The following is a 121,896-nucleotide window of genomic DNA, read 5'->3' on the forward strand; positions in this document are numbered from 1 at the left end:
GCACGATATTTTTGGCAGATAAATCAGCAGTAAAGCAAATTCATTCTTTTCTTTTTTTCTCTCCTAACTAGTTTTTTTCTTGTACAATAAAAGAAACAGACTTTTTCTTTTCTAATTGGGCTGCCCAATTTCAGGAATCAGACTCTTTAAGATTTAGTTTCCTTCTATCAGTCAGCTGTGTCAATCCGCCTGCCATGTGGCACCAGCAGAAACGCTCTCTGCTGGGTAGGGATCTTTTTTTTTTCTTTTTTTTTTACTAACCTCTCACACACACACACACACACAGCTCCAGCCTGGTGCCGAACAAGAACACAGATTAAATCCTTTGTTGCTATGCCTCGCCATAAGGGAGGTGTTGATGTCGGGTCCAGCCACATTTTTATACCCAGCAAAAGACAAACATAATTCAAATGCATTGCCTGGCTTATCTTATCTTTTAAGATGGAAAACAAAACCGCGGAAGTAAATCTCATTCATATATTTGTCTGAAACCAGATCTGCTGTTGCTACTTAACGCTAGTCCATTGGTTTTGTCTGAGTGATTCACCTATCGGAGGAAAGTTAGATGTATTCCACTGATTGTCTGGCTGCAAGGAAAAATCCATCTCGCAGCATCCTGCGGCTGCTGGGCCTTTATTGACATATCAGATGGGACATTGGAGGAGAAATTGGCCTCATTTGTTTCTCATGTCACCTTAATGGCAGATCTCTTTCAAGGGGCAAAGAATTGACAGGCCTCCGGTCTCAGTGAGCAAACAGCCAAACCTAGTTTATTAGTTTCCTCTCGCAAACAGTCTGCTTAATGTGGCCGGCCAGATCAGCCACGAAAGTCGAAAAGATCCCCCAGAAAATATTAATCAAGTCCTCTTGACTGATTGTCTCTGCATGATAAATTATCTGGAAAGGGACAGTGTTGCTATAGCCCAGGGACATTTATCACACACATAGGCTGAGCAGGGATTCCAGGAGAGGAATGACTGTGCTAACAGAGTGGAAGGGTCAGTCAGGTATCTTCAGTTGGGACGCACCGTGTGTGTAGCATCTCAGAAACACTGATATGACAGACTACACTTTGTTTGAGCTGCCATTGAATGACGTGACGGTTTTTACACCAGGGGTTTTATACGTCGCCCAGCTGTCTGACAGTTGCTTATCCAATACCCACCGTCGCTGTCAATACTTCTACCAATCACTTCCCTCCTCAGCAGTGTTAGCATCTTGTTTCCCGGCTTGATTGAAGTTTCTGCGCGTCACTTAGAAATGAACAGGTGTCAACCTAGCACAGGCACCTCGCAGATGGCAGCATAATTAGCATTGATTCTGGCAGGCATCACAGGCCAGGGTCTAGATGGCCGTGACGACCAACTAACCTCCCCACCTCTTGATGGGCTACCTCTGGGAGAGATCGAAGCTCATTTTACTCGGGGAGTGGTGCACACTAAAGGACTCCTTAGTAACACACACCATCTGAGGCTCACAAATCCTGCTGTAGAGAAACAACTGACAGTGTAAACATGCTCTTTAGCCGGGTAAAAGAAACCACAATTAGGGGTTTAGCTTATTTAGGATGATAATGACTTCAATTAGGACCACGGCAAATGATTGTTTTCATCGTTGAATAATATCCTGACTTTCGGTTAATTATATAGTCTGTGAAATATCAGCAGGTGGTGGGGAACACATGACCTATCGAAAAACAAGCGAATGTTCTCATTTGAGAAGCTGAAATTATTGCTTGTTGATTTTATCTGTCAATGGACTAAATCGATTCATCATCTAATCATTTAAGATCTATTGTTTGTCTTAGTCTAGATCAATTTATTGATTCCGGAATATAGATTCATCGTAATCTAGATCTATGTATCCATCCATCCTCTTTTTAGATTAATATTTCATCAATAATTGGTTTTATTATTATTTTGCTTCAGGTTCAGTGTGTAAGATTTAGGTGAAAGGGATCTATCGGTGGAAATTTAATAAAATGATCTTATTGATGTTTTCACTAATGTGTTTCCTCTAAATTGTACAAATTGTTGTACAATTACAGGGTAAATTGTTCTTTACCCTACAATGGGTTCTTTATATGTAAATGCTATATTTCCTCTCTGCGGAGGCCGCCATGTTTTTTACAGTAGCCCAAACTGGACAAACTAAACATCTTTTGAGTTTCTATGACAACGGAAGGCTACCACAGGCTTTCCTTTATGTTTGGAAGGGGAGAGTGAGGTGAGTGGTATTCAGCTGCAACATGCAACTCCACCACTAGATGTCACTAAATTCTACACACTGAACCTTTAAGGATCTCAGAGTGAGAATAAATAGAAGAATACATTTAAGAAATGCTCTAAACAGGAGAACATGTATAAACTAATTATACTAATGTTGTTTTATCCTTTTAAAAACAGAAGGCGGGATCATTCTTACATGTACCCAGTGTTCCCCATGGAATGTGCAAAGAGAAAATGGAAACTGTTGTCACGCTAACATCTGCATACCCACTGAGGACGGTTAAAAAGTTTAAACTGTACTATTTTTACAGGTTTATTTTGTGTGTGTGGAAAAACAAACTTAAAAAAGACAATTGATCCCTTTCAGACAAGTTGTCCTTTATGTTTGGACCTAGAGTGAGCTGCTAGCTGCTGTGACTTACTGCTGAAACGGATCGATTGCATATAATCCGCTCGTTCATGCTCCGGTCAGTGACTGAGTCTCTGTGGTAATGGTAATTGGTTATAAATGTGTATCTTAAAACGTATTTTGGGGCCGCACTCGTTCTCGTGACCCTGATTATCATTAGCATAGCTGTGCCGTGTTGTGAGTAGCCGATTGACTTTATAACAGTAAGGACCAGCAGCAGTTTGTGGTTTAACGGCTCCGAGCCTGGCAGGTGACAGGCGTGTTTACAGTACCTGTGAGCTCTGAAAGACGTAACAGTGCGGAAAAGAGGTGAAAATTTGCAAATCGACCTGGGTGACATGTTTCCATCACTGCAAATCAATGAACGCCGATTGTACCGTTTTTCACACTGATGACAAAAGCCAGATGTTGGTGGGCGTACGTTTTTTTTTTTTTTTTTGTCCAGTGTGAAAGGAGCTTAAATGTGTCACTCTTCATGCCTCAGTACGCCTCCTCTTGCTCGGTATTTGTATATTACAGATTGTATGCTGGAACAGGCCAGCCACTGCTCCTCCTGCACTTTGAATTGGATCTCATCTAATCTTATTTCACCGTGTCAAATGGCAGCGTGACATGCTGTTTTACTCCGTAACATTCGGTTGTAGTGAACAGCTGACTGCATCCGATGCGAGGAGTCCTCTTGTTATTATGAGCCACTTGTAACGGTGTGTCTGTGGGGTTGTTGTCAGAGTCGGCGGGTCATGCAGACATGTTGGTCACTAATACAATACGCAGAAAATTGCTTCTGCGGCTGACATTTGTCATTTGTTTCCCTTCTCGTGTTTCAGCGTGTTCAATCCATTACAGAAACATTTTCTGAATCGCTAGACAGATTTACACAAAGGCCTTTTAATAACATCCAGTGTAGCTTGAATATGGAACGGCACGCCTCTAAATGTCTTTATTATAGCAACAAAATGCAGAATACAAAACAGAAACACACATCGGTGACTCATTATGCTTAGTATCACGAATATAATTGATGATCTCCAGTGCATTTTTCCCCTTTAACCTCTGTCTTTTTCACCAAACGCTGTCAGCCCTCCGTCCCTAACAATGAGAACCACCCATGCTGTATACTGCACTGGTCAGGTGTCAGAAGTCATTATATTTGGATGCGATTTGCATAATGCAAGAGTCATCAAATTAAATTTGCATAATTTCTTTGATTACACTTGTTATTAAATGTGAGTGACATTGATGTACAAAATGGCCCGATATAAGGTTAATGGCCGGTGTCACCTTCTTGCGCCTCTGTCTCTTCCTCAATTATTGCAAAGCTTTGTTAAGTGTGTCATTTATGGTTCTATATCCTTAAGTAACTTAAACTCTACGCATCTCTGCCCTCAGCCCTGCCTCTGCTTTCTGTAATTGTGTAAGAAAGTAATTTAAACAGGATGAACGGCCATAACATTGGTGTGCCCTGGCCCATTTGAGCACATTTACGCGAGCCAATTATTGACAGATGGCTAAGTGTCATTTGTCAAGAAAGTACGAATTGACAGGGCTAAGAAACAGAGGGAAATAGCGGTCAATCAGAACTGCTTTACAGGCACAAGGGGGGGAAAGAGGGGACATCTCTGGTGTTTCATTTTCTCCCGGGAGAAAGTGTAAGATCATAATGCCTATTTTCATAATAACACAAACAGCCTGTAGGCTACAGAATAAGAAGCGGGCCATACTTTGTGTATCTGTGCATTGTGTGTCAGAGACAGAAGGCTTTCAATCTCTTTTTCATTTCATCCTGATAGCTCTGCCTTTTATTACCGAGGGACAGGAACGTTTCCTGAGGTAAAAAGGAGAGCACATTCCCAAGATAAAGTTGGAGGTTTACAGCTATTTCCAGCCGTAATGTATTATTCCGTTAAAGCAATGATCAGGTAGTGTTGGATGAATGGGAGATGTTCAGCACCATTACTGCCTGGCACATCAGTGAGGCATTATTACATTATCGCTGCTCTTTAGTAGGAGATTGGGTGTGTGACCGGGTTCTGAATACACTCATCCCACTCTCCACGGCGTAAATTGCAGATTGGCTCATTGACTTCAATGATAAAATGTAAAAATTGCCAGTAAAGAGAACATAGACTCAGGTTACTCCTTAGCTGTTTGTCAACGGCAGATGTGACTCAGTTGGTGCAGAGCATGTTAAAGAGTTCCATCTCCCAGAAGTCAATGTCATTTATGCCTGAAACTGCTAAAGCAATAGCTCATCTTGTCTCTGGTGTGTCATACTACACTGCCTTTGTCTGAGATTAAAATCTGCTGTGGCGGTGGGCTAAAATCCTAAAATGTCACTTATAGCGTGGAGCGATGATGATTTACAAACAGATGTAACCAGGATATGCCGAAATAAAAAAAGAAATGCCCTATTATTTAAAATGGGAAAAAAGAAAGAGCTGTTAATTCTAACGAGATGTGCAATCCCTACAAATAATTAACATTTGCAATACACGTCACTCGCATCTTTAGGATAATTTGCGTTTTGATAATTGACAGCTAGTTAATTAAATAATGCATCAAGCATCCATCCCACCGACCATGTGTTCAATGTGTGCTTTAGTGCCACATCAAGGGAAAAAAACTGAAGGTATTATTATTCTGCTTATTAGGCCTGGGCAGGTGATTCTGGAAATGGATACCGCTAATGTTATTTCGCACGACACTCCAGAAGAGCATTAATCCATGATAATTACCTCGGAAGGAAGCAAATAAAGACAAACTAATGGCGGGGTTGATCATCAATTTCAAACATTCGACTCAAATGCCCTACATTTTTATGCAGGAAACGTCCAGTTGCTGTGCTTCTGCTTGGAATGCCTTTTTAAGTGTATATTATCCCGTCCTTGACGGGGGAAGTGCGAGGAGAAATCATTAAAGCAAATTAGACTATTAACATCCTAAAGAGCATTTATCTTGTGGATCAATAGGCTCTCATCTTCTTTAGAGGACCCTTTGGTGTCCTAAAGCCATTATGAGCCAGATTATGAGGATAGTCAATTCATTACATGCAGGTAGGCCCATAATTATTGACACCACAGGTACCAATAATAATTTCAAGTGCATATCTTGTGCAACTTTTAAATTATTTTTAAAAAATTAAAACACAAGCACACGCGTTCTTTTGAATAAATGTGTTCCGCTGAATTCATTAAAGTTTGTCGCACACTCTCAGGAGAATCCAGCCGTTCAGTCAGGAGGATATTTAAAGCATCCTCTCAGAAAAAAACAACGAGTCTCTTGGCATTGATAGACTTGTCGTAGATCAAGCAACACCTCACCATATGATTTTTGCTGCTTTGCTGACTGTGTGTGAAGACGCCATACACCTAGAATGGATTGGATCTGCAGTCTACCATCACAAGATCTGTGATGCTCCAATCAACACACAAGATGTTCAGACATTTATAATTGCATCATTCCGCAGCGCCCTGCATGTGACGTCACGGCCGCCTCGTTTGTTTGCACACGCTCACATTTGTGTCTCTCGGATTTGTCAACAAGATAAATCGACGTATATAAGTGTGTGTGTGTTTTGTTTTTTTTTAACTTGGGAAATTCTTTCAGGTTTCTATTGTGTGTCAGATGTGCTTTTAAAGAAGCGCGGACAGAGGAATAATCAGACATCATGTGGCCCTGGAGTCAACACTCACAAATCAACGGAGCAGCCGCCTTTGACATGATGTTGATTTGATGTGGTACCATTATCTCTCCCCCAGCCTTCGTCAGTGTGTTGTCCAAGAAAGGTATTGTCCAAAACCCATAAATCTCCCACCCTTACGTCGTGCTTATAATAGCCCTAAATGGGAATAAAATTACTTTCCCCTTTTTATCAGTTGTTATGCTAAAAACTGTAACCTCAAAGTGACCGCTGCCACGCATAATATGCTGCGCCGTTTGTTGTGCGCTGAAAAGGCCGAGCGGGAGATCCTTCTGTTCCCCATATGGCCCCATTGTCTTGGTAATGCCGTACAATGCGCCCCCCTCCAGAGCATGCTCCCGGCCCTGCTGGTGGAGAATAAACTGTTGGTTTCGCCGAGGCGAGCAGGAGGCCTGTGGACACAGAAGTGTGTAAGATGTGGGGCTCCCATGCGCGTGGCGGGTCGATCCCCACGGCCAGGGACAAGCCAGCTGAAGAAATGGAAAACGTTCCCATAGCAGTGGAGGAGGAATGCTGCACCACAGCGGGATGTTTTTAGAAAAGTTTGTTTGAGGTATTTTCTAGGGCTTGTAGTTGAAAACGGGGGGGGGGGTGTGCACAGTCAACAGCGTAATGCTTCTGCTTCAGATGGATTTATAATCTTCACCCCTTCACTTTGTTTTGAAGCATCGTGTGATGACTCACTTCCTGTCGCGCGAATTTGAGCTCCGAGGTTGAAATTCAATATGTCAGTCAATTAAGGCCGTCATGAATTTCACATTGATATATATGTAAAAATAAAAAACGGAGCAACGTGTCAACTCCTCATCTATTCCGATTAATTTAAAACATCATTTTTGATTTGTGTGCTTAGACACACTCCATCAACAAATAATTACAGCAACTCCCATCTACAAATAATTGTAAATATTTTAATTTATTGATTCATTAGCTATTGGCACAGCAACAGAGCATTACTGGAGCTGCGTCCTTTGTGTGGGCTGTGTGAATATTTCCTCCTTAGCTTCCATTGTTTGGCCCCTGGCAGCACTGAAGCTAATCTAATCAGCGAAAGGAGTTGCTGAGTAGATAACAACTGCACTAACACAAGCTAAAGACAAAATCACACCATTAAAGCACTAACTGGGCCTCACCAGACAACTGTTGTATTTCGGCTGCTTTTTCAGCATATACACTGTGTGACTAATGATTATTATTTATCACCAATTCATTCATCTGACTATTTTTTCTCTTAATTAGTCATTCGGTTGAAGAAAATGTAAGAAAACAGTTTTTCATTGCTCAGAATTACATCTTCAAAATGTATTTCACTCTGAGATGTTCAGTTTGTTATTGTTGTTAGACTAAGAGCACATTTACAATTAGCGACAAACAAGAAGCTAGTGAAGCTGTTAAATGTTAAGTTTTATTTTGATAATTAATTAGTTAAAATATCAGAGCAGTTGCTGATTATTTTTTTCTGTCAATAAACTAATTAATTGTCTATTACTAAGCAATTCATTGATGTAATAATGCACCATACAATACATGCCATACAAAAACATGTGTATTCAAGCGTGTTATATGTGTTTTTCTTTAACCACAAACCTACTCTTCTGTTTGGCTGTTTGTGTTTCTTTTTCCTCTTTTTCCAATTCTTCCTCCTTCGTCTCTCAAACAGTCGGACAGGACATTAATCGGAGCACAGTGGAGACATGTGTGGATGGAGCTGGAGGCACTGGGAATTTAAGGGTCACCTGGTCAATGAATATGAAGGCCCCTCTTATTATAACTTTGTCAATGACAAATAACAAACTGTTGGTATATGAAATGCTCCGTTGTATCATTTTGTGGAAGACAAGGGACATTTTCAGCTTGGCTGCCTGTACACTAGCCTTTGAGCTGGCCCTGGAAAAGCTGTTTGTTTGACCCTAAGGAGTGAGAATTGACAAAGCAAGCCGGGAGCATTTGTTTCATCTGCTAAGCCATAGATTGAAAATGATTTCCCAGTGCCCCGTTTGAGATCCCTGTGAAGGGGGTCATCAATTATTTCCAGATACGTGACACAATATTGTACCTATTTTACTGACCACTGCTTTCTGGTTGGTCAGATAGCATCTCTTTTATCAGGCCATTATTGATGGTGAATGGAAGCAGAGTAAACAGACCTGTGGGTTTATTTCTACTTTCTCACTGCCAGGATGCTGCACTCACACAGAGGAGTGTGGTCACTAACACAGAGGATGAGCATGATACCAAAAACCATAATAACAATGTACAAACCATGAATGTAAATTTAATTTAATTCGATTTGTCCTGTCATAAGATGAATTGAATTTTGCAAGAAAAAGCTTCCAAGTGCAGTAATAATGCAATAATATCTGTTTATTCAACTCATTTACACACACATACATCATGTAAAAAAAACAATACAACTAGAACAATTGCAAGACATTCATACACAATAAAACTCTTTTAGACAATGCTGTTTAATCTTCATTTTGCAGGGAGAAGTGTGAGTCTGCTGAAAGCAGACTGTTTTTTGAGCAAATGGAGTTCTAAATTGCTTTTTTTAAGTACCATGCGCCAGGGTAATGTCTAGAGGTACCGACACAGCATTCCCGTGGCAATGATTTATGGTGTGGGGCAGCCACAAATTGACTTGTATGCAAGAAATGTAAATGGAAGTGGGACATTTGATGGAGAAGCTCATTTCCAGCCTTAAATGTTTTAAATTAACCACACAAACTCACAAGGCAAAATGTTAATGGGCATTTTTCTTCCACTTTTTTCCCCCCCCTTCATTCTTTCTCCCCCTTAACTTAATCTACATTACAGGTCAATTTATTATACAAACAATGATATTGCTCTAGATTTGCAAGGATCAATGGACTTGACAAAGGGGATTCATTTCAGGAAATAAACCTTTGAAATTAGCCAGGGAATGAGGTAAATCTGTGAGATGATGTACAGTATGTTTAGCACAGTACAGTGTCAATTACATACAAATATGACAAAAACAAAGGATGCCAGAAACAGACCAACATAGAAGGCAGTACAAATATACTCTCATTCCTCAACCATGCTGTTTAATTCACATTAGACTTCAACCCTCTAGTGCTACATAATCTTATGGAGTCACAATTTAGCTCATGTTTACACACATCTTTGCGAATCCTGATCTATTGATTATTACTTATAGCTCTGATCTGGGGAAAAATATAAAAAAATCGTCTTTTATTTTCCCATTAGAGCTGAGAATCACTTTTTTATCACTCAACTTTTTAACTTCAAGCATCATTTATTCATGGTATGTGAGACTGTGGTGGGATAACAGGGCGGAGGAGTGAAACGTGGAACCAGTGTGCCCTCAGGCTGAAGAAGAGGTGGCCTAGAGGGAGAAATTGTTTTCTAATAACAAGAGCTTCTGGTCCCCTGAGGGACAATTACAACGTTAGCTCCCTTGTCAGAGTAAAAGCCGCTTTCAAGCTGCTCCTTTCATAATGCTATCATGTTTGCCCCTGAGATATGCCCATGGTCTTCACGTCTCTCTCTCTTTATTTCTCTCTATCACTATTGATTGAGGGGCCATTTATATTCACAGTCGGGGGTCTTAATTATGAGTGTGAGTGAGGCCAGCCAAATAGGGCTAAGTGGTAACAGGGGGCCAATGCCTCTGCCACGGGGCTCTTTACCTATTTAACATTCAGTGCCTCACACCATAATCATTGGCAGTGCACTTATAAAATCGACGTCGCTCTGTGGAATAATAACAGTTTTTGAAGAGGCGTCAGTTCGGCTTGTGAGAACGACAAAAATTGGGTTTTTGTGTAGTAGTACTTGAAAACGATATATGTGTCACAATATGACACCGTTTATGAGCAAGTATTGCTTCTTGTAATTAACACTCGTATTTCCTCTGGTTGTCAGTTGTCAAAACTTCCTGGATGGAATTTTCGGTGTAAAAATCTCGATTTTTGACTCTTGAGCTTTGTTTAAAACAAAAGAGGAAATAAAAATAGCTTCAAGCTTTCAATGTCCTTTTTAAGTGTGGTGTTTACAATGCGCCTGCGCTGGATTATCTACTGCTAAGTGAAAAATATTACGGAATTCACATCCATTTGCTCTTTTCCAACATGGCTTTCCTCGTGAGAATAGCAGTGTTTGAGACTCTGCCTCCTCTTTAATTTAAAATCCCCCTTATGCAGTTTGGCAAACTGAGACCATCCAGCCAGTAAATGTTCTGGCTGAGTGTTAAGTCTCTACATTGCAGTCAGTCGTGGAAATGAGCTTAAGCGCGGCTCCTAGTGTTCTGGTGCCGATCACACATACAAAATAAGCCCTTCATTTTACCTTTGCAGGCTTCTCGCAGTACAAATTCTTCCCTAAATGACAACTGGCAGGCAGGACGGCTGAATGCCTCTCACCACTCAGTGTGTCCATGACATTTACTTGCTCAGTTCATTCACTAGACTTTTAAATATGTGGTAATAACTTTGATTAAGAAACATCTGAAACTCGCAGCTCCAGTTTGAAATAACTAGACCCTTGTCTTCTTGACATATGACCCCGGAGAAAAGCAGGGAGCGTTTAGGTTCAAGGCCCCTCTCTGTGTGGCGGTGCTCTGTGGTGCGGCCCACCATGGTCGAGGTCGGTGGTCGAAGGGTCACATGGTGCCTGGCTCATAGGCCTCTGTATCTGCAGTCGCTGACAGGAGGACATTGTGTTCCTCTTTTTTTTTCTTTTTTTTTTGCTTTAACCAGTCAGCCATGGCTTATATGGTTTGTTGTGGCCCCAAGATCAGAGGGAGGAAGCTGAATAATGTCTTCCTATTCTTTAAGGGGAGGGCCACGGTTGGTTGATTATAGAATAGCTTTGACAGACCAGAGGGAACTATGGCTTTTGTCCAATTCCCCACACAAAGAAAGGTAAGTTCAGAAAGAGCTTGGGTTGGCTTTTTTTAAGCAGATGCTGGCTGGCCCTACCCCTCATCATGCCTTCATAAACTTATAATACCTTCAGGGACTCCCACCTATGCAGGCTGTCAAAGGACAAGCAGAACTACTCACACTGTTAAAATAAGGCATGAGTAATTTTAATCCAAGGCCAGCGTGGAACGAATGAATGAGTTCAGACAAAGAAATCTTAATTATTTATTGCTTTAAATGTTCCTACAAAGGCCGAAATCGTCACAATACCAAATTAAATAAATCTTGAATTGTAACTGATCTTTTCTACTTCTTTAATTTGTGGTGGATTGTGATTTCTTTTTTTTGTCACTGAGCAAATTCTGTGAATTCTTCCCTTCCTTATGCACATGTGCAACGTGTGTGACCACATGCACACATGAGCGTGCACACACAAAGACCCGCGATCTAGACAGTCTGTGAGAATTAGCATTTCATTCAATGTAACAAGACCAATATGTTTCCAGAAGTGCTGCCATACTGAAACAAGTCCTTTACAAAACAGAGCCCGAGGGCTCGGGGCTGACTCCTGGGACCCCGGCAGCCTCCACGGCCTATTTGTTCGGCAGAATCTGTTATTCTGTCACAGCAGGCCTGTCACAAGTGAAATCATTTAAATGTCCAATCCTGTATTTAAGCAGACTGTCTCACCACGAACAGATGAGCAGCGCTCAGAATTTACAGCCAGACGTATCAAAGGGTAAGCGGAGCCGCGTGCGACCTGGTGAAGCAGTCGTCCTGTGGGAGCTGATTTAGTGGCTCGCTCCCTTATGCAACAATAACAAACAGTCTCTCATAATGAATGTCATGGGTATTCCTCATTGTAAATTCAAATTCAGCACTTAAACAGTATGTGCAACCAAGTGTTTTTAATACCACTCATTATTACATCCTGAATAAATAATTTAAAAAAAAGTTGCTCCTACTTTTAATCCATTGTAGCTATTACCTCGGGCCAAGGAGGTTGTGTTTTCCTCAGCGTTTGTTAGTTAGTTGGCAGGATGACACAAAAGCTACACAACCGATGTCCATGAAACTGGATCACAGAAGAACATGTTAAATTTTGGTTCAAGTGGTGAATCCCATATTTATAATTGTGCATTTCTCTTTATTTCTCATAGAGTAATTCATGAATTGATAAAAAAAATCTGCATGTTTAGGGAACTGATATTTATGAGTGTGTGCAAATTGGTGCAAATCCAAATAAAGATCTCGATCTAGTGAATTTAGACCTGGTTGGTCATTGGCGGTGGTCTCCTGTGTTGCATCCTGGGTATTATTTTTACATTACATTACATTACATTTCATTTAGCTGACGCTTTTATCCAAAGCGACTTACAATAAGTGCATTCAACCATGAGGGTACAAACCCAGAACAACAAGAATCGGAGTATTTGGAGTTGGCCCAATAACAAACAGAATTGGGATCAGAAATTAAAACTTCTGTGCTCGCTCTGTAATATTTCAAGTTGCTTGTAATACCTCAAGTGGTACATAGTGGACAAAAGGGTTCAGGCCACTAAGAGCAGTTTGATGTTGGGGTGTAATGGACCTGTCAACTCTGATGGATTTTCAGCTCTGCCGTATTGTTTGTCCCACTTCAGACGATAGAGAAGGCTGAGGAGATGGCCACGCAGGTCTGTCTCTGTGTGTGCAGGCACACCTTGATCAATAATACATTTTTATCTGCAATTGGAGCAAAATGTATAATTGCATGAAGCATATATGGGGGTGAGGGAGGGGGGGGGGGGGGGGGGGGGGGTACGATGCAGACTGCTCTTAGGGTGATTTCTCATAAACATAAAAGCTGTTAGGAGGATTATAATCAATGGTGCAACACGACCCACCACGTTGATGATAGACTATCATTACAGATTGTTCTGTGTGAGTAATGGGAGCCGAGCAAAAACAGATAATGTGGTTCAATAGTATATTTACTTAATTTGCGAAGAGAATAAGAAATGGAGAAAATCTTGGAAGTATCCCAAAGGTCTAAGGCCTCAATTAGAGTTCGCCAGAATAGTGAGGAGGTACATCAAGAGGCGGTCACTGTCTATCTCCTGCATGCACACATAGTTGTGTCAGATTCAAGACAACAGTAGCTCTCAGCCCCCCTGATGTTCAGTGTATGATCGATGATTTGTTTATTCGCTGACTTCCACACAGAATATAATGGTCTCGAAGCATTAGCCTCCCCCCCCCCCGCCAGATTCTTCTGATTTCTTTGCTCTTCCTCTGAGTGTCAACAGACCAGAAAGAAAATTAAAACGGTCTGTGCCACTGTGCGCCGTGCCACTGTGCAATTCCCGAGAGATAAACATTAAGCAAAACGCAGAATGCCTGTGTTTTTGTGTCCTCTTACAGTCATCATAGGCCCCCACCCTCTGAGATTGTTATTAGCCAGGATCACGGGGAATGTCATATTAACAATGAATGTCTGGTAGCGAAGGAGATTGTCCTAAGTATGAGCTCGGCAGGGAGCTCTCTTTAACTCTAATTCACGCTGGAATCAGATCGCCCTGCTAAGATCTCATCAGCGTTATTACTCCTGTGCCCAGCCGCCGCCTTCTCCACTGTCCATGTGTGTCCCACTGAGCAAGACAGGCCTGCGCCATCTCATCCTGCCATTACCACTCCCCTTTCCATGTCATAGGGCCTAAACTAATGTGGATCAGTATGAGGGAGGTGGGGGGGGGGGGATAACATAACACAATTCTACTCAGTTTTTCTTGGACATTTTTTTGCCCCAGTGTTTCCAGTTTTTGTCATCCTGAATTCAGATTTTACACAATTTCTTTATTTTCACAATTATTATTAACAACAGCTTGTGTGCAGGTCTCACTTGACGTAATGCATTTCATGATTCCAGTAGTTAGTTTTGGATGAATACCCACTGTGGCAGGTTAATAAAATTAGCCAAATAAAATAACGAACAGCAGAACACATCACAGTATTGGACTGCAGTGTCTTCTTTGCATTACAATCGACATTTGTTTGAAATGTATGATGTAAACCTGCACTAAATGCTCGTATAGTGATAGAAAATCATGCTGAAAGACTAATTGTGCCCATGATATTAAAAAATGAATATCTAAATCCTGTCCGGGAGTATCGGGGCTTTGTACAAGAAAAGATAGTAAAATCTCATGAGAGTCATGTTTCTGCAGCGCCACCTGTAGGCACAATGCCATCAAGTTTGACTGGATGATTTAGAGGTGGATTTAATTCGACCTGTGACAACAAGTCAAATATTTGAGTAGAGTTAATTGTTTGTTTTTTTAAAGCAAAGAAGCCAAACACTTAGTGGACCCAGGTCCTCAAATGTGGAGGATCTGCTGCTGTTCTTCTTTTTATATTATAGCAAACTGAAAATCTTTGAAATCTAAACTATTGATGTCACCTTTGAGTCTGGGTCTATAGAGTATATTTGTACATTTTATACCCAGAATGGTTAATCCATTAATTGAAAAAATAATCAACTGAATAATCATTGCAGCCCTAGAGCTACTAAAATATGAGAAAAAAAGGAATAAAACACTTAAATACTACATGAGTCTGTGAGGTTGCAGCTAATTCAATATAGTAAAACTAGATGTACAGTTGAGGTATTTTTTACATTTCACTTATTTTGTGTTCATACATAGAAAGGCAGTACTCACCTACATCCTGGAACATGACACTAACATGAATAGGTCATGCACATCGGAAATGTTGCTAAAAAAAAAAGGAAAATCTGACTCAAACCCACATCTTAAATCCAATTAATTGTTTTCTGCACCTTCATGCAAAGCTGCTGCATTGTGCACTGGAGAGTATTCACTGTAGAAACCAGCAGGACTCAGGTTGAGTGTAATGTGCTGGCTGAGATACTGGGGGGGGGTTGAGGACTTCACTTGTTTTACTCAGATGAATTGGACAGGCTACTGGAGGCACCGAGGCTTCAGCATCTTGATAGCAAACTTGATAGAGCAATGGGCCGTGGTGGCACTGAACATAGGCTTACATCGATAAAATGCAGCGTACTGTGTATACAGTATATTTCCAACGAGATGTGTATTCAGTTGAAACCATTAAAATGCTAAGAGAACCCTATAGCATAAATGAAATTGTTGTACATACTCACTGGGCCCTGACCGACAAAATGGAGTGCAAATGTTAAGTACTGCGAGATGTAAAGTACAAACACATTATGGGCAGGTATTAGCTTATAAAACACTGCAAAGCAGAGAAGAACGTGAGCAATCCCGGCACCGCTGTAGCTTAGGACACCACATTTCTTTAAAGATGGCAATGTTTGTTATTGTTTTTGAAAAAAAGTAGAAAAATTGTATATCCTATCATGACATTTAAGTGTTAGCAGACAATTGAGCCTCATGGATCGTAAAGCATTCTTTTTCAGTTGTTTTTATTTGTTTCACTTTTAATTTACTGCATAATACAACAGTTTAAGACTATTTAAAAAATCAGCTTTCAGGAATATGTGGCAACATTTGGATTTTACAGTCGGATGCAGCCATGCTCTGCACAGACCTTTCAAGGAAAAGCTGTCAATTATTATGTGAGCAGTGCCAGAGACATTTTTTTGTGCTTCACACTATGAAATTCAGACATTATTGTAAATATTTAAGAATGTATTGTTTTTTGCTTTAACATGTGGACTTATGGTCCCGGTCAAAGACCTGGGTTGAACTAAAGCTGCACCACGTGAGGCCATTTGAAAATACACCCCAAACTCCGCCACACTTTTCCCTCTTGAGTCTTGAAGGGGAGATGCTCACTGATTTGTTACCACTCAGCAGTACTTTTTGTCTTAATGAATTTTTAATATCCTTAATGACAGCAGAAGAATGATGTCATTAGGAGTGGATGTTTGGAAAATGCTGACTTGAACTCTTTTGGACTACCATTTTTATAATGATTTAATATAGATTAACGCCCCGTAGTAATGAGCAGTTTGGCTTTGAGGGGGGGGGGGGGGGGGGGGGGGGGCAGGGGGGACAACCATTTAAAGTAAGACCCCACCATTCATTTAGCCGCTCGCTTTGGAAACTTTGGAGTTTGTTTATGACCGATCAACTTGTTCCCTGAAGTTCTTTGTTGAGTGGCAGTGAAATGTCACGGATGAGACATCATTCTCCTCGAAGAGACTAAATGTGTTGTAATGGTGAAACACGTGTTCAGTTTCGCCTCTCACAGGTTCAATTTCTCTGTATCCCAGAGAAGTATCTTGAGTCTACATCCACTAATGCTGTGATCATCTCTGGACAGAGCTGTAATGCCACAGAGGCAGAGAATTAAGATTGTGTCCTCCTGGTAATTTACTTACTGGACCTTGTGCGCTGGTGAAGTGTGAATCAATTTGTAAAGGATAGTTAAATTTCTATAACAACCTCCCCCTTCTTCACACTTGACTATCCCACATCAGCTATTAAAAATGAAAAGAAAAAAAAAAAAAAAAAAAAAAATCACATGGCGTCTTATGAAGATGATCAAGGGGAAGGCCACTCGCTGGGAATGATAAAACGACTGGCTGCACTTTCACCCCCTTTTTCCCCCCCTTTCTTTTTTATTTTTTTTGCTGAATGGCCCGACCTCTCCCTCTGTGTACTGTAGGTGCGTATATGACAAGCACATGCATTAGGCAGAGAGATAAATAAACAAGCCCAGAATATAAAAATGAATAAAACAAGAAGGAGGATGCCGGCTGGCTAGGACACTGATATCCCTTGGCAAAATGTTTTATCATATTCAGCTAAGGAAGAGCCTTTATTTTATTGATTTGAAAAAAAAAAAAATTCCCAGAGGCACTAAAAGGAACAGGCAATGATTAATGTCCCTCTCAGAAAAAGAAATTATATGGAATAAATTAAACTACTGCGGCAGCAAATTGAAAAATAAGGATGTAAATGAGGTTTGAATACTTAATATCTTATAAAGAAAAATAGTCAATGAGGCCCAAAAATGATGAGGGATTGCCAAAGAAACATAATATTAACTCTAATGACCGAGGCTAGATTTTCTGTACTGTCAGAATTCACCTGTCACAACTGATTTTCTGGCACAGACATGAAAAACGAGGGACAGGGTTTGAGGCAAGCGAACCTGCTCTCGGTGTGCAGGAGAAATAAGACCAGAAACAGAGTAAAACGTCTTCAGCTGCAGCTCAATACTCGCTTGTATTACACAATATATCCGTGTACGAGCTGAAAATACTTCAAACAAATCCCGACTGCTGTGATGCCGGCGTAGGCTTCATTGTAATCACACATCAGCCCATTATGTTTGCATGCAGGTTTATATGTGCATCATTGGAGTGCATTATGTTCATATAAGGAGCTCGTGTTTATCACAGACTTCATCCGCAGGCTCCATCAAACCTAAGAGCACATCTTTATGTTAATGCAAATGCTCCGCGCTTGATTTATCCGGCATTATGACGTTTATTTTTCTCCCGCTATCATTGGAAAAGGTCAAACTGCTCAAACGCGCCTCCTGCGATATTTGTCATTTGGACTCTTGAAGATCGTCCTCATCACGTTTACGCGTTCTCTCAATTAAGGCACGGTCCAATCTGGAATCAGTCACCGCTCCAGCTATCATTCACGTTACAGCAAGCGCCGCACAATAGCCGGCTAAATGAGAAGAAAGCCAAAAGCGAGAGGGAGAGAGATCTATCAGTCCAAGTCGTTGTGGAGTTGGCCCCGGGTCCTCCCTATCCATCAGAGGTGGGGTAAAGATGAGAGAGTGAGACGGGGCCTGGGGAGTGGCAGTCGGGTGCTTGTATTGCACCCCATTACTTCAGATGGATAGCAGAGGGGTGCTCCACATTAAACACTGTTCCCTCAGTCGGAACCTTTAATTATAACTCCTCAGTATCACTTACAGCAGCCCAGCGCAGATGTTAAAAACCTTTTGCGGCTTGGTTACCCCACCTTACTTAATCTCAAGGAGGGGTGAGGATACAGATGGCATATCAAGAGTCTGAGGATATGCTTGATCTCTGACAACAGAGGTGCTTTTTCCTGGTCGGGGAGGGGGGGTCGACGCAAAAGGCATCTTTTTTGCAGCTAAACCGTACGCAGTCAGAAGTTGAGAAGTTGCCATAAAAACTGGTGAGGGGTAAAATTCATCAGAGCTTGTACTGTCACTAAAGCAGCGCCGCCAATTCAGCGGGGAGCAAGACTTGTGCTCTTAGGTCGGGAGGGGGGGGGGGGGGGGTGCACTGTAAATCAGCTTTGTTTACATATTACACTCTTTACTCTAGTCTGAAGGGTTCAGCAGCCCTTATATCACCTTGCATTTGTGTACGGCTCATAAAACTAAAGAAGGACTATAATGCCGCTTCAACAGTGTGTTGTGGCATCGCAATCGGAGTAATGCACGTGGGGACGTCAGAGAATATGTTGAATTTATCACGTTTTGGGGGATTTGTGTTGTGGCTCTTGCGTCCTTGTTTTCCATTAATGTGCTTGTCCGTAAAAATGACCACCTCTGTTATCGTATTCCTTCGTGAAATTTCGTCCTCTCCACCTTGACTCCCTCTAGACTCAAGTTACCAGCAGCTCAGGCAAAGTTTGATGTACTTTTTCTGCGTATGTGCAACGCTCAGAAAAAATCTCTGCAGCATATGATTCTGATGTTTCGCACAATGTGTAACTGCTTCTCGATTCCCGTCCTTTGCCGCAAACAGACCTAAAAGTGGTCTGTAGTGTTCAGCACAAAAGATTTTTACCCTTAGCGACCTGAGAAAAGAACCAACTCCACCACCTCAGATTTTATTTCGAGAGGTTAATTCACAGGAATCCGTTTTTCGTATCGAACTCTGGTGTGTAGCTATTGTCCCCCAACACAGTCATTAAAAAGATTCTGCGCGAATTACTTTTCACGGTCACCTGTATTAAACCGAGCAGGTAAACCCGTGGGGGAGAGAGTCGCGAGTACATCCTCCCGTTTGCACTCAGATCACTGTGTTCGAATTACATTACAGCGCAGAGCAGCACTGTATCTCGATGTGTGAGCTCTTAAACGCCGGTACTGAGGTGCAATTTAAAGTCGTGCCTCTGCAAATTACTGCGAGGGGACGCCCCGGAATAATAGAAATCAGGCTTTTGTCTGCTGCTGTCGCCCGCTCCATCCGCTCATCAGGAGGTCACTCCGCACTCGCCCTCTTGCGTTTACGATAGCTCGCTCGTTCCAAAGCGCGATAAATCACATCTGTGTAATCTTGTAAAACGTTAATTATCGCTGTCACCTTCAGGTTTGACATCACGGAAACTTGGTACACAGCAGTATATCCCCGGTCATTTCGCAACAGGCGAATCACAACACTTTTAAAGGTTTTACTTAATTGCACATCTACACTTAATTGTATTTACACTGCCAATGTGGAGTTATATTGGATCAGTATCGAGGCCGTAAAACCTGGTTGTTAAACTCGGACTTGCAGACATGTTGCACACGGCTCCCTCATCCAGCTGATTTTTATTACGCAGGATCTAATTAATTGACCTCTGCTATACTCTTTTGCCGTCACGGGTCATGGGTAAAACACTGTCTGTCGAGGTTATTTCACATGGGCCACGGCGTATTTGTGTCAACGTGAAGTCAGGCCTGATTCCAAGGTGCCACCCTCTAAAGGTTCGGTAAGTGTGATATCCTGACATGGAATCCATTTCCCTGAATCTATAAGCCTTGCCTGAGTGAGTATGTATTGTGTGAACAGATAACTCCCTCGCCCTCTCTCTCCCTCACCCTCTCTCTCTCTCTCTTCTATACAAACATTCATTGCTGATGGTGCATGCATGGTACCTGAGCAAACACACCAACAATGTGTTACAACAACTGCGTTTCAGTTTTGCCGTGTTGCGGCTGTGATGCAGATGAACTGTCAGAGATGTTTCCGCAATTTGTTCGCTGTACATTAAAAGCGTCGCGTTATCGCTCATGTAAACCCGCGCGGCACCGTCTCCGCGTTAAACTGCCAGTTCAGCTCTGACGTTTTGCTTCGACGTACAGAAATGCAACATGGTGATAAAGCCGTGTAATTATCACAGTTATCAGAGGCAGGTCAGAATATTGGGATGCCTCACACTATCGCGAAAGACCAATGCAGTAAAAACAAGAAACTCTTTACAGCCTTTTTGGATTAGTCTGCCTGACGCTATAAACTCAAGAGTCCAGTAAAAAGTGTTTGAAAAAGGACCTAAAAAGGTTATTCTTGAAAATGAGCCTGTAAAATAAATAAGAAAGATAATCGTTATTTAACTGGACAGTCACATCATTTTGTGTATCATATATTTCGGTTTAGTTTTATGGTTTTGGTATTATTTTATAATGTTGGGTGGTATTAGTTACTCACATCAGTGATAAGAGTATTGCGTATAAATAACAAGTAAGAAGATACAAATTATGCCAAGAGAGAATCCTCCGTTCACAGTATTACTGAAGTAAAAGTAGTTTTATGAGCTTAGGAATAAAATTAAATAAATATGAATTGTATAAAAAGACACACAGAGGGTCATATATGTTGTTGAAAGTATGTGTGTAAACTGCATTTTCATTTTTTAAGGTAAAATGACATAGTGTTGGGTAGTTAGCCTATAGTAATACATCATATTTTATGATGTATTAGTGAAGTTTACATACAATACATGCAAGTGAAGTTTACATACAATACATGCAATCTGAAATGTAATGGTAAAGAAGTAGTTTAAAATTGAAATACTTCAGTAAAAGTAGTTCAGAATCTTTAACTATAGTAAATGGATAATCCAGTTACTTTCCACCACTGCATGTGTTAACATTTGTTTGGTAAATAATGTTTTGTTTCTGTTCCCAATAAGGACCCCAGGAAGAATAATTGTTTCCAAGGTAACACTCAGTGGGAATCCAATAAAAAAAAAAGTTATCAAGAAGTTGCAACTAATAATCATCTTTATAATCTATTAACTTTCCAGATACTTCATTAATTAATGGATGAATCAAACAGTGTATAAAATAAGGGAAAGTGCCTCTGACAAGTTCCCAGAGCTGAAGGTGGCATCTTCAGATTGCTTTCTTTGTCTGGTCCAAAACCCAAAGATGTTTAGTTTACAATGATCTGCAACTAAAATCCAGGAAATATTCATATATGAGGCTTGAAACAGCAAATTGTTGACATTGTACTGTGGAAAATTACAATCCTGCAGCTCTAGTATAGTCAAAATTGTAGATTTACATCTAGGCCGTAACTTAAAAGTGTTGGGCATCTTTGAAATATGATATTTATTCTCTTGAATTATGGTGGACAACATGCATTTTTTACATAGATAACTTGAGAAGTAAAATAAAATCCTCTTTGAATGATCACGAAACAGCTACATCATAATTATCCCCACAGCTCGTGTGTACAGTTTATCTTGCGAATCCTCCATCAGCTCGGTAATCTGTCATTTGGCGTATACATACAAATACATAATCTACAAGATGAAAACACCCATGCAGATATTGACTGGTGTGTTCTTGTTGTGTGGCTGGTAACGTCGCACACTACAGAGGTGACTGCTGCACAGCATTGGAATAGAAAACTTAACTTAACAGACCTATGCATTAAACATATTGTAGAATACAGTGTAACATTCATCACTGTCAAGGAAAGAGTTTGTATAAATTTAAATGCACTGAAGCGTTCAGAGGATTTTTTTCCCCCCCTCTTCCTTTGTCTGTGGGTGGGACTCTATGTGTGTCATTATCAAACTGCCCCATTTTTCGTAACAGCACAGGATTAAATATGAAGACTTAAACAACATAATACTCGTGTTGTATGTAGCGCAGGTCATATTCGAGTTATTCAAAATAAGCCCCACTATTAGGGCTCTGAAGTACTTTGTCTCAGTGTGACGTGAAGTCAGCTCAATAAAAAAAAAAAAAAAAAAAAACAGGCCAAAGAATTGCATTGAGATTTGTGGGAATAGCTTGTTCAGAGATGTAGCCTAGTTTAAAACCAATCATGGCCCCAAGTGCAGAATGTACTGGGAACCAAGACATGGCTGTGTAAGTGCTTGACAGTTTTAACATTAAAATAAATTGCCTAACCTTTTCAACATCCAGTGACAAAAAACAGGAAAAATGAAAGATAATGGGTTATTATTCACTGAGAGATCCCATACATAATAATGACATCATCAATAACGGTACTCTGGGGCTCATACACAGGGGCTCCTGTGGTTAAATTTTTTTTTTTTTTTAATGGAATTACTTATTTTGAATCATTAGACCTCGATCAGTATTTAGCTGTTCGGATGACAAGGGGGAGAAAGTGGTGTGTAAGAGGAGGGGGGATATTTGCTGAGATGAAAGAAAGAAAGAAAGAAAGAAAGAAAGAAAGAAAGATCGGAGTGAAACAGAGACAGAGAGGGACAAAGAGCGGGAGAATGTAACTGGTTTCAACCTTCAGCCATGAGTCAATTTGCCAAATAACACAAGCAGAACCACACAAAAGAGGCACATCAGTACCAGCTTAAAGTACATGGCAGTAAGTGGGCAATAGACTTACAAAGTATTGCAGTGCTCGCCTGACAAATGCAATAAACAGCATTATCCTTCAGAGGCGATGCCGGTAGTGACGGCGGTGGCTCTGCTCCACGGCCCTGTGCCCACCTCCTCCTCATTGCGGAGGCCGAGGGGACAACGCACGGCACTCGGGAGAGTTGGGGGGGGGGGGGGAGCAGTGGGGGTAGCGGTGCGTGGGGCGGGGGGTGGGTATAGGAGTCGCAGGTAGACCGAGACTGGCACCGACATGCGGGGAGGTGTGTGTGAGGCAATCTACAGAACAAATGAGGGCACTATCGCCTGTCATATTTCACATTTTCGCCGTCCTAAATAAGACAAAGACCATGTGAGCCGGGCGAGCAGAAAGCTCTTAGGAGGCATAAACAGCTGGAGAACGCTGCACCTCCACCGCACTGTGACCCACGCCGCAATAAATCTGCGTGAAAGTGATTATGATGAGGCAAAGTGATCAAGCAAATGAAATATCTCGGCTTTAGCATATAACTCGCCGAGGTGAGCTTTATAGCCCTCGCTCCCGCAGAGCCATACCTCGCATTGTCCTGGGCAATTTGCTCCTCTCATTGCGTGTTCTGTCTTTATCCTGAGAGGGTTCGGTCGACGTGTGCGTTACATGTTAGAGAGCTCGCTAATGTTGCTGTTCGGGAACTTGAATAAAAGATAAAAATGGAAACGGTTGGTTTTAAAGGTGCTGGAGCCAGACGCACCTCCGAGTATAAAGTAGCTTCAATGTTCTAAAACGTATTTTTTTTCACCTGAGTGGGAAGTTAGTCGACGAGACAACAGCACTTTTATTTTATTGCGTCTAAGCTGCTGCTTCTGTGACCCCTCAGTCGCCAACGAAGAAGAACTGGAACTCTCACTGGGTGTATTTTCTTTTTTAGTGATTCATAACCACCTGACTGATTTTGAACATTGATTTGGAATTAAATCTGTAGAAATGTCTCAAATCTGAAGAAACACAAAACGTTTTGGGGTTCAGAAATTTAGGAGATGGTATTTAAAATTTGGGGGATGCCAGAATATATGTTATAACCCAAATTAATGAATGCCAAAATAAAGGTTAACTTCTGGGTGTTAAAAACAAATTAGTGGGTATAGCAAAAATAGATTTTGGAGCTTCTTTGGGTACCCCACATAATCATGTTTGATAATAACAAACACATTCCGGGTTTTATAATCTCACAGCTTTTGGAGATGGTCTAAAATTGATATTCCGCTTAGGGCCCCTAAAATCTCAGGTGCGGCCCTGGCTGGGATGCTGCTGGTATTTGTCCAGACCACGGTGCGAACAACCTAGATTTTCTCTGCGGGCAGTCACTCAGTGGACGAGCTCAACCATCAGCTCAGTCAGTGTCCCAGCTCTCTGTGCCGCTGAGTCTATATAGTGATGATCTAGCAATGATAACTGGATCAATACCTCCAGCCATGTGGACAGCCGGCTGGGAGCTGCATCACTAGTCTCACAGGCGGCCGAGTTGCAAACACTTCACCCCCCCACCCCCCCCGCACCACCACCACCACCAACCCCTCCCGCAGAGACCGTAAGCTTCACAACTCCTCCGGTACACTTTATCTTATAATTTGATCAAGAAAAGTGTCACATTAAGCAGATCTCACGGTCATAAATGAGAAATATGTGGATTTTATGAAGTGTAAATGAGTGCCCCTTCATGGATGGTTATTTTAGTGTCAAAATATATTAAATACATAGGAAGGAAAAGGCTGCACCCAATCACTGATTCCATACAGCCGGCACTGCTCTGTAGTTGGTTGTTTACCTTGTCACACATTTGCTTTTAAGGATATTTAAATATAAAAAAAGAAAACATCCGAGAGTCATTTCTTCACAATATTCATAAAAACACAATCCTCTACATGTGAGCTGGGAATAAATGTGAGCGAGCAGCATGGGTAAAACCAATGAGATGTTACTTGTAGAGGAATGAAATTGGTTAATACAAAGGCATGTCGGTAATAACAATGTCCTTTCTCCCGGTGACAAAGACAAAGTGCCTGCGTGTGGAGCGTACAAGCGCGAGAGACAAGTGATGGCTGAAGGTAGACTTTGGGAGAGCATTTGAATTTCATGTCCAAGAAGGAGGCAGCCCATCATTAAAAAACCCTAATTTCTGTGTCAGGTAGAGTTACAGGTAATCGATCATCTTGTCACACCGATTTATTTTTTTCTGCCCGTTCAAAGTGAATTCTAGTTCTTTCCAATTAAACTTGTTGAAGAAAAAGAAAACGTCTCTGGCTATTAAAGGCACATTTTGCCACGTTAGGTCTTTTTCCCACCAAAGGTAATTTCTGACCATTTGGAAGAAAAGGAGCCCGAGGGAGGCTGTGGCTCCCAGGCACGTTCTTCATGTAGAGCTGATCTGAACAAATCACATCTTTTGGAGGTTGGCACTAGTCGTCTACTAATGCGTGTGCATAGTCGGAAATCATTTGTTTAGCTGGCAGCTGAACAACATGTGAACGTTACAATTGGTTTATCACTTTATCTGCTATCACGTAACTTAAATTTCAGCATAATAATTGTTGAAAAATTCTTCGAAAACAATGAACAAGTGCAGCATTTTATCATAAAACAGGTAACAAAGGGAACTTCCCCCTCTACTGAAGTGTAAACCTGCTGCAAATCTATTTATTAATCAAATGTTTAAATAAATCTAATATGATGATCCTACTTTATGTGTTTCTACGACTTTATGAGGTTTTACTGATGAACTGACAGACGCTTGAGGTCTTGAGAGGGGCTTTCTTTTGGGAGGGTTTCCCATGACTGTGACAGCTTCACTCAGCCCGACGCCCCTAAACAGCGGCTCTGGCCCTGATGGTGTGTGCCACCGACGCGTTGGGACATGTCTGCATAAAAGCCATTTATTGGTACATTTCTAAACGTTAGCGCTTGTCAGCTTCAATTTCTTAAAAGACCCTCGGCTCACCTGGGAGATAAAACGCCTGTGCGGTTGTGAGAGGAAACGCCTCCGTCCCTGACAGACAATGACAAAAAAAAACGCCACCGCGGTTTCTCATGGGAGCGAGTGCTCCTTTGTCCCCGGGTCTAATTTATTTATGTGGCTAATCTTCAGGGGGTGGAGCGGCCATGCTCAGAGGTGTGTCATTTTACAGGGTGGGGGGGGGGGGGGACCCACCGGAAGGATCAGTGACTTTGTAGAGACATTGCCATAAACACCTGATTCTTTTCAATTAGCACACACGATCTGTCCTTTAGCTCCCGGTTACATAAACAAGGATGTTCAATGGACACTACCAGTCCTGAAGAATGTTCTTAAAAGTTCACTGCTGTACAAAACCCATCTGACAATTCCTCTTTCATTCATCATTTGTAGTCATTCTCTGGGGATTCTCCACAACGAAGTTCATCAAATGACTTGAAACTTGAGTTGTCACTAAAGACACTGATATCAGACTCTTTTTTTCCCCCTTTGGAAATTGTAGTCCGGATTAACAAGGCATGGGAGCTGCATCACAGAGCTCCTGTAGGATTCAGTGTCAGAGCCGAGACTCCATTCATCCTTACCCAACAGCATTTATTTGGACAGAGGTGCAATGGCAGCAAAAAAAAGAGTGGAGGAGATGGAGCTTTGATTAGCAGCACCCTTCCCAGCATGCTCTACTATGACAAATGACTGACTTCGAACAATATCTAAGGCGATCAGGATAAAGTACCAGCCATTTCAAGGCTCAGCAGAATTCTAATTCTAATTAGACTTTGCACCACACACCAAATAAAAATTGTTCCCATGGCATTTTGGCCTATCAACTGTTTCTCCGATCGCTGAAAAGAAACGAATAAAGAAAATGATTAAAGTGATAACAAAGGCATAAAATTCAAATTATTGAGGCATCACATCTGGGATCTGTATGTCACCGCGCTGCCATTCCTCTCTTCTCACTCAGCACTCCATTCTCTCTGCATGAGGGAAACCGCAAAACAGAGGGAGTGGAGGAGAAGGAGAGGAAGAGCAAGGAAGAAAATGTAACATTAAAAGGTAGAAAGCGAGAACGCAAATAGGCCTTCAGCTTTAGCGTTATTAATGACTCTTCAAAAATCTCCGACTTTTCCAATCTCTCAGAGAAGCGCATGAAGGAGTCTGCAGATGAAGCTGACCTTCAAAATGTTCTTTGGTCTTTAGTTAAGAAATTCACTTGCCATTATGGCATCATTAAGGAAACAAGGATAAAATTACTCCATGGTTAATGGCCTATAGGATCCCCCACCAAAATTTGTTTCAGATCTAATAAAACTGTGCTTAACACACTCGAATGAATTATGAGGACTGTTATGCTGGGTATTAAAATGTGGAAAATAGATTTTCGAGAGCTTGGAGGACTGGACTTTTCGAATCAGATAGTAGAATCGGATTTTCTGGGCAATAAATTCCACCATGTCTCAATTTAATTTCTTTCAGCTCTTTACCCTGAAGGGGTGATTTATTGTGTGGTGTTGTTCTTGTCTTAAAAATACACTGACTGTGGTCAACTTTGTTGCCTCACGAAGAACAAACAAACACACACGTGTGCGTTCACTCTGCAGATGTGAACACACATATTTCCAAGCACAGATTTGTTGACAGAACTGCATCAAGAAAACATCTTATTTCAGATAATAATCACTTTGTTTGTATTTACATTTTGAGGCTGAAAGGGGATTTTTCGAGTCGGTCATTAGCGTTTTACATCCGAGGGTAGAGAAAGCAGGCTGGAAACTGTTATGGGAGAAAAATGAAGCTGCAGGCTTCGTCGTCTCTTCCCCAACCGCGTCACAAACCTGCAGAACTCTCTCATTTCCACCACTTATTACCTGCTATTGTAATCCAGACCCCGATGCCATCATGAAATACAGACTTATTATAAAGAGGGGGAAAAGTTAGCCCACGATGGTGCCACAGAGAGGTGGTTTGTGCGGTAATGGCATTTGCTCTCTTTAAACTTTAATCTTTCCTATTAATTCCCTGCAACTGGAGAATGTACGAGAGTTAATGTTCCATGAACGTGTTTCTCACTCCGCAATCTCTTCAAGCTAATTACCTTCAGGTGCTAAATGGTGGGAAATTGCCATCCATTTGGATGAGAAAAATTTCACCTCCTGCTCCCTAGTGAAACATTTTTTTGCCGGGCACATTAAGGGGAGAAAAAAGAAAGAGGGGAAAAGAGGCAGGCCTCCACCAAGGTAAACAGTGGTCATAAAACTACCTCTTCCCAGTCTTTTCCGTCCTCCTGCCTGAAACAGGAAACCACAGTCCCTCTCTCCCACCACGCTGCTTACCGGCAGAGGTCAGGCAGAGGTCAACAGGTGCTCCTCTTGACAAGGGGAATGCAGAACAGATGTTTGATTGGCATGAATCATCTAAACTGCCCATTAGAAACTTATGATGTGAAAGGATAGGACTCCTGACGCGAGGACACTTTTTAATCTGTCATCCAAACAGAAAGGAAATCTTGAAGACGTTGCATTTTTGATTGGACTGGTCGGATGTCCACAGTCACTGCAGCAGGGAAGAATATGACAGATTTGTCATTAGCTTCTGTTTGAATTTAACTCTATAAATTTCCAATTCCATCTGCTATAATAATAATCTACATGCATTCAGTTGCTAAGTTATTGAGATGTACTGTGTGTTTCCAGAAAATGGACAAACAAAAATGTTAATTAATGCGCATTTTGAACTTTTCTATGCACAAACTCATAGACTTAGAAAAAACTCCAGCCTATTTTAAACACTTCAATGTTTGATAGAGGTTTAGAGCAAAACATTAATATACTTAAGATGTTATGCTGTGATTGTCCACTATATTTAAAACACCTTTTCTCAAAGTTGAACATGGAAGTAGGTCAACTGTTCATCTGAAAACAGGCCATCAGTCAAAGATTTGTACTTTTACCCTATGAAACTTTGAAATGAGTTGTTTTGACAATATAACTTAATTAGGGACTTTTTCTGGATTGTGTTGTTTCATAAAATAATGAGTAAAATAATATTATTGAACATAAATAGACTGTGTTACAAAAGCCACATGATTTTGTGATAGATATTTAAGTTGTGTTTATACAAGCTGTTTCTGTGCTGCTATAGTGGAGAGTCCACTTTGGGAGCCTTTAAACACTGAGTCCATCCAACTGTATTCAGCCCCCTGTGAACTCCATAGGAAATCCTCATGCTGCAGTTCAGCGGGTTCTCAGAAAGAGTCAGGAAGATGCATCATATGAGGGGAGTAAAAAGGCCAGCTGGGATGGGTGGGCCACATTGTGATCACTCACCTTCATCCCTGATTTGTAGTCATTATCCCTACCAGCGTTTGAAGATCAAAAACAAGGACAGGGAGAGTGATGGGGGACAGAGAGAGGCAGCCAGAGAAAGAGAATGGGGGAAATGAGTGAAGGAGAGAGGGACAAAGAGACGGCTGGATGTGTGTGCGCGCGTCCTTCCCAGTCACTCCCATTCGCCTCTGTTTGGTGGATGTAGGAGTGTAGATGGCAGCGATGTTGGGGAGTGGGTGGGGTTGGGAGGAGGGTGGATAAGGGTGATAGCACCTTAAAACCAACCAAGCTGCAAAAGCAATGAATATTAAATTCACGCCTAAATAGCTGGGTCTATGTGAAGCATTACTGTATTATAATTTTAGATTTGTCACTGATGGGATGCAGGTTTGAGTTGGAACAACGAGGCACGTCAGAGAAATCTTTACCCCTGTGATAACAGCAGAGCCGCAAATTGACAATCTTATCATAAGTTATTATGAATCGGGCTTTTTGGTGGTCTTGCAATCGGACAAATGCAAATAAAGTTTGTTTTATTTGTGCTGGCGGGTGTGATAAGGTAAAACTGTAAAAAATAGGAAGATCTAACAACTAGAGGGGGGTGGCATTTCTCTTTACCCATCCATGTCCCAGGCAGAGTGTAAATGTTGAAGGACTCCCATCAGGCCTTTGTATAAATTAGCCAAACCCTTACTGTGCTGAAATCTATCCCCAACTGTTTGAGTGAGAAAGCAGAGATTTTTCCCTCCTTTTTTAGATTTAATTATCTTTTGTTGTTCTTTTTATCTACCTTCAAGGATTGTCCTCAGCGGGGGGTTAAAAGAATGGGAAGTGGAAAAAGACGAGGGGGGCGTCTGATAGCGAGCGCCGGGTATGTAGGGCTAGTTTGTCCTCTGTTTGATCTGATTCCTTACAATGACACAGCGGGAAATTAAATATGAAACCGAATTTAAGCCTCTGCCTAATGAACAACAGGGAAACAAAGTTGGCCCGGCTCCAAATTAAGTGATAGTCTTTAACTTCTCCTGAAAGCATTATCTCTTTAGTTCAGCTTAGTCTGAGGTAATTTTTGCTTCATTTAGACACGACATTTAGGGAAGTGTTTGATGATTTGTAATAAAATCCGTATTTAAAACCGTTTAACTCGCGAAACGCCTCCCGGAGTAGAAACCCGCGCCGATCTTTTGACAACTTGTGGTGTAAAAATCCCGCAGGTTAATTGCTCGCCTCAGTTTTTCCGTGTGATGTATTGTCGGTGAGTTATCCACTGTGGCAAGCCTCCCCACATATTGATCGAGCAGACCTCCTGAAAGAGCTTAGCTTTTCTCCTCTGAGAGAAACAACACATGTAGAACATTGGCCGAATGGGTGTTGTTAAATAATTTAGAATCAACCTATACAGTATGTGCAGTCACTCAAGTGAAGGCTGAGCTACAGTACAGAAATAAAACTATTGGCTTTTCTCCGGTTCGTCGTTCTGCACGTCTTTAATTACACTTTCTAAACTGTGCGAGAGCGACAGGAGTACAGGAGTTGGGCGATAAATGAAATAAAGGAAGAAAAAAGACAGATCGTGACAAAATTGATCGTGTAAACATAACTTTTCCTTTTCTATCGCTGCATCACTCTACCTGTGAACAAATCAGCACATTTGTTTTAAAGTGACAGGAGAAAATAAGGGAGGGCGGGGGTTTCGAACTGAAAGAACACCGAAGGTAACAAAACACTGTCGAATGATGCCTTTGGCAGGAACTGCTCCCCTGCCAAACTGTCACCATTTAGGCCCCGATAACGCAGGTAATTGCATTTCCAGAAGAGCGGGAGCAGATGAAACATGCTGTGGACAGATACCGCTGCCACACTGGCCCCTTCTGTTGGAAAATTTCATTTTTCCACAAGGAAGCCACGAATGCGAAGGCTGAATCCAAATCCGTTTTTCCGCACTTTATCAGTGTGTGGCCCACCAAGTGGGGAGATGGAGGTAATTCATTCAGCTGAGACTCACCACCCTAATCCAATTTCCAGCCTCCCCCAGCAAGAGATAATTACAAGTATTAAAGCTGTTAGGACAGGGGGGAAAGGGCCCTCTCTCTGAAACTCTGCTGCAGGCCCTGGAAATATCGACTGAGCGGGGGGATTTCTGCTGGGAGAACTCAAGCTAAGGCATTGTTCAAAACTAAGAAAGTGTGTTAACTAATGAGGCAAAGGGAATCTCAAGGTATAAAAGGACACCCATAGCCACATGTCATAACAGACCCCAGGACTTTTTCTCTTCCCTTTTTTCCCTGTGCATCACTTAAGCCGGCGCGAACAATTGGTCACTTCATGTGTAAAGACAAGCAGGGATTCCTGCACTGTCAGTATGCATATAATAGTCCTTGAAATGTCCCTTCCTTTTTTTTTTAAGTCTACATGAACTTCATGATCAGAGGTAAGTTTCTACACTTAACTATCCTTGCAGCTATTAGGAAGTACTGTACAAACTGAAGATGTGACACCCAGTGAGTTTTTAAATGATATAATATCCTCTTCTGTTAGGTGGAAAATCTCACTTTTCACTATTTGTCTTTGCCTCTTCTACTCCAGCCCAATACACCCCAGTTGACGGTCAACCAGATCTTTTAATGTCTTACAAGCCAAATTGGAGAAGTGAGGTTGGGGCAGCACAGAGGGGTTGCTTTTTTTTTTCTACTGCTTAAACTTTGACTCCTTGAAGAGCAGAAGCTGCAAAAAGCTCTAATTAACGGAAGCTGCGTTCTCCCATTCAGCGCTGCACAATGGACAAACCCGTGGAGCAGAACCGGGAATAGAATATTGAAGGAATGAATGGAAACGCACCCAAATAAGAGACCCAGCATCACCGTGTCCACTCTGGGTCTCTGCTCTTCATTGTGTATCTTTGTTGACGAGGGGTCCCTTTCTCTATCAATTACTGAAGATCAAACGGACAGAGAGAAGAGGCATGCTGATGTGAGATCAGAACTACTCCTATGTATGGCATTATTTCAAAGGTTATAGCTGTGAAACAGGTCAAAAGTGTCAAAGAAAATCAAATCTCTAACCACCAAAGCCGCCCAATCCTCGATTTGTGATATTTTAATACAAGAAATGTTTTGACATATGTTCTGCATCTTGATCCACATCTGCATAAAAAACACGGACTAGTTGAACAGGATCCACATTAGGGTTAAAAAAAAGATCTGTGTTAACTAAATTGGCTACAGTGCACTGAGCGCCCTCTACGTGGTCTTGTTCATCTAAATAAATCATAAATCAACATAAAAAGATGGTATTTGCAGCCTATTAAATCATTTGAACCTAATTGTTAGACCATACATAGAATATAATAGTCCAAATCTGCCTTTTTCACTCTTAAAAGTCAATGGAAGACCCTAAAGGAGAAAACTGTGCACAGTTTATAGATGATATATCATGTTTCCATGTTGGCTACTTGCTTGTTTGACTTCTTTGAAATGGTGTTAGTTACTTTGGAGCTGACTCCAGGTGATAATTCAGAAAAGAACTAGCTGCATCCGTGTGAAGATGGTTGTAGCAGCTACTCTGCCCCCACAGAAAATAATGGATTAATCCAAGAAGCCTGTTAATGTGGTGTCTTGTTCCTCATGAAGGTGACACCCATGTTCGTCCAGATCACATATTCACATGTTTTCATTCAATCAGGTGCAGTTGCACATGACAAAAAAAAATGTAATTTTCAAAATTCCGTAACCACTGGACCTGTGCACTACAAACAAATGACTTGTTCTTTTGCCCAGTGCTTAACTTCACAGTGTTGTAATCTCAGAATGGTTTTCAGATTCACAAAAACACAAAGAGAGAGGGCGAAACATCATCTCTGTGGTGAAACTTTAAAGTTGTACTTCTTTATGAGCCACACAACTCACCTGTTTGTGTCATTTAAGACCCACAATTCAATATAGACACAAGACGCACTACTTTTAATGTGCAACTCTGTTTTATATTTAGGTGAAATCAGCATTGTTTTCCGTAACTCACATTTAAGAGACTTCCCACAGCGCCATGCATATTCATACCAGCCATTTTAGAGAAGTGCTAATCCAATTAATGAGCCTCAAACTGGTCTTTTCCCATTACTACTTAGGTGTGTTCTGGCTCCAGGAGGAGTCGGTTATCCCGGTTTGAATGTTGTGGTGATAAAAGGGAAAAGCATGAAATGTTTCTGCAACAGGCTCCATCAAAACAGAGGAGAATAGAAATGCAATGTTTTCCCCCATAAAATGGTCTAATTCTGCTCTGATGGGGTTTTAATGGGAGAAATCACCTTCCTCTGAGTTTTAGGACATTTATCCCCAAAGTGTGAACAATAAATACCTGTCTTTGACAAAAGTGCCTTAAGAAGAGCTTAAGGACATTAAGTGATAAAGAAACATGGGGCAATATAGAAAGACACAGAACTAGGATTTAAGATAGAGTCAAATAAAATAGAATACAATTACCAGCACAGCTTCCATAAGTAGTACTTAATTTAATTTAATAAAAAGAGTCAGAAAAGGAGACATCTTAAACCTTAACCCAAGTCAAGGAGATCAAGGACACAGTATTTGAGATAAATGTTTGCATAATACATTCATGAGTGATTGTATTGTATGAATTGCTTTCAATTTAAACAAATAGGGTATTAATTGTCCCTCTAAACATGTGTAAGGTCTGAAAGTGGCACATACTGTTGCTAAAGGGGCAGAAACAGCCTGGATGCTCAGGCTATTTGAAATACTGACATTCCCATTCGTAACCGAGAATGTTTACCATTGTTTTCCAGCTTTGTTTCCTTGAAATATTACATATCCCCGGTGCAGGGGGTGGAGGGGGGGGGACTGCAGAGTCCTGTGTGAAGTTTTTAATATGTCACCGGCATAGTGCTGTTTGGAAATGCAGTGTATTTTACTCAGCCCCCAATAATCTATTCTGTTCAGCCAGGCGCATACATTGACAAATGTTTCCAGCATTAGGTATTTACCTAGTGGAATGTAATGGATGTAAAGAGTTTGAAAACGCCTGCCGCACTAACAGCATGGGCAGTGGCAAGACTATCTAGACTGAGGAGAAAATACACTATTCAAAACAGAATCAATGAGTTTGAAGGATGGTGTGTACGCGTGTGTACGTGCACGGTCATGCACTTGCCTTTAGCTCTCTGCGTATATGTTTGTGTGTATATATCTGTTTGTGCTCTACAGCGCTGACTGTAAACTCACCATAAGTCACTGCAGACACAGTAATAGTTCCACCACAGTCCATGCAGCGGAAATGTAAATATTTTTCCTCATGCAAAAGGCAACTTAGAGGCGTCAGTGTTGCCGCTCCTGAAAGAGCAAACGTGTTCCGCAGCAACGAGAAGTTAGAGAAAGTAGTGCAGACTGCAGGGTTTTGGGGAAATGGTGAGATTGTCCACTGCAACAGAGTCAGGACATTTTGAGCAGGTACCAAAAATCTGCACGTTAATTTGTATTTTTAATCACATTTAATTATTATATAAATGCCCTATCTGTATATTCTGCTAATTCTTTGCTAAAAGGGTGGAGTGATGGTCTTATATGCTGCCTCATCTCAACTATGGGATTCTAATGTTGTACATTCTTGTGATTTAAATGATTTTCTTTGGCCAGAAAATGGTCAAACAAACAATAATAATGTGACATCTCCATTTGTAGAATATAAACTGCACCTCTGATCACTAACTATACCAAGAAATACCAAGGACATAACTTCAGTTAAAGCTATTTGAAAAACGTAATTAGTACTCACGAATATAACACCTTCGTTTCTGTTGCAAATATCAACACATTTTGTTTTTAAACGTAACAATTTCTCCAAAATCCGAAGTCAGGAAATATCTGATCAAAATATGCAAAACTAAGAATTTGTCAATTTTTCGGATCAGATTTTTCTTCCGTTTTTCGACGCCGGTTGCAACATATGGATTTGGTCCATTCTCTCCGTCCCTGGCGGGCTGAGAGCTGAGAGTTTCTGTTGGGACGACGGTCTTCTTTCGGGACAGTTAAAAGAGGCTGATCGGCTTGGATTCTCTTCGCCTCATCTGTTCTCTGATCTTTTTCTTTCTCTCTCTGTCTCTCTCTCTGTCTCTCTCTCTCTCTCTCTCTCTCTCTGCTTAAAACTTCTTTTCAGATCTACAGAGGCCTACAGCAGCCGGCTCATTCATTACATGCACCATGCGTCCTGCCAGACGTAGAGGACACTTTCACACAAAAGGGGGTAAGAAAATTTAATGTACAAACTCTACTAGAAGTATTACACGGTATAACCATTGTACTTGTCCAAATAGTAGCAAGTTTATTGGCTTTGTACAGAAAAACAGGATCAAATGTTTAATTAATATACATGTAAAGTTTTTTTGGTGACTTTGAAACAGTTCTGTGAATAATTGGAAATTTTGAAAAGACTAATATCAAACATGTGTTTGAGGCAGATCTGCCACATCAAATGTCCCATATATCTTTTAGAAATGGGATTTATAATCCAGCCTACAGCATGAGGGCTGCTATGATGTGCAGTCAATATATGGGTGGCTCTCCCCATAAAGGCTTTGGCCTTCTTTCTGTCCTTGATTTATTGTCACAGCAGCTCAGCTCAGATGGCCTGGTGAAACCTTTGTCAGTCCACTAATGACACTGTTTTTGTTATTTGAATCATCATTTCAGTGCTTTTCTTTTTTTGTTCCCTATTAACTGTCCTTTCACTGCTTTGCTCTATATTCCTCTCCCAAATAAGTAATTTGCTTAACCAATATTATATGTTTTCAAATGGCGGCTGATTAATACAGATGCATAGCTATGTATTCAAGAAAATGCACAATTTTAAATTGACTAATTTGGCGGCGGTTTTATCTGAAGCGACAACACAAAATCTGCAACCTTGAAGTTCGGACGAAATCTGTTCAATAAGACAACGCGTAGGCGATCAGGTAAAGAATTGCACAGTCACAGCGAGTGTTAGCGTCTACGTGTAAATGCTTTTTTGCTTTAAATCCGTATTATGGAACTATTGAAATCACAGAAAATGGCGAATCGTTTGTTGAATCTTTTACAAGACTAGACTAGAGAATAATTCATTACTGGCTGTTGATGCCAATGAGCAAAGGTTTCTTTAGAACTGTTGGATGATGGCACACAATGAAACAGTTAAATATAGTTCAGTCCATATTCTGAAAGATGGAGAAAATAATGTTTTATTTAAAAAATTATATATTTATCGTATATGACTCAAGTTTAAGGGTGCGATCTGCTTAACTTATGATCTACAACAAGCATTCTACACGTCCTACATTTAGTGTTTCATATCTATACTTTGCACTTTTTTAATGATAAAGTTTCATTACAGTTAAATAAGCATGTTTGTCCAGTCAACATAACAAGTGGAGGTTCACGCTCCACTTGGCAAAATCATCAGTAAATTCAAGGTTAGCATGTTGGATTCTTATTGAAAATTTCACATCAATAGATTTATTTGTGAAATTACATTTTCTTTTCTATTTATGTTCAGTGTTTAGCTGCTGACATTTGACTATTTTTGTATTCTCAATTTATTTTTAGCCACTGAAATGGTCGCTGCATGACACCGACCTTTGCCAAAAAACCTCCCATGTAATTTGAGCACAATGTTGCTCCAGGAGAATTAAGTGCAAGTTAATAATTAAGCTATGAATCTATCAGACACTCGGTATGGGAAAGTTTTAGGGAGGGAACAGCTTGGCCCGGCTCAACAGTCATTAAAACGTGCTGACAGCGATGGGAGAACAAGTTCCCACTTTGATCCGATGACAGACCTGAGCTCAGCCTATAACGTCATCCTCCGTCTCTGACTCCGCTCTCTGCTATTACCTCTCAGCTTCAGACAACAACGCCTACCACTCAAAATCTGGCAAATACTCCCTTGTAATACTCATGTGAACGGTATCGTATCATATAAGGAGCGTAATCCATGAAGAGAGCACTTCAGAGATGTGTTGCTTTTTAGTCACAAGTAAAAACCATAGATATTGACATTATATAGATATTTTACACCATGGGTCTTTATATGTATTCCGCATGACATCTAACAATGTATTTCTATGCAGTGACTAATATTATTGGCAATTTCACAATAATCTCTTATTATGTTCTTATGATTATTTATATCAGGTCTTACAATTAAAACTTAAAAATCCAAATTCCTTTTGATTCATTAATGCTATTGTGAGTCTAAACAGACAGCTCTGATTATCTAGAGCTACATCTGTGGATAATAGATAATGTTCTGTTTTCTGATAAGACAGAAAGACAGACAGAGAAAAGGCAGCAGAAGTTCCTGTGACATCTTTACTCGTTTGTTTGCAGAGGCAAACTTTTCTCTCTGCAGGATTTATCAGCAGCCTGAATCATGTCCTGACTGGAGCCTCGGCAATAGGTGACAGTGGTGTAAGTCAGCTGTAAGCAGCCGTGCTGGTGCAAAAATGAAGGTCGTCTGCTGCCCCCCAGGGGTTTGTAGAGGAGATCGCACCGGCAACTCAGCCTCATGCAGTCTGACACAACTCTAATATGTGTGTACGGTCATGCTGAGGGAACAGATCTCAGGTCAGCAGGGTGGCCATTGTGTGTTTTTTTTGTTTTTTTTACGAATGTCGTGTAAAACATGTGTAAAACTAATTCCCTCTTAACTGTCACAGTTTTTTATTTGTTTCAACATCTGTAATTTATTTAACTGTTGTTGGCAGGGCTTCACAGTTAGTATGCAGATTTTCTATTTACATTTTTATATATTTTCATTTAATCTTTTCAGGAAAGGAAAATTATTCAAATTGGTGTTTAAATGATAATTAGAACATAAGCGCTACTCCATTAAAACAGTCATGGCGTATATTTCTGAGTATATATTTACTCCAGCAGCAGAAATCGAGGCCTGAAAGACAAACGTGTTATTGTTGTATCGCAGTGTGGAGCTTCAATTCCCTGAAAAAAAAAAGATGAAACGCTGAAGTGCATTAGGACACAAATGCTCCTAACATCTGTTTCCTTTGTGTTACAGAGGAGATCGCTTTGTAGCAAGCAATACGTGCCATCAGTGACTGCTGGATTAATATTTGTGTTCCCCCCCCTCAAACAGACACACTGTCAAAGAAGCACTTGTCTACATTTTGTAGTTGCTGGAGGAAAAATAATTGCCTTATCTGCAACTGTCAAAATGATGAATGCCCCGGAGAGCACCGAGAATTGACTGATGGAATTGGGGGGAAATCTAATCCCTGATCTGAACACTTTGTATAATACATTAACCCCTCTGGTACAATAGGCTGCACAGAAACAGATTTGTATAGACTTGTAGAAATAAATTCAACCGAGGCTGAAGGATCGATAAACATCAGAGTTATGGCCTCGTCTGTGCGGAGTCAAACAGAGCGTCGTTGGAAACATGAAGTGAGCTGAAATGCATGTGGGAGGTGAAGTCAAAGAACAGATGTGAAAAAATGGGTTGTAAAGCAAAACGTTATCTGCATTATCTTCCATATTTAAAACTGTAGTGGGATCTGTGAGGGAGATATATTCATGAATTGTGGGTTTACAGCACTCAGATCACATTACAAAAACAAATGAGATATGAAAGAGCCTAAATATAATGAAAAAACTAGGATTAATGAAAGTCTGATAGTATCAATTAAGAATAGGGCTTAATTTATTGTCTACTCTTTCAGGTTCAGGTTTATTTTACCATTTCGTTTTAGTTCAATATTTTTTGGCCACATGTGACTGAGACATAAATATGTGGAAAACATAATCCCTTGTCAGGTATTGATGTGTTTAATGTAGATTTAAAAAAGCAAAATCTATCAAATCTGGTGATAAATGACAGAACTCCCCTAAAAAGCAAGTAAATACTTATTTGCTCACAGAATAGATATGCACACATCAGTAATACATGTGGTGCTGCCCAATATAGTCAAATTAATATCTGAATATATATGTATTTTTCTCATGTCCTTATGAAAATCAACATAATCAAACTGTAGTTTAATGCATTGAACTCCTCCATAACACATTACATTGGAAAACCGCTCTTAATACACTGTGTTGTACAAAAGGTAAACTTAAAGTTTTGTCGCAATTTGCCTTGAATGGTTAATAATAGTAATATCTAGAAGTCTAGAAAAGAATCTACATTATGTGTTACAAAGCTGCTTGAATGCATTCTTATCATTAGATGAATATTTATGTGACAATTGCCAAGGAATAATGGTTATGTTAAAGAATTCAGTGCAATATGTGGACGGTGGGAAATTATCCTGCACTCTTCCTCCATCAGTCCACGAGCAGCAGAGTGGAAATCTCGCCCAGGATATGAAGGGATATCTCTTCCAATTAAAATCGACATCAACTTTTTATAACCTAATGTTCTAAAATGAAGTTTTAAAACGAATAGTAGCTGAGAGCGAGTTCTCCCTCCTCTTGGTCTCACTTGGGTGGAACACATTATCCCCAATATTAGGAGAGAACATACCTGTAACAGGTTAATGACCTCGCACTTTCCACACCATTTCACTTAGCGGGCCATAGCCAGGAAAAGCTAAACGCCTCACTCCCACTTCACTAAATTATGAATTAACCAAAAGGTGAGGCGATTAAAGATTCAAGGTTTTGCAGTTCGACCAATGGACGGCCTCCTCGCTGAGCTCGGGTGGCACATCTTCAACCATTAGCTGAAAACTGTCTTGATACCCATTTCAGAAGGCATCAATATTAAAGGAGGAGAACAAATAATCCAGAAAGTACCAATCAAAGTGTTTGCAACCGTACGAGGGAAATTACCATCGAAAATCAACAGCACCATCTTCATCCGTATACATTAATAAATAAGATGTTTGTCATGAAATGGTGGAAATACTTCAACAAATGAAATAATTGATATGTTGCCCAAGACTGATTTTGCTCAAAATTTAGTTTCAAACCACAATTATCAAACTCAACAAGCCCTTTTCCTCACATATTACCCCGGCATTTTCAAACCAAACCATCCGAACGTGTGCGGTGGCCTCGACGTGTCGGATCTCCTCAGGCTTATCCGTTCCGTAACAAGCGTTGACAGGTCACATGGCGCAAACTGTGATGTCTGAATAATTTGAACAAATGCTAAATCATTGCAAAGCAGCCAGCGAGATCAGCGACGTGAAAGTGAAGTGTTTGCGCTTCCCCAAGGCTCGGTGGCATCTGTTCTACATGTGTGCAGCAACAACATCCACGCTTCACTATATTAATCCCAATTAATTGTGCTTGTATTAGTGTAAATATTTGACTTTGAAGCGTTAAAGCGTTAATTGGGGGGGGGTTCCCTTTTCTGTAAAGACATCTATGCATCAGTATTACACAGGGTTATTTAATAGGAAATGTTGGAAGAGGTAGATTTCCAACTTGTGGTAGTAGCCCTACATTTCAGAACTTCACTTTTTCCCTTTTGTCAACCTCAGCCTTGCAGGGGTTTTTTTTCTCCGGTGAAACGTGTTTGTGTCTGGAGCACAAATCAGCAGAATAAGACAGGATGATGTCTCCTTAATTCTGTAAATTGGTGGGTTGTGAGTCCAATTACGGTCTGTTGGTTCAGCCCCGGGCCACCAGGGAGAGCTGTGCCTGTTTCTCACAGTCGCTGGAACAAACCCCCCCTCCAACAGCCTCAGACCTGTGAAGGAGAAGTTGTCACTAATCATTACTACACCAGCAGGCACAGTGAGGTGCGAAGAGGTGTTTCTGAAACAATCACACTGCCTGAGTTTGAAAACAAATTTCCAGACACAGCTTTTTGTTCCAAATAAGGTTCTGACTTTACATTTGACCCTGAACTATACAGAGTGTTTAAACAAGGACAGGATATTTATCACCTCCGCCACCGAGGTGATGTTCTCATCTTTGTTTGTTTGCTTGTTAGCGGGATTAAGCAAAAAACTACTCAACTGACTCCTATGAAATTTTGTGGAGGGGTGGGGCAACCGCTTAAATCTTGGTGCGGATCCGGATCAGGGGGCAGATCCAGGATATTCTTTCTTTTTTTTTTCACTTTCTTTAACAATGCAAGTGTTTTGCAACCTTTTTTTTCGTTGATTTCTCAGAAAATAGATCTTATTTAGGGGAGTGATATTCATGAGTGGGTGCAGTTTGATGCAGATCCAAATACAAATCAGGATGGAGTGAGTTTAAATGTGGTTTCATAAGGGGACTGCTGGGCCCTGGTGGAGGTATATTCACTCTACTGAGCACAATTCTGCTTTTTCTCTCTCCAATCACAATTACAGCTAAAACAAGCTTTGCTGACACTGATTTTTGTTCTTTCACAAATTGGTCTTCTTTTTTTTTTTTTTGGAACCTGGCAAAGGAATTATGTACATGTAACTTGTGCAGGATGTGAGGTTGCTGGGGTCTGTTGCTTCTACTGGCCATTAACTGGGGATTAGTGCTGGTGGGGCACACATGCCTTTGAAGAGGTAATTCCTCACACTTCCTCGCTATAGAAAATCAGGAAGCAATCATTTTAGACACCATGCAGATAGCCCAGACGGAAAAGCCCATGACTACTTCTCCCCAGTCAAAATTAAGACTTGGAAGTCGCTGCTGCCATTGTGCAAACCTAGCAAATCAGATAATTCAAGGGGACAGGAAAAATCTGAAAAAATGCTCCTGATTCCATCACTCAATCGTGCCTTTAGCTGAAGGGAGGACCTTTGTTTACAGGCTCGTGGACTCAATGCAACTCAGCACATCCAATTCACAGTTTCCCATTAATCTGTCAAAACTATATATCCAAGCATGTGCAAGGCTGTAAATTAGACTATAAATGTTGTTGGAGGGCAGAGCATTGTGATGTCTGACGGAGACGCTCGCAGAAGTTAAAGGGACGTTAGTGAGAGTGATGATTGGGTATGAATCATCCTGCCACTGGGGGAAAAACGACAAAGTTTCAGCTGGTGTATGTTGCAGCACACTGACCTCTACAGGGACTTCAGGTTAATAGACACAGTTTTCTACAGTCTCACATCAGATGTTTCAAACTGAGGAAAAATCATCAACGTGAATTACTTTACTGACGTGATTGAAAATGAAAGTCAAAACAAACTTTAACGCGTCTCGTGTGAACTGTGCAGCAGCAGGTTTCACATGTTTCTCTCTGGTTTCCTCTGGTGGTCTCTGGTAAATTGTTAGCATGTCGCCCAAGCCAAACCTCGTGTTGTATATGGCACTTAGGGTTTGTGCACTCCTTCAGAGCCGTGCCTGTATTTGTGCCTGAAAATCGCAGACTCTGTAAAAACCAGGGGCCATTCGGTTTCACTCGCAAAGGCTAAATTGAAGGTTGGAGTTTGCGCTTGTATTTAAAGTTTGCACGTAAACTGAGAGTTTGGTGGCAGTTGTGCCGTGCGGCTCGTGGTCGGTGTTTACTCGTTTCAGTTTGACGTGCAAGTCAAAACACAAACATATAAATTATCTCTTTTATGAGGTGCAGTTCTGTCTTTACAGAGTTCACTTTGGTTTCCCCAGAGAGGAGTCTAGCAAGACAGTCACTTAGTCCTTATTAAAAAATGATACACTCGATTTAGCAATTTTAAACAGTTGTAGATTATTTCAGATCAATCGTAAAGCAGTGTTCAAGCAGAAGAGCATATTCAGAATGATAAGCTGTTTATTTGAGAACTAGCTTGTCTAGATAAGCCCATATGTATTATATTTTTTTTATATTGTGAAAACATTCAGTATAAACTCTACATTTTAAATATATATTCTAATTTGTGTAATATCTAAGTCCTGTCAATATGTTTATATAAGACGTAGTACTCTCATTAAATAGTATATGTACTCTACTTTCCACACAATATTTTAATTGACAGTGAAATTAAACTAAAGATTACATTTTAAAGGTATAAAATGCTTAAGTAGCAAAATAATACTGAGCACAGCTAATTATTTTATCACAAACATTAAACCCACATTAAAAGGTGTGTTCAGTAAGATATGATTTGTGATGAAGAGTTTCACCCAAACAAAATGTGTCTATGGAACGCCCATCTGTAATGAAGGAACTCATCTGTTTTTGTTACTTTCTTGAAGACAATTCATTAGATAATGAAACTGAAAATATTGTTTTATGTGTAAAAAGGTTGTTTTAGTTTACAAACACAGTTTTCAATATAAATATGAAGTCATCTTGTGAAAAATTGTATTTAAGAACAGTTTTACAACATTACTATATAACATCATAGTAAAGTATCCATGTTTAATCACTCCATTGATTAGAGCACATACACCATTTTTGAAATGTTTAAAATCAAAACAGGAGCAAAGAGTTGAGGTCAGTAAATAATTGACTTGCCTGTTTACTTGTAAATCAATGCTTCAGTCACTACGATCACATGTTTCTTTTTTTTTAATCTCTCCTTTAGCCCAACACCAGCTGGAGGGGCCCCGCAGCCACAGTCACAGCCCCCTCCGTTTCAAGCTGCTGCCGTCAGATTATCAGCCGCTGGGTTACATGTCAGTCTGCCAGAGATTTGATTAGCAGCATCTGTGAAACAGAAAAGTCAAGGGCGAGCATGGGAACCGACTTATCTGCCTCTGAGCAACTGGTCATTTGCGAGCCATGTGATCGACGCGCGTGGCTTGAGGGTACTTTTTTTGGAATAATGTTTTAATGTGATTTAACCATAAGTCTCCTAATTTGTTGAATGGATTAAATTTATTAATTTCCCTGCAAATTAAATTACAATTCTAAAGGATTAGAAAAGAGAATTGTGATATGTGACCCCCTGCAGGGCACGTGAAACTCATCTCGATTACGTAACACCTGAATAAAAGGCGCCATTGAATCACTTCTGTTTTTAGCTCCTCAGATCGACTAAATTCCCAAATGTTAGATACAAAAGGCGTGGTGTTCCATCTTCTTCAAAGTTCTGCTCCTGCCCTGGAAAAGTAAAGAGAGGTGTGTGTGTCTCCCCTTTAGAGGGGCCTCCAACTCACAAAGTGCCAGCGTGGTTGTGAGAGGGTAAATAGGAGTAGGGGGAAGGGGCACTTAAAACTGAGGGACATAAGATAAGAGCGACGGGGGCAGCTGTAGTTGCCCTTATTCTGGGGGGTCGCAGTTCCATACGTGTCCGTAAGCATGAAACTTTCCCCAGATGTGTGCATATGAAAAAAACTCTTAATTTGAAATGTACAGAACTGTGGTGAAACAGTGCTGAAATGGATTAGGTGCACCAAGCTAACATGAATGCAGTGGAATTATGAACCCTGCCTCTGTGAAGGTTATACTGTTCAGGTTTAACTGTCTTAGAGAGATGTTGATTAATGCTTGATATGGGACTTTATCAGATAATACAGAAATGTGTTTAATGTCATTGATATCAAATGGGGTTGACAAAATAAAAGAAACATTATACATTTCAACAGCACCACAGACTACATCCTAAATGACCATATAGTTGAGTCAACACTTCTCTAAAGCACAAACTGAACATTATAATCTTAATGAAGGAAGGATTAATTACAGAACTGCTGTATTAGACTGCATTGGATTAGGTGAGGTGTACCTAATAAACTGGCAGCTGAGTGTATACATCCACAAACAGGGAGATGTAACAGAACGAGCACATAGTCCGTCAGAAGAAGAGTTCAATCAGCTGGTGCTCATCTGTCGTCAGGCATTAATGAAGGGTCCGGGCTTCACCACCTGTTCTGCACATTCTAGTGCCAGGCGGATGTTTGTGTAGCTGCAGGGGACGTCACTCTGCAGCCCTGCCGTGGTTTTCCTGTGTGGTTTGTGCAACACACATCCACTTTACCCTTTGTAATAATCATGTTAATAACATGTTTTTTTTTTGTACTTTGGTTAAATGCATGCACACCTGAATCTGTCCTTACAGGGATGTGCAGGTGCACGGCAACATAAAAACACATGTCCTACAAAGGGAGAGAGCACAGAGGCTCTCAATTGGAAAGAAAGGTGTCTGGCAAAAGTTTTTTGGTGCCTTTATTGTTGTACCTTTTTAGGTTTTTAGGTGAACTCAAGCATAATTGAAAAACGATTGAGTTTCTGCACTGTGCCTTTTGACTCCCCTAACCCTGAAACCCTGATTTCTTTATCCATCTAGTTGGCTTTTTGTCTCTGGTGCAGTGCAGTACACGTAATGACAAGTTTCAAAGATCCTGAGATTATCAAATTCAGGTTGTTCTTGTTTAGCTGTTCAATACACAAACAAACAAATGGGTCTTACAACAACTTCATTGTGAAATGACTTTGCTGAATCATTTATGCGGTGTAAGCTGAGGTGACTGAGGGTGTTGTCAGCTCACATGATGCTTCTTCCTCATTCCTCTTATTAAACTTATTAAAGGAGCACAACAACTACAGAAACTGTCGTAATAAAGCTGCTCTGCTGTTCGTGCTTGTTTTGTACTGAACTGAATGTGACAGCGCATAGTTTTGTATAGTGTTTCAGAGAAGAGCCTTTGTATGGACATGCAAAAAAAGATAAAACCAACACGAGCTATATAATTGAATGAAATGAACGGAATCGGTAAAGTTAGGTGCAATTTACATCTGCAGAGTGTAGTTATTGGAGCCTGGGCAGCAATATAGAGCTAGAACGCACAAACTACACTGCACAATACAAAGTCTATGAATTCAGCTATTTCCTGGGATGTTGGTAGCTACACTTTTGAGAGTGGATGTCATTTTTTGATAAAAATCTTGCAATAACAGAAGGTAAACGTTGGCCTGTTAGATGCATTGGCCTCTTTATGTAACGTTTTTTTTCTCCAAAGGGGAATTCTACCCATACTTCATCTGCACCCACCAACCGTAGAAGACCACAGACCATAGAGCAGCTTTGTGTCCGAGAAATGGCCGAGGCAAAGGTATGAAAATGTTCCCTTCCTGTTGCTCAGATCGGAGGGAGCGAGCGGCCGCGCTGCAAAGGGCTGACTTGTTTCCTGTGGTGTTGACATATGTGTAGATTCAGAGGCGAAGGAAAACCATGAAGGATTTCATTGTCTGTCTTTTAAATGTCTATATTTACAGATTCATTGATAGGTTGCATGGGATGGATTTCCCAGGAAATACCTGCCCATCCCACACTGTCGGTGGTTTATTTATTTTCATCATCAAAAAGTGGATGTAACAATAAAGATGACTGTATGATCCCCATTTCCTCAGATGCCAGCTGTATGTGGTGCGTCACACGGGACGGGGGTGCGTTCGGTTATTTCAGCACAGTGGTCTGTGGCCAGATGCGGCCAGAGGCATATCATTAATGCAGCTCACGGCTCTATTCTTGTCCCTGACCCATATTAAAGTCATCACACTATAATATAATAAATATTTCTAAAATTAAAATCTATTTCATGTTTGCTATGACGACTCCGACAACACAGCGGCGCAGTATGTAATTACTGTTCAACTCCAACCCAAAATAGACTGTCTCCATTCCTCGGTCAGTGGTGTGTGTTACATTATGAGGAACACAAATGATTCTTTGTTTCTGCGGCTTTCAGGAGAAAACACGGACGTCTAAGTGAGCAGAAAGGTGGGAATGAAAGACCTCAATTTGGATTCTATGAATGGTCGCAGTTCAGTTCCAAAAATGGATACTCGCCGTCTGCTTCCGCTGGTCACGCTAGTCTGCTGTACAAACATCTCTCCGGGTTTTTACTGGAACCTGTTTTATCTGTGGCAGTCGCGCAACTGCGTCACATGGCATCTGTTATGTCAAAAAGGAAAGGAAAAAAAAAAAAGGTCTGTCATTACAGTAGTTGCTGGAGATTAATCTATAATTGGTAAATGCATCAGTGCCACATCTCATGGGAAATGAGGAGTTTCTCTATTGATGCTTGATGTTCCTCATTAGCTGCCTCGTGCTCCTTCTGCTCCTTTTAGCCCCAAACTGTACTCTCTGTTTTAGTGGCAGCAGAAAGGCACTTACTAAGAATTTGGAGCGAAGCCATCGGAGTGGGACAAATGGAGCGACCCATTCAGTATGGCTCTAAATTTTTTTTAAAGACCTCCTTCACTCCGGCTTGGTGCTGACACAAAAGGATGTATTGATGTAAGGAAAGACTGAAGCTTTGTGTTAGCGTGCCCACCAGATCTGGCTTTGGAAACTGCTCCCTCACAAACCTTGATTCAAAATGCAAATGTGGCACATTTTACACTGGAGAAGCCTCCAGTGGGTCTGTTTTATTTGTGCCATGTCGTACTTTGGTAACACACAACACAGAAACCTAAGAAATCATAGTTTGAATTATGAAAAAACTTATTTTCTTTGTCCCAGTTTATTTTGTATTGGTTTCTGCCGTTCTGCATGTTTTGCACATATGCTTTAAAGCTGCAGGTTGGATCACTGAGCAAATGTGGATTGTTGAGTCTCATCCCCCGGACGTTCAATACCAACGCCTCAGGAGGGAGGCTCACTCTCCTGATCCCCTCCCACCAGATGAGCACAGGCATGGGAATCCCACGTGCAGGTGACAGATGACCCGTCCACATTCGATTGTGTTTAATGTCCGACTTTCTTCTAGACTCTCCTTTTGTCCAACAGGCGTTCAACGTTCAGCAGCCAGGTTATAAAAAGGCCTGAAGCAACAAATAAAAAACTAAAAAAATCTCAAAAATTTAGAAAATCCTACGTGCGTCTGGGTTTTTCCGGGATTGGCTGAGACACATTTTGTGGTTTTAAAATTCCCTCAGGAAGGAATCTGTGTCTGGGTTTAAAATACACGCATTGGTGAGTGTGTTTCCACAAACAAGAAGAAAGGAAAGAGACGGTAAGTAAACATATGAATGACACCTATTCAGTGAGAATCAGAGCAGCACTTTGTCATCTTGCTTTCTTTGCACCACCTGCTGACCTAACCCCCCCGCCCGTATTTACTCAAACCCTCCCTGCACCCACAGAGCCATTGTTGGTGTTGCAGGGAGGTTGAATGCTAGTTCACTAAAACCGAGAAGCCTTTGAGTTATTTCGATCTAGACATGATTTGTACATTTAGGGTGGGAGACGTGCTTTATTTTCCCTTGTGGGACTGGGTAGAGGGGTTGGCAGCTCCGTGCACAAACACTGAGGTCATAATCAAAATGATAAAGTGTCCCAGTGAAAACAGGAGCAAACCGAAGAGATGACTGTATTTGGGCAGGGAATGTCCCTCGTGTTCATTGCGTCTCAAGTTTTTTTAAAGATACCACACTCATCACAAAAAAATTACTTTGTTTCTTTATACATTTGGTGGCTGTAATGGTCAGACAACTTAAGCCTCATGCCCACATCTCATTTAGGCGCTTTTCACATAATGCACTGAAGCTAAATCCAGAGAAAATGTCCATCCGTTTCCGCTCTGGCTTTCTTTTACGGGGTGGTCAACCACAGTGGAGTACGCAACAAAAAAGAGAAAGTTTAATGTGTCACGAGACAAAGGAAACACAAAATTTGACGAATGTTTTAATTTCTTCAGCACAAAAATTGCCCAACTATGACTTGGAGAGTCGTCTGTGACACATACTTCCTGCTGACATGAGTGCACACATAGATAAGAATAAGAGGATGTGACGGGACGTACGTAGATAAGTACACTATGTGCTGCTGCGGTTCTTTGTGTTTGAAAACATTCGAGTTACTGAAACTGCTGGAACTGTGCAGCCGCGGCAGTGAAACGAAACCGCATCAGATCTTTGATGTCTCCGTGTATATGGTCTGAAAAGAAAACAAATAAAAGCACCCAGGTTACAGTTTCCTGTTAAAGCCCAAAATGAGAAAAATGGGTGGCTTTAATGACAGCGAGACACTTGCCACTTGATCTTGTGTCAATGAATGGCAACAAAAAACTTGTTTCACTGCCTAATTTTGTTTGATATTCCCCAACAAGTGCTTCCTTTATGTAAAGTTTGCCACAGAGCAGCTTCGGCCAATATGCTTGGAAATTAGCACATATGGATTTTATTTATAGTTGGAAAGAACACGTCTCCAGTACATCAACAGATTGAAAAAAACACTGCTTAATGTGCGTCCTCATCACTCATCAGGTGTTTGCAGTTAGGTTAGAGCGATGAAATTCTGCTCCCACTCGTTATCACATGCAACAACCTGACTTTTATGAATTGCATTCCTCAGCGCGAGATCATTTACTGTGAATTTAGATTTATGTCTCTTCCTGAACCGTCATTATCGTCCCACAAACGCCACACGTTTTTTTAAACGCGTACCCCTGGAGACGTGTCTGAATCACCTCAATTTTCTCTGTCTGTTTATCTGATCTCACAGCGTGGCATCATTCGGGTCCTCTGCTCAGGCTGTTTTGGCAAATTTCAAAACCCTGCACGGTTGATGTGGCAGGGTACCATATAACTGAGCAGGAGGGTGGGGCTACCTAAATGCCCTCATTTCACCGCTGGGTGGGGGGGGGAGGTTGGGATTGTGGGGGGGGGGGGGGGGGGGGGGGGGGGGGGGGGGGGATGAGAAGGCTTTAATTCAGTGGAAAGTGGTTATTCTATATTTTACCCAACCATACAGTGACTCCACCCGCCACACGTCCCACATAAAGTCACTCCAATATAAGAGTTTATGAATGCTGAAGCTCTCCTCATTAGGTTTACGCCGTGACGCTGCAGACCTGGCAGCACTTCTTTTTAAAATCGAAAATAGAACAACCAGCCCAAACTAACCACATAATGATCTGTTGATATGAGTGAATGTACTTCAAGAGCCCTGAGGTGGCTTGGTTTAGCGACGTGTGAGAGCACGAATGAGAGAGTGGATAAAATAAAAAGTAACTCGTTAACAATTCAAGAAGAATCGTGTGAGAGAGAGAGAGAGAGAGAGAGAGAGAGAGAGAGAGAGAGAGAGAGAGAGAGAGAGAGAGACGGTATAAACGACAGGCTGTCTGCATTTCTGCTAGTGGGTGGGGTCAGGTGGACGAAAGCGATTTGGACCACATTATATGTAAAGCTCGGGGTAATTACTAGGTTTAGAGACTTAAATAGCCAGGCCCTCGGTGGTAAACACACTGGAAGTCGAGGCAGCTGCCTCCACAGTATCCTGCCCTCTTGCCACCTCAGACACAAACCAGTCAGTGTGCAGAAGAACCTCAGCATTTGGTTCAGATAGGGCTCAACTGAAAAAAGGCAAGAGTCACTTCAATTAACCAGTCAAACAAACAGTAAAGGAGGCTTGGAAATCAGTGCAGGGGTTTCACAGCTCAAAGCTATGAAATGAAATGTTTCTTTTATAGATTTCCTTCTTTTTCTGCAGAAAGCACAAAATACGTCAACAAACACTTACATGCATACAAAATAAATGCGAACCAGCCGTGAGCAGTAATGTACCAAATAAGAGGAACACTTCAAAGCACCATTATACAATTGCTAGTCTGATGCTCACACAGCTTTTTAAGGTTATTTTATTTTTCTAACAAAGCCCAGCCCTTAGTCTCCAATGAGTAGCAGTACAAGACAACAACAGTACAAGGGCATGTCATTCCTTTGGTCCACCAGACTGAAATATCTCAACAACTATTGGAATTATCATGAAATGCTTTGCAGACATTATTTCATGCAGCCCCACCGCGAGGTAGACCTTTTTGTTTTTTAGTGAAACGTCTCGACTGTTTTAAGGATCGCTATGAATTGTGGTCCAGATATCCACAGTGTCCAAAGGATAAATCTTGCTAGCTTTGGTGTTCCCCTGGTATTTCCACCACAACAGGGATTGAAGTGCACAGGTTGTTCTATTAGGAGCTTTGCAAACGTAATATTTATTGCCTGGGAACTGTTTACTCAGCGTCTGTGTTCCTTTTATTTTACGCCCAAACTGGGTATGTTTGATATTGATCTGCCACATTTGCTTCCTGTTGTTCTGTCATTGCTTATCCTCTGTGGTCGTTGCATCTGTCAGCCGGGTGCAAAACTCTGTTTCACAACTTCACAAACTCAAGAGCTGTATACAGTTACAGATGCAATACTTCCACATTTTCAATAATAAAAATGAGTTAGTAAAAGATGGTTTATTGTAACAAACAAATTGAAAAAAAGAACAGACTAGAACATTGTCATCAAACAGTCTGGCAGGCCTGAGTATCGGGGGGCCCCTTTTTTTTTTTATCACCAGCCAAGAGACTTGAGTCAACAGACAGGGACCTGCTGACAAACCTCGCACAATCCTGCAAACCAGCTGCAGTTGGAATGTTTGAATACAGTAGCAGTGTAAACATCTGTTCGACAGAAAGGGTCCTTTACACTCCAAAGGATAACTTAAAACGATTTTTGGCCAATTACATACATGCAAACTACTACATACGTGTGCAAGAGAAACCATGAAATTTTCGCACAGATTCTAAATAAATAAATTGAGCCCGGTGCGTTACTTCATTATATCTCATGCATAGAATTGGTATTTCCTCTCTCTGTCATTACATCTCATTTCAAGTTTCTTTGGTGTAAAAGCAGCTTGTGGAACTAACTCAGGAGTTGCTGCACAAAAACTAATAACCTGGAAGTCTTTGAAACAGCTCATATATTGCTCACATGCCCACAGCTATCTACCTTAGGATTCAGATCCTGATTGCATAAGCCAATGACACAGCTTTGCGTCAGATGGAGTGCAAAAACCTAAAATAATCGTGCTTCCTGTTTTACCCATGTATACAATTTCAACTTCCTTGCTTTAAAAGTTGAATTTATATTTCTGCTCAACAATACATTGTCTTCATCAAACTATTTTAAATAGTAAAAATCTTTAAATAGCACACTATCAGAAAAAATATAGCTCTCTGCACCAGCATGAAAGACCCTAATAAATATCAGTCATTCCAGAAACTGTTGGTTTTCCTGCATCAGGATTCAGAGCTCGTGTCCGTTAGTCTATAAAACATTAAAAACTTTATCCTCGATCAAACTCACAGACTTATCTGTTAACATTTCTTCACTACTTACAAATTTGTACCCAAAAAGTTTCAGTGTTGGCCCACACACTTTCTGTACAACCTGGGCTATTTTGAAGGGTATGCTAAACCTCCATTTCTCTACTTGTTCTGAGGAGTTTTTCTGTGTAGAGTAAACACCGCTGGTATCCTTGGAGGCCTGTGTGTTCTTCAGGATCCAGGATTTCACTTGTGGAGTGAACGGGATTCCAGCAAATCTGTACATCTCAGATGCCTTTCTCATAGGAAACCGGGCAATGTCCTCGTAACGCACGAGCATGTAGCGTCCACGCAGCCACTGTGGCCGCCTGAGGCCGATCTCTGCAGACATCTTGATGTTGTCGCAGTTCCCTTTCAACTTCCTCACCTCGTCATCATCGATGGGTATGTCCCCACCTGCGGCCCACTCCTTCCAGTTCTTGTATTTGGCTGCAAAGGCCACCATGCGTGAGGCCAGAACAGCCCGAGGATCCCGAACCAGCTGAATGAACTTCACGTCAAGACGTGGGTCCTCAGCCAGAGGACGGAGGGTCTCCAGCTGGCGTACCCTCACTGACTTGATGGCCTTGTGCTCCTTCTGGAGGCAGGATTGAGACGCCATGGTCAGGTTCAAGGGCCCACAGCGCCTGGTCCTGCAGTGATATCGCTCAAAGACCCCTTTGACGAAGGGGCTGCAGACTGACTCCTCGCACAAAGAGCTGCTGGACTCCCTGCGGAAAAGAGCGGTGGTGATATGGTCCACAGGGAGGGGGTCGATAAAGCTCTCCAGCAGGGAGAAGTCACACAGGAGGAGCTGCTGGAGCACATCGCGGTACGCCTTGGCTGACGCTGTGGCGTTGGTGCCTCCAGTGTCCAGTGTCAGCATCTTCTCCACGTGCCACAGCGGCTCAAACAGGTAGAACATGTTGTCGCCCTGCTGGTTGAAAAACTCGCCCACAAATGAGGAACCGGTCCTGGTGGTGGCCAGCAGGAGGATGTGTTTCCTTCCCCTTGTCATCACCTCCTGGTGCTCGCTGTAGTTCTCCAGGCGCCGCTTCATCAGCGTGAAGGCAGAGTCCTTCTTGAGTGAGGCAAAGGAAGGATTGTGCTTCAGCAGTATGTGGGAGAAGCTACTTGGCTGTAGAGGGGTCTGGGGGGTCTGCTTTAACGCAAGCTTATCCGACACCCTGTGAGTGCGAGAGGAACCACAGTGTCATATAAGCTTTCTACGTCAACACAAAGAATTCATAGCTTTGTTATTCATTTTTTACTTGAGGCAATTTTATGCTGCTAAAGGAGTATTTATGAAATATCTGCTCAGAAAAAAACAGACACACACACACTTGCAGAAAATAACAAGCACGCGCCATTGATCACTTAAATGGACTTACCTTGAGATAATGTTGTTTTCCTTCTCAATGATAACAAGTGCCACAAAAAAGACAATGGATATTGTGTATTTGATCCTCATTCTTGGATGTAGCTGTGTCTGGATATGCTTTTACAGACTGCTTCTTAATAGGTTCTGCCAATCTCCCAAGTCTCCAGTCGCCTTCTTAAAGAGCCTTCCAGTTATTTGTATTCCTCGCTGTAGGCAATGTTTCACCCTGTAAATGAAATGCACATCAACCTGTCAGTTACACATTTTGCACACATGAGCACGGCTGCGAGCACCTACTTGGTCTCAATTCTCTCCGTCTGCACTCGTCTATCTAGATAGTTGTTTGACCTATTTGTTGAAATTGGGAAGTTGAAAGTTCCGTATGTGAAACTGCACCGTGATGCTGTGTCAGAGTTGTGGTGGCACAGAGGCTATTGTCATTCCTACATGACTCTTTTCTTCCTCTCTTAAGTGAGCACAGCGTCAGGCCAAAGATTCACTTGGGCGACAAATACATCATATCTTTGGAAGGTAAGAATAGACAATGGCTGGAATCTGAGACAGTCCTTCCCACGAGGAAGTCCTTGTTATCTTTAAGTGCACCGGTGCATTTCAGGAACATGCCCACCCACCATGCTAGACTGGGAGCTGCTGCACTGTATTTACTGTATGAGTCAGTCTAATGAACAGTGAGGGCACAAATGGGTTGAAGTAAACTGGGTTGACTGGGATGCTCATGTAATACTTGGTCTCATATATATTCAATAAAGTACATTAGCAATAGTTAGATCATGGTACGTTGGAAGAGAACATCCTGATCTGCAGATTCTTAAAAGGCCAGAGGAAACACATTGTCTTTCAAGGTTAACTGAGGAGAGTATAGATTGTACCAGAGTAGGAACTTTCCTGATGAAGATGAGCAGTTTGGATAATTGGGTGTTTTCTTAGCAAGCTAGACTTGGACCAATCAGGCAACCCAGTGTGTAACTGCAATCAGTAATATTGCATCCCTCTTAGAGGAGCGTGGAGTGATGGCTCACTTATGCTGCCTCTACATGCGAAGAATACTGCGTCCATTTCAAACAATGCAACAGTCGCTGCCAGCATACTTCACTGCGTCTTTTACGTTGGCATGGATACATCCACTAGAGCAGCATACAAACATGTTGACGGAGGAGGAGGTAATTCTGTACCTCTCAACAAAGTCCGAGCAAAGTAGCATCATCCTATATTTGCTCGCCAACTCGCAAACTCTCTCAAATTTCTTCCTCGTGTCCAATGCCCTCGTCACTTGAGCTGTTGGCTACACTGACCCCTATGATTCCTGATAGACATTCACGGGACGATGGGAACGCAGAGTACAGACAGAACGTTCTGTCCATTCTCGCGTGCGCATCTCAACTGTAAGAAGGTTTAAAAGAATGTGTCGGAAAAAAGGTTCTTCATTCTGCAGCCCCTTTGTACTCTCTGTTATTCAAAGAAGGAAAACTGTGTGATTCAGTGTTAAATTTCCTGTCCTCCTTTGAATTGAACTTGATTCCTTCAAACCCCCAAAGTTAATGTACTGTACTCTAATTCCACAAAAGAGTAGCTGCTTGCTTGAAGTCAGAGTTGTCTGGGTTACAGTGATAATGTTACCTCCCACTGCAGGTATAGCAGGGTAGCCTGTGGTCCAAACTACCAGCTGCTCCTTCATGTCAACACTGGGAGGAGATCTTTTCAGCAGAGGCCCTCCGAGACAAGAGTTACTGGTACAGTAGACCATCTGGTGATGGGCTAATGACTTGTTGCTTCCCCATAATGTGCCTTTGTGCTGCTAAAATACTGACTGAGACTGGGGGGGGGGGGGGGGGGGGGGGATACATAAGTACATGCAGAGGTAAAAGCACAGTGTTGAAACTGAAGGGGAGAGGTTAGAGCTGTGAGCCTGGAGGCCATTCGATTTGTTTATAAGTCTGTAAAGAGCAGACACTGGGTAGTGAAATGAAGATAAGGGAAGCATTAATAACGCCTTTTAGGGAATATCTTGCACATTCCTGTGGGATTAATATTCCTTCAGTTTTTAAGATAACTTGTCTCGGGTCCCTGACTAATCTTTGGATTTTAACCTAATCCTGCCCACCTCCTCTGCCAGTGAAGGGGTCAGCAAGCAAGAGTAAACAAGACTGGCTCCTCTCTGAGAAGTGTAATTTTGATGTGTGCCCACATAAAATACCCCAGTTAGAAATGATTGCAGTAATCTGGCACACAGAAGATCTACAGTACTTTTATTTGAACCTGAATCAGACATCTGAGTTTGTGAGGACATTTGTTCATTGGATCTGTCAGGTGGCACAAACAGATCCCTGAGTGTGTCTCTGACCCCTCAGTGTTTGACGATCGCAGGTCCGGCCCTCGGGCCCGACACATTAGTGAAACTGCTGCTGTTAATCAGCCAAGCCACGAGCAACAAACCAGCCTTTTCACACAGCACAGCAAGGTACTTGAGTTCGACACGAAACAAGCAGCACCGTGCAAAGAATCATCCTGAATTCTGACAAGCCTGAACGTCCTTTGAGTTTCTTTGTAACACATCTGGAGGCTCAGTTCTCACATCCTGTCCAAGAGACTACAGTCTAAACACAGGGAATGGTTGGACGCTGCCTGTGAAATTCTCTGGGAGGGGATGGCGAGTTCTGTTGACGTGGAACGGCGCGTAATGAAAAGGTGAACGGCCTGTGTGCCGAGACACGTTTTTGCCGGGAGGAAAAAAATCAGCTCCATCTTGCACCACCCTGCCGCATGCCACAACCACAAAGGTCCCTTTACACAGGAATGACTCTGAACCCCCTGTGGGCTGAGATCGGAGAACATAAACTCCCAGGTCATTCACACCTCACTCGGGTCAGTGACTAAGCCCCTGGATGTTACAAGTCATGTAGAACTGGTCAGACAGTCGGCTGCATCGGAGGAAATCACTAAGTCCTTAAGCGCTCAGTTGTCATTTCACATTGTGCGAGTACAGTCTGCAGCAGATGTGAGTGGAAGTTACAGTTCAGCCAATTTATCCTGCAGTTTATTTCCTACTGTACCTGAACAAATTAAGACAAACACTAAAAATGATTTGGCTTAATGAGTAAGACGCGAGGGGACGATTGCTGACAGAAATGTGTAGTATTTCATATTTAAGCAGCTAAAGTTTTCTCCAGATATGATTTGAAATAAACAAAAAAACACGCTACAACAATTCATCAAGAAAATAAGTGGTCTGAGGTTTATCATTTGTATGGTAAATTAGATGTAAACCAATTATCTCGGCTTATTGCATCTGCTGTGCAAAGTCAAAAAAAAAAGAAAAGAAAAAAGAACACATGAGCTGACATTCTTGAATATTCACAAACCACTGAGGCATATGACACGTTTGATCATCTGCTCATAACAAAACCGCCACTGCACTATTTATCATCTTGTTACAAAGGCTTTTAATAGCTGCCTTTTATTTAATGTACATCTCATGTGAAGACAAATTAAATACCAGCCAGCCGAGCCCAGTTTTGCTTGAGATTGTGTTGTGTGCTGGATGTACACAGTATCCCATTACAACACCATGAAGGGGGTTTATCTTTCCACTACATTATCTCACACACACAGTATTTATTTATGTGTGATAAATATAGGGGGGATGTGTCCTTATGTAGAGAAATAACAGGGTTAGGGTTAAAAAATACAGATTTTTTTAAATATAGAGGCGGAGCAGGGCTTGGTGATTATACAATAATCTGTGAAACCTTTACCTTATATCTATCTTTGTAATATTTATGGTTGTATTAAGTCATGTTATGAATCCGTGAAGGAAACATAAACTACTTTGTTTTTGATACCTGTCGCTACAGTGGCTATTAACTTACAACACTAACATAGGATTCCCATCACTTAAACAATGTACAACAGTTAAAATTAGCCTCTAAAAACACTCTGTCATTTCCATCTGGTTACTTTATCTTTGATGTGTCTGAATTTAGCTTGTAGAAAAATCTCCAATCGTGATATACAGCGGACTCATATGTCAACATTGCTCTATAATTACGCACGCTGTGATAAGAGAGTATTATTGTCTATATAAGGAGATCTGAGAGTGTGTTGTTGTCACGTGTATACTTTGGCAATGTAGCAAAGGAAAACATGCAAGGGTCTATATTTCAGTGATTCAGTGATTTGTCTGTTATCTGGTATCATGAAACAGTGGTGCCGTTGCTATGGTTACCAGCTGTTTGACAAGTGCAGGGTCATCAGTATGATTAATGAATTATCTTGTTAGAAATTCTGTGAATTAGTTTGGCGAGAAAAGTTGGATAATACATAGTCGTCTAATATGTTTATATGAAGTCATTTAAAGAAATACAGCTGCTGAACTTCAGTCCTACATATTTGTCTGTGAGATAAATATGTTTGGGACAATGTGATGATTTTTGTATATCAATATATATGCATGCATGGTACACATCTACCCCAGTGAATTTGCTGTTAGTTTATACATTGATTTGTTTAGAAACTTCAATGGGGAGAATGAGTCAGCCTATATAGATTTTAGCAGTCGCCATGGTCTCTGCAAATAAAAGTATGCACTCATGGGTCAAAAGGACAAATAGTCCAATGAAGTCCTAATTTCATAATAAAACTGAACCTTAATGAAAACCACTTCCCACAACTATAAACTGACTTTATTGTACTTTGGAGTACTTCTTATTCATATCTCAGTCCTACCATGAGATATTATAGGTTTTAGTAATTAATGAAGTAAATCTGGGGTAAATCAGTGTGTCCATATACAGTATACCCACCATCATGATGACCTGCGGTGTCTGAACCCGTCCTGCCTCGTCTCATCCGTGAAGCTGATCACCGTTTCCTCCAGGAGCGAGTCCGCACAGAAAAATAATCCCATTACTCCCCGAGGCTTCACTTCCCCACATGTGCCAAAGAGTGATCCGACCCAAGAGAAGAGGAAGAAGGAGCCGAGCTGGTGGAAGTGAGTGAAACCAGTGGATCAGATGGGAGCATGTTGGATGGAGGCTGCAGGTCAGGCGCCGAACTGGTGAAGTGAAGAAGTCCATCCAAAAAGTTGCGACTTCGGGGAGTCACATGAGAAAGTTTGGTCCAGAGGAGTGGAGCTGCAGGCAGGGGGCGCGCCTGAGTGACCCCCCCACACACCCCACATACACACACACACACACCCTCAATCTGTTCTCTGTAATTACAAATAATAAACATTCAAACCGTGTGATTTAAAAAACTTCAAGATAAACAACCGGATTCACACTGAAACTTCAGATATTTCTGAAAAATACATGTTTTTATTATTATTGATGTGACAACAAAAGGTGGCAACACGCCACCTAGTGGACAGAAACACATGGTGCGTCACAACATTCATATAGATAGAAAAGAGTAATTACAGATGCTGACATTATTATATTACATTATATTGTATAATATTAGGAAACTTTTCACAGCCTATATTTCAAAGGGAAATATTGTTAAGTTATGGCCACAACATATATGTGAAAAGTAAAGTAATGTAAGCATATGACTGGGGAGGAAGTAAGATAAGGAATACTTATTTTTACCTCTTTTAATAGTTTTGGTCTTTTGTTTGTTTGTCTTTAAATTATTTGTTTCCTGTTTATTGTATTATTATCATTATTATGACTATCATGATGTATTTGTTTGTCTCTTGAAGCTCCGTTCATACATTTAATGAAAATATTTTTGAGTCTTTCATTTATTTTTTGTTTAATTCTAGTTCATTAAAATTAATTAGTAGGTAATCAATAAATTCCTCCACAAAAAAGTAACAACTTTTACACTTTACTCGTTTCTGCAACAGTAATAATGATATAATGTGTAATGATGTTTCACGTACATTTAACTGATCAAATATTTATATACTCGACTTTGTTGAAAATGTAAATAAAGCCTCTAAATATTTATTCTCACGGTGTCACGTGTGCAGGAAGTGCCGCCGGGCGTAAAAACTACAACTCCCGTCGGTCCCGTCGCTTAGTGATGACGCACGAACGGAGAATTGTCAAGAAGGTTGCAGAACAGTTGCGTCAGTGAGTTGCGCACTTGTATCTCGGAAGGTGAACGAAGAGCTTTGAGTTTCAGGTTCGTAGCTTCACGTCACAGCTGCTAAACTAAAGTACATCAGTCACGTTCGTAGTAAGTTCATGTGTTAAACCAGAACTGTGTTAGGTTCAGTGTCTGAATGACGCTGTAGCTGTAAACGCGTGTTGACGTAGATGTATCATGCTAGCTAGCTAACGTTGGCTAGCTTACTTAACTGTGGCGAAGCGTCACATCCCACTTTGACGTCGCCTTTAATGTAACTGTGTTTATCCCGTTTGACTTCAAGCAGAACAGGCTTCGTGACTTTCACATAAACAGACGGTCAGAAAACTCAGTTCCTGTGTTTGTCTCTCAGGTTGATCCAGGATCATACACAGTCAACATGCTGCTGGCGAGGCTGACGTGCCTGAGGAGCCTGCCCGCGGCCGGGCTCCGTTCCGGGCTGATGCAGGGCTCCCCGGCCCTGAGAGCACCGACCCTGAAGACCTGTCCCCCGCTGCTCAGGCCCCAGCAGGTACCGTCAACACACGGCTTCATAGCAGGGATCTCCAATGTGTCTCAGGATGTCTGATCACTGCTACACACACACACAACACTACTACTGCTACAGTAGCAACTTACTTATCTTTTTACTGGATATATGAAATAACCCCCTTAAAGCATTGTCTGTAGGGTCAATATATCAAGCATAAAGTCCCTATTGTTTTTAATACATTTAAATCAGTGTTTCCTTGATGTGACATGTCTGTTTATCATTTAATCTCTTGTGAGACTATGTTTATGTTGTTTATAGACATTAAGATTGTAAATAAACTCTAATTGGCATCTTAATTAGTGCGGTGGACCTTCAAATATACAATATCATTCTAAAATGATTGACTAGAAACAGATTAAATGTCAGAATATGTCTTTAAATCCCACTTCGTGTTGTAAACAGGATATGTCTGAACCAATTTTGGTGCCACTGATTGTGCCATATGCTCAGTCGGGGTCCTGGGCAGGAGCGAAGTCACTAGCAGAATAAGATTTGTTGGCAGCTATTAAAAATTTTCAAACAAGCCAAACGAATGATCCATTAACTGATGGAATGCAAGGCTGAGCTATGTAATTACCAGTCCAACCAGTGTCTTTATAAGTGCATCTGACCTTTCCTCTTACTGGAAGTTGTTCTCAATAAGATTACCAGACTTTAGTGCAACCCACTGATAAATATAAGCTGGAGATTATTCATATTTGTAGGTTTTGTTTCATGCCTGTTCTTCTTTCACCAGGGTTTCTCCTCTAAGGCCAGGTTTGGTTTTCGCCGTGGGAAGACGACCAAAGACCAGCTGAAAGAAGCAGCGTTTGAGCCAGCGACAGATACCGCCATCAGAAGTAATCTCTTAATAAGAGTATCATGTTCTACAATGTACTGTTAAATAAGTGGAGTTTGATTCTATTCACCTTAGTAAACAATCTATAAATTTGCAAAAATATCATAATCCTTTGTAGACAGAAACTGTCTTTAATACTTTTAGTACGTAATTAGTTTTATGATATGGTGCAATGGAAGTAAAATGGTTTTATTTCTGTCCCTAGTTGATGGTATGGGGAGAATGTTTCTGGCTGGAGGTGCAGTAGTTGGTCTTGGAGCTCTGTGCTACTATGGACTCGGCATGTCAAATGAAATTGGTGCCATTGAGAAATCAGTGTGAGTAACAGCTTTTTGTACCAACAGCTCTTTAATTTAGTTTTTCAAGCACAGGTCAATTCAAAGTGTTCCATGTTCAACCTTCTGTTGGCTTGTTCTTCTCTGCGCAGGATCTGGCCTCAGTATGTGAAGGACAGGATCCACTCCACCTACATGTACTTTGCAGGCAGCGTTGGAATGACCGCTCTGGGTGCTGTAGCTGTGAGCAGGACCCCGGCGCTAATGGGTCTGATGATGAGAGGATCGTGGATCGTAAGCTTTAAAACACAACACACTCTCTCTCACACACACACACACACACGGTCCTCACCATGTTGGAACATTTATTTTCAAATTAAATTGAACTTTAATAGATCACCACAGAGCTAGTTTTCTCATAACTGTACTAATTGAATTAATGGGTTATTAATATGAATCCCTGCTGTTTGTTGTAACCCAGGCTATTGGAGCGACCTTTGCAGCCATGATTGGTGCGGGCATGCTGGTCAGGTCGATTTCATATGAGCACAGCCCAGTGCCCAAACACCTCGCTTGGATGTTCCATGCAGGTTCGTAAGATGATGTCCTGTGGAAAAATATTATTCCATTCTGTTGTCCCACTCAGCCTTATTTCTCCTTTGTAGTTGCCTCGGTTTAACACTAGGTGGCAGTCATTTACAGGCTCAGCAAGAAACCACAGCAGTTCAATTTAATACTTACACCACATGTTGATATATCTGTTTAGCTGTTGTTTATTTTGACTTGGGCATTTATCGGTCTGTTTTGTTGTTTTTATTTAAAGGTGTCATGGGTGCCGTCATCGCACCTCTCACTCTCCTGGGAGGGCCCCTGATGATGAGGGCTGCCTGGTACACAGCAGGCATTGTGGGAGGTCTCTCTACTGTGGCCATGTGTGCCCCAAGCGAGAAGTTCCTCAATATGGGTGGTCCGCTGGCTGTGGGCTTTGGAGTGGTCTTCGCTTCCTCTATCGGTTCGTATATTGCAGTTTCACCCCTTAAACGCCGTCTTAGTTTCACTACAGAAAACACTGAAAATGACACTGCACGTGGTAGAGAATGAAAGGGTGTGTTTGCACCAGCACCCCCGCTGTGCCACCACAGTCAGTGGTCTCAGTTAAAGGAATAGAAGGGCGCAGTTTTTAATTGCAGTGTTGTTGATCTGAACAAAGTCTTTGCTGTGTATATATATATATATATATATATATATATATATATATATATATATATAGACCATTGTTTGATGGATGTAAAATACAGTCTCCTATTTGCATAACAGCGGTGCAGTGTTTACCACAGATGACAATTAAAGTATATTATCATAGCAAAATGTCACTTATTTAAATGAGACAACATGTAGGCTACATAGTGAATACACATGAACAGCATGACATTTCTAATGTGTGTGTTTTTACTATGACAATGTGTCATGTCTGAAATTTTTCTTCTACACAAGATGAAAATCTATTTAAGATGCAATTATGATGAGAACTTCACATCAGTGTGTCATTTTTCACACAATCCATTTGATTTATGTAAATTAATTTCTTGTGCTGTCACACAACAGGAGAATATCTGTATGAATTAATTTCCATGAACTACAGTAGTTACTGGTATAAAATAATATATAGCTGAATGTCTTCATCACCGTGCCAGGTAGTCATTTACTAATAAAATTTTACTGGGTTCATCATCTACTTACGATTGTCATACTTATAATATGGTTAATGTAATAGAAAATGTAACTGTAATGATGTGAAGATTTCTTTAGTTTAATATCTGTGCTTGTCAGATAGTGTAACTACAGTTTGTATTTCTTCACACATTTTTATTTATTTGACATTACCATTTCATGATGATAAAACATTGTACTTAACCATCAAGTCTTTGACATACATGTATAGTTTTTATTTTGGCAAAGGAACACAGATTGAGAATAGAATTTTTCCTTTTTTCACGTTCAGCTCAACAGATGTATAAGAAAGTAATTCGGTGGCAGTTAATGTGTGTGCACACTTCAGAGAGCAATGACTAAAGTGCTTTTTCTGTGACGCTTCAATTTCGGAACACAGCAGGAGAATCAAAGTGCAAATTATGATGCTTTTAGATGAACTAGAATAATTTGTTCAGATTTTGAAAGGCATACTTCTTTGTAAACAATTGATGATAGCCATACATCACTATCATTTCTGTAAATTCATTAGGTAGATAGTTCATTCAGTTACCGACATATTGTCATTAGATATATTTAGCTGATTGATTATTTATGCCTCGATGTTCTGTTATAACTGTAAATCCACCACTTTACAGGAACTGTTCATTCACTCTGACAGAAAATGTCCCTGTGTTTTCCAGGATCAATGTTCCTGCCGCCCAGCTCTGCATTTGGAGCAGGTCTTTACTCAGTGGCCATCTATGGAGGCCTGGTCCTGTTCAGCATGTTCCTTCTCTACGATACACAGAAAATCATCAAGAAGGCAGAGACGCATCCTCTCTATGGCGTGCAGAAATTTGATCCCATCAATGCGTAAGTCACTCGAGGAAATTTTATTGTACACTTCAAAAGCAGTTGTTTGCAGAATCATGTTTATTTAACATATATGTTTATTTATAAAATTACTAAACTCTTTAGAAACATCTGATCTTATGTTTTTTTAAGACAAATGTGTTCATACTTATTCTGTCCATCACAACAGCTCAGTCTCAAATAAGTACAAACCAGATCAGAGTTCATGATCAATTAATGCAGAAAAGCACTTAAATCCAAACTGTTAACATATATTTTTTCTGTAACTATATGTATTTGCATCAAAGGTGAGTCTCACCCTCTTCTTCGTCTTACAGGTGTATGGGGATTTACATGGACACGTTGAACATCTTCATGAGGCTGGTGATGATTCTGTCGGGCGGTGGCGGCAAAAGGAAGTGAACGGCGGCATCCTGACGCCAACCTCACTTTGACTTTTCCACAGAGCTGAACAAAGCCATGTTTCATTACTAGCTGCACACACCAGGTGTCATTCTTAGCGGCGGTTCCTATCCAACTAGTACATAAACAGAAATACTTTGCAAGTGTGTGAAGAGGAGGATTGCGCTCTCTGGTGCGTGCTGCCAGTGAAGAAGTCAAATATTTGTGCATTCATAACACAGACTGGGCTCTCACCTCGATTGGGAACGTATCGATTTTATTTGAGGGGTCACGGATCATTTTACCTGCTTCAGATGTCCTTTGTATTGTTCGTTATGTTTTCTATTTATTTTCTTTTGAATCAACAGGAATCTGGTATAAGCAACAGAAACAACACATACGTCAACCATACAACAACACAGACTATCCTGTTTGTAACTGCTCCAAATATACACTGAAATTGCACTTATGTGAATAAAAGGGTTTAAGAGGCTGACTTTAGTTCATATATTTCTGAGATATGTTCAGTTATTTCAATGATGGAATCTATTAAACAAATAAAATGTGATGGTTTTCATCAGATGCTGTGTCTGGTCCATATTTTTACACAACATATTTTGACGTTATAGGAAAATCACAGGTAAAAAAAATGAAAGGTATGATTACAGCTGAATTCTATTTTAGCTGCTTCAGCTTCAGGGGCCCTGTTGGCTCACTGCTGAATACAGCACAGCTTGAAATGTACACCTGTGCTATTCCTGCTAAGTTAGTTATGTGGGAAAACACCTAATGCAATTTAAATATAATAGGCAAAAATGTATTCAAGATTGTTTCCTCCAGGAACAAATAACTGATAAATATTCAATGATCATTTTCATTAATCGATTATTCTACATGTGACCTGTTTTGGTTCTCATAATTTCTTCTTGAATACATTTTACAAAATTAGTCATTTTGTAAAATAACTTCTTGTAAAGTCACTGACGGGCATTTATAATAGCATTTTACCAGATATTCATGAATTTGTATTAATTCCGGTTTAATATAAAAAAAAAATTAACTTAAACTCTAAACTCTTAAACTCTATGTCCATGCTGGGATTTCTAGTGTGACAATGTAATCAAACAATCTGGTCAAATTTTAGGTGCACAATATAAAAAGATGTATGGGTAACGGAGCAGCAGCAAAGATTAATCCTGAGCTAAGTTTTGTCACTGCTCCTACCTAATATCTCAAAAGTTGCTTATGTCATGATTTGCTGTCCTCCCCCCTCAGTAGTGGTGACCAGCTCCTGAGGGAACAGCGGGGGTCCACCTTGTATTTGCCTACAAACGGTCAGTGTGTAGCAGCAGCAGATGACAAAGGCTTAGCATCGTAATCCTCTTGTCCACCATCTGCCTGCTCCTCTAAAATTAAACCTCCAAACCAGGGCACTCGCAACAGATGCTAACATCTGTAAATGTGCAGGTGCTTCATTAAAGCGCACATACACATGGAGCACACAGCTGCCGGCCAGTGTTTCAGTCCCTCTGATCATGTTCATGACAGGTATGACTCATGTATGATGTGGATGGAAAAGCTCTGCAGACGGGGGGGATAAAGAAGGCAATAATGGATGAGTAGGAGGGGAAAGCCTCAGTGTGCAGGGATCTGCCATGACTGGGGATAAAAGTCATCCTCTGTCAGTCATTTTCAGATTGATGACCAATATCTGGTTGGTTTCCAAGGTTTTTACTGCTTAATGCCGGCTTGAGCCAGTTTGTGTGAGAGAGAGAGACTTTAAAGAGCATTTTGTGTTATGGTTATAAATTCACCATTTTAACCCTCAATACCTTAAAAACTCCAGCTCTTTGTCATTGCACTAACGTTTACTGAATCCACACTGAAATATATACCTTAATATTTTTCTGCAGATATTCATGTTCCCCAGAGGATTAATCCTAACAACGTCCCCTGACTTTTTCTCCTATAGCCAACACGAAGTAGACTTTTATAATTTTTAGTGAAACACGGACTCCCCAGACATTCATGTTCCCTTCAGGACAAATCTGGTGATCTCCTCACCCAGGCTCTATAACGCTACCAATATTTAACTAATTTGTTCATTTCATATGTAATAATCAATTATTACATAATAATATAACACATCATTTGTACATACCAACAATATATTGCTGATATGGTAAATTAGATTATGCATATGCTCGGACGGTTATTTATTCATTCATTGATATTTATGTAAATGCAATATTTTAATTGCATAATTATTTGAGTAATGAATGAATATTCATTACTCAAATAATAATTTTTTCCAATATTGATCAGTGCTCTTCATCAGTATTTAGACAAATTTTTGAGGATTTTGTCCTCTAGGCTTAAGTATTTATGCTTTATCCACTTTATATTAATCTACTTAATCTTAGTTTAATCTACTTTATAGCCTATTAAATAAGTGTAGTCCTTGTAGGCTACTTAAAGCAGTTTCTGAAGTATACAAGTATGCAAGTTGTTAAAATTACCTCCAAGAAAAACATTAAAATGCTGCAGATTTGAACTAAAAAAAGATTTATTATATCATGTTTTTAAATTGTCTTGTGACATTGTGTTTTCACAGTCAAACTTCACATTAACAATGAGCCGTGCATGGATTCAGGCCATGGATTTATTTTGGTGAAAGGAGCAGATTTTTCCTGGGCTGCCAATCAGTGAGGTGTGTACGAGCGAGTCACTGAACATCACACGCTATTTTTATACCTGTGAATACAGGAAGGCACGAGTCTGCACCTCGAAGTGAGTAAGTCGACTGCTTGTGAGTGTATCTGATTAAAAAAGCACAAGTTCAAAAGTCCCTCAAGGCCAAAGCGTGAACTGAGTTCAAAAATAACAAGTATGACGTCTTCGACCGCCAGGGAAGAAAAACGAAAGGTCTCACTCAGAGAGTTTTTCTTTCACGGAAAATCAGATTAGCTGGTTTTTGGTCACACTCTGGATTTTAAACACAGCTTTTTGGTCTTGACTAATTTAATCAACAAATGATTCATATACGAGCAGAATGTCTTAGTGGTGATAACATCCTAGTTTTAAATGAATTAAAACTCTAAACATTACTTCCTGTCAGGTAAAACACCCTTTTGGGTCGTGTTGTGCCTTGAGACGTAGTGATTGACAGGCGACTGGGTTTCCCCGGGGGGAAAGTGGACTGCGGAGGCCAAAGAAAGCCTCTTGGCTTTATATTAAGTCCATCAGAGATCCACAAGTGGAGCTCAGGCTTGTGTTGGTCAGTGAGCTGCCAAAGAGAGCAGCCATGGGAAGCTTAGGCCACTGGGACGTGCTGTGTGACTAATGAGTTTGGTGAAGCTCTTTAAAAACACCAGCACGAGGAGCCAAATGTGCCAAGTGTCTCCACAGAGAAACACAAACCACCGAACTACAGAGGATGTTGATTTAATGTTGTCTGAGTGCACTTATTCGGCATCGTTGATTTCCAACACCTCATTGTGATTCCAAAGAGGTGTTGAATGTCACAAAGCCTCTGATTTAACAGTAAATCATATGGCAGTGCATCATGTGCACATCGTCATGTGTGCAGAGGTGCGAAGATCACACCTACACTGTGTGAAACCTTGAAACTCTCTTCCCTCCGTGTGCAGTTTTCTTCTTCAGGGGAAATTGGAGTGAGAGCAGTGTGCTGGAAGACGCCTGTGGAGGGAAGGGATGCGTCACTGGATTAGTGCCTGAGAATCTGTCCCAGCCTCTTCCCCTCCTGAGCCACCGAGACGCGCCAGAAGGGCACCGACACTCGCCACTCGCTCCACCAAGCCTTCCACATGAGCCAGCCAAGCCTTAGCTTCCCACCAGGATGAAGAAAGAGAAGAAAACGCATGCTTTACTATTTCTCCTGCTGCTTCACTTCACCTTGGGTAGGTTCTGTGTTGCGTCTTTGTCTGTGGTTAAGACTTCTTGCCTCGCTCTTATCTGGTTAATCCTCTAACGCGCAGAGGGAATGATCATCTCTGTGCCGACTGTTCTCGCTGCTCCTACTTCATATTAAGACGTGTGGTTGTTTGTGTTTTTGATAGCAGAGATTTAAATCCAAATATATTTGTAATTCGTGTCCATCCTTTTCCTCCTTGCTCTCCCTGCTTTCGGTTCCCGCCCTTTTTAGCAAGTGAGTGCAACATCTATCTATTAATTACGCAAACATTTCCCTTAGAAACAGAACCAAATACTTAGAAAACTATGAGGTAGTTAAACATTTTATTTGATCACGTCTCTTCCACTCAAATAACACCTTTTTTTTTGTTGCTTTAAAGGGCAATCAGACTATGCTCCATACTTTTATGACAATGGACCCAGCAGCACAAGTGGGAACATGGCCTTGTTCAGCATCTCCGAGGACACACCAGTGGGTAAGTCTCACATGATGAGGTGTCCTGGTCACTTCAACACTCACAGGTCCACGTGAGGGATGAAATTCAGGTGTTTGTTTTAAGCGTAGCGATGAAGTGATCACACACGTTATGAGGCTGCGGCTAATCACTGTAATACCTTTTGGATCGTGACGTACGTCAAGACTGACGGGAAGAAAACAATACGGGTGGTGGCTCATCTGACCTGATCGTCAAACAAGCCACTTACACTGAATGAGTAACGCTGAGAGCTGAAACGAGGACAGAGCAGAATCGATTACGTCCTTTAAATCACTTCATAAAACATGTTTTTATTAAAAGCCTTTTGTTAATTATTGTACTATTTTAATGAGCAACACGCCTTTTATTGTTATTGCTTTAAATCTGTGTTTGAATTTTATTCTTCTATTTACCTTGGTCCTGAAGTGTTTCAATCCTGTAAAGCACTTTGTAAATAAAGTGTATTATTATCATTATGATTTGCACATTTGCTGCATTATTTTAAATGGAGATAGAAATGTCAAATTATCAGTTTTGTCATTTGTCTTTTGTTTCCACGCAGGCACACAGGTTTACATCCTGAACGGCACAGATCCCGAGGGGGACCCGGTGCGATACGGTCTGACTTTTGAACAGGGATCCAAGGAATATTTTAGGGTGGAAGCCAAATCTGGAAACGTGACTCTGGTTCAGGAGCTGGACAGAGAGGTGAGTCTGTCAACGAGAATTCAAAAAATAACAATGACGCCGCTGTGGCTCGGCGTGACTTTTACTTTTCTCTTGGTAGAAACAAGCTGAGATCTCGATGCTCGTGAGCATCACGGACGGTCGAAATAAAGTAAGCTCTCACTACGTGATACTGACTTTGTACGGTCGTTGCTGTAAAAATAGATTTGTGGAAAGTGCTGTGACATAATTAATACAAACATCCGGAAATGTATCATATTCACAGTCTAAACTTGAATGTGTTTGAATATGAAGAATTATCTGTCTGATCACTTTTTGTTAATTATTTTAAAAAAGGATGCAGCTTTTGTATCAGTGCAGTTATTTTCATTCTTGTTTGTGTCGTTGTTTTCAGGTTGTTGAGACAGTGAGAGTTTTTGTCACTGACACCAATGATGAACCACCTGCATTTCAAAACCTGCCTTTCATCATCAATATCCCAGAGGTACAGCGCATCAAACACATACACCTGCAGAGAATCCCTTCTATATGTCCAGCTGTGCCATGAACCACCACGACCACTTAGTCTTTTTAAAATCTCTCGTCTCTTTGCCAGGACACTGCTCCAGGAGATAGCATCTACAGGGTCGTGGCATTGGATAAGGACATGGGCTCGGGAGGCAGCGTCTCTTATTATCTACAGGTAACCTTACATTACTATACAACTTTACCTTTTCATTGTCATGCAGATGAATTTCTTAGTGAACCACATGATACCAAAGCACATTTTTTCAAACGATTCTTTACATAAATAATGATAAAGCTTCATGTTGAATTTCAAGCATTAAATCTTGCTTGATCCTTCTTAAAGGTCCAGTGTGTAGAATTTAGTGCCATCTAGTGGTGAAGTTGCATGTTGTAGCTGAATACCCCTCACCTCACCCTCCCCTTCCAAACATGGCGGCCTCCGTAGAGAGGACCCTCTCCAGATGTAAATATAAAGTATTTAAATATAAAGGGCCCATTCTAGTGTAAAGAAAACAACAATTCGTACAATTTAGATGATCAAACACTCAACAAAACATCAATAGGATTTTGTTATATTTAATTTCTGCCAATAGATCCCGTTCCTCTAAAACGTACACACTGAACCTTTAACCGCTGCACCCTGGAGTTCAGCCTGAAGTATTTTCTGTTGTAACACAAATGCCTCGTTGTTATCCTCCTTGTGATACAGCTAACTGGCTCGGTGTGGCCCGAGCATGTGTGGGTGGGAGCAGAGGTCAAGCTGGCATCATGAGAGCTGCCATGTGGAGAGAGGAAAAAGGGCATTTGAATGATGGGACAGTGTGCGGAGGGTGGAAGATTAATCTCATACCAGAGAGCAGTGTGGAAATGGTGTTACCTTGGCGGATTAAATTTCAATTACATTTGAGCAAGGCATCGGAAGTTTAATAGGGGCTTAGGTTTTGGTGACAGCTCCCATGTTGTTCCTGCTCATGTGTTAAATGTGTAGAGAGTGTATCCTGCTGAGGGTGCATCGAAAAAAAGGTCAAGGTCGAACAGAGGCATTGCTGAAGCGATGCAAAAAGCAAAGGGCGTGTGTGTTGTTGTTGTCGTAAACACAGCTGACTCTGTGGCGTGTTCTGCATTTTCCAGACCTCCCAGTTTGCCAAGTTCACCATCGACGGCAACAGCGGGATCCTCCGAGTCAAACCAGGGGAGACTCTGGACTACGAGACCACGCCGACACATTTCGTGACAGTGGTGGCAAAGGTGAGAAGTCGCTGGCAAGTTTTGGGTTTGGGTTTGAAACACACATTTATCAACCGGCGAGCAGTGTGGCTAACACCACGAGAGTTTAGGAATTAACCACATCAAGAGCATTGAATTAATTTGTTGACTTCTGCACATGACACAAGGCAACACTGAGTCTGCTGATGGCCAAAGCTCAGGGAAGGTTCAGTCACGATTAAGCTTCCAGAACACGTTTGCTGAGCTTCCTCAGTCACTACAGGTGAAGTAAAGTAGTCTGAAGTGCTGACAGTGTTTAGTCAACGGGATTAAACTGAAGTGCACCTCAGTTCTTTCTGTGGACTGCTACACTGTAGATACTGTCACTTAAATACCCGTCTTCGATGACTCTTGGTAAATCAGATACTAACATGTTGAAGCTATGATATAACGTACATATTCAATTTTGGGTTTAATCGTTGCCATCAGTTCAGTTTGTCTTACTGATGGTTAACCTGAGAAAAACACACAGCCGTGCAACTACTGCCAGTATTTTACATGATCTTCTTTTATTTGTGTGATACTGTTGAGATAGTAAACAGAAACTAACCTGATCAAACCATTTCATAGACTGTATATAAAGAATGTATGTTGTTCATCTTTGTATCGAGTCTATGATGTCTGAGCAGTTCTTTATCTAAACATTTCGATGGTTTAAAAGAAAAACAAAGGCCATGAGTTACATTAGATTTGATTTATTTGGGATTTAAAACTAACTTGTGGCTTGTGTGTGGCGCAAAGATCCCACATTTCCAGATGTGAAATGAAAACGTCCTAAACCAAATCATTAATTCAAGATAAACTTCAGATAAAAGTATCTGCTGAACGTGTAGATTTTGATTTATTTCTATGAACATAATACAATTGTTGAACTTTCTTAACTTTCCGCCTCGCTGTTTGTTTCCTCAGGATGGCGGAGGAAAGTACAAGGGGAAGCATCAGGTGTTGACCTCCACAGCCACCATCACAGTTAACGTAATCGATGCCCAGGACATGCCTCCATCCTTCGTAGGGACCCCTTACTTTGGCTACGTCTACGAAGTCTCAGTTCCTGTGAGTCCTCCTTTGATTCTCTGTACAGCCGTGCTGGTGATCAGGATGTTTGATTTTCTCAACATTAAGTCCAATTACTTTCCTGCAGGGATCTGAAATATTCACGGTGTACGCCAAAGATGGAGATCAAGGCAATCCTAACCCCATCCATTATTCCATCATGAATGGTGAGAACCACACATGAATAACTCCACTTTGAGCTGTGTTCTGTATTTTCTTTTATCTCTTTTGAACTTCATCAGTCTCCAGACACATTCACAGCATCTCTGTCACCACCTTCCAGGTAGTGATGGTGTCTTTGACATAAATAGCACCAGCGGATGCATCACCCTGACAACTTATCCGTCTCTTCTGAAGAACGAATTATATGAAATCAAAGTCAAGGTGGGTTAGGGTCCTTTATGTTAATCGACTCTTACATGTGTAGTATAATGTGTGTATATGTATAATGTGTTATTTTCAACGTCAGGCGTCTGAGATTGGACCAGAGGATCGGCTGTTTGACTACGACCTCACCCTAGTGACAGTCCGCGTGGTGGATCTCAACAACCACCCTCCGACCTTTTATGGAGAGAATGGACCACAGAGCAAGTTTGAGGTCACCATGTATGAGCATCCGCCTGCAGGGGAGATCCTCCGGGGCTTTAAGATCACCGTCAACGACTCCGATCAGGTGCGTTTATTCCCAAATCTCACACAATGATCTTTTGATTTCCTCCTTAGGGTTAATTGGTGTGTGTGTGTGTGTGTGTGTGTGTGTGTGTGTGTGTGTGTGTGTGTGTGTGTGTGTGTGTGTGTGTGTGTGTGTGTGTGTGTGTGTGTGTGTGTGCATGTGGACAGAAGCTGGTGCTTGTAGGATTGTATTTCAAATGTTGTGTTGAGTTCGTTCCCCTGAGGACAGATGCACTAATACCTCCAGGTAAAACATTGCATAAACATCTGCCAACGAGCCTCACAGGTACAAGCAGTTATGCAACACCATTTAGAAATGTCCATAAAATCTGCCAAAACATCATCTGCCGGATTTATTTTACCTTCCTTTTTGTTTAAAATCCGTCCAGTTTTAACTGAGGTCACCTTGAGTCTGACGAACCCTCAGGTTTATTGATTTTTCTTGGCAGCTTCGCTCTTTATTTATGTAAGTGATTCACAGCTCCGACGTTCATGCTGTTTGTTTTGTTTTTCCCTCGCAGGGAGCGAACGCTAAATTTAAGCTGAGGCTCGTGGGGCCGAGTCGAGTGCTGCGGGTGGTTCCCCAGACGGTTCTCAATGAAGCGCAGGTGACCATCATTGTGGAAGACTCATCTGGCATCGACTACGAAAAAGGATCAACCCTGTCTTTTAAGGTTCGAACTATGATGGTGACAAGTCTTTAATCTCAGGCTGCAACTGATGATTATTATCACCTTTTCCTACCATCTTCTCCTGGTATCTGGTTATATGCTTTACTTACAGATCTTATTGAATTTCATGTTTTCTTCGACCAACAGCCCAAAGCCCAGAGATGTGTTGTTGTCATGAGAATTGTTATCGATAAATATCTGCCGCTAAAGTTCAAATTAAACACACAGATTCATAGTCCACAGAGGATGAATCCTATTACCTGTTACTCGCTTGTTTATTTCTCATGCAATAACCACTCTCTGGCCATTTATTACAGTTAAATCTATTTTACTACAAGTAAATATTAAAAAACTAAATTTGATATCAGACAGTTACTTTAAAATGATGGTTAAAGCCTCTCAGAGTGTGTTTTTCCTGCCAATCAATAAACTCATAAATTGACTGAACGAACATTTCCTCACTGGTTTAACCACACTTTGCATGTGTGTGTCTGCAGCTGCTGGCGGTGGAGATCGACACCCCCGAGCGCTTCAGTGCGACGGCCGACATCGTCATCAACCTGCTGGACACAAACGACAACGTCCCCAAGTTCACCTCCGAGTACTACATCGTCAGGGTCCCCGAGAACTCCCCTGGAGACTCCAGTGTTGTGTCTGTTACAGTAAGCACATCGTGATTAAACTCTGCTCTAACCTGACCAAAGAGATTATACAATCCATCAGTCCTCCAGTAAACACGTATTACTCGGTGGAGTTCATTAGGTGAAAGCAGGTTGTTGCCAGGCCCAAAAAAGCTCAGCACTCCCTCCATCAGCCTTTGTTCTTCTATGTTGTCGTTCCTCCTTTTGAAATTCACGTCTCCACGTGACGTCCTCACATCTGCCTTCATCTACACCTCGGCTATTAATAATGGAAATATTCACATGTTTTTTTTCATCCTGTCTGTGGCACTGTGTATTATCCCGCGGCAAATACATTCGAGCTGCACAGTGTGTGGGTAAAAAGCTTAATTTTGCCCCAAGGTTAATCACGCTGACCTACACCTCCATCCCTAATCACAGCAGGAACAGATTTACAGTGCGCCCCACCCACCCTGCATGAGCTTAAGACCCCGGCTCATCGTCCTCAATCAGATCCAGTAAAAACAACTAATCTGAGTCACCTTGTGGGAGGTGTTTTTTGCCACTGAATGTAACTGTATTTAATGCACTTGATCAGATAGGTAAATATTCTTTTGTTTACCAAGTGTATTTTGTAGACCAGTGTCCTGCTGCTGATCTCTGTCCGGTTTCTTTTTCCTTCAGGCAAACGATCCAGATTCAGGACCATGGGGTGAAGTCAAATACACAATTTATGGATCGGGATCAGATTTGTAAGTTTAAAAACTTTCACTCCTGCTTCTTTAAGTTTGCTCTGATCTGATACTTTACCCTCGCACCTGCACAAAACACCTTTCACAGAATAACATGTATATTTATGGTATAAATCACGACTGCTCAGAGGTTCAGGGTGTTTGGTAAACTTCGCCAACAGGACACAAGTCTTGATTCATCTCTGTCTCTTTGATGGAGGAGGTGCGCAGGAAACCGGTCTGATTGGCCCCTCCGCTGCACAAACAGCTCGCTCTAAAATGGCTGCAAGATGCTGGCTAATCTCCTAATTGGATTGGAGGGTTAAAAATAGACAGCCCAGCCCGTCTCACATAAGGAGAGCCAATTAACATGCAGTGTGACAGCTGGAGCCACAGAGACGGCAGCTCTTGAAAAGCAAGGCAGCGTGCGGCGAAGGGAAAGTGAGAATTTATGCTCGTCTGCAGGCAGCGACCCGAGTTAATTGTGTGAAAGTTATCAGGAGCGAGGCAACTTGTGAAATTTCACAGTGCAGAGCGAGACAGAAAGGACGACTGAATAACAGCAGTAAAACCAAGGGTGCACAAGAAAGTGCTCTGAGAGATACGTGAAATGCAGCAGAATCCTTTCAATTTGTTATTTTTCTTTTAGTATTATAGGATATTTTAAGTTACTCTGAAGTTGAAAGGTTTTGTTTAAAAAATGACGGCCTTGGGGAACATTGGTGCAGTCTATCGCATGACAGGGGGTTCATCATCAAGCATTATCTTCTGCCACCTGAGGTTATCATTAGATAAAAATTGCTTGTTTTTTATGTTTATGTATTTTTACGAGAAAATAGAATAACATACACGATATTCTAAAAAGAGAATTAAATAAAAAATCCTTCAAATCTGAATAGATTATTATTATTATAGCTTGTTATAAATATTTACTCTACCACATCCTGTAATAATTTAATCAACAACTAAAAACATAAATACAAAATAAAATAATAAAATAATAATAATAAAATAATAATAAGTATAAAAAAAGCAGATAAATTGTTTCTAAGGACAAGAAAAAGCTGAAAAGATTTTGCCAACACATCTTGTGTATTATTCTCTGACCAATCCCAACTTTGTGTAAAATGTTACTGAAATTGATGCCTTAGTTATCAATTTATTAATTTATCAGATCAAGAAAAGTACAGCAAAGACAAAAACAGTAAGTAGAAATTGAAAAGATGAAACAGTCACAGGAATTATCATCTTAACCATTTTACAACATGCTCCTTCACCTGCGTAGCAGGACAGTCTGCGTTTCAGAGTGAACTGTTAAGAGTCATGTGCAGATTCACAGACAGGATGTGAATATCACCTGTGCTGTCAATTATGATGCCCTTCTTAGAAAGTGGTTGAGTGGGATGTGTTAACCACAGACGGCTGTGGTCGTGACTCATGACACCTTCTGAACCTGCAGGTTTTACATCCACCGGTTGTCAGGCCTCATCTCCACGCAGCCCTGGACCAGCCTGGACGCAGAGGTCAGGTCCAAGTACAACTTCTACGTCAAGGCCGAGGATTCGGAGGCAAAGTACAGTTTGGCTGAAGTCTTTGTCACCGTGCTCGACATGAACGACCACACTCCGGCATTTGATCACAAACTCCTGGAGAAGACCATGATCATCGGGACACCGGTCAGAGTGGAGGTAGATGATGCTGCTTCATTGTGGTGTTTGTGCAGAACAAATAAATGATTATGATATGGAGCTGGTCTTACTCTGCTACTTCTTACAGGCAGTGGATGAAGATGCAGAGTCTCCGAACAACGTCATCGAGTACTCCATCATGAAAGCCGATCCGGACAACGCATTTGACATCAACGCAGACACCGGGGAGATCCAGCTGAAGTCGTACATCAAGTCCATGGAGATTGTGCAGAACATCACCAAGCAGAAAGACTGCAAGTGGTCCCTGGTGGTCCAGGCCAGGGACCGGGGTTCTCCGTCCTTCAGCACGACAGCCGTGGTCAACATCGACATCACGGAGGCGGTAAGACCTGTTTCGACTCGCAGCACGCTCGCAGCGCTTTCTACTCCAAGCCCGAGCTGTAGATTCAAGCTGCTCGACATATGATAACAGGCATTATTGCTGTGCAGCTGCTCATTCAACATCACGTCATAACATTTCATTTATGTTCTTTAAAGGATAATGTTTTTTTTTATGCTTTTATTATTATCAACAAGTCCCAAAACCAGCAATAAATTCATCCTGCTATCAACTGATTTTATCAAACAGATGTGCCTCTGTCGTCCAAAAGATAAAGTGGTGTTAACTTAACATTGAATAAACATCCAGCTGAGGTGGAGCAACATTAGCATTCATTTGAAGTTGTCTATCTATCATCCAGATAAATGTTAGTCCAACAGTCAGTCAGATTTAAGCTCTGTTTTGGTCCTCACACCTTTTTGTTTCTTATTAACGTTATAAATTAGTTATAATGTTTTTAACAATATATTTTTGATTATATTAGTTGGTATTCCATTAATACATTTTCAAAGGGTTCCCTAACTTTACAATGGTAATTTATACTGGAGCAATTAATATGAATAAGTGTTTTTATTTCATAGATTCTGTTACAAATGTTGTTGATAAATGTATTTTAAACAAGAGGTCAAAGGAGACTTGGGTCGCTTTTTCACAGCTTATTAATTAATACATTGCACTTATAATTAATTATATAAAGCATTAGTTTCAACTTTAAAAGTCTTTTTTAAAATAACCTTATCAGACAGTTTCCCTTTATTATTAATATAGTGAAAATGGCCATGATCATCATAATGAATTGTTTGGTCTTCTTTTAGTTTTGAATAGTTTGGAGGGTGATAGATGAATAAAATACAGGTTGTTTGTGTAGATAAAACAATATTTGTTAGTGGAATAAATAAATTCTGGTTTTGGTCGCTTTGAAATATTTAATATAAATGAACAGAAGCATTATCCTTTAAAGTTTTTGGTATCCATGATTTTTTTAATACTTCATGTTCTCACAGTGTTTTCATTCCTTCACTCTTCATGATGAGATGACTTCTTGGTCTTGTGTCTGTGTCTCTGTGTATCGTGCTTTTCAGATCAAGGGTCGAGTTATTTCTTACTTCATGGGCCTCAGCAAGCGTCCGCTGACTATTTTTGGAATTTGTTTCAGCATTGTCACGTCCCTCATTTTACTAACAATCTGCATATCCACGATCCTCTACTGTAGCGCAGTGAAAAGGTCGAGAATCAACCCCGAGAGTAACTATATCAAAGTGGTCCGCAGAGTCAAGTGAGAAATAACTGACACGCGTTCCACTATTCATTCATAACCTTTGAAAAGATTTATTTTTTTTACTGGTTTTGTCTGTAAAAGAGTACTGGAGCACATTGGAGGGAATGAAATGACAATATCATAGAAAAATATTTTCTATTTTCCTTTTTGAAATTATTGTATTTTAATGTAATAAGGATTTTAATACCAAATCCCACCTTTGATCATTTGAAATACTTATATTAATTATAATATTAGTTTATCTGGCTACATGACAAAGATGAAGCCTCTAGACCTGAAACCTCGCCTCTACACCTTTAGATGAAGATCTAAACCTGGATTTGTTCATTTCTCACACAACCATTCACATCACTCATGTTTTGGTGTCTTGAACTGTCCTCGCTCTTGTTCAGCCCTCATCAGTCACACGCCAAAGACAAACCCTCACACACCGCACTGCCAGACGCATTCCCAACAACTCCCTGTAGTGTTGTGCTTTAGTTTCTTAGCTTTGCATCAGCAGTCCTGTACTGTAGGACAGAGGAAGACGGATGAGTGGGTGTGAGAGTGTTGCATCGTTGGTAGACGTGTTGTTTGGGGCCTCCTCTGTCAGTGCTTTTCACACTCATCTATCATGCTTGCATGCTTCGGGCAAATGCTGCGCTAACATTTGCAGTCAGTCCCCTGGACTCGATTTAAACTCTTTTATTTGTGCTCTTTTACAGACTCCTCTCAAGGGGCATATGGCGGCCTTTTTAATGAAAAGTAGGGACAGTCCTATGAGAGCTCTAGGCATGGTCACTGTTATCATTAGCGTGTTGGTAGGGGTGACGGTCTTGATCTCTACGGCTATGTACATGCGCAACTCAAAGTCCAACAGGATTGTGCCGACGCGTCGCATCATTAAGAGGCGACCCAAGGACCAGCAGCCCTGGACCTTCCAGATGCCCGTCATCAAATTCAACAACCCTGCAGAGAAGTTCCATGTCGGCGACCCAGAGCGGGACAGCTGCAGCCCGCGGACAAAGCCTCCACCCCCCAGCGCTCCTTCTCTGCCCCCTCCACCCCCGTCTTACACACGGCCAAGTGAGAGGTCCCGGGCGGTCCCAACAATATCCGGTGCTCTGGCCTCTAAAGGCTCGAAGAAAGTAAAATCGCATCATCGAAAAGAGGGAAACATGAGCTCTGCTTTAGTGTCGGAGCTTAAGATGAAGCTGGAGCAGAAGATGATTGAGAACAACCAGGGTTATTATTAACACACACGTCATGTTTAAGGCTTCTCAGTCAGTTCTTTGACGACTCCACTGCCCTGAGCTCATCTACTGACCAAGAGTACTCACCTGAACCTCGTGTTATGATCTGGTAGAGTGGGCCTACCTTTAGACTGTGACGTTATAAGGCTGTAACAGGAAGGTTTGCAGATATTTATGTCTTAATATGAGAGAATAAACAATGGGATCTACTGCATCCTTTGCTTAGATAAGGAGCGGAGGAGAGGGCTCGAGTCTGCGGGTGGTGCGGTCGTAGATAAATCACTACACTGACATCTTGAGGAGGATTACATCATCTTAAGAGTGAGAAGCACCACTGTAATTGACCCAGGGAGAGGATTTACTGAATACACGTCAGTTACATAACTTCCTGAAAAGTGAAACGTTCGACACTTTTCAACGCGAGAGGGATTTCACCCGATAAATCCTAGAAATACGAAATCTTCTTGCTTGACAGAGCATGCAGCTGAATGACACGGTCATGAAAAACCTGTTTATATAAAGTGCTAAAGGACCTGTGTGTTTATATTTTTACTGTGTTACATCAGCCGCTTGAAAGCTGAGAAGTTGCTCTTTTGTATGATTACAATGTGCCACTGTAGGTTTTCACAGTAACACGAGCTGCGTTGCTTTTATTGATTTGACTGTGTGATTGTAGAAAAAATGTGCTTTTATATAAATGTACATGGGTCCAATTTCAAGGTACAGCACTGTATTATTTTCATCATTTTGAATGTACATACAGTATATGACAAGATATGAACGTTACAAAAACATGAAGTACAAATAAAACAAATGTAAAAACTAGATATAGCTCAGATTTCTATGTATATAACTTGCTTGGACATTTTCTTTATAGATATATATATAATTTAATTATAGAATCTGTGTCAAATATTTAGGCTCCACACACACACACACACACTTTCCATTTTATTCTCCAATGCCTTCAATTGTAGGCAAATGCAGTTAAATCGCTGTAATAAATATTTATAAATATGAATATCTATCAGACTATATCTTAACTTATATCTATATTAAATAAGTTAAACTATATATCTCACTATATATTACATTTGCCTGGTCCTATAAAGTAACATATTTGTACCGTCTTTGTACCGTCTTGATTTTGAATAAATATTTGAAAATAAAGTGGTCTGTGCTCTACTTTGTCCGGAGGCTGCATTAGTAAAACTTTCAACACCTCATTTCTGTTTATTTGTGTTAAGTTTTTAAGTTTATTTGATGTAGTTAGTTTAATTTAAATTAAGATATTAGTAAAGAAAAAAAGTATTTAACGTGACAAAGTTTTGCTTTATTTACTCAGGGGGTTTGTAAATGCAGGACTGTTATTTACCGTGGAATATTTTATTAGTTTTATTGGTACTTTTAGTTGAACTTAATATTAATATAGAAAAAAAAATCATACATGTACATATATTGTAATTTTATTTTTTTACATGATCGTAATTTTCAATAATTAACAATTGTTTATTTAGCTGTTAAAAATCATACATTCTATAATAAGCTATGTGAGCTAATAATTAATGCGGTGTGGATATAATGAATACAACTAATGAGATGTTACACATCCTCTCTGATTGTCTGCATAACTGATTTACAAATGCTGTCATTAAATGGAAATATCATGTCCCTCTGACTGGGATTCAGATAGAAAATCACTGTAATCTGCTTACGAGTGTACGTATAAATGCACGGGAAAACACCGGTTACATAACAAATCCTCTGAGTGATTGTGCTAAAAAAAAAAGAGTATGTCTCAGCATTCATCTTTGGTTTCCCTTTAATCCCCGTCAAACATCATTTCATTCCATAACAAGACAAGCAAATCGGGAGTCTGGGAAAAGAAAAACAATTAAAAAAAAATGCTTATTTTTTTTCCAATCATAAATCCTCTGAAGCATAAACTCACACACAATAAACTCTATTAGAATTTAATTTGGTGATGATAACAGTGAAAGGACTCAGTGTTATTTACATTTTTTTATTTATTTAGAAGTGCATGTCTCTGTATTCAGTATCAAAACATTCAGAAACAAAAGCGACACGAAGAAAATATCATATCAATACATTTTACAATACACGTTTTGTACAGTACATTAACACAGATAGTAACAATCCTTAGCATAAGGAAGAAAGGCCTCTCCATTTTGATATCTAAAATTTTAAATTATCAGAAATTTAAATGACTATTTACAGGATGTCTTTCTACTCAATGTTGTCATGTTTACTGTTGCATTTAAGTCACGGTGCTACAGCAGACTTAGTTATTCTGGAAAATGAATACCTCAGGGTTAGGGTTAGGGTTTGGGGTTAGGGCTAGGTTTAGTGTTTTTCAGAAAATCGTATGTAGCAATGAGCTTAAATGTACTAGTAAAACATGAGAGCCACAAACTGGGCTAATACTCAAAGGTACACATAATGTTGGACTTTGATTCTATTACAAATGAGCTGCACTTCCTCCTTTGGGCCTTTCCTCAGCCTTGCCCCTCTTTTTCGGCTTTTCCTCCGATTCCTTGCACAGGCCTTCCTCGCTGGTCGCCTGCAGGCTGTCGAAGGTGCCCTGCCTCTCAATTCCCTGCAGGTTCTCTCCGTATCTCCTGCGCCTCCTCCACAGATCCACGCAGCACTCCAAGCAGCTGAACCGGGCGTCTGTGGTGCAGGCGTACATGCCGGCCGGCACCGCCAGCACCATGGCGCACACGATGACTATGATGTGGATGAGCCTTTCTCTCTGCTCCAGCTCACTGATGTCACTTCCCGTCACGAACACGATGCACTGGCCTTCCTGCGGCGGTTGGTTCTTCAGGGTCACGCACACCTCGTACTTGGTGACGGGGAGCAGGTCGCTGACTGAGTAGCTGTTGATGCCGGGACCGATGTAGATCGTCTCCTTTTTAGGTGAATCATATTTGCCAAAGTGGATGGTGAACCAGGTCTCAGTAGGGTTGTCTGTCGCCGCGTACCACTCAAGGGTGATGCCGTACACTGTCTGCTTGGCGATGCGCATTTCAATGAAGGCGTTGTCACCGGACGACAACATGCGGACAGGCGGAGGGAGAGGAGCGGAGGAGTTGGAGGAGGGGATGTCGACCATGATGCTCACAGAGGAGTTGCCGATGAAGTTGTTGGCCATGCAGGTGTAAAGGCCGCGGTCGGCCAGGTGAAGAGAGGGGATGACCAGCTGGGAGGTGACGGTCTCTGCGTCGATGTGATTCTCAGTTACTGCAAAGAGAAAACAGAACATCAGAGTCTATAGCATTTAACACAGAGGCTTGTTTAAACATGGTTATTCTAAAAAGGGTATTGCTGCCACATTGTTTTTTAAAGCAGATGCAGCCTGAAGGTTCAAGATATCCCTCACTAAGTGCTTCCACAGCAGGTTTATAGCAGTTTAATGGATACAAAATCTTACCAGAAAATCCTCTTTTAATCTTCAGACTGTACATCCACTGAATGGTCGGGCCTGGTCTGGCCTTGACTAAGCATGTAAGCGTGGCATTTGCTCCAAGGGGTAAAGTGATGTTAGTCTCTGGGGCAGAGGCCACGGGCTTCATGCATGTTTTTAACTGGATCTCGTGGAAAAACTTGTCCGCTTTGGTGGCAGGGCCTGAGCACTTCAAATAAGAGTTCATCAGAATAATGGGAGTGCTGATGGTCCTGATGAATTCAACAAAGCCTTTGAGGCGGCAGTCGCACAGCCAGGGGTTGTCGTGCAGCGCCAAAACCACGTTGGAGACCAGCCCTTCTTTCTCCCACGCTCTCTCTGCTGCTTGGTAGAGAGGCCAGTTAATGAAGACATCTTTTGATATGACGCTAAGCTGATTGAAGGATAAATCTAAATAAGTCAGGATGGGTAAGTTCCTCAGAGCGTGTTCAGGTAGGACGTCCAGTCGATTGTGCTTCAGGTCCAAAATCTTGAGTTTCGGTGTATCCTGAAATGCCGTCCAGGCCACCGAAGTCAGCTTGTTCCCTTGTAGCCTCAGCTCCGTCAGGTTGGCGAGCCCCTCCAGGCTTTTAATGTTCATCAGGGTGATCTCATTGAAATTGAGCCAGAGGAACTCCAAGGCACTAACTTTAGAGAAAGATCCTTGCGGCAACTCGGTCAGGTGGCAGTTTTCAATTCGGACTTTACTTAAATCGTGTGGGATGTCCTCTGGGATGTGTCCCATGGAGGTTTCCATACATAGTAAAGACCTACGATGGTAAGACGGGATATGTTAAGACAAGACATGCTAACAGAGAGAGTATTTTATTCGCCCAAATTTAAGGATAGCGTTTGTAGACGTTAGAACAATTTGGCTAGCATGTTACATTTAACACCCATGTCTAAACAAACACAACCTATTAGAGTTTGTATAGTTTCAGCGGTAACTTACCTTCCCAAGTTATCATCTGTGCAGGAGCAGCCGGTCAGACAACTCGATGATCCGGGGGCGATGACATAAAATACCAAAGCGATGCGTAATGTGACACAAAACGCCTCCATATTCCTGGAGGAGCATGTGGAATAGGCCTGTGTGGGCAGGACATGCTCATAGCCTGTGTGGGAGAAAGCCTATTACCTTAATCCTGCTTGACGTAACACTTAAGACACCAAATGACATTTGAGACACAGGGGAAGGGGTATTTATAGCGATGAGTCCACTTTGTCTATAAAAACAATTGTCTGATCTGTTTAGAAGCACTCCACAAATGTTTGTGTTTCTCATTCCAAACTCGGTCATGTTATGTTTGATTGTACTGTTCCACTTTCAGGAATGACCCCAAAATGCTTTGCTTTCGGCCTAATTTAATTTATTTGTCCCCCGACCGAAGCGCAGCCGTGGACATGGCAGGAGGCTTCTCTGTGTTCAGTGAGCCGGAGCCTGTCAGGCTTAGTGGCACAGAGAGGGAGGGCGGCAGAGAGACAGATGTCTGGAGAAGACCGTAACCTGACCTCAATAATCTGAACACTGGTCGTCTCTCAGGTTGTTAAAGACCGAATCAGCATATAAACCAAGTGTGAAGACAGACAACACCCACAGCACTGTGGTTTAAATCTTTTTTTTCTTTATTGTCCAAGCTTTTATAGTTTAAGGGCCAACAATATAAATTTTCATTAGTTGCTCTGAAATATATAAAACCTCCCACTTAGTTTTTTTTAAGGTTTTTTAAGGTTTTTTACTAATCTAGCACAATACCTGTTATGTTACAGGATAAAACAACCATCTCTTCCCTGAAGAGGATTTAGGTTTGTTATTGACAGATACATATACAGAGCTTAGTGCTAACATTAGCATGCTAACATGCTCACATTATGCTAATGTCCTCTGGTAGAACCAAGTTCATTATCATAGTTTAGTGTGTTAACATGATAAACTTTGCACATTGGCACTAAAGTAACGTACATTTTTAGACGTGTTAGGGACTCGCCAAAATTCACCCTTAAGAGGCGACTTGATTGTTTGAACCAAATTTTTAGGCCAATTCCTCCGATAGTAGATCACTACAGCGTCTGTAACGTGTCAGTGACTGAGTAATCTGTTTGATTCATATGTTTACGTTCATTAATCCCATCTTTTTATGCACATGACATAATAAGCTGAATTTAGATTTAGCCTAGAAATATAGAAACAATTTTCTGAAATGCGAGAAAAAAGCCTGTAAACGTTCATCAATAAAAAAAAAAATCTTTATTTTTCTACAGTTCATTCATAAATACACATATATTTCAGATCAAAAATAATGACACTTTATAAAATGTATTGTGTGTTAGGGTTTTGACCCAACAGTAAACCTTGCACATAAACAAAATAGATACAAAAAAAATTCTACTTGACATCTGATTCATTATGTCTCTAAATAATGGTTTTAAATAAAGACTCAAACACAATGCCGAGATTATATCTTGGAAAAATATTTGGATTTCAGACAGTATGGGGCATTTCAACATTTCAAGACAATTCCCTCTGTGAAACATCACCCTTAAAAGTGCATGATGAGTTTAAAAAACAAATTATATATATGTATATATATATACATTTACACCACATGTAAATATTGGAACCATTTTCCCTTTTTTTGCTGCCCACCAAATAAATGGTGGATTTTATTCCCACAAGGCTGTAAGACAAGTCCTGACAGAGCTACCAGTGTCCTCTGAGGACCAATAAAAGGAGGATCATTTGAGTCTTTTCAGTCACTGAGCACCGCAGATGAACTATTCACATCACAGGCTGTTATAAAACAAAGTGCATCCTGTGGAGGTTGAGGCATATGCTTGGTTTTAGCAGAAGTACTCGTTGGGTGGCCCCTCATTCCTGGCTGTGGCCTCGGAGTCAACACTGGACCTCGCCGAGAGCAGCCTGTTGGATTCATCGGGGTTTAGCCTCGTCAGATATTCGCCCTCCATCCCTTTAGTTTTGGTCCCAGGGCCCAGGGTCTCGAACGTGACGTACGAGTCCTGTATCTCCTTGGACTGCCGCCCCAGCAGCTTTTTGCAGCGCTTCTTCAGCGCCCCGCAGCACACGATCAGTGTCAGGGGGACAGCAATCACACAGGCCACCGTTATCACCACCACGTTAATAAGCTTCTGAGTGCCACTCGCACTTGCTGCTTCATCTGTCGAGAAGATTACACACTGCTCCTTTTTCGGGATCAGGCCTTTGACGCAAACACAAGCAATGTACTTTGTTTTTGGCACAAGGCCATCAATGGTGATCCGGTTCTTTCCAGCACCCACATTGATCCGACGCATGTCTCTCTCACCGAATATAGCATAAAGGACACTGAACTCTGTGGTATTTATGGCTGTGGGGGCTCGCCAGTTCAAGGAAACAGTATGGTCGGTGTCACCAATCACCTTCACCGAACGCACTATCCTTTTCTCAGGAGCTTGCTGTAAGGACGAGGCGTTGGCTGCTAAGTTACTCAAAGCATCCATCTCCACGGACTTCTGGTCCGAATCCTTGCCTTGTCTCTTAGAAGCTCCATCAGAGACACTGTAGCTCTCGATTTCATACTTCCCGGTCACACCTTTGCCATTGAGAGGTTCGATGATGGGCTTTCCGGCTGTACTAGTTGGTGGAGGAACGTATCTGGCGATAAGTTTCTCCTGGTACGCCGCTCTTCCGATGCCACCAGGTTTCTTCACTCTGTTCCTCTTGGAAACACCACCAGCTGTCTCCTCCGAGCGAAAAGAATCTGTGATCACCAAGGAGATGACTGCATCTGCGGTGCCCACGAAATTGGTTGCTTTGCAGAGATATTTCCCAGAGTCGTGGTAGGAGACAGCAGGGACGCTCAGAATCGACCAAATGATGCCCTCCTTGGAAATCTCTTCCTGAACTGAAAAGTAAAAAAGCAGAAATGTACTGAGTGAAGCACACAAATAATGACTTTAATCTAATTGAGACTTTGACCTGGACAGAAATACTTCTCTTATCTAAGCACATCTGAAATTAGCTCAGCAGAACTCACCGGTGCCGTTCATTTTCTTGCCATCAGCGCGGCTCCAGGACAGCTCAGGGATGGGGACTCCGATCGTGCCACAGCGGAGCAGGACGTTGTTGCCCAGTGAGCTCCGAACACGAGCCACGGCTGTGTGCACCCGGGGGCCCTGGCACCGCTGCAGCTCCGCCTCGGTGAAAAGGACCCCCGACAGGCTCTCTGGATCGGCGCACCTCAGCCTGGTGTCGATAAGAGCCACGGACGATGAGGGGGACTTCTGAAACTGGACCAGATCGTACAGGCGGCAGTCACACGCCCAAGGGTTGTCATGGAGCCCTGTAGAGAAAACATAGTGTGAACTATTCCATCTATCCTGAAGATTTCCTTCGCACAACACCACCCAGTCATTTTAACACTAAGACCTTGTGGGTGTAAGTTGCGATAAATAGAATGAGTCCAACAATAACTATTATTAGACTAATCCCTAAAAGGCTTCATGGTGTCAAAGAAGTGGTCGTCATGCAAGGCAGCTTAAAAAGAAGACTTTAAAGTATCTTAATTTGTCAAAGCTTGTTCCTCACCGAGAATTAGTTTGGAGGAATCCGTGTCCTGGGGCGGCTTCACGCTGAGCCACATTGTGAGGACGTCAGTGGGGACGGTCGTCAGGCTGTTGCTGGATAAGTCCAGATAGGTGATATTCTTGATGTACATGGTGGCGTCGGCGGGGATGCTGGAAATCTTGTTGTTGTGCAAGTCGAGCAGCCTCAGGCTCGGCGTGTCGGTCAGGGACTCCCAGGGGAAGGAGGTGAGGGCGTTTCCGTCCAGCCTGAGCTCGTCCAGGTTGTAAAGACCTCGGAAACTGTCGACGTTCAGCGAATTCAGTGAATTGAACGACATCCAGAGAAACTCCAGGTTGTTGAGGTAGTGGAAGTTGTTGCTGGAAATCCTCGTGATGGCTGTTTTCTCGATACGCAGCTTGGATGTGTCGGTGGGGAAGTTTGGAGGGACCACGGTGATTTCTGGATCATTGCAAAGCACGCTCCTGCAAAACAAAAAACACAATTATTATAATTTATAAAAAACAAAGTGCTGTCTAATCTCACACTGCATTTGTTTGAATGAGTGAATTTAGGAACAAGCATAAAATATGTTGTACCTACGTTTAACATAAAAAATAACATAGTTCAACGTAGTAGCCTATTGTGCAGTAACAAGCAAAGGAGATTAAAGAGCAACCCCAAGTTAATCCTCCACTACACAGAGTGAGTGAATAGAAGAAAGCTGCAGTAAAGAAACCTATTCCGCGCACAAGAAAACAATAAAAGCTTGCTGTGGGAATAAAAATCCAAACAATACAAATTAATAAGTGCAATTACCTTGCTTTTGATCCGTCACTTAATTTGTGGAAGAAGCAGCTGCACTGTGCAGGACACGAACTACCCAACACTGGAAGAAAGACGAACGCCAAACAAAAAGCAGCAGCGAAATGTCGACTCATGTTTCTGCAGCGAGTTACTAAAAGCTATGCAACTAAACTACAGTTGAAACGGGAGCTGCTAACTCGATCTACCAGGACATCAGAAGCATCGCTGTTGTTCTGCAGGCTCACAGCTCCATACTGCTGCCACTGGTCTGAATCCGCAGATAAAAAGGATAGGCAGGGATTAGTGAAGGACTTGGGTTATTTTCATTCACACGATTAGACTATTGCTTCCTGGAAGCCGATAGGCTGCGTAATTTTCACTTTTATTCAGGAGTCGTTACTTTGCAATAGTTGACTGGATGGTTTATTATGAACAACTCACATGCAGATATAAAGGTAATAAAAGAAAATTGTGTATGTAAATTGTTCCTAAATTTGACTTTAGGAAAAATGTCTTCAACAATTTAAATCATCTTTTCTTTCCTCTTCTGACAATTTGTCACGTAATTTTTTTGTATCACTTAAGTCATATACGTACAATATTGGATATTAGAGTTAACATTTTAAAAGTAATAGACCTCCAACCCTCACAATATGAAAGCACATGGCTGTCATACCACTGCACGTGGTTTCAACAAAGTTTTCTTCTCGTTACAGATCAAACTGTGGATATTTTCTTACGTGGTCCACGAAAATGTTGAATATGTTGACAGACATGTTGTAGTTTGCATGATAGCTACAGATTCTTCCAACAAATGACCACCAGATGGCAGCGAGTTACTCACATTCATGTCATTGGGCCCAAACCTCAAACCAAATGAAGTACTGCACCAAGTCAGCCCATCCAGGAGATCACTGGATTTCAATTCAGATTCATTTTCACTATTTCCTCTTTTATTTGTGTCATTTGTGATTCAAACATAAATTCACATTTCTCAGAGGAAATCAGATCCAATAAACTGTGACTTGTTTCCGATTGTTAACAGAAAAAATATGTAAAAATAACCTGCAAATTTAAAGATGTGATATGTAATAATAATTTAAAGTAGTGTCCTGTGTATACATGTGGATATTTTGACTAATAGAGGATGAACTCATCTTTCTCCTGTGAATGTGTGATTCTAGTGCGACACACTTTGCAGCTGACGGACATGTTGTCAGCGTCTCTGAGGGGTTTTCCAAAGGTGCAGAGGTTTAAAGACGTGGCCGTCCAGCAGGGTTTCAAATCCTTTAATCCAGTCATCTCTCCGTCTCTTATTAATACATGGCGCTCAGTGCAGGGCCAGAGGGAAAATAACTCCCACCATGCACTTCTTCCTGCCTCGCTCCCCCCCATTTGACCTCAAGAGAGACACGTCTTTGGATCAGGGAACGGGAAGGAACTGATCTTTTGTCTCGAGGTACAACATGTAAAAAACAAAGGTATTTTCAGTACAACTAAAGTATTAGTAAAAGTATTTACAAGATTTGATGTTCTCCTGGTGAAGAAAGGCATTCATTAATGAACATTTTGACAAAGCAAAAATATTAAAAACAATAAAATGAAATGAATCTTTAATTTATTTATTTATCTTTATCAAGGTGTTTTAGCTAATTATTTATGTTCATTTTATCGAATTATTTATAATTTATTTCCAGTATTAAATCAACTCCAGTCATAAGTTAAAATATCTAAATATCTTTTTCTGTAATGCAGATGAAGAAAAACAGCAGCCTGTGTCTCCAGTAATGTTGCCCATGGCCCAAAACTGTACTCAAAGACAGTAGTGGAGTAAAAGTACTCGATTACTTCTCATCCACTCGTGCTCATCACTTGATCCTTTAACAAGAGCAGACGAAAACATTAGTGTCACTTTATCTTCCTGCTGTTCCTCAGTCTGTGTGTGCGAGTACAGTTTGTACAGTGAAACCTTTGTTCTGTCGGCAGCAGATTACAATGATGTAATTAACTATTTGCCAAACTACCGACGTGCAGCCACTACAAAGGTTCGAGTACCTTGATTAAAAACATATACTGTATACTACTGACACAGATTTGGGCCCGTTAAACTAAATCTCTCATTCCCAACTAAACAAGACGAGGAGACGACACCAGTCAAACCGGATTTCTTACAATAAGTCCAGGCTGTGTTGTTCTGGCTTTTGCAAAGGACAAATTTCATGTCTACCTACCAAGAGACATTATAGAAAGAGGTTAAAAATATGCTTCACTGCGATTTTAAACCAGTAAACGTGGACAACTTGTGACGTGAGCATGGTGAAGGTTATATCCCGGTTGATCAATCCACTGGGCTCATGTTCTCTCACATGCCCTTATTTCGTCACACTCAGCTGCAGTAGATTAACACGCACAGTTTTTATCAAATCGTTTGCATTGTGAAATTATGGCACAGTGCTGTTGTGTGCCGCTGCCTGACCTCCCTCGTGCTCCCTCAGCCTCTGACCAACAGGCCTCTTGTTGGGATTCAGAACGGCTGACAGACACGGCGCTCCGATGTACGAAATCACGAGCTCCAAACTGTCCGTCTATCTGCGAGAGAACAACGTCTCTGCTGCCGGACGAGGCCCATGTGTCCGAGCAGCAGATGCATAGTGAGCGTTGACGTTGCCGCTCTTTTTTCCCCCCCTGACGTGAGGAAGCATGTAAGTGGATGGGGACGCTGAGCTTTTAGTCTGGACAATATGGGCAGTTTGAGAAAAGGGTATTATAAGTCCATTGGGACACATCATTACTTCATAGTTAATGAGTTTGTGGTAATCTGTGCACAGATTAGTGGAGCAATCAGACTCGGCCCAAATGCTGCATTTTAAAAGCTTCAGCCAAAGGTCACATTTCCAGTGTCCTCGTTTCTAAGGGCGGTTGTGGTCAAGAGGTTAAGACAAAGAAATGAGTCAATTAATAAAATGCTTTTACACTTACATTTAATTATAATCAATTTAACCCCTGTAGGTGCAGCCTCAACTCAAAAATGATGCCGTGAAATTGAAATTTAAAAGTTGTCAGAGTTACACAGAGTAAACAGAGAAGATTAAATATAAAACATATACAGGGTTTAAATAAAAGATGTCGAACCAACTGGAGTAATTGTTGGAGTAAATACGTGATATTGGAGATGGAGGGTCGTGCTGAATGAGATTTGGTAACTCCGCCAACAAGGTGATGTTTTTTACGCCTGTTTGTTTGTTTGTAAGCAAAATTACACAAAAACAATCAAATGGATTTCCACGAAACTTTTTACTTTCAATTTACGAGATAGGGGGATTAGCAACACTTTGATGATTTAGAGAATTATTAATGGATCTAGACTTTTAAAAAATCTGGCATGTTTAGGGAACAGATATTTATGAATGTGTACAGTTTAAAATCAAATAAAAATCTGGATCTAGTCAATTTAAATGTGGTTTCAGTTGGGGCCTTGGTGGAGGAACGTGCTCTACTGAGTGATATTCAAGTTTTCAGTGGAACTGACTCAGATTAAAGATCCAAAAATGATCCAAGAAAGATTTGGTTTGCTTTTAAGTGCACTGTGATGTTTCTTCTTAACTTTAAAAGTCTTGAGTTTCTTGAGCCAGAACAGATAGTGTTCAAATTTGCAGAATTCTATAATCAGAGCAGGAAATAGATGCTTCAGTAAAACATTTCCTTTCATAACACTGAAGCAGATGTGTTATTATTCAATCTTCCTATTTTAGAAATACAAGGAAATGCATTTTCTGTGGTAAAAGACAACTCTCAGAATGAATAAATGAACAGAGGTCTTGGCTGCTTGATGACGGGTTCAAGTCTTTGAGGATCTTTCTGGCCTCTCACACCCGAGCCTAAAAAACAACATTTCCCATGTTCCCACTCTCCTCTCTTATCAAACCCAGCAGCTGAATGGGAAGAGTGGAAGGAAACTTCGCCTGTTGTTTTCAAACTTCAGAGGAAGAGAACTCGACATAACTTTCAGATCGAACCTCTGCGCAGCGAACTGGCTTCGCTCGGTAGCTTGTAGTTGCTGAAGTTTGCAGGAGGCCTGTGCTCGTTAGGAAATTCTTCTGGGGATTGTTGAAGGGGCTTTTACCGAGATTAGTGTCTTTGTGCTGTTTCACGTGAAAGAGCCTTTATAAAGGCGACGCGCTGCGGGAGGACACGTCTGCGCCAAAACTTTGTTTAGTGCAGAGTTTGAATGAACTCGTGCGTCTCACCATGGCTGCGTTTACGTTACCGGAGGGTTTCACGGACTTTGACATGTTTACATTCGGCACAGCGCTTCTGGTCGGAGGTGAGTGGAGCAGGACACAGGAAGACATGTCTGTGCACATGTTAAAGAGACAGGACACCCGGAATACATGTGTTCTTATAGTAAACAGTTAAACTTAAAATACCATCTAAACCATGCATCATTAACTCTTATTGTCAAGAGTATAACTTTACAAGTGTTATTCTCATGTCTTTTTAATCTCTGCTGCACCCTGAGCTGATGTGGTGAAAAATTATAGCTCAATAAATAAGTCTATATCAATAATCATCACGATAAATCATAATAATAATAAACTGAATTTGCATAGCACCTTTCAAAACACAGTTACAATGTGCTTTACAGGATGGAAATGAAAAAAAAGTGAAGGAAAACAATGGGAAACAGTTAGAGACAGTAAACTATGATAAATATGTTCAAAGCATTTTAAAGATCACACAGCAATAGAGCCCAGAGACAGAAATACACGTTTCAAATGAGAAATGAGTAAAACAAGATCAAATGAATCATCATTAAATGATTAAAATAGACCAGAACTAGGAGAAAGTACAGGGAGTTTAAGTTTAAAAGCTGATTTATATGTTCCTCAGTGAAGGTTGTGGTTTTAAACTTGTCTTTATGAGCAGAGAACAACTTGACAAATCTGACGTAGATTAGTGTTACACCTCCTCACTGTGCTGACACAATGTATCAGTAATATATCAAAGTATATTAAACCTTTGTTATATGGCTGTTGAAGAACATTATACTGCAATAATTATTGATATTGTTTTATTGCCCAGTCCCACTCTTAGCTGTTTATAGGAAAGATGTTTCTATACGATACTTGATGGGGTGTAAAGTCTCATAAATGGGGCTTAACTCGATAAAAGATGAAATGAAAACGTCTCTTTTTCTTCTTTCAGGGATGCTCGGCTTCGTCCTGAACGCCATCAGCATCGTGTCTTTCCTCACGGTGAAGGAGATGCGGAATCCCAGTAACTTCTTTGTCTTTAATCTTGCCGTGGCCGACCTCTGTCTGAATATCAACGGCCTCACGGCTGCTTACGCCAGCTACCTCAGGTATCAGATTCCCTTCAGTTTCCCCTCAACAGGCGCTTTTCACTTTCACGGGGATTGTTACTTCATTTTCCTGAAGTAACCCCCACCAAAAAAAAAAAGGCTCAGTGTTTGATGTCAGCCACTGAGTATCACAAGCTGAATAAGCTCCTCAGTTTCATAATCCAGACCACAATCCACTTTTATTCAGCATGGAAAGTTCACATTTTGCAGGAATGATAGTTACATAACAGGGTGTTTTTACTACGTGGAACAGAAATGAACAAATTACAATGAAGCAATAAAGTTTTTGCTTCTGTTTGAACCTCTTATATATTTTCTCACTTGGTTCCCAATGGGCATCAGCAGGGCCTCTGTCAACCCCCCCCCTCTCCTTATTTGTCCAAGGAGTGAATTATCTATGAATTACATACAATTTTATTTTGTCAAATGTACCATGAAATCAGAATTAACTCAAAATGATTTGATTTTAACATCAGAGAATGACTTCTTAAGATTTTATAATCAGGAGGGTTTTGCTTTAAAAGTTCACCGAAATGTTTTCAAGATAAATCTGACACTTTTGGATTTTTTTTGTGAAATGTTGGAGAGTTTTTCCTCTTCAAGGCCGGAATAATGTGATGAATGTGTCGAACATCACACTTTGATTTAAATGTTTAGTAACAGTGGTTTCAAAAATATAATTAAATACATTTAAAACAATCTGCTTTTTCAGCCCGTCATATTCATATCATAAAACTGGAGTATGACAAAAGTTTTGTTTTCCTCTCTAGATATTGGCCGTTTGGTCAAGATGGATGTAGCTATCACGGTTTCCAGGGGATGATATCGGTCCTGGCCTCCATCAGTTTCATGGCTGCCATCGCTTGGGACAGATATCACCAGTACTGCACCAGTGAGTACAAAACATCACCATTACTGCATCGTGATATACATACAAACAAAATATCAAAACATGTGTTATTACCTATATTTAAACAAACAAATGAATAATTATATCTCTTAAACTAGATTCAGACTCAAATATATCCACCAAGGCCCGACAGTCCTTTAAATTCAATCAAGCTGCACCAAATCACATACACTCATAAATATCAGTTCCCTAAACATGCATGAGAGTTTTCATCAAGATCCATGAATTATTTTCTGAGAAATCAAGGAAAATGTTGAAAAACTAGCTCATAATTTTAAAGGCAGTGAAACACCCAAATTACATCACGTGTGTTTTCATTCTGCAGGACAGAAGCTGTTCTGGAGCACGACTCTGACGATGAGCGGAATAATCTGGATTCTCTCCATCTTCTGGGCCGCCGTTCCTCTGATGGGATGGGGCGCCTATGACTTTGAGCCAATGAAGACTTGCTGCACGTTGGACTACACCAGAGGAGACAGGTGGAGTCAGAGAAGATAAACAAAGTCTATAGTGTCTTCCTGGTCTAGAAATGTTCCCAGAAAACAGCCGCTACGTGGAGCGTTTTGACAAGAATTCACAATCTTCCATTAAATTTCCCATTTGATCTTTTCCACAGAGACTATGTGACCTACATGTTAACCCTGGTGCTGCTCTACCTGATGTTCCCAGCTTTCACCATGTGGTCGTGTTATGATGCCACCCACAAACACTTCAAGAAGGTCCATCATCACAGGGTAAAGCCATACATCCATCATCTATACCGCTTGGGGGACCCATCCGAGCTGAAACTGGGCGAGATGCTGGGAACACCCTGGTCACGACTGAACTTTATGTGTAACATCTTCAATAACACACCAAACTTTTTTTGTTTTCCAGTTCAACACCAGTTGGCCGTTGAGGGTCATGCTGATGTGCTGGGGCCCCTACGTCCTCATGTGCATCTACGCCTGCTTCGAGAACGTGAAGGTCGTGTCCCCGAAGCTGCGAATGGTGAGCGATTGTTTTGTTTTGATGAAAGATACGATCAACGTTGGTAAAGAAGGTTTGAGGTTTGTTTGTTTACAGCCTTCCTGATCGCCTGGCCTCTTGTGTGTCTTGCTCCGTGTGGACTTTGTTTTAGCATCGTCGCCGTGTCCCTTTTATCTGAAATTGCACAATTGAGAACAATGGCCAGAATTAAAATACAAAATGAGCCGCAGATTGTAATAAACTCTCATTTAATTCATGTTCTCATGGACGTGCTTGTTTCCTCTCTCAGATTCTTCCAGTTCTTGCGAAGACAAATCCGATCTTCAACGCCCTCCTCTACTCGTTCGGAAACGAGTTCTACCGAGGCGGCGTGTGGCACTTCCTCACCGGACAGAAGATCGTTGATCCAGTTGTCAAGAAGTCCAAATAAAAAGGAAACTTCTGGCAGAAAGTCAAGACCACATCATTGTTTGCTCTCATGATAGGTTCCTCATACTGTTTGGTTGGTAAATGTCACTGTTGCCTGTACAGTTGTAATATTGTCACGTAGATGAAACCCAGGATGATCCTCACGCTAGATTTGTGTTAATCTTAAAAAAATGCGCTGCAGGAAATTGATCCATTTTCAAACTACTGCATTCTCGCTGCACTGCTCCTCCGTCCATAATAAAACCACTGTGTTGCTGCTCTTCTACTTCGTGCTCCATCTATTCACAGACCCCTCATTTCAGCAGCTGATGCCCTTTGATGACAAGGCGAACTCCGGCATTTTACTAAGACGAGTAACGTATTGTGATTTTGTTGGGAAGACCGTTTGAGGTCATGTAACCTCTATATATAGCAAGGAAATCATTTCCTGTGTTAAGACTCTGTTAAGCGATTATGGAGTCGACAACGTCTAAGGTAACGTGAACGTAATCACCCTTAGGCAGCTGATTATTGAAATCTGTACACTGATAGTTAACTCGGCTGATATTTGGTTTTAAACATTTTATCTTTAGTTGAACTTTTTCCTTTATATATTATATAGAGGCCACCGAACGATGAAGAAACCTGCAAGATCTAAATAAAGATCTGTTTGTTGGCAAAGAGGTGGTGGATCGAATGATGGAGAGGAAGTTATGCAGGGAGAAATTTAAGGAATTAAATAATATAATTGTTTACAGTGACAAATGCAGCCACATGAATAACACCAGCATTAAAATATATACATTTGTACACATTTCCTTTCGTCTTTCCTCAATATGGCATTTTGCTCTGTTGCCTCTTGTCTGCTACGTCCGGTGTTAAAGTGTCAGCAAGGCCGCAGACTGAATAATTCTCCTCCTGCTCCCTGATCTCTGAGCTGCTAAATGCAGTTGTGCGTGCACTCCAGAAATAAGCGGAGTGAGACCAAGTCTGTCACACTCACCTCGGAGGTGACTGACGTTCTTGCCAAGCAGTCGTCAGCAGGTGAAATCCTCTCACCGTCAGTGGCTGCTTGTCTTCCCCGCGTCACTGCTAATGAAATGCGGTCCCTGAAATAGTTCGCAGGACTTTAGTTAGAATATTTACGTCTGTAAGTCTCGACTTGGAGATCAGCAGCTTGTAGAGTACATTCCTGTGCCAAGGCCCAGCAGTGCCCTTGGGTTCAATGGACTGCAACGAATTTCCCACACTCGTAAATATCGGTTCCCTAAATAATATATTATTCTCTGGGAGTGATTGGTGAAAATGTCAAAAGATGCTCTATCTTTTTGTACCGTGACTTTTTGGAAATCTAGTATTTTTTGTGTCATCCATCTAACAAACAAACAAACGATCAAAACATAACCTACTTGGCAGAGGTAATAATAAAGTCTCCTTTTTTCATAAAGAAGATGGAAACAGAGGAGACTTGGACTAACTCAAATTCGGTGTAGAAACATTGAAGAAACTGAGTGTTAGTTCAAGTCAAAATCATTAGTTTAAAATCTATTATCAACGGTAAAACTTAACTTCTTTCAATTGCAAAACATCTTTTATTTCCTCCACCAAAGTCTTCATCTGTGTTTGTTTGTTAGTTTGCAGCATTTCACAAAAATTAGATATATTTTGTGGAGGGATGAGACGTGACCCAACGAAGAACCCTTTAAAGTTTGAAATGGATTTTTTTCCTTTAACGTTGCAAGATTTTCCAAGATTTATGTTGATTTTCCAGAGAATAATTGATGGATCTTGATCAAAGAAATCAGGCAGGGGACTGATATTCGTGAGCGTGTGCAATTTGGTGCAGAACTATTGAATTTAAATGTGGTTTCATAAGGCGACTGTTGGACATTGCCGTTCTAATTAACTTCTGTACATCCTCACATGAGCCACAACCAAGACAATAACACTGTTATTCTTGTTTTCTTACAAAGAAAACCCACAGATTCAGGTTCAATCTTTATGTTTTGAGTCTATAAGTTTGCTGAAAAGAAGCTAATTGCTATAGATTGAAAGAAGTGAAGTCAGAAAGTGACCTCAGGAGTTATGTTAAGCAGCCGACTCTTCAGTCCGTCCATCACATGAACAAATTAGCAGGCTGAACATAATCATGCACTTCCTCATTCACTCCACAGTTCTATGTTAATTTGGGCTGATCGGGGGGTTTTCTCAGGAACTGTCTGAGGAATCTGACAGATTAGCTTCAATTTCTTGGAAGGAGTCGTCCCTTTGACTGACGGCCGATTACAAGACAGTGTTGTGGGCCAGTGATCTAATTCAGTCCGAGCTGTAGATAGAAGCAGCAGTAATAGCATCAAGCTCACAGGAATGAAGGAGGACGACTTGTCACAGACGGATTTAGCCTCGTTGAGCTTCCTTCCAAACCCATTGTACAAATAATTAGATCTGACGGGTTTCATTTGGCGGAGACAGGATTTAGATCAGCATCCAGCCACAGGGAGATGGTGAAGGTGTCCCCGGCTGCGATGATACAGGAGCTGAGGTGAATGTGATGCCACGGTCACAGACAGATGGTGTATCAAAAAAAAAAAATACCAGAGGAAAACATCTGTCCTTACGCAGCAAAAACAGCAGCAGCACCACACGCATGCAGACATGTGACATGTTCCGAGAGATTTAGTTAATCGGAGTCAGATTTTGACCTTAAGAAGTCAACGACACCAGGGACAGAGATGTTGAATTACTGAGGTTGTTAGTTTCTTCAACACACCGAGAGATGTTTGACAAACAAATATCTCAAATCTGTTTTCAAAATGTTCTTTCATAATTGTTGTATTTAAATCACAAAGTGCAGTATTTTATGGAGGTTATATCTCCCCACATGATGCTGCTTCAAAGTCTTCTATGCACTGGCTGAATTGTAACATTTAAAATTTTTTTTGCAATAAAGATAATAAATCCTGTCATTTCATCAAATTTACGTCCAAAACAATCAAATTTTGAGCAATTTTAAGATGCTAAAATCTGCCTTAACTAATATTCCATATGCAGTTTGTTTATCACTTTAAAATCTAAAATTATTATTAAAACTCATAGGATATGACCATTATAATGATATCTACAGCCTTGAAAAACATACTATGATTTGAATTTCCAAAACAATGCAAAATAATAATACATTTTTTTATTTTAAACTTGTAATATTTAAAAAAATTAAATAAAATGGTGTAATACGTTTTTATAAAATAAAATTATATTGATGTTATTTTTTATATATAGATTTTGATACAAGAATTAAAATACATTGGGACTTTATTGTAAAAAATGAGGATTATGGTTGAAAAGCACTTTATATTCCACCGGCTGATGATCTGTTTAAGTGCACATGACAGCTGCGGAGCTACAGTGTGGGAAAGAAATAAACAGACTTTACTGACTAAAAGTTGGAGCCCACAGGTCATGGTAGGACAACATTAGTTGCGTAAACTCAACATGATGCAAAAGGTCGGGTCAAAGGTGAGCGTGAGAGCTCTTTTAAACGCTACACGTTGGAGTCCATGGGTCAGATTAGATGACAGGAAGGAGACAGGTCACATGATCAAAACAAAGATCTTACATAACGCTAACGTGTGTGAAACCATAATCATGTCTTCACAACACCAACTGGGTCAAAGCCGTGACGTACAGTAGATTGTTCCTGAAAGCATCTTTAAAGGATTGCTGCTGATGCCAAGTTACTAGAGCGACTTTGTACAGAGATTATCCGCGTGTTTACATCTCTGCACCGTCACCAGTATGAAACCTGTTTGATTCAAGAGGAAAACAAACCGTAGCAGGGTGTGTGGAGCAAAGCTATGATATGAAAAGTGTTTATCTAACAGCTGCTGCTGTGCTGAGCCGCTCTCATTAGTGAAATTGGGCAGTTATTTCCTGTGTGGTGTTAATCCCCCTGTTGGTGAATTCATTCTGGTCTTTTCTGCATCAAATCATCCACTGAACAAACTGGAAACGCCCCTCGTCTGCTCACACAGACCATCATCCAACCTCCTGCTTTACATAATCATCATCATAAACGACATATATCAAGATATGTTGTCAGATATAGGATGGAAATTAGATGTTGTTATTCTAAAATGGATAGATATTTTAACTATTTGAGATTCAGACTCTCTTTTTCCAGTGATTTATATTCAAGACACTAAATGTCCAAACTTTACTTTTACTTTATACATTTTTTTTTACTACAGTTAAATAGATATTGTAAATAATAGTTTAGGATATATAAATATTCTGTACAAGGATATTTCCAAATAGAGGACTATGATGTACAGTAAAAAAGAAATCCTACAAATAAAGAAAATAGAAAAAAATAGAAAAATCTGTAGATGGAGAATAAATAGATGGATGATTGGTTTTATTCCAGAAGCCAATAGATTTATGAACAACCAACTATTACTTTGCCTTGTGTGTAGACTGATAAATGCACTAAGGACTTTGATTTATGCTTTGATTGTGTGTGTGTGTTTGCTCATTTGTGGAATCAATTGTTCCTTGAGTGATAAATACAACATTTGAGAAAAACTTCTTGGATTAATAAACTCAAAATACAGACACATGTACTCGGTTGTTGCCTCAATCTTAATGATGCTCCACTTGGTTCTGGATTTAGCTCATAAATTACACATTTGTTATTATATGCAGGTCTTCACCGCCCTCTAGTGGTACATAATGATAGAACAGCCTAATATGAATAAAAGAGCCTTTTACAATTTAACAACATGTAACAATTTAAATCTTCTTATTTAGCATTTACATTAAATAAAACATTTTTACTACATGTAATAATTTTCTATTTCCCTATTATTTAGTCTTAGGTGACAATGATAATTTTAAGTGCTAATGTTTTTTTAACGTATTGTCATTCATTATCTAGTTATAATGGCTGCATATGGTTTTCACAGAAGGAGTCAGAGTCGCTGATAAGCACATGTATAAACACATGCATCCTTACACCTATTTCACAGCATGCTATAATTACAGTTATGTTTATCTGCTCATATACTAAATTTGGTGACTCCAAATAAAGTCTTGCCAGAGTAGAGGAAGAGAATAAAAATTGAAAAACAGAAGAAAAAAGATAAAAGTGTGTTAACTGTTAAAAGGACGAAACGACTAATTTACACTTATTCTTATTGTGTGTGTAATATTTTGTTGTTTTAAAACTTAAGAGGAAGCTTCACACCGTTGAGTTACTGAGAAGATTTTCATGGACGTCTGTGTGTACTTATAGATTTTCACCACAAGGTGGTGCTAGAGTCTCATGTAAAATTTAAAAGGATCTGCACATGGACGTGTGTGTTTTACCTGATTTCATCTCAGGAGCTTGGATCTTTATGTGAAGTCCTGTTATATTAAGACTTTGTTTTTATAAATATTGTTATTTCATGGTGACACGTGATCAAACTAAAGGTGAGGAACTTTGTAGTTTTGCTTTTTTGAAGAAATTGTACTTTCTTGATTCTTGTTGTTCTGGGTTTGTACCCTCATGGTTGAATGCACTTATTGTAAGTCGCTTTGGATAAAAGCCTCAGCTAAATGTAATGTAATGTAATAAAGGAAAGTGTGAGAGAAGATGCACGTGCGACAGGAGCTGTCCACAGCCTCGTGGTGCTGAAAGCTCGTCAGCTCCTGTAGCAGTTTGAGTCAATGGCAGAGAAAGTCCCTTAAAAACCATGAACTAGAAACTTTCACTCAATGAATCCACTTGAATATTTCATTTAGTCTTAACATCGCAAATAGGTGACTTCTTTAAAATATTCTTTGTATAATTTGAGATTTATTATTAAGTTTATAGTCATTTTGTGTTCTGTCGTTTTCTGAAGATGTCTCTTATGTCTTCGTGTGTTTGTTTTATTTGTACCTTATTTTCAGATTAAAATCAGACTGATTGTCTTTACTGCACATTTATCATTGCAGATATCTTCACTTCATGTTTGTGCGTATATGCCAATAAGTGAAATTCAATTTTTTCCACGACTCCAGAGTCAGGAGTCACACTCTGGACATTAGGAATAATAGAAGGAAAAAAAAAACCTTTTCCTTCCCTGCTCGTGTGGAGGGGCCGAGTTGCACTCACTGGCTCTTATTGGTTGAAGTGATTGCTGCCACGGTTGGAAATTAACATAAAGGAGGCAAGTGACGAAGGGATCCACTTGGGGGCAAGCTGCTAATGCGTCATAGCGCTTGGTGAAAAGGGGGGAGACAAAAAAAAGCGACTAAAATAGCGGAGAACCAGCGGGTTATTGTGCACCAATGGCCAAGAAGTCACTCGTGGTCTCAGAGCTGAGCGCAAAAGTGCCACAGGTGATAGGAGACATGAGCACGGAGATGAGAGTCTTGGAGCGTCCGCGGGCTGGCAAATAAGTAACAAAATCGCTCCAAACAAACGTTGCCATGTAAGATTAGCGACCGAAAACTCTGCGCGGTGCAGGAAACCTGCGACTTCACCACGTCACTTCTCGGGAGATCATGAAACAAAGTCGGATGGGGCTGAGGCGAGGACAAGTTGAGGCAGCTGAAGAAAGCCATCTCCGCCGATGAGGCAGCCAAGTTCCTGTGCGCCTCTCCCTTTACGCGCAGGCGAGGTGAGGACGGAGAGCATCACTTCCATGTAGAGAAAACACCCATGAGTCATCCGAGGCGCTGAGAGATCGGCAGCAGACGGGGAGAAGCACAAGGACAATTTTTTTACCGAAAAACTTATCTTTACAACCAAAAAAAAAAGCACACCATGGAAGGAGAGGGGAGATCCTCCGGGCTGGCGAAATCTGCCGCCATAAAACTGTCCGAGATGGGAGAGAAAACCAAGCGGTTGGGCACCGCGATGAAGGATCCACACCAGCAGAGACGGATCATATTAGTGATTGTTTGCGTGGCTCTCCTGCTGGACAATATGCTCTACATGGTAATCGTGCCAATTATCCCAGACTATCTGGCTGATCTGGAGAGTGAGCAGTCAGAGCACGTCCACCTAGTGATGCACCCCAACTCTTCAGCCAACAGCACAATGTACAAAATCAACAAGAACAACTTAGACATCCAGATAGGAGTGCTCTTCGCATCCAAAGCCATCCTGCAGCTCTTAGTCAACCCGCTGTCCGGAACTTTCATAGACCGGGTTGGATATGACATCCCACTTTTAATTGGACTCTCTGTTATGTTCGTGTCCACCTGCATATTTGCGATTGGGGAGAACTATGCGACGCTCTTCGTGGCCAGAAGTTTGCAGGGCCTGGGCTCTGCTTTCGCGGACACGTCTGGGATCGCGATGATTGCAGACAAATACACGGAGGAGGGTGAGAGGAGCCGGGCGCTCGGCATCGCCCTGGCCTTCATCTCTTTCGGGAGCCTCGTGGCGCCTCCTTTCGGGGGCATCCTGTACGAGTTCGCGGGCAAGAAAGTGCCCTTCATCGTGCTCGCCTGCATTTGCCTGGCGGACGGTGTCCTGCTGCTCACCGTGATCAAGCCGTTCTCCAACAGGACTAGAGAGAACATGCCAGTCGGCACCCCCATTTACAAACTCATTATGGACCCGTACATAGCTGTGGTGGCCGGGGCGCTCACAGTGTGCAACATCCCCCTTGCCTTTCTGGAGCCCACCATCTCCAACTGGATGGAGAGCACCATGCACTCCTCTCAGTGGGAGATGGGAATCACCTGGCTCCCAGCCTTCTTCCCTCACGTGCTCGGTGTGTACATTACAGTTAAATTGGCATCGAAGCATCCACATCTGCAGTGGTTTTACGGAGCGTTGGGTATGGTTATCATAGGAGCCAGCTCCTGCACAGTGCCCGCATGCAAAACTTTTGGACAGCTCATCGCCCCGTTGTGCGGTATTTGTTTTGGCATCGCACTCGTCGACACCGCGCTGCTGCCCACACTCGCGTTCTTGGTCGACGTGCGTCATGTCTCGGTGTATGGTAGTGTTTACGCCCTAGCAGATATTTCCTATTCTGTTGCTTATGCTATGGGTCCTATAGTGGCCGGGCAGATAGTGCACAATCACGGGTTTGTACAGCTCAATCTGGGTATGGGTCTCGTCAATGTGCTTTACGCACCAGCCTTGCTGCTGCTGCGCAACGTGTGCCAAATGAAACCGTCCCACTCAGAGCGAGATAACCTGTTAGAGGAGGCTCCGCAGGGGCTGTACGATACCATCAGGATGGAGGAGAGGAGAGCTAAGAAGAAGGGCTACAGCTCGGCAGGGAACTGCCTGCCAGTAGATGAAAATGGGTTTGACCCATTCGGAGCACAGCGGTCCTTGTCAGAAGAGTCGTCCGGTCCGGAGTACACTTAGTCCGGCCACACTCTGACCGCCCCCCCCCCCCCGAAACATTCCCCAGAAAAGATTTGCAGGCAGACAGGCTATAATCTAGTGATTTAAACTTTTATGTAAGTACAGATGTGCAATATAAACACCCAATCACCAAAATCACGATTGTGTGACCCGTTCTCCAAAGTTTACTTCTTTTTTTCTTTCTCACTGTGATTTCATTGTGTCGAACAAGTCTATGTATCGTTTGTCATGGACGTATAACTGGAGTTTTGTGAGAGATCTATCAGCTACCGTTGAATTTGTGTGTATTGTTAAAAAAAAAAAGATATAAATAGATAAATGTGCGTACGAGATTATATGGGACCAACTATAAACAGCACATTTCCCCCTTACACAAAAACAACCTATATTTTTAGTCTCTGAGGAAAATGTTTTTACTCGCACATCAAAGGCCTCATTTTCTTTGTGTTTCTCTTTAAAAATTCTTTACAAAAATATCAATTTTAATTTTTAACAAATGGGCCTGTTTTTTATTAGTTTTATCTCTCGTGTTTTTTGTTGTTGTTTGAAATTAAATGTACTGTAATAAATGGATTTTGTACATATGTGGATATACATGCACAATGTAAATTGTAAGAAAAAAAATACGTGGACCTCTACAAAGTGACTGTGTGTGTTTGTGTGTGTGCGCGCGCGCGTGTGTGTGTGTGTGTGTGTGGGATAAAGTCAGTCTCCTGAAAATGCACAAATATGTAGGCTATTCATTTACCGATTGTGGTTTTAATAAATCTCTGTTTGGATCCGTGACTGTGGTGATTTCTTGTCATTCTCATTTCAAACTTCACACGAACTAAAAACAACAAAACTGTGGAGGTTATTTTATTTTATTTTTTCGTTAGAAATATGAAGAATGTTGGTTTTAAAAATGACAAGAATTGTTATTCTGTTCGTTATAGACGCATTAAAATATAAAAGTTTGGGGAAATGATGTCAGCTGGACTTAGTTTTGTGTAAATGGTGAAAAAGGCACGAATTTTTCTCTTGTGAATGAATAAACACTTTGAAAAAATTTAACAGACATTTGATTTCCACAAGTTCTGCTTCTTGACGGTGCACACACACACACACACACTAAAGAAAGAGCGCACATAGACTCATATGAAAAAAATGATAAAAATAAACTGATCCAAGTGCGCAACAGTTTAATAAATTATGCTCCAGCTAATAGTCGCATCCCATATCCCTGAAACATCAATCTGACCAGAATAAAGTCCACACAGTGACAGTCATCTCCAAAAACACACTCTCTCCCATGTACTAACAGTATTATGGGATCTGGGTGGGGTTGAGGGCGGTTGGGTGGTGGTGGGTTGAAGCTGTCAGATAAGATGTTCCTCGAATAGATGAGGATGGGAGGAGTTTCGTGCCTCAAGGGGGAAGGTAGACGCAAACACCTTCAGCATCTCTTTTTTTTTTTTTTTTTGCTTTTCCACTTTTAACGTGGAGCCGCAGCCTTATGGCGAAGCGCGCAGGGGAGCGAGAAGCAGCAGTCCGGCGCCGGAGCGGAGCTTCACTCTAATATGGGATTTCACGGCGTGCGTGGACTTGGCAGGCACATGCACACTTCGTTGAGCTCTACACCGATCAGGTAAGGAACCTACTTTATTTCTTTCTCTCTTTAAAATGATAACAATGGAGATTTGTGTGTTTAAAACTTAATCCACTGTGCGCAAAAGTCCACTTTGCTCTCACATCGAATTTGTAAAGTGTTTCATTTGTTAATCACTTTTTTTTCAACCAACCTATATTCAGATATACAGAATTACACTTTAACATATATTCCTTTAAGTAATATTCTGAATTACAGAGTCTTAAGAAAATGAAATTGCAAGGAGAATGTGTAAAAACCTTTTCCTTTTATTTTATTTTATTTATTGGAAATACAGTTTATTAAGTGAGTGTTGTGAGATACTGTGTCTGTAGTGGTGAGCTATGAGACGCAGCTGGAATTCAAGGACACAAGCAGCAAATTGCATTAGGCTGCAACATAATAAAGAATGGAAGCCTGTTTGGCTCAGCATCAGACAGCAGCGTTTATAGCTCCATGTTTCCAGGCCTGACTTCATTCACCACGTTTGATTTTTTTTACTCTTTTCTTACAATCAAATGTTTTAATATGCTCTGTGCAGGGAAAGCTGCTGAACTCGAACCACCTCCAGAGGGTTTCCACTTTATTTCCACCTGAGCGGAGTGGAATGCAAAGATGCCGATCCTACAGAAAGAGACGCCCAGAGACCGAGACAACCAAGTATGGAAACATGTCCCTGATTATATTCTGGAACTGTGTTTTTTTCTCAAAGGCTGCTCATCATCTTCCACACAACAGTTTCCCTGCTGGGTGATGTCGCTGTCCGCGGTGCTGAAGTTCACAAACTAGCGCAGCTGGGTTTCAGCACCAGGGACAGCGCCACTTTCCATTACATAATTGGCCGCTAGGGGCGAAAATTGCACAGCAGGCTTTTCATCCACCTGAGTTTAGAAACCTTCATCCAATTACTGAGATTGAATATATATATTTTTATCATGCAGTTATTTAATAAACTCTGAGGCAGTTGAGGATTATATTACAACATAGTCACATTATTATTATTATTCAACTGTTTCTGAAAACAATTTGTGGGGTTTTGTTTCTTCCAGGCAACATTTTATGTATCGTTGCAGATATTTAAAGTGATCACTACACAGTCTCCATTTCCAGTAACCCACAGCTACAACGTATTGTACGATTCCAATGTACTGGTCAATATTAACATCTTAGATCTACATGCAAATGATCAAACACCGCTTACATACTATAATCAATTAGCATGTGTCCCATGAGGTTGTGGAATCTATTCTCAAACAGGCCTTAGAGCTTTTAAGATGAATTATTAACTCTGCTTTTAATAATAAAAGCATGAAAGAAAAGATGTGAGGGATGTATTACTTTAACGAGGGGCATATTTAATGCTAAGCTGCTGCTGTCCTTTCATTACTCCTTATGTTTATTTATGCCACTCGGTTGTTTTTCGTGACATCAGGTGCTGCCAAAGGTCCCGGTGCCCCCGCTGAAACAAACCCTGGACACGTACCTGAGATGTGTCCAGCACCTGGTGAAGGAGGAGCAGTTCAAGAGAACCAAGGCCATGGTGGAGAAGTTCGGGGCTCCTGGGGGAGTCGGAGAGCTGCTCCAGAAGAAGCTTTTAGAGAGGAGGGACAAGACGACCAACTGGGTAAACTGTCACATCCACACGATAAAATATCACACTGCTGCTCTTTACCTTAGCAGAAAACCCCCCACAAATGTATCCCTAAATCAATTAAGATATTTGATCTTGTCAAGTGGTAATATATCTTAATGTGAAAGACTCAGACAATGCAATATATTGAATTTGAGAATCATCTTTTGTTATACTGCAAAAACAAGGTATCAAATTCCCCTGTTCAGACTGAAAATAAAAATCATCTCAGATTGTGTCTCCTATATACGATTCCTATACATCATCCGTTCATAAGAGAGATGAAAACAGTGAAAAAAAACCTGGTGACAAAGATTTATCAGCGCCTCTGCTCGTCCTCTGTCGCTTCAATCTCTGCTCGGGCGTCTGGGTGATCGGTGAGTCCGCATCTCATCCAGCTCAGTGAAATCTATCACACTCCCACTCTCACACTGATGCTCTCTCCCACTCTCCCTCTCATCTGGCAGTGATACACTCTAATGGGTTTGTTTTTGTTTGTTTGTTTGTGTGTTACTCCGTTGCCCACAGGTCTCCACTTTGAGGCAATAACTCGAGTTCGAAACGTGAAACGAAGCAACATCTCTCAAATTGCGTCCCTGTGTTTTTGTTATCCAGGTCTATGACTACTGGCTGGAGGACATGTACCTGAACAACAGGTTGGCTCTGCCAGTCAACTCCAGTCCCGTCATGGTGTTTTCCAAGCAGACGTTCAGAGATCAGAAAGACGCCCTCAGGTATGCGCTGCACTTCAGACAATCTAATATTTGCATGTAGCGAGTTAGTAAACCTTATTCACCCTCCTTCGTCAGCTGTGATGCAGCAGAGACAGGTATCTGAGATTCAGACTGTGTAGGTCAATGAAAGAATCGATCAAAAGGGAAATTGTTTTCAAACATCACTGTAAGACAACATGTTCCAGCTTCATTCATAATCGAGTTTGACAGGAGAAAATATCCCAACCATGAAAGCTTCAGAAATTAAACTGAGGTTTTGGTTTGAAGGAAATTATCAAAAGAAAGGGTTTATTTTTCAGAACCCTGTGATATTATGTTTAAATTGACATTAGACAAAACTCAGATTACATTTTCACAACTGAAAAGTTTAAAATGTACTTAAATGATGAATCTATCAATCGACTAATCGCTTCATCTCTGCTGGACACCTCATTCTCTAATGTTTCTGTTACTCTGTGAGAAAATGCGTTTGAAACCAGTTCTTTGACAGATTTAAATGAAGGAAATCTCAGTAACAGAGGTACATAAATGCACCACGTGGGTATGTGATGTTGGGAGGCTGTTTTTTTCAATTCAGTGTCTCCCCTCTCGGCTCTATAAGGCACTGACCTGTGCAAAAAGTGAAATCACACAGCGACGGTTAACAGGACTGAACGTTGCACACCATCACTAATGATAGAAAATATACATGTTGTTCAGATCCGTAGCTGCTGACATGGTTTATGTTCTTCTCAGACACAGACTCGGATAAAGATCTGCATTACGGACATGGAAAGAATCACCGGCATCATCTCTCTGCCGTTATTAAATGAGTGGTCAACCAGACATTACACCAGTCCGTCCCGGCCTATAACTCAACATTAGCTTTTGTCAGCTCTGGCCGCACTAACTGAATATTTCCAGAGCCCCCCGAGCGGCTGGTAATCTACTGACACGGCCACTTATTAGATTGGGAGTGACAGGGCCAAGCTCTCCACAGAGACTGGCAGTCAGGCCTCGTTTTGGGGTGTGGTGCGCTGCGGCCGCCTCTTTTGTATTGATCTAGCTTTGAACGTAATAACAACAAGACAAATGACATACAACACCAGATCCGACAGGGCTCTGTGTTTCCCTATTTGCCCGCACCGCCCACTCCCACAGAGAGACTGCCTCTCTTTAGCCAACACAGGAAAACCCACACACAGCACGTTCACTGTAATTTGCCATAATGTGATTACTGTTCAGATGAGAGTGTGTCTATGTATAATCACCAGCCTGTCCTCTGTATGTTCAGTGTTACAGCAAACTCTGTTTTCTTTTAAATTCGTTCCTTTTCATCCTTTTAAGATTCGCGGCTCAACTCATCAGAGGCGTGTTGGACTACAAGGGACTCATTGATGAGTAAGTACCTTTAGAGTGAGGTCGGTCATTCGCACATGAAAATAAATTGACGTATGATAATGATGAGTCATGACTCTCAGAGGTAATCTGACATGGTGTGATTACGTCTGTCAGGCGAGCGCTGCCGGTGGAGTCCGCTCGAGGCCAGTTAGCCGGAACCCCCCTGTGCATGGAGCAGTACTACCGCCTCTTCACCTCCTACCGCTACCCGGGGCTAAAGACAGACACGCTGAAGGTGCAGATGAGCGCAGCCTCCTCCTCGGCGCCAGAGCACATCATTGTGGCGTGCAAGAACCAGGTCAGGATTCCCAGAGTCTGGGGAGACTTTTTATGCTCCGTCACACTTCTAACTGGAGACAGTGAGAATATACAGTATATGTAAATGTAAGGATTCTAGCGCAGAAAACGTATTCCTTTGTCCACTGAAATGGTTGAAATCTTTTATCAACCTCACTGATTGTGAATGCAAGGTTTGTTTTCCAGCTGCAGGCTCGTGGAATATTTTAGGATATATAAGTTATACAATTCTTAATTACAAACATGTCTCAAACACCAGTACTTTGTGTTTCAACAGACAAAAAACAGGCCCTCGACCAGAACACTTTGCTGGTCTAGAAGAAAGAACTACTCGTGTCAGGGGCAAGGGGCAGGAATATATAGGCCAACTAGACCAATAAGACCATCTATTAAACAGGATGATATTTGATATCTTAGTGAAGCTCTGATCTAAACATAGTTTCTGTTCTTACGGGAACAAATCAAACAAAAAAACAACAAAAAACTGTTTAATTTGGAAAAGAACAGCAGCGAGACTAACGATTTGGTTACAGATGCAAAATGATCTCTCATTGTGCCTATAAATGACCACAGAGCGACACTCCTACTTTGAAGAGGTTCCGGGAATTATCAATCTGCGGCACACGAGGACAGTCCCCATGGAGATACAGGCAGTTAACAGAATTACTGTTGATTGAATCCACCACTTCACTGAGAGCTTCCCTGAGCAGCATCTTTAACCAAACACAGGAGAGGAGCCACTTTTCTGAAGCACCCTTTTTAGTTCCTGCCATAGTATCCTAGCTTATCTTAGCTACACAAGACTAATAACAACATGTGGAAGTGGCATGCTTGTGTATGTTTCAGGTGAATGATTTCTATATTTAGTGCATCTGCTTTCCTTTCTAGTTTTTTGTGTTGGATGTTGTCGCTAACGGCAAGCAGCTCAGCGAGATGGAGATTTTATCCCAACTGGAGAAGATCATGAAAATGGCAGAAAACGCTGAAGAGAGACTTCCTCCTTTTGGTATCCTGACATCTGATGGGAGAACAGAATGGGCCCAAGCCAGAGATGCACTGACAAAAGGTCTCAGCTCTGACATTTTTAATTTCTAATCACGTCTATGATCACTTTCCCGAGTCTTGATCAATCGTAAACCATTTCTGGAAGGAAAATCCAAAATCTGCTTCCTTCTTCCATCCAGACCAAACCAACAGGGACTCTCTGGCTCTGATCGAGAACTGCCTGTGCGTGGTGTGTCTGGATGAACCCAGCGGCCTGGTGCAGAGTGACACCAACAGGGCCCTGCTGATGCTGCACGGTGGCGGCCGCGAGAAGAACGGGGCAAACCGCTGGTACGACAAGTCAATGCAGGTAGGACCACGTTCGAAGTTATTCAACAACGAATAAAGATTTTTGCTCCTGTCGTTAATCCAGAGTCTCTCAGTTTGTTGTAGGAATGGACGGGACGTGTGGGGTCGTGTGCGACCATTCGCCATTCGAGGGGATAGTTCTGGTGCAGTGCTCTGAATACCTGATGAAATATGTGTAAGTCAGGCCAGTGCAGTGTAACCATACTTTTACCTCAAGCTAAAAATGCTGCTGCGGATGACATGTAGGAGATGTAAATGTTGTTTTTCTAAACAGTACTGGGAGTCCCTACAAGATGGCGAGGGCTTTCAGCATCAGAGAGCTCCCCCCTCCAAGGAGGCTCCTCTGGAAATTAAGCCCCCAGATCCAGGGAGTCCTCGCGGCATCTGGAGACAGACTCCAGAGGCAAGAACAGCACAGACAAACGAACAAACACATTCACATAATGATTACACGTCTTTCCAGAGACGTCAGGTTTAACATCTCTTGTGCTTTCTCCTTCAGGCTGGTGAATAATCTTGACATGGATGTTTTCAAGTTCACAGCTTATGGAAAAGAATTCATCAAAAAGCAGAATATGAGTCCAGATGCGTTAATACAAGTTTCCTTACAACTTGCATTTTACAAGTAAAGAAAAAAACGATTATTTCCATGTTTAAATTTTATAAAAGATCCCTTGGTCACATCATGGTCATATATATATATATCCATCATGTGCTCAGATGCAGAGGAAGGCTCGTGTCCACATATGAGAGCGCGTCCATCCGGCGTTTCCAGGAAGGTCGGGTAGACAACATTCGCTCTGCCACCCCCGAGGTCCTGGCCTTCGTGAAGTCCATGACAGACGAGAGGGTCACTTTCTCCGTGAGTCATTTTTCTCACTTTGACCCCAATTACTGAGGAACTCCCATATTACTGCCCATCACGCCGGCTTTAATGAAACAGGTGCGATCGCCCCCCCCCCCTCCCTCTGCACGCCAAACCAGGAGTCTCCATTCGAACAGATGATCTCCCTGCAGATTTAATGGATCTGTGAAACATGTATTTACCGGATGTACTGTTCTCTTCAACAGGACTCGGAAAAGATGAAGCGATTGAGGGATGCAATTAAGGCCCAGACAAATTATACAATTGCAGTAAGTATTTAAAAAAAACACTTCTTATCTAGAATAGAACTCAGTAGAGCGTATACCTCCACAAAGGCATGACAGTCTACTTAAATTCAATCAATCAGCGGCTGTTCATCTGGGTGAACCTCCTCCTTGCTGTAACTTCATATTGAAGCTATAGGTAGATATGAGAGTGGCATCAGTCTTCTCATCTTCACATTTCCTAAACGGCTCTACAGTTTAATTTAGTTGTAGTAAACGTGGGCTATACTTTAATAAAATAAAGTTTGTCGTCCAACTGCAACTCAGGTGGTTCACTGAACATCCACAGTCCACAACTATTTGAACATTACGGTGGAAAAAGGACTTTATACCAAACTAGGGATGGGCCTTTATCTAAAAGACGTCATTAGCACTGAGCAAAAATCCAAAATGTCTTTCAGGCGATTACAGGCATGGCTATAGACAATCATTTCCTCGGGCTCCTGAGAATCTCAAGGGAGATGAACATGGAAAAGCCGGAGATCTTCTGTGATGAGACATATGTGGCCAGTAACCACTTCATCCTCTCCACCAGTCAGGTAACATGTCACCCTACTACATTTGAACATATGACAGTTTCTTGTTTAAAGTTATTGTTTTATACTTCATGCTGATGCTTGAATACAAAGAGGAGACTTCCCCAGAAATTTAAACGCAACACACAGAGTGGATGAAGATGAAAAATAAAAACTTTCTTTGATTTATCCATAACTGAATCATTTAAAGTATAATCAGAATGTGCTGAATTTCTCTTCGTCTATGAACCAACACCATCACAAGTCTTCAGCTGGAAAGTCTTTGTGTTTTAGTTTTACTCCTGTCCTGTCCTCAAAAAGCACTACCAGTGTTTTCCCTGGTTTATGGCAGTGTCTAGCCTTTCTCTTGAAGTCGTCTGATCCTGACTGCGTCCTCCCTTCTCCAGGTTCCGACCACAGTGGAGATGTTCTGTTGCTACGGCCCCGTGGTGCCCAACGGCTACGGCGCCTGCTACAACCCGCAGTCAGACCACATCATCTTCTGCGTGTCTAGTTTCTGGGAGAACACAGAGACGAGCTCGGCCGTTTTCGTCAAAGCCCTGAACGAGGGCCTGCTGGAAATCAGGGACCTGTGCAATAGAGGAAGTGCTGCGGCGGCCAAACTGGTAGAAAGCAGCCAAGGAGCCACCCGGCCTCATAAATCAGGGAAGTAAGCCATACTGAGACTTAGACTTAGATTTTAGCTTTAGACTCAGTAGCTGAGATGCCTTCATCTGTCTTTGTTGTCTGTGCAATAGTGTTCCCTTCACAACAAATGCAAAGCCTTAAAAGTTCACATACTGTACAGTATGTACATATATAAAAGATGAAGGAAAGTAGTTTTCTTTTGGGTCTGTGTGGACATCAGAATACGTTCTGCTCCAACACTGCCTCTGCTTATCTCAGTAGACTTGAGATTAACTGGTCTGCTGCCTTTAGGAAACTGAAGCCATGTCTGCTTTGTAGCACTGATGTGAGGGGATAGTCCTCTGTCAGAGAGTTGATAAACCAAGTGATCGCAGTATATACAACCGGGGGAGAAATAAAAAGGAAAAACCCAGAAAATAAGAGAGGAAACAGGACGACGTCCACAGGAAGTGAATTATGTGCTTTGAGCTCGACTGTCACCAGATTCATAACCCAGTTGGACACCTGTAGGAAAATTAAGACTGATGCGAATCTCCAGTACCATCATCCAGTGAGGGAATATGTTTTGGCAGAGTGGTGTTCAACTGTCCAGCAGAGCTCCAGAGATGATTCACTGCCAAGGCTCAGTGCAGCTGTTCTGGAGCCGCTTGGTGGTCCGACACCTTACTAACACCCTGTATGTGTTCTTTCCTTTAGATTCTCCCCCGTCTGTATTTCACACTTGTACCCGTAGAGTAGTAATGTAATAGACATGACAAGATTATGAAAAAATATATATATATATATATATTCAAAACAATCATGACATCCTGTAAATGTGACCTGTTTCACTGTGTGTGCCGCCGTGTTCTCAACAAACTGGATCAATGGTTCTATTTTCTTCTTAATGTGTTTTAAACGTGTAAAGTGATTCTACTGACGCCATTACGTTGCCAAAGAGGTCGTGCATATGTGACGTCTGCGTGACTTTAAGGCACTTTAAGATATTCATGGAACGATGTGAATGAATGCGTGTAAACATCGAGGACTGGTTGATAAGTAATGTACGTTTGTAGAGAGAAAAAAAACGTGATGTGGTTTCAGTGGCACATCTGAAGTCATGAGCTCGATATCATAGCAATAGTTACCATGTGTAAAGTGACCAGAGCTATAGTTTATAAGTAAGATACAGTCCAGTGGTGACTAGGCGAGGCAAACCACTGTGTTCACATGTACATGAGTGCTTCCTATTTGCACGTAGAGGTAGAATGAGGGTAGTGATGTATTTTATTGTAGGTTCTTTGTGCAATAATAAGTGCAGTGAGGGTGTATGTGCAATTTACCACATCGATTCATTAGATGCATGGAGCTAATATGTTATATTAAATTAACTACGGTTGCTATTTTTGATATTCAGAAACAACAGAGTGACATTATAGTGAATTATGTCAATCGACATGCATGCTGGTTTGGTCAAAGTGTACCGTGACTTCAATCGTTGGTCTTGTTTCAGTCTGTGGTTCCTGTTGCAGCAAACCAAACCCTCGTGGTGAAAGTGTGAGGATATTTGTCGTCCCCGTGTCCAGACGATGACATTTACTGTGTGTTTGTCACGTATTCGTGTGCATCATCAGCCAAAGTGAATGTGAACCACGTCCATGGTTTCCAAATCCACACATGCATGTTTATTCTTCCATACTAAATGTATTTTTATATGTCCACATAAAGAGTTGAAATAATCATATCGTAAAATATGGTATATAACAATGATGCCTTAAAAGAAAGTGTTGCAATCTGTTGACAGATGTTTTATTCTATAAATGTTTAATGTTGATTGGACCGACTTGGTGTTTCCTGTCTAATCAGAGTGATACATGTAAATGAATGTAATATTTGTCGGGTGTAACTTTCCCCGTTTCTCTAGTTCTTAAAAACGAACTAATAATCCATGTGAGCTGTTCTATCTATAGTATTAATGTGCACTGATAAATTAAAGTTACACTCATCTTTACATCCACATTTTTGTGAATGGCACCAAATGTGTAACACATCACTTTATTAAGTCATTAAATATTTGATGATTGTTTGGTAGAAATTCTAATGTATATTTTTAGACTATATTTTGCTGATAAATCAACTCTGTTTGCTCAGTGTAGAAAATGACTTTTACTCTTTGACTTCAAAATAAAAAGGGGAATAAATATTGAGAAACATGTGATATATGTGGTATAATCATGTAGGACTTTTCTTTTCCCTTTGGTCAGTGGTGTAATGTCCTGGACCTCGTCTGTTCTATGTTTATATGAAACTAAAATAAAGTAGTCAATTAAATATTTAGCTAATAGAAGACATTGCCATTTTAAGCTGGAATAGAACTGTTGTGAACCTTAAACTGATGATTAGTACTAGAAATAAAATGAACTTCAAACTATAATGTCTGGTATTGTCAGCATTTTCTCTTTTTTAATTTGAAACCCTGTTTAGCTATGATCCCGAATTTGTTTTGTGGCACAGTTCACTATCATGACTATAAGACATCACAGTACAAATCAGGTGTCATGTTGTGTTGTCGTCCTAGTAACTACATCTCGTTATAATTGCACCAACTGTCAACAATTACTTACACAGCATCATCTAGAAGTTGAATTCACTTACAGATATCATTCACTTGACATGAATATTTCAATAAAATGGTAAATATTAACTGCACAGCTGATATTTCACTCTGTTTAATTTCTTGGCATTGACTTAAAAGTGACTCATTAGTTTGAGTTGAGTAAAACATTGCACAACAGCTACTGTAAATCAGAGTTCCTGACGTTTTCTGATGCTGGGAAAGGTTTGTTTACATCCGTATAGTGAAATAAACAGAAATCCTGTCACATCCTGACTCATAAAGCAAACAAGAACTAATCAACTCCAAATTATGAATGCGTCCAAACACAGTGCTGAGCTAACACTGTAGTAAAGTAAATATGCATGATGAGCAGGCTTAAGCTGGAACTGGAACAACTGGGCTCCTTTTTTGCACTGCGTTGTCTGTTTTGCAGCGCGGCCACCTCTCGAGCACACTCCCAACAGATGGCCTCGTTCCGCTGGCATCGGATAAGGTCTTCGGGGAGAGACCCAAATTTTATTCTCCATTGGTTCAACCACTGAACCAAGTTGACAAAGTGCCCAAAAAACATTAAACATTTAGTCAAGCTTCCATGAACTGGTCCAATGAAAATAAATCATGTTCGACTCAAACAGATTAAAAGAAACGGTTCAGTGTGTTAGTAGTAACAGACTGTCAAGGTCTATTGGCCTTTTATCATCTCTGAATTTAATGGCTGTGTGTTTTGTCACAATATCACTGCTGATCTACGAGGCTGGTTGAACTAGATTTGCATATGATTTGTACCTAAGCACCTGATTTGACAATACACAGCGATATTTCAGCATTTCAATTTAGACTTGAATTTAGATTTATCTTGTCATGATTGGGAGGTAAATACTGTGAGGAATGTGTGCCTGCATGTAACTGGCCAATAGAGCGCCTCATCAGATTAGTGTGACCTCACTGCCATATATGAATATGATTATAGGAAACCTAAACCCTATAAGCCTCATGAACCTTAATGTTTCCTTCCATTTGTCCAGACTGAACTTATGTGTTAAAGACCACTGTAAGGAAAACACTGCTGTCACCTCAGAGGTCTAATGCTGCCTGTCCAAACACGAGTCTATTGACAGAACATGAACCTCAGGACATCTAAAGCCAGTGCCGGAGGTGACCGGTGCTTTCGCTGCGTGAGGAGAAGCCAGTGACAGGGTTTGGCGTTGAGATCAATGGCGGAAGCCCACCTGGAGATGGATGATGGCCGGACATTACCACCACTAAGTGTCAGCCACGCTGCAGACGTAGACCGAGGCTCACCTGCTGGCTGCTATCGACTGGAGGGGGGAGCAGAGGGGAGCAGAGCTGTCCATCCACGTTCTCTCCTCGCTGCCCAGGGGTCTGAGTCTGAGAGGAATGAGAGAATGAGCCACTGAGAGTGAGGATGGAAAAACCAAAGCAGGGCCAATGTCTACGCTTTGGCACATAGACTCTCTCCCCTCAGGTATTGTGCCTCAGTAGGATGCGTTTCGAAGGGATCCACTGTCACATGATAAACTTCTGATAACCTCTGCAGAAATTGGTACAAAACGATCGGAAGCTTCAAAAACATGATTTGAGTTTGTAAAATCATGAAATACAGAACAGCAAATATACTGTAAAAGTACGAACAGCTTTTTTAAAAAGAGCGCAGCGGAGGAATGATCCGATAAAAAGTTGGATTCCTGCCTCCACAGCTGACCGGGCTCCAAAACCCACGAGAACCGTGAGCCACCTCACAAATCATGCGCTGTAATCACTGATCACTGTGTCATCCTAATGAGCCTCCGTAATTGAACATGTGCACATGAATCAAAAATAACAGCTACTAGATTACAGCCCAACTCCATCCCGCAGCCAATTAGTTACACTGAACCTGTCATCCAAATGGGCCCCCCGCACTGTGAGCTAATTCAGACGCAACAAGCGATGATGCGGCCATCTTTGAAAATGAAAACCGGGGTTGACATTTTCCCTCCAAAATGGAACAGAGATCCAAAAAAAATGTCCCAGTGTCCTGAGCTTCAGATATTTGGCATTTAAGAGGAGATTCAAAGACACTATACCACTGCCATTCTTACAATCTTTCAATTAAGACTGAGTCTATATTTTAGCCTGTCTGTTTTCACTCACAAAGGAATTCTGATAATGGCCATTCTGGCATTTATTAGGGAGCTGCTCCCAGGGCAGAGGCTTCACTTACACACCATCTTGGAGCCTAATTGGGCAAGAAGTGAAGCCCCATTAAATAATACGCCACGGTGTAGTATATGACAAGAGCTGAGAGGAAGAGCCTCCATGGAACCTGTCCCATTTAAGTTAGATGTAGACGGAAGCAATGATTCTGCTGTGCCAGGATTATGTGCTTTTCAGCTTCATATAGTGACTGAGTGGTTTCAATCATTGCTTTATAAAGAAGAAGTAAAAAGTCCCAAAAATAATTTATTTCCATCATATAAAAGAAGAATTGCCAAAATACACGATGGGCTTCTCCTATAAGAGGCGCGGTGTAATAATATCAGAGGCATAGCAATTAATCCTGAGAGAAAATATTAAAAGGACTGCGGTCGCAATCACACATTGTTGCATATCTCCGCTGTAAAATAGACAACTTCAAGCTCTTTACTTCAGCGCCTGTCAACAGTCTCTTCAGTTGTTTTGATATGTTATAATGAGGCTCTGCTGGATGACGTGTCAGCCATTTATCTCAAGCTAGACTGCATCAAATTTCTATTCCTATTCACTCCCCCCATTCAGGAGCAGGTACTTGTTTTCTCATGGGTTTCTAAACAATGATCCGTCCCCGGGCTGCATATCAGCCCACAACACAAGCCATGCTACTGTAAACGGCCGTACCTAAACATTGTTGGCAACGTATGATTCATTTTGTGATTGGAAGATCAATAACCAATTTGAAGATGACCTGGTGGAGAGGATCCAGATTGCGGGGGCTGTGCTTCGATGTGCGGCGTAAATCTCGGTGTGGTGGATGTGCATCTCGGCCCTGCCACCGCTCCTGCTCCGGGGGGAATGATTTATGCCTCGGTCCGGCGACATGTCCTGTAGCGGTTGGGCTCTCATCGAACGGCCCGGGGGCTAATTTGTGTGGCCTCGGTGAAAGAGGTTGGTGAGTGAATGGTGGGGATGGTAAGTGAAAGGGTCGGGGTGTTACAGTTATAGAAAAGTGCAGAAAGTCGTGATTGGAGAGGAGGAAAACAACCTCAGCCGTCATCAATCATTATCATAAGCACACGGGGACATAAAGGACGTCTCTCGGGCACAAACATGCAAGAACTGAACAGAAACAAACAAAGAGAGAGGGGAAAGTTCAAGACTGGATGTGAGTTAAGGCCCTGGAAGGTAAATGGTTGTGCCAGGCCATCATCTCAAGACCAGAGTCAATCATCCCCAGAAGAACCGCAAAGAGACAATTGCTTAAATGCGCTCCTCGCATCGGAGTAACAACTCGCTCGTCCGCTTACATGGCCTCCCCGAGTTCAGCATGAGAGCCGCTTGCATAAGCGCCAAACATGAATGGATCCGAGGCGACAGGAGGGAGAAAAGTTAGATGGAGGGAACTCATTAGCAGCGCTGCACTCTCCTCACAAAGCCCGTCTCTGTAACGCGGAGGAATTTGCGAACTGGCCATGAGTTGTGAAGGATATCTCTCAATGCTTGACAAGGGAAAAAAGCGCCACCAGGCAGCTAATAGCTATGCTGTCATGAGGGCAAATAAAAAGGCATGAGTTTGCATGCGTGTAGCCTTTGTGGCTCTGGTCATGTGAGACCCACTCTTTGCAAATGGCAATTCCCTCACTCCCCCAGTTCCCCCCACCCCCGACAGATCTGCTCTGCTGCCGGGCCAGATGTGAGATGGAGGGATTGTCGGTGTTATAGGAAGAAAGGTTGACTGAGGAGAAAGGGAGTTAGAAAAAAAAAAAAAGAAAAAAAAAAAGGTGTGCTTCGCTAAGTGCTCAGCTCCCAGGTGGCCATTTGTCCCAGTAATATTGTCCCTGTGGAGCAGAGCTGTGTGAGGTGGAGAGGAGATGAACAGAAGCACGCACTGAGCAGCAGCAGCAGCTTCCTGGAGCCCACAGCTGCCGGCGGCTCCATCAGTCTCACGACTCCAGTAACTAAACCACACGCCATGGAGCGGCGCCCGCTTCCTGACTCCGCAAATTGCAGTGACCCGTCATGAGGAACGGCTTCAACAGATGGGTGAACGGAGGTGTGTTCATTTGCTTGTTTGGTAGAAGAAGAAGGAAAAAAAACAGACAAAGCCTGTTTTGATGCTCAAGTGCTTCTTGCCTCCGGTTTAAAGGGACACAGAGACTTTTTAAAGCTTCTTTAATAAATCAGTCTCACTTTTATGTGAGTGTGGTTTAAGGAGGCGATAAAAGTCTTATGACATAATTAGGTACTTACAGTTTTTCAAATGTGTCAGTACGACTGAGTTTATGCAGAAGATGAAATGTCACTGACGTTTTCATCTTCATACATTCAAGTTTTCCGTTGCTTGTGCATTAAACTTTGTCAACTACTTACTCTTACTTGCAATTATATATTGAAACTGAACATACAGCAGAACTACATATTCCTTTATCATCCACAGGGCTCTTCCCAACTTTACCCCCACAAACAAAGCAACACAACAATCTAAACTCAGAGACATGAATGAGTTTGGTGACTTGAAGCAAACAACACAGCTGAAGTATACATAAAGGACCACGGGGAGCACACATCCTATCAACAAACACATTACGCTGCATAGTCCACAGGGGAGTTCCCTCTGAAATAAACCGAATCCTACCACACAGGGATAATATGAGAAATTAGATTAGCGGCATTAGGAACTTAACGGGCCGCACAGCTGTGTAGTCATACTGTATGGCCACCTCTCACTCAGAGTTTGGCTCGTGTGCTTTCTGTACGCCGTTGAGCTCATTTGTGTTTATTTACTTCCAGGGGGCTGTGAAGGTAGACGAGGGAACAGCAGAAGAGAAGCGAGCCGGAGCTGTGAAGTAATGGCTCGGTTTTTAATGAGCGGCTGGGGACCGCAATATCTGGTGACAGAGAGGGGCCCCTCTGCCGAGGCTCTGTCACAGTGGAAAGGCTCATCCTAAATCTCGCTCTCATTGCCGGGACCAGGGCGACAATATGTCACTGCGGAGACGGAACTTCAGGTTTTTATGGGCGCTTGGGTAATTGAACAGCGAGAGGTAAAAAAAAAAAAAAAGATCTAATCCACTTACCCGTAAAGGTAGCGTATCCAAACTGAAACTAAATGACTGGTGAGTCGATATTAGTATTCTCCAACCCCCCCTCTCCCTCTCTGTTGCCTTTCACTCGCAGTTTGTCAGAGATGAGATGTTTGTCTGTTTGCTGCTGGAGTGATGATATCATCTGGGCTACATGTGTCCCGGGGTAAATAAGCCTGTCGGTTTAGCCACTTGTTCATATGTAAGAGAGGACAGGGCTGAGGGATGGTGGCGGTGCCGCTTTATGGACCCTCACACCAGACTTGTCAGGGAAAGTGGCCCGCGAGACAGCTCGGATGGGCGCGACAGATAGGCTTTGTCTCTGTGGTTTACAATTACCCAACACCGGAGACGGGCTATATAGCATTTTCAGTCCTCGAACTGACTTAGAGAAACATCAGCTGACACGGACTCACTGTTGCTTTTAGGCAAACACTAAATCTGACTTTTCCTCCCGATCTCAAACGAGATATTGACATTTGGTAAAAATCTCTAAAAGTGGTAAAAATGCGAGAGATCCCGGTGTGACCCTCGAGGTGTTTG

The 121,896-nt window shown here is 41.4% G+C and overlaps 8 protein-coding genes and 1 long non-coding RNA gene across 12 annotated transcripts; 5 read left to right on the top strand and 4 right to left on the bottom strand.

The window, feature by feature from the left end:
• Positions 1–2,179: 2,179 nt before the first annotated feature.
• LOC117753023 lies at positions 2,180–10,655 on the bottom strand. The gene is made up of 3 exons (XR_004612178.1): positions 10,645–10,655; positions 9,677–9,685; positions 2,180–2,302 (listed from the first exon to the last, which is right to left on the bottom strand). It is a non-coding gene; the product is annotated as an uncharacterized LOC117753023 (long non-coding RNA).
• A 40,054-nt stretch (positions 10,656–50,709) lies between these two features.
• Positions 50,710–58,613, bottom strand: LOC117753114 (carbohydrate sulfotransferase 3-like). Its single transcript, XM_034571003.1, has 3 exons — positions 58,270–58,613; positions 53,460–53,675; positions 50,710–53,255 (listed from the first exon to the last, which is right to left on the bottom strand). The coding sequence occupies exons 2-3, from the start codon at positions 53,537–53,539 to the stop codon at positions 52,031–52,033; spliced, it is 1,305 nt and encodes a 434-aa protein (XP_034426894.1). The 5' UTR covers positions 53,540–53,675; positions 58,270–58,613; the 3' UTR covers positions 50,710–52,030.
• Positions 58,614–59,460: 847 nt separating this feature from the next.
• On the top strand, positions 59,461–64,738 carry ghitm (growth hormone inducible transmembrane protein). 2 transcript variants are annotated; one of them, XM_034570759.1, is made up of 9 exons: positions 59,461–59,596; positions 59,913–60,071; positions 60,829–60,931; positions 61,136–61,247; positions 61,358–61,499; positions 61,687–61,795; positions 62,029–62,217; positions 63,599–63,770; positions 64,088–64,738. In XM_034570759.1, exons 2-9 carry the CDS (start codon positions 59,940–59,942, stop codon positions 64,170–64,172), a joined length of 1,044 nt encoding a protein of 347 aa, XP_034426650.1. In that variant the 5' UTR covers positions 59,461–59,596; positions 59,913–59,939; the 3' UTR covers positions 64,173–64,738. The 2 variants fall into 2 exon arrangements, with proteins under 2 accessions (XP_034426650.1, XP_034426652.1); XM_034570761.1 differs by having other exon boundaries at positions 59,518–59,650.
• Positions 64,739–67,786: 3,048 nt separating this feature from the next.
• On the top strand, positions 67,787–80,615 carry LOC117753187 (cadherin-related family member 1). Of its 2 annotated transcripts, XM_034571111.1 has the most exons (18): positions 67,788–68,071; positions 68,317–68,319; positions 68,465–68,560; positions 69,123–69,268; positions 69,348–69,398; positions 69,642–69,731; positions 69,843–69,929; positions 70,886–71,002; positions 71,930–72,073; positions 72,162–72,240; positions 72,357–72,457; positions 72,543–72,746; positions 73,267–73,419; positions 73,914–74,078; positions 74,721–74,788; positions 76,227–76,455; positions 76,544–76,798; positions 78,779–80,615. In XM_034571111.1, exons 1-18 carry the CDS (start codon positions 68,011–68,013, stop codon positions 79,307–79,309), a joined length of 2,580 nt encoding a protein of 859 aa, XP_034427002.1. In that variant the 5' UTR covers positions 67,788–68,010; the 3' UTR covers positions 79,310–80,615. The 2 variants fall into 2 exon arrangements, with proteins under 2 accessions (XP_034427003.1, XP_034427002.1); XM_034571112.1 differs by lacking the exon at positions 68,317–68,319 and having other exon boundaries at positions 67,787–68,071.
• A 1,170-nt stretch (positions 80,616–81,785) lies between these two features.
• Positions 81,786–83,834, bottom strand: LOC117752717 (leucine-rich repeat, immunoglobulin-like domain and transmembrane domain-containing protein 2). Its single transcript, XM_034570301.1, has 3 exons — positions 83,725–83,834; positions 82,761–83,542; positions 81,786–82,570 (listed from the first exon to the last, which is right to left on the bottom strand). The coding sequence occupies exons 1-3, from the start codon at positions 83,832–83,834 to the stop codon at positions 81,786–81,788; spliced, it is 1,677 nt and encodes a 558-aa protein (XP_034426192.1).
• Positions 83,835–85,535: 1,701 nt separating this feature from the next.
• On the bottom strand, positions 85,536–88,311 carry lrit1b (leucine-rich repeat, immunoglobulin-like and transmembrane domains 1b). Its single transcript, XM_034570260.1, has 4 exons — positions 88,153–88,311; positions 87,358–87,818; positions 86,807–87,112; positions 85,536–86,674 (listed from the first exon to the last, which is right to left on the bottom strand). Exons 1-4 carry the CDS (start codon positions 88,272–88,274, stop codon positions 85,614–85,616), a joined length of 1,950 nt encoding a protein of 649 aa, XP_034426151.1. The 5' UTR covers positions 88,275–88,311; the 3' UTR covers positions 85,536–85,613.
• A 3,636-nt stretch (positions 88,312–91,947) lies between these two features.
• Positions 91,948–96,075, top strand: rgrb (retinal G protein coupled receptor b). The gene is made up of 7 exons (XM_034570601.1): positions 91,948–92,464; positions 93,346–93,502; positions 94,273–94,394; positions 94,738–94,891; positions 95,029–95,146; positions 95,289–95,402; positions 95,671–96,075. The coding sequence occupies exons 1-7, from the start codon at positions 92,389–92,391 to the stop codon at positions 95,809–95,811; spliced, it is 882 nt and encodes a 293-aa protein (XP_034426492.1). The 5' UTR covers positions 91,948–92,388; the 3' UTR covers positions 95,812–96,075.
• Positions 96,076–102,035: 5,960 nt separating this feature from the next.
• Positions 102,036–105,175, top strand: slc18a3b (solute carrier family 18 member 3b). Its single transcript, XM_034570600.1, has one exon. The coding sequence runs from the start codon at positions 102,580–102,582 to the stop codon at positions 104,143–104,145; it is 1,566 nt and encodes a 521-aa protein (XP_034426491.1). The 5' UTR covers positions 102,036–102,579; the 3' UTR covers positions 104,146–105,175.
• Positions 105,176–105,528: 353 nt separating this feature from the next.
• Positions 105,529–115,888, top strand: LOC117752876 (choline O-acetyltransferase-like). 2 transcript variants are annotated; one of them, XM_034570598.1, is made up of 15 exons: positions 105,529–105,772; positions 106,314–106,432; positions 107,205–107,396; positions 108,018–108,136; positions 109,463–109,516; positions 109,631–109,814; positions 110,702–110,879; positions 110,998–111,167; positions 111,241–111,341; positions 111,441–111,569; positions 111,669–111,791; positions 111,887–112,028; positions 112,238–112,300; positions 112,717–112,854; positions 113,238–115,888. In XM_034570598.1, exons 2-15 carry the CDS (start codon positions 106,388–106,390, stop codon positions 113,502–113,504), a joined length of 1,905 nt encoding a protein of 634 aa, XP_034426489.1. In that variant the 5' UTR covers positions 105,529–105,772; positions 106,314–106,387; the 3' UTR covers positions 113,505–115,888. The 2 variants fall into 2 exon arrangements, with proteins under 2 accessions (XP_034426489.1, XP_034426490.1); XM_034570599.1 differs by lacking the exon at positions 106,314–106,432.
• Positions 115,889–121,896: the final 6,008 nt, after the last annotated feature.

Source organism: Hippoglossus hippoglossus, chromosome 19 (genome assembly GCF_009819705.1).
Source record: "Hippoglossus hippoglossus isolate fHipHip1 chromosome 19, fHipHip1.pri, whole genome shotgun sequence".
NCBI lineage: Eukaryota > Metazoa > Chordata > Actinopteri > Pleuronectiformes > Pleuronectidae > Hippoglossus > Hippoglossus hippoglossus.

Bases quoted from the DNA above. Each gene is read 5' to 3' on its own strand.
- LOC117753114 (XM_034571003.1), bottom strand. From the start codon at position 53,539: ATGAGGATCAAATACACAATATCCATTGTCTTTTTTGTGGCACTTGTT. The intron at 53,256-53,459 runs GTAAGTCCATTT...TCGCACTCACAG, and splicing joins GAAAACAACATTATCTCAAG to GGTGTCGGATAAGCTTGCGT.
- ghitm (XM_034570759.1), top strand. From the start codon at position 59,940: ATGCTGCTGGCGAGGCTGACGTGCCTGAGGAGCCTGCCCGCGGCCGGG. The intron at 60,072-60,828 runs GTACCGTCAACA...TTCTTTCACCAG, and splicing joins CGCTGCTCAGGCCCCAGCAG to GGTTTCTCCTCTAAGGCCAG. The intron at 63,771-64,087 runs GTAAGTCACTCG...TTCGTCTTACAG, and splicing joins AAATTTGATCCCATCAATGC to GTGTATGGGGATTTACATGG.
- LOC117753187 (XM_034571111.1), top strand. From the start codon at position 68,011: ATGAAGAAAGAGAAGAAAACGCATGCTTTACTATTTCTCCTGCTGCTT. The intron at 69,269-69,347 runs GTGAGTCTGTCA...TTCTCTTGGTAG, and splicing joins TTCAGGAGCTGGACAGAGAG to AAACAAGCTGAGATCTCGAT. The intron at 76,799-78,778 runs GTAAGACCTGTT...GCTCTTTTACAG, and splicing joins ACATCGACATCACGGAGGCG to ACTCCTCTCAAGGGGCATAT.
- LOC117752717 (XM_034570301.1), bottom strand. From the start codon at position 83,834: ATGGAGGCGTTTTGTGTCACATTACGCATCGCTTTGGTATTTTATGTC. The intron at 83,543-83,724 runs GTAAGTTACCGC...TTACCATCGTAG, and splicing joins ACAGATGATAACTTGGGAAG to GTCTTTACTATGTATGGAAA. The intron at 82,571-82,760 runs GTAAGATTTTGT...TTCTCTTTGCAG, and splicing joins GATTAAAAGAGGATTTTCTG to TAACTGAGAATCACATCGAC.
- lrit1b (XM_034570260.1), bottom strand. From the start codon at position 88,274: ATGAGTCGACATTTCGCTGCTGCTTTTTGTTTGGCGTTCGTCTTTCTT. The intron at 87,819-88,152 runs GTAATTGCACTT...TTTGTTTTGCAG, and splicing joins AGTGACGGATCAAAAGCAAG to GAGCGTGCTTTGCAATGATC. The intron at 86,675-86,806 runs GTGAGTTCTGCT...TTTACTTTTCAG, and splicing joins CAAGAAAATGAACGGCACCG to TTCAGGAAGAGATTTCCAAG.
- rgrb (XM_034570601.1), top strand. From the start codon at position 92,389: ATGGCTGCGTTTACGTTACCGGAGGGTTTCACGGACTTTGACATGTTT. The intron at 92,465-93,345 runs GTGAGTGGAGCA...TTCTTCTTTCAG, and splicing joins CACAGCGCTTCTGGTCGGAG to GGATGCTCGGCTTCGTCCTG. The intron at 95,403-95,670 runs GTGAGCGATTGT...TTCCTCTCTCAG, and splicing joins TGTCCCCGAAGCTGCGAATG to ATTCTTCCAGTTCTTGCGAA.
- slc18a3b (XM_034570600.1), top strand. From the start codon at position 102,580: ATGGAAGGAGAGGGGAGATCCTCCGGGCTGGCGAAATCTGCCGCCATA.
- LOC117752876 (XM_034570598.1), top strand. From the start codon at position 106,388: ATGCCGATCCTACAGAAAGAGACGCCCAGAGACCGAGACAACCAA. The intron at 106,433-107,204 runs GTATGGAAACAT...TCGTGACATCAG, and splicing joins CCAGAGACCGAGACAACCAA to GTGCTGCCAAAGGTCCCGGT. The intron at 108,137-109,462 runs GTATGCGCTGCA...CATCCTTTTAAG, and splicing joins GATCAGAAAGACGCCCTCAG to ATTCGCGGCTCAACTCATCA.